A 144,179-nucleotide genomic window follows, 5' to 3' on the forward strand; every position below is an offset into this window, starting at 1 on the left:
ACGAAAACGAGATGCAGTGTCGTGACTGTCATAAAACTCTCATATTGCACGAATTACAGAAAAAATATCTAGTTATTGAAAAAGATGTTTAGTCTTTGACTTTTGATCTTTATGATATTTCTGCAAATGCTTTTATAGGTTTACTTGTATGTGCTACACGATTTGATTGAAAGTAATGGAAGCAATGCTTATGCAAACTTCAATATTTTTAAACCACACTGTTTGTTGCTTAATATACAAGTTGTATGGTGCATAGCTACTTCATTAGAACGATGCATAGATGTGCGCTCTTGCCCGTGCTCCTCTGCACGCACAGCGAGGCTGCTCATATTGGTGCATCATGCAGGTGGGTCATCTTGGGAAACAGGGGCGGGGGAGGGGGGGGTTGGGGAGTAGGTTGCACTTCAGGAGCTATGTTACTCAAAAAGTAAGGCTCATGAGTACATCTGATGTTGTTGCACACACAGTAGTTTACTTACCATCACCAATCGTAACAAAACTCCTGTATTTGAGCCCAGCCTCAGGTAATAGTTAGTACCTAATATGTATCATCATTCCATAAACGCAGTACCAGATTACATTTGTCCAGCATCGTGGCTGTACGTCTGAACACATTAAATCTTCCTCCATTTCTCTCTCCACTCTACGATCATGGAATAAATTACTCTATGACCTGTCTGTTATCCAAAATCACTCTGAATGCAAATCTGTATTTTTCATCATTGGCGTAGCTTCTTTCTCTGTGCTATCCTCTTCATTTTATCTTTCTGTTTTTTTTTATCTTATATGCTAAAAAACACCTTATTATTTCTCACTCTTCCTCTGATCAATAACTCCTTCACATTGATTCCTCCTGTACTGGTGTTATGCGTTTCTGCCATGTATGACTTCTTACATGCGTCAGGCACATAAATAGGAAATTTCTTACTGTTAATATGAATGATGTCTCTCAAAATCACATTTTCCTGACTATACAGAATATGATTATTACTGATACTATTATATGTTACTCACGTACGAAACACACTGTAATTTTTACTCACTGTGGAAGTGCGATTATATGTGAGATAACAGTATAAACAAATGAAACTTAGGAGTGGCATGCAGGAAATTATTTTGGGAAAATAAAATGTACTTACAATGTACCGAATGCAACAATTTGCACACTTCATCTTTTTATTCACACAATTAGCACATTTAAACACCTGTATCTATATAAGTATTATGCATTTGCCCTTTTTGTCTGAATATCTCATGTCCATTCACTGAACTGACCACTACATAACTTGCTCTCCAACATGACGTGTAAGTAAATCGAATATTAGTACCTGAACTAAGAGCAACAATAAGGTTTACAAATTCTCTGGCCTTTTAATTTGTAGCGATAGGCGCTTTTACTACTTAGGTATCTCAAGTATACGTCTTCATAGCAAATTACGACTTTTTTTAAAGATACTTCTTTCAATTCCGCGTACAATTCCGCGCCAAGAGCACATCCTCTCATTCAGTAATGTCGCAGGAAATGTTCTTGACGTAGCCGCCTGACAGCTGTGGAACGTGACCGCAGGTGGTGGGCGGCTTACTCGAGGATCACCTTTCTGTATGGCACCCCGTCAAACAGCGTGTCCACGAGGTTCTGTGCTATGGCTCGGTACGATTCGTACATAGCCGGACCTACCTCTTCAACGAGTGCTTTCCAGTTCTCATTCAGAACTTTGTTGGTGTTTTCACCTAAAATGAAATCAAATACATTTCAAACTGAAAAACACTTATTTGTCAACAGCAAACAATACATTTTAGTAAGAGAGGAAAGATTAATGCAGCCTCTACGAGTATGTCATGTTTTAATCCATGCGCTGAGAATCCCACTGCTGCGAAACTAAATTTAATTTGTGCCGAGTACACCGTTACGAAACGTAAAAAAAAATCCGACGTCGAAAGTGAGTGAGATTATAGAGAATATTTTACTAAGTGTAGTGAAATACACTACTGGCCATTAAAATTGCTACACCAAGAAGAAATGCAGATGATAAACGGGTATTCATTGTACAAATATATTATACTAGAACTGACATGTGATTACATTTTCACGCAATTTGGGTGCATAGATCCTGAGAAATCAGTACCCAGAACAACCACCTCTGGCCGTAAGAACGGCCTTGATACGCCTGAGCATTGAGTGAAACAGAGCTTGGATGGCGTGTACAGGTACAGCTGCCCATGCAGCTTCAACAAGATACCACAGTCCATCAAGACTAGTGGCTGGCGTATTGTGACGAGCGAGTTGCTCGGCCACCATTGACCAGACGTTTTCAGTGGGTGAGAGATCTGGAGAAAGTGTTGGCCAGGACAGCAGTCGAACATTTTCTGTATCCAGAAAGGCCCGTACAGGACCTGCAACATGCAGTCGTGCATTATCCTGCTGAAATGTAGGGTTCCGCAGGGATCGAATGAAGGGTGGAGCCACGGGTCGTAACACATCTGAAATGTCACGTCCACTGTTCAAACTGCCGTCAATGCGAACAAGAGGTGACCGAGACGTGTAACCAATGGCACACTATACCATCACGCCGGGTGATATGCCAGTATGGCGATGACGAATACACGCTTCCAATGTGCGTTCATCGCGATGTCGCCAATCACGGATGCGACCATGATGATGCTGTAAACAGAACCTGGATTCATCCGAAAAAATGACGTTTTGCCATTCGTGCATCCAGGTTCGTCGTTGAGTACAACATCGCAGGCGCGCCTGTCTGTGATGCAGCGTCAAGGGTAACCGCAGCCATGGTTTCCGAGCTGATAGTCCGTGCTGCTGAAAACGTCGTCAAACTGTTGGTGCAGATGTTGTTGTCTTGCAAACGTTCCCATCTGTTGACTCAGGGATCGAGACGTGGCTGCACGATCCGTTACAGCCATGCGGATAAGACGCCTGTCATCTCGTCTGCTAGAGATACGAGGCCTTTGGGATCCAGCACGGCGTTCCGTATTACCCTCCTGAACCCACTGATTCCATGTTCTGCTAACAGTCATTGGATCTCAACCAACGAGAGCAGCAATGTTGCGATACGATAAACCACAATCGCGATAGCCTACAATCCGATCTTTATCAAAGTCGGAAATGTGATGGTACGCATTTCTCCTCCTTACACGAGGCATCACAATAACGTTTCACCAGGGAACGCCGTTCAACTGCTGTTTGTGTATGAGAAATCGGTTGGAAACTTTCCCCATGTCAGCACGTTGTAGGTGTCGCCACTGGCGCCGACCTTGTGTGAATGCTCTGAAAAGCTACTCATTTGTATATCACAGCATATTCTTCCTGTCAGTTAAATTTCGCGTCTGTAGCACGTCATCTTCGTGGTGTAGCAATTTTAATAGCCAGTAGTGTATGCTGGGTCCATTATGATACAGTTTTTGTTGCGATCAATATTTCTCAAACTGCAGAAGTTGTAGGATAGAACTTAATTGTGTTTTCAAACGGGGTTCACATTCAGTGATACAGCCGATTACTGGTATCTGTGAAGGAAGGAAGCAAGGAAGGTTAGAGTTTAGCGACACGTAAAAACGAAGTCGTGGGAGACTGAGAATAAGCTCGAATTAGGAAGGAAAGGGGAAGGAAATCGGCCGTGCTCTTTAAAAAGAACCATCCCGGCATTTGCCTTAAACGATTTAGGGAAATCTGGAAAATTCCAAATCTGCATGGCCAGACGGTAGTTCGAACCGTCATCCTCCCGAATGCGAGTCCAGTGTGGTAGCTACTATTCCTGCGCACTCGGATCTTGAGTGTATTAGTGGGGCTAGAGTGTAGTCATATATACACAGGGCGCTTCACCTGCCCCTACCAATCACTTTTTACGTAATCCACAATGTCATATCTGGCCTTTTCCCTCGCTACGAGGAGACCATTACCCTACAGAGAAAACTTAACAGGAACTTTTAGTAGGAAATTAACTGTAGTTAAATTTTTTACTGGAATACGTTTTATTTAGAGATGGTAGTTTTCGAGTTATTCCAGAAAGACGTACAAAACCGATCTTCAAACACACCCACAATCAGCAAACTTCGGTCAACATTTCTAGTAAGTTGTTCATCGCACTTCCTCCTACCACTGTACAAATATTTGCTACTCCATGAATTATTTCTCACATTCCACCGTTTTTGGTCTTCATTGGCTGCCCTTATCACACCACCGGCTTAATCGAGCGCTTCCAAAGTGTAGAACTGACATTTTGTAAACTGTGCATAACTTTGTGAATATTAACAGAATAAAATAAACCATGAAATCGTTGTACTCATCAGGCCTTCTGACAACCAAACTACTGTGCTTGTAGAGGTTAAGTTTGAATCGAACTGACAGGCAAAGGTCATTTTTCTTTCATTCCCTTCGCGTATATGATTAAATTAGTAATGCTGATGAAATAGCCGAATATGCTGGTGGTCTAATAGTCCAGTCAGTAGAGACCAGAGAAAGGTCGAATATCGGGAATGGTTCGTATAGCCGGAAATTCTTTTTCAATGGTAGGAGAGCGTTCCACGAACAACATATTTGATACTGATGAGGGAAGGGTGTGGGGATGGAGGTGCGTTTGAAGGTCACTTTTGTACGTTCTTCCTGAATAGCTCGGAAACCGTGGCTACCAACGGAAACGCATCCCCGTACAAAACTTACCTACATAACATTTCTTACGAGAACGTCCTGTTAATGTTTTCGTAGTAGCTACAAATAGTCTGCCCGTAACTTGCGAGAGAATATGAGAATCTCTCGCGTAGTTTCCAAAGGTCAGATATAAAACTGCAGGTTGCATAAAACGACGTCGGTAGAGGCATCTGAATCCCCCTGTGTGACACGCATTTACGGGCTTTACTCATCTGCAGAAATGAGCAAGTAACAGGAGAGCACAAAGCCGTACCTTTCCTTCAACGCGTTTGAGCGTATAGGTCAACGATCATTCGCTGTTTATTCGTTCGGGATCTTCTCCACTAGAAGCAAGTTTAGCTTTTCCCGTTTAGTTGATAGACCTTTTTTGATAAGACTGCTTGGTGTTGAAAGTCACAGACATGCAAATAATATGGTTATATTGATACTACAGAGGCTGAGTATCTTTATCAGATTCACAACATTGTTCACATTTATGGCCAAAGCCTCTAGAAAATCGACGTGGCAAAATGAACAGTCACCTTTCAGTGTCTGGAATTCAATGTGTTCTGTAGAATGCATTTCCAGAAATATCTGTGTTTCGACCATTACGTAGTTGCATAGGGTGTTGCAGCATTCATAGTAGGGTATTAAAAACACACCACCAGGCAGTAACTGTAATTTATTTGTTACCTCTTACCTCAATTATCAGTTAAAGGTATGCCATTTACTAATGTGTATGTCATTGTCCAATGCGTGGATTACTTTTTGACTATGACTCCTGTCAAACGATACCCCCTCTGCACAACAAATTCATGTAGGCGGCGTTGGAAGCTTTCCATAACTCGGCGTAACGTATTCCCTGGAACATTGCCGACGGCAGTTCTGATACAATCCCTAAACTCAGGAATGGTGGCGCAACGTGTTCGGAACACTTCTCGCTTCAGGTAACCCCAAAGAAAAAGTCTGCACATGAAAGGTCATGTGGGCGAGGAGGCCGGGAAATGTCACCAAAACGAGAAATTAATCTACCGGGAAATGTCTGTCGCAAGAAATCCATCCAAATTCTGGCCACCATTCCTGAGTTGGAGGATCGCATCAGAACTGCCGTCGGCAATGTCCCAGGGAATACGTTACGCCGAGTTATGGAAAGCTTCCAACGCCGCCTACATGAATGTGTTGTGCAGAGGGGGCATCGTTTGACAGGAGTCATATTCAAAACGTAATCCACGCATTGGACAATGACTTACACATTAGTAAATGGCATACCTTTAACTGATAATTGACGTAAGAGGTAATAAATAAATTACAGTTACTGCCTGGTGGTGTGTTTTTAATACCCTACTATGAACGCTGCCGCCCCGTGTATTATATCCTAATAGCGCAGTTTAATTATTATTAATTAATCTTACGTAAATATGATGACTTAATAATGATTGAATTTTAATTCAAAGGGCGAGACGGGATAAGTACCCTGCACAATACTTTCAGCGGGCTGTTTCAGTAGACTTAGTGTTAACATTGACGACACAGGGTATGAGGTGCAACTTGTTTGGCAGATTCAGAAACCAAACATGTGTCATTTCTGTCCCACATAACTATCTGCTTTCAAAGCGTATGACGTCTAGTGAAATGCTACTTAACTGCGACTAATTGACGGAAACACACTTTTTAGAGTTTTAATGGAACAAGTACACTGAAAATCATGGATTTGTCGGTTGAATAAATGTTTGTGTAAGAGAATGAAATTACATTACACATCTGCATAACGGAGCAGTGTTGTGTTTCACAATTTAATCTTCGTTGAATAGACACTATGGGATTATTTGCATGTACCCAACTTAACCTCATGTATCAGAATTAATGTTTTAATTTATCAGATGAGCTAAATTTCCAAAGATTTTGATGTGATGGAGTAATTCCACATGCAGTTTATTACCACAATCTCTTTTTTACAACGATATCATTAGATAAATTATTATTTATACTTTTTTGAGAACTCACCAAGAAATTTGTCGCCGTTGAATAAATTCTGCAGGTTTATTGTCAAATGCCCAACGTCACCTCTGGAATCCACCACTGTTGCCTTCATATAGTCAGTGCCACCCTTATTAAAAGGTTCATAGTTTATTATGTAAATGACGGTCAGATTTTCTGGAAAAATTGCAGAACTGCAGATTATATTCTGACAATAGTTTAACTGTAGAAGGCAAAGATAACATGTACGGGAAGACAATGTTGTGCTCATTATGTAGAATGTACATATGTAGGCACTGAAGTGAATGAGGATGGTCAGTTACATGAAATGATGTAAAATAGTAAATATTACAGTACAGCAATACGTATAACTGTGAAAATTACACTACGACTTTCAGAGAGGCAGTACAATACATAAAGCGACGTGCAGCAACATTAATCACGGTTTCTGTGAGATCCGTAATAGTGATCACCACGCATCTCCCCGTACATCAAGGTGCTGGACAGAGAAGTGTGAGAGGGACATGTCTGTAGAAACCATTTTCGCCCAGTGGGAGTAATTGAAACTTACCAGTTTCAGAAGTTGTCATGGACTTGTCCTGTATTGCCACTAACACTGATTTTTATTGGATATTTGGGAATTCTGGCTTTTCTCACTATCAAATTATGTCTGCTGCTTCTTCCAAAGCTGAAAGGGTGCCTCCGGTTAAATGAACGACCTTCCAGTAGTTGGCAATTATATATATATATATATATATATATATATATATATATATATATATATATATATATATATATATCGAGGCGGTTGGTAGACCCGCAACCGAGCGCCTCCCCATGTGGCGGATAGGGGAATGCCTCCTAGATATAGGTGGTACCGAGGAAATGAAATACTCGGGTCTGACCAAAACTGATAGTAGAGTCTGTTCCCACAGTGGGCGGCTACAACAGGCATCTGCTCCACATGTCAGTGGCGGCTCAACCAACCTCCTGATCTGGAAAGTCAAGTTGTACTCGACAGCATGCCATATACCCAACTACTAAACATCATGATGGTTCAACGAGAAAAATCTCATTACCCCGGGCCCCAGTCAATAGATTGGGATCGTCGTGAGCATCGGATTCTAGGGGCTCACGGACATCATCAGAAGAATCAGAGCTTCTCAAACTCCCTCAAGAGCAAACGCAAACACTACATCGGCACGCTCAACGTGAACACACTGATGAAGATAGGAAAGATGAAACAACTGACAGACACTCTCGAAAAATTTCAAATCAAAATATGTGTACTGCAAGAAACACGATTCACAGACGAAGACCATTTCAACATGGAGAATTTCAGAATATACAAAGGAAAACCATCGAGATAACTGAAAAACCTAAGGCTTTTTGGCACACGATTTGCATTACACAGGTCCATCACGAACAGCATAATCGACTTTTCGTCACCAAACGAAAGAATCAGCACCGTCACAGTGATATCAGCCAACAAATCTTACACAATAATCAATGCACATGCACCGAGTACTGACTACAACAGGAAAAACCCGGACGAAATTGATGACTTCTGGACGGCAATGGAAGAAACTATCAGAAAAATTCCTGCACATAGAGTCAAAATAATACTGGGAGACTTCAACGCTAAACTCGGAAAAGAAAAGGTATATAGACATACCACAGGAAAACATACTCCACACAAGGACACAAACAAAAACGGAAAACACCTGATAGCTTTTGCAAAAGCCACGACCTCGCCATTATGTCAACAAAATCCCAGAAACCAACACGGAAACTTACCACATGTAAACTCCCCAGCGGAAAGCAAGAACTACAAATCGACCACGTAATAGTCCAGAAAGACTCACAAAAAGTAATTTTGAACATAGACACACGTAAAGGCTACTTCGACCTAGACAACCACCTACGACAGATCAGGATTCGTCTTTTGCCCAAGAAAAAGCTCCAGAAGAACAAAATTGTTAGACCAGATCCAGAATACCTTACTTTAAACCAGACACAAATATTAGACAAAATTAAAATGGAGAAAACGACAGACTGGATACAACTTTCAGGAAGAATCCGAGAGGCCATGAAACTAGCACAAGCACCACGCACAAGGAAACACCGTTGGTGGAACCACACATGTGACCAAGCTATTGACCAACGAATCAGTGCATGGAAATAATTTAGTAGCCATAAATCCAAAGAGAATTGGATGAACGTCCTGAAAACACAGAAGCAATCAAGCAAAATCATCCGCAGTGAAAAACGACAGTATGATAAACGGCGACTGATGGAGATCGAATCGGACTTCATGAAGAACAGTACAAGAAACTTCTACAGAACGTTCAGAGAAAATATGACTGGATATCAACCACCCAGCTTGTGCTTCAGAAGACCGGATTGAACCCTAGAAACCAATACCAAAAACAATTGTGACATTCTGGCAAAGTACTTTGAAAAACTGCTCAACACGGACCCCCCTATGGAAGAAATGATGACAGAAACGAGCACATACAATCCAGGTAGTGAACCTCCAACTCTAGAAGAAGTTAAAGAAATAATCAAGTCACTCAAGAATCGTAGAGCACCAGGAGAAGATGGCATCATCGCGGAAATCTGGAAGTTACAAGACCCAGAACTCACCAAAGACATCCCCAGGATCTTGAAGACATCTGGAAGACCATGAAAATTCCTGACGACTGGAAAACTGCCCTGATACACCCACAACACAGAAAAGGTGACAAGACTAACAACTACAGAGGAATGTCCCTACTACCGGTCACATACAAGATCCTTTCCAAAGCTTTATTGAACAGACTAGAATGCCAGACTGACCACTTGATTGGGGAATACCAAGCAGGCTTCCGTAAAGGTCGGTCTTGTGCGGAACAAATTTGGAACCTGAAAATGATTTTACAACACAAACAGAACCTGATCATTACCTTTGTCGACTTCAAAAAGGCGTACGACTCTATCGACCGGAAAACTCTCTTCAAAATTCCAGCAGAATACAAAGTAGACAACAAAACACGGGCTATCATAGAGCAAACTTTAACCAACACGACCTCCAAAGTAAAGTTCTGTGGGGAACTATTAGAGCCCTTTGAAATTCGCACAGGTGTCCGACAAGGCGATGGCCTCTCACCTCTCCTTTTCAATCTGGTGTTAGATAAGGTAATAAAAGAATGGGAAACATCACAACAGGGGATAACCTTAGGAAACCTACAGATTAAATGCCTGGCTTTTGCAGACGATTTGGCGATTGTCACGAAAGGTATAAAAGAAATAAAAGGCGCTATTGAAAAACTGCACGAAATCGCTTCTAAAACTGGATTACAGATCTCTTACAAAAAGACACAGTTTATGAGCACAAAGAAACTCATCTCTGAACACAAAGTATGGCACGATTTACAAAACGGCAAACTTCAAATACCTCGGTGAAACACTACAGATGAGTGGACATAACAGAGACTCAAACGAAGAAAGAAAAACTAAACTGGACGAGACATACAAAGTAGTGTGGAGTCATTACAACAAAAAGTCTATCTCACAAAAAGCCAAATTACGCCACTACGACACGGTGGTGCTCCCCGAGGCACTATATGCAGCAGAGACCACACTAATCCTAGCGCATACACGTATCAGAAAACTAGAAAAAGTAGAACGGAAAATACTTAGGAATATATTTGGCGCAACTAACAACAATGGAATATGGATCAAGAAACCTACAGAGGAACTATACAAACATACGGAGACAACCACAGAAAAGATTAGAAAATGCAGACTACAATTCTATGGACACCTATACACAATGCCATCACACAGACTAACCAAACAGATCTTTGATTGGGTAACCACTAGAAACAACAAATGGGTGGCAGAGGTAGAAAACGACCTGAGCCAACTCAACACAACAGCAGACACAATAATCGACAGAATAAAATTCAGAAACATCATTAAGAAAAGTAAACTACATGAGATACAAATGTGACAAACGAACAGGCGTAAAATGGACCGAAGAACGCAAGCAAGATCACAGCCGGAAGATGAAAGACATATGGGCAACCAAAAAGGCAATCAAGATGAAGCCGAAGAAGGGCAAAACACTTGTAACGTTTCAAAAGTTTTCCTTACATAATATTACATGACATCAATGACGGTAAGGAATGGACATGTTCGATTATTTCAAGTAATTCACTTGTAATTGGTTGGATCAGCTTCAGTGGAACCAAGAACATCTTGACTCAAGATGGTATACTCAGTGATGAAACAAAGCAGTAGGCTTTACCAGAAATAGCGACCCTTAGACAACGTTTCTAATAGTGTATTTTAAATACGAGAGTATGCCATCTTATTCACTATATAACATTTAAAACACTTGATAATGGCACTTTGAAGCCGAAATCATGATCGTGTAAGTGTAAATGTAAAAGTGCAAATAACCAACAGTCTAATGGCGGTATTGACTTTAAGGAGACAACGCACATTGCCACCGAAGTTCTGACATCAGCAAGCATGAAATTGTTTATTACTGCGGTTTGATTTCCTGCGTGAAATAACTTCTATAAAACGAAAGAACACAGTTGCACTGACACAACACGCATGGGTTGCTGCGAGCGTATTTATTGGCTATCTTCTTTACCTTGAGTGCTATTGTTTATCTTACACTTACGTATTGGACTTTGCACACTGTAATCCAAACAACGTTTTTTTGAGCGTTGTAATACAAGCGTATGAAGGTCTAATCTTAACTATATACATTTTGCTTTAGGTTTAATAGAGCGATAAAAGTAGTGGAAGCAGCTCGAAACATTAAAAATTTAAATAATGTTTGGACCAAATGCAATCGGACAATCACGTCAAAGAAAGAGTTTTCGTTTTCCAAGAAAAATAGTTATGGCATGACTCATTTTCCAAATTCAGGAAGAGTTGATAAGTCATGCGATAAGCTGTGACCTTTTAATCTTCGTGAGGCAGATGCATTCAATATGCAAGATTCAAAACTCTAGCGTGTTCTGATGCAAGGCATCAAAAATCAAACGGTATAAGTAATGTTACACTCAAACATAATCAATTCTGTTATTGAGAATTCCCATGTAATATTGTTACATTAGTGTCAGCGTTGTCTCCGTCTACCATGTTCTGATGGCAACTGGTTCCCCCTTTACATTAGCAGAAGCTCAAATCGAACTTGCACTGCACACATTCGCTGGTTTATTATTTTCACGCCTTTTTCAGTCATTGCGTACGGTTTTCTTGCACAGTACACTTTGCTACTGTTACTTTGTTACTGGTAGCTGATGAAGTCTCTGTGAATGTTCATTATTTTGCATCGATGTGTTGTCTTTTCATATGTGTTCCTGTGTTTTGGGAATAATACAAATGACATTCTCCAGAAATCCGTCTTTTAAGTTTGTAGTGATTAAAAGATGTGTTGCCTACTCACAATTTTTACAGTGCAGCCACTGTACGTTATCCTAATATTTAATGAGATTTCCAGTTTTCAGTATGCTTAAGATTGAAAAACCAAAATACCAGAGCGATATAACACAGGGCAATAATTGTGGACTGAGTATGTTACCAAATTATGCCTTCGTCTTTCACAAATTAAGTATGTAACAAAATATCATTGTTCATTCACCTGACTAGAAATGGAATAGACTTTGGCTTTTGTGAGTACACAATTATGAAATTGTGGTACTAAATAACCTATTAAAAGGGTTTCTTTATGTCTACTCCAACTGCGACATTTTCATACTATGTGAGTATGACAGAGAAAAGCACGTAAGCAAGAGTTTTTCAAAGTCCAAACTGTATAATATCATGCCAATCCGTGTGTATTTAGGCTCCCTTATCTAATATTTTATGTATTATTAAAACAGACTTTCGTGTTAATGTTATCGTGGTAAGCCGTAATTCATTTATCTTTGTATAGTACATATATCAACTGCGTTTTCCATTAGTTTATTGGGCACAGCAATAATATATACGAGAGAAATTATTCGACAATATGTTCTGTCCAATTACTTAAAACAGGCTGACGACAATGTTGAGGTAGTTTACTGATCCCATGCCTGCGGAATCCTAATGGTTCGGAGTTAAATGTGTCATCAAGCCTGGTCTGAAGTACATTTTGGTCCAGAAAGGAATTTTCTATGTGGTTATTCGGTAAGTATTGGGGAGGTAACCATCTGAGGGCACAGGATCGGAAGAATAAGTGCGAGAGGGATGACATTCGAAACAAACTCGTGGATAGCTTTTTTCGTGATATCAGCAGAGTGCATGCAAACGTCATCTTGCAGAAGCAACACTTGATGCAGTTTTGTTGGTCGTTCTTTAGACACTGTATATTGTTCCATAGCTGCAGCAAATGCCAACTGCAGTACGCAAGGTTTGGTTCGAGAACGTTTTTCCACACAGGCAACTTAGCACTTGGGTGCACCAGACGCGCCTGTCAGCTTGGCACCTCAGGCGATGCAAAATATCCGTTCTCATTGCCCTTTGCCCAATATGTTCCTTTGTTAAGGTTCAGCCGTTAATTATTCTTTTTTAAGAAGATAACAAGAAGCATCATAATTCGTGACCAGTAATAATAACACTTAGGGATTCTTGACGAACGAATCGATAACATTGAAACAAAAACTCAGTAACAATCACCCCTCCAACTTTTGTTTTCTAGAATTAGAGCATGCAGTGCTCTTACACTCAAACCACTAAACTTTACCTATTGATTGAAACTGTCTCACTAAGGTTAAATGTCGCAGTTCATCACATCAGCTATCAAGGCTTACTGATGTAGGAAATCATTCATGCCATAACAATCTTTCTGTGAAAACGGAAATACTTTTCTGAAGTGATTTGCTTCATAGCACTTGCCCCACACACGATATAAGTGTTTAGAGCTCCCTCAGCTACCTTCACCACTCTATTAAACCCAAAGCAAACAATATGTCGCTTATGTTAGACTTTTCCAACTTACAGCTATTTGCCAACAATTGAACGCCATTCGCAAGATCAAGTAAGCAAAATCCAAAACAAATCTGCAAGATGAATACTAGAACTTCAAATTAAAAAATGGCAATTGATAAATACACTCATAGCAGCCTACACGTGTTGTGTTACTGCACTATGTTCACTCGTTTCATCGAGGTTATTTCTCATGGAAAATCGAACTACAACAATAAACCATTTCATGCTTACCTATGTAAGAACAGAAACGTGCCACAAATTTTCCAAAAAGTTTTCTACTGCTGGGTGGTTTGAAAGTGATGCAAATTATTCTTGACGTCCCATCAAACTGATAGTCGCAACAAATACGCGAAATGTAGTTTGAAAAATAAAGGAACGGGTGGACTCGAACTCGTGTTTGCTTGTACATCGCGCGACAATTACCACCGGGCCACAAGTAGATAAAACAGTACCACAGCCCTAGAGGAAACAACACTTCCTTCAGAAACTTACGTACCCTACAGCGTTGCCAGATTGTGCAGATAACCGGATTAGGGGTGGTCTGTGTTATTGGCATCTAAAGTGAATGAGTCAGACCTAGTCTCAGTGGCAGTCGCCGAGCCGCCAAGTTTCCTGTCAAAGATTCCACATTAGACTGAAGTATCCATACGTGCCTATTCTTCCAGATTCTTTCTCAGTTTCGTGATGATTGTTTTATGATTCGTCGATGTGGTGGCAGAGCAGTCATCATTATTCCACAGACCAGAGCTGCCTTGGCCCATAGGGTTCATATCCTTAACAGCTACGATCAAACGTTTAATGATACCTCCTTATATATAATGACACTTCCAAGGGTTGCTGTAAGCTGCTTGGCGAATAAATGGCACAAAATATAAGATATACTTGCAAAGAAGTTCATCATGAAGGCGACCAAAACCTCAAATCTGTACGGGAAGGGCAGTTACAATGAAGGGGACCTTGCTAATGTGATGTGCCAGACCAGAGTCGGTACGGTACTTATTGTCACAGGCTCCGGTGGAGAAAGTGTAGCCGCAATTTGATATAGCTTTGACTGTACAGAGCAGGTAAGAAACTTAAGGATGAAAGTAACTTTTGCACACTGTATCATTGCCAAGTAACACAGGTAGAAGAAACATGCACCATACACAGGGAGAACGGCTACAGTATGGTCCTGAAACTAATGAAAATAAATAGCCAATGAAGAAAACAGAACTGACACTTTCATTCAAAAGCAATAATTACACTGAAGTCGTCGCAATTTCAAATGGTCCTCTGGACATTACAAAGAGTGGGACTTTACTCATTAGCGTTTATGATGACCACAGATGGCAACTCATACTCTGCAATGTGCTCCCATGGTGACCACAAAGTTGGTAAGGAGTCCTTGCAGTAGGGCGTTTCATTGCTCCACCAGGGCGGTTGACAATTGAGGGATAGTCGTTGGTGCATTGTGGACGTGCTGCTACACGTCTCCCCATCTTATCCTACACGTCCTCGATACGATGTAATGCGGGGGAAAGCACGGGCCAGTTCAGTTGCCAAATATCCTCTCGTTCCAAGAGCTCCTCTACCTGCACAGTTCCATATTCGACACTGTTCTTGAGTGTATTATGTGCTCCCAGCAGTCGCCATATAAGGGTAGGTCAAGCGTTGTCGAATTTGATCGTTCTAGTAGTTAAGGTGCTGTGGTGTTGAGAGGAATGATGTATGTGGCATTACTGATCTCCAAATCTTTGAACACAGTACACTCACCAGTCAACGTTATTGTGACACTGCAGTCCTTCCTCAAGTGCGTCTCTACATAGATGCTTCACTTTTATGGATGACAGTTTGCGACCGCATTGAACAGCGCAGTGGAGGAGTTCGTGGAACGAGGGGATTTTGGGTAAATGGACCGGCCTGCTAGTTCCCCCGGCTTAATTCCGATCGAGCAAGTATGGGATGCGTAGGGGAGACATATCGCAGCACGTCCAAATAAACCAGCGACCAGTCAGCAGTTGTCAAGCGTTGGCGAGAATGGAGATCCCTACCACAAGAATTCCTTACCTATCTTGTGTCCAAGATGGAAGCATTTTGCGGAGCATGCACTACCGTCCGTGATGACAATACACCCGATTCAGAATTATGTCCTTCCTTTTGTACTATCCAGGACACGATAAAAATAAAATTTAAATGTCGTGTGACTAGGGCCTCCCGTCAGGTAGACCATTCGTCGCGTGCAAGTCTTTCGATTTGACGCTACTTCGGCGACTGGCGCGTCGATGGGGATGAAATGATGATGAGTAGGACAACACAACACCCAGTCCCTGAGCGGAGAAAATCTCCGACCCAGCCGGGAACCGAACCTGGGCCCTTAGGATTGACAGTCTGTCGCGCTGACCGCTTTTTTAAATCTCTTTTTTTTCGTGTTCGTTCGTTGTATTTGCTCGTGGCGGACGTCGCAAGGCACCCGTCTCAGTTCGTCGTTCACCCATTGACTCAGTTTTTTTTATTACAGAGGGCAGCTAACCCTGTGACCGAACACGCTAAGTTACCGTGCCGGCACCACTCAGCTACCGGGGGCGTACAGGACAGGACCATGAACCGCAGTGACTGAATGCAGTTAACGTCTCTGAATAAAAGTGCCATTTCTGTTCGGCTCATTGAGTATTCCTTTCAATTACCATCTGTACTGTCCTTATTGTATCCATCTTTTCTATGTATGGTACCGGTTTAGTCTTGCTAAGTGACACGTCACACGAAAATTACATTCTTTCTTAAATTTTGCACACATGCGTATAAAATGGTGCTTGCAGCTTGTCGATTGATATCGTCTTCTGCTCTCTAAGAGTACCCAAACTAAGTTCGCTTTGTTCCTCCAGTTAGCCTGAATCAGTGTTAGTATCCAGAATGAGATTTTCCCTCTGCAGCGGAGTGTGCGCTGATATGAAACTTCCTGGCAGATTGAAACTGTGTGCCGGGCGGAGACTCGAACTCTGGACCTTTGCCTTTCGTGAGCAAGTGCTCTACTACCCAAGTACAAGCAGTAGAGCGACGCCAGTGGGTAGCTCAGATGGTAGAGCACTTACCTGCGGAAGGCAAAGGTCCCGAGTCCGAGTCTCGGTTCGGCACACAGTTTTAATCTGCCAGGAAGTTTCAGTGTTAGAGTGTTTGCTATAGTCCTCATTCCTAATTGCTTTCTTTCATCCAGCCACCATAGCTATTGCTGATTTATACGGCCGTGTGCTCATACTGTTCCGGCGTAACTGCCGCCGGCACGACCATGAAGAGTGGAAAAGCATAGAGGACTGTGGAACGACGTCAGCCAACAGGACGCTCTCTAGGACGACACCAAAACAGGAGCGGCCTCTAAACGAAGAGAATATAAATGTCGCGCCGCCTAACCGCGGCCGGAGTGAAAGACCGGCCGTAATACAAAAGCTACAGCAGTGAATTATGAACTACATTGTTTTGCAAGCAATGAAATTGGATATACCGAAGGACACTGATTATTTGCAAGTCGCCCCTTGCTAGCGACACACTTTTATGAATACGCAAAACTAAGCAATGGGAGTTTAACTTATTGTAATGAACTCCATTAATACGATTTGTTTGAATTGTTGTCTAGCCATCCGAGAAGAGCGCTTCCTAGGCATCCTAAATTAGACGAGTGGGCGGAATACAAAACATACTAATTTTGATATAGTAAATTTCTAATCCTTGAGTTTAACCTGACTATGCTGCAAATATTCGGTGATTATTTCTTACGACGCTGTCATTTCCTTTTGGTTCTTAATCAGAATGTTTACGTTAGCTGTGTAGACTTGTACCACTGTAAGTGAACTACGAAAACTAAGATGCGGTAATTTGTATTTCAAGAGGAAAGGGCTTCCGACGCAATGGCACACAAAGTGGCAGACAAAGAGCACCCCTGTTTGAACCGTCTGTGCAGGTGGACTGAGCTTTCACGGGTGAGGTTAATTGTAATTCTGCTTTTGGTGTCCTGGAAGCAGTTCTCGATGTTGCTCATTAGAGCTCTCAACAGCTTTCTAGGAGACACGTTTAGGCCTCTTCTTTGTCGCGATTTTTCGCGATTTGTCAGCCCGGTCCCCGAGTTCCTGAGTAGTAGTATTGGTTTCTGACCTGCCTGTTGTAGAAACTGCCTCATATTTTTGCCATGCCCGTCATCTTCAACAAAACTTAGTCTTGGTGTCAATATTAATTCTAACTGCTACAGCTTCGATTCTGTGAGATAATTACGTCTGGTATTACAGGAATGTAAGCACCTCTCCCCGTATTTGACGAATTTGGCCCCTGACTTGATAATTTGTGCTCCCTTGTCCGATTATTTATCTGATGGATTACCTTTCCTTAATGGTGGTCTGCAGGTGCAACTGAAGGTGCTGATTCTGAGTCAATTTCATAGTTGCCCAACGCTACTGTTGCATGTTGTCTGAGTCTGTAACCCGCAGCCAGTTTCTTATCTTCCTTGCCTTCAATATGCTTCAAGTCTCCACATAGTCAGAACACAATGTATCGTCCTTCTTACAACAAAACCATGAGTGCGTGAAAATGCTGATTTTGACTAATATCTGTCGGCGAGTTTCATTTTTCCAGTTCTTTGTTACGGCAAAACCTCTAATGAGTTGTCTTGGTAGTGCAGGTAAAATTATTATTTAGCGTATGGCCAATACAGACATATCATGAAATTAAATTACATATACAAATGTACATATTGACACACAAGAAACTAAAGGTTCGTCTTTACAACTGAATATCCAGTCCTTCAATCCAGTGCACTGCATCTGGAGTTGCTAGCAGGAAGTCCTCTTTAGTGCCGTGATAGGCTCGAATCCTGCATTCACTGACAATGTGGTGAACAGTCTGGTATGGAGTCCCGCAGTCAGAGGCTAGATCAGGCAGCTTCTTCCACTTAGAGAGAGCATACCTGCATCGGCCATGGCCGGTACGGATTCGGTTGAGAGTAGTCCAGGTCTTGCGTGGTAGGTCGAATCCACTTGGAAGTTTAGCACCTGAGAAGATGTTATGCAGGTGTACATCTGTCACTGCTTCCCACCGACCTTTCCATTCTTCAAGAGGTTTGAAATCCTTAGCAACCATGTCAGCAGCATCGCAAAGAGTTGGATGGCGTGATTTCAGTCTCTTGCGATATAAAAGTGGCAGATCGCTATGCACGGGTAGGTTAGAATTCCTGGATATCTTGTGGAATTCTCTCATAAAGGCAGTAGATCTGCGTAGATCAGGAGGCATTATACCGGTTACGAGTGGAAGCCAATAAACTGGAGTAGATCTGATTGCGCGAGATACTATGCGCATTGTCGTATTCAGCTGGGTATCAACAAGCCTTGTATGATGACTGTTCGTCAAAACAGGTGCACAATACTCAGCACTTGAGTACACCAAGCCCAGAGCTGAAGATCGCAGGGTGGTTGCTGAAGATCCCCAGGTAGTTCCGCATAGCTTATGGAGGATGTTGTTTCGAGTCCTCAGCTTTTGACCTAAGTTAAGAAGATAAAAATTCAACGTCTATTACTGCGAAAGTGTAAAATGAGCGTGCTTTTTAAAGCCACAATATTGGATAAGCCACGCTCTGAGCTCTCACTGCTTCCTGCGAACATGAGAACGTGCTGTATAAAATTTTTAGGTACCCTTCAAATTATCAATGTGCGATTATAATCAGATATTTCGTCATAATTTACATCACTTTGCCCGTAAAAATGTGCCTGATAAATTGCAGCTTTTCATAAAGAACTCAGTTCCTTACACCAGAACCTTTGCTTGTCAAAAATGTACGTATTTCAGCAGAACAGCTAGGAATAATACTACACATCATCTACTGCTCTTTCCCATAGAGCAGTAGGTAGCTCTTAATGGTATCAGTGGAAGATGGACGCTTCGGTTAATAGAAGAACTCTACGTTTATGTTAGTGTGTAGCTCTGTACAAGAAACTTCCAAACTTAGAATCGATCGATTTATCATGCATTTTTTTAAAAAAGATCATGTGGAAAGGGAGTGTGTGACTACCAGTTTCACAACTGAGAAGACAAGTACGTTTTTACCACCGTAAAGGATGGGCACAAATGATTCGGAGTAGCAGGTGGAATCCGCAAACTTCCGTCGACCGCACTCTGTTGTACAACGATTTTCTAAACTTACAAATAATGAGACAGAATCCCCGAAACTGTAACGCACAATGTTTGTTACACTATCAAAGAAATACATCTCCTTAAGTGTTTTACTAGGCCCAATTTGAAGGTGCTTTTAGTAAAGTAACCTTAAAGAGGAAGAGACGACCTGAAGAAAATAAGTATTCTCCCAAGGCACGCACGAGAAATCATCTGACGGAAGCAGGAAAATTAAGGGCCAAATCATTTGTTCCGTTTTATTGTTCACTCTTTGAATCGCAGTCCTTTTTTCTCCTGAAGCAATAACGTTGGTATTGGCATCTGATAAGTGTGACGTTCTAAACATTGAAGCCGCTCGTTGTGGCCGAGCGGTCTAGGCGCTTCAGTCTGGAACCGCGCGACCGCTACGGTCGCAGGTTCGAATCCTGCTTCGGGCATGGATGTGTGTGATGTCCTTAGGTTAGTTAGGTTTAAGTAGGTCTAAGTTCTAGGGGACTGATGACCTCAGATGTTAAGTCCCATAGTGCTCAGAGCCATTTGAACCATTTTTGAAACATTAAACCACATGTATCGCAAATCTAGAGTAATACACATTCATTTTCGTAGTATAGAGGTGCAGTGTGCTCTGTCACGGAGAACTATATTTCCGTATTAAAACACACACGTCTCGCATTATGAACGACAAACATTAATACTGAGGTGACAAAAGTCATGGGTACCTCCTAATATCTAGTCTGACCTCCTTTCGCCCCGCGTAGAATGAACTCAACAAGTCCTTGGAAATACCCTGCAGAAATATTGAGCCATGCTGTTTCTATAGCCGTCCGTAATTGCGAAAGTGTTGCCGGTGCAGGATCTTGTGCGTTAAATGACATCTCCTTTATGTCACAATGTTCGATGGGATTGATGTCGGATGATCTGGGTGGCCAAATCATTCGCTCTAACTGTCCAAAATGTTCTTCAAACCAATCGCGAACAATTGTGGCCCACTGACATACCGCATTATTACCCACAAAAATTCCATCGATACATGGGAACATGACGGCAATGAATGATTGCAAATGGTGTTCATTTAGCTGAAAATAAACGAAGACCCAGTCTATTCCATGTATACACAGCCCCTAACATCATGGAGCCACCACCAGCTTGCACAGTGCCTTGTAGACAACTTGGGTCGCTGGCTTCGTGGCATCTGTGCCACACTCATACCCTACCACCGGCTCTTACCAACAGAAACCGTGACTCATGGACCAGCACAGGTTTTCCAGCTATCTAGGGTTCAGCCGATGTGGTCACGGGCCCCTGGGCGATGTCATGTTGTTAGCAAAGAAAGTCGCGTCGGTCGTCTGCTGTCATACCTCATTAATGCCAAATTTCGTCGCAAAAATAGCTCTAAGCACTATGGGACTTAACACCTCAGGTCATCATTCTCCTAGACTTAGATCAAAGTAAACCAAACTAACCTAAGCGCATCACACACATCCATGCCCGGCGTAGGATTCGAACCTGCGACCGTAGCAGCCGCGTGGTTCCGGACTGAGGTGCCTAGAACCGCACGGGCACCGCGGCCGGCAAATTTCGTCGCATTGTCGTATCGGATCCGTTTGTTGTACGTCTCACATTGATTTTTGCTGTTATTTCCCGCAGTGTTGCTTGTCTGTTAGCACTGACAACTCGAAGCAAATGCCGCTGCTCTCGGTCGTTATTTGAAGGCCGTGGGCCATTGCGTTATCCATGCTGAAAGGTGACGCCTGAAATTCCATATTCTTGGCATACTCTGGACACTGTGCATCACATAACAACGAATTCCCTAAGGATTTCCGAAATGGAATGTTCGATGCATCTAGCTGTAACTACTTTTCCGCATAATAAGTCTATTAATTCCCGTCGTGCGGCAATATTTCCGTCCGAAACCCTTTCATATGAATCACCTGAATGCAAATGATAGCTACGCGGCCGGCAGGGGTGGCCGAGCGGTTCTAGGAGCTACAGTCTGGAACCGCGTGACCGCTACGGTCGCAGGTTCGAATCCTGCCTCGGGCATGGATGTGTGTGATGTGCTTAGGTTAGTTAGGTTTAAGTAGTTCTAAGTTATAGGGTACTGATGACCTTAGAAGTTAAGTCCCACAGTGCTCAGAGACATTTGAACCATTTGATAGCTACGCCAATGCACGGCCGTTTACACCTGGTATACACGATACTACGCCATCTGAATACGTGCATATCGCTGTCCCATGACATCTCAGTGTGTATCCTCTAATGCACAAGCTTGCAGTATTTCCCTGCGCAGTATCTGTGTACCTTATATGTACGCTTACTCGACCGGAACTGCCAGCGCCACTCACCGAGTTTCATTGTGCCTGTGCCCGAACCATCCAGTGGCAGCACCAGCACCTTACCAGACACGTTGTAATTGAAGCGCATGTCCAGCACAGGGAAAAACAGGTCCACCTCCAAGCGTCTCTCGTTGAAAAGCACTCTGTAACACAAGATGTAGTGGTAATCCGAGCATATGATAATATCCTATTTCAAAACTTGTTAAATACGTAGGTCTGTGCTTCTCATAACTTCTCACATCATTAATACACAACTACATTGCTCAGTATATGCTATAAACTACTGCAAACGTTGATCTATAAAAAATATACAGGGTGTTCATTTTAACTGAAGGCATTGAAATATCTCGAAAACTACACATCGGATCAAATACTTTATAATTCCAATTTGTTTGCCTCAGAGGGGGTCATGCAGCTCGGCCAGCCACCCCACCTCGTTCGTCGGTGACGGGAGATAACTTTGAAATTTTCAGTGGGAACCCCCTTTTTTACTGCATATTACGTTTCTACGACAAAATTGACATATGTTTTGTTTGAATCGTTTTCTTCTTTTCGCCACATATCGTAATCGTAGCAATAAAAATGGGTACATAATCGTGATTCACGACTTTCAACACAATGGCCCTTGAAGATCCAATGACACGTGGGACCCCACCTCCATGCAGCGAGGGTAGGACTGGCCACTGTTTCGAAATTTGTAATTGGAAACCCCATTAGCGATGTTGTATTCCTCCGGTATTTCGAACAGGGGACTGCTCGACGTGCCACCGTGGTCGTGTAGCGAGCAACGATGCATCATAACAGGCAGTACACTGCGATCGGACCTCACGTATCGTACAGTCATAGAACAGATGGCGATTCTAAATATTACAGCACTTGCACAGTGTTTTCTGGCTGTACGCCTACCTGTCATTTGGAGAACAGACGTGCAATTGGATGATGAATGTTGCAACCACAGAAGAAAGAAGTGAAATAATCCTGATTTACGGATAATGTAGGAGAAATGTTGAGATTGCTGTTGCCTTCTATGCCGAGCGTTATTCAGAGAAAGATTGCTCTCGTTTGTTGTTTTAAACGGTTGTGAACGCCTTTATGTCTGATGGCAACGTACAGACCGGCAAAAGGAAGCGAAGGAATCGTGTTGCAGGAGAAACTAACGAAATAGTTTACTAGTGGCAGTGCACCACAACTCATAGATAAGCGGCAACAGTTACCCCGCGATTCCGGTTTGGCCATGGGTACATTGTCACAATACTGAATCGTCGTATGTATTATTCATACCACGTGTCATTGCATCAAGAACTTCATGGAGCCGGTTTCCATAACCGGGTAATGTTAACAAATGCAAACAACCTTCATGTTCTTTGCCGAGATACTATTTTCCGATGAGTCTGCGTTCACAAACCGTGGTAGCGTTAACCCTCATAATATGCAGTACTGGAATGTAGACAATCCCAACTAGTTACGGCAAGTTGACCATCAACGACCTTGGTCAGTTAACTTATGGTGTGGCATCATGGGAAACAAACCCATTGGACTGTGTTTTATCGACGACACGTTGAATGGAGGCAGATATTGAACGTTTTTGGAGCAGGAGCTGCTGATACTACTGCAGCATTTTCTCTGGACGCTCTACGATGTATGTGATTTCAGCATGACGGTTGCCCATCGCATTACGCAACTGAAGCACTGGAGCCCTCTATGTCGCCGGATTTGACGTCGCCGGATGTCTTTCTGGGGGTATTCAAAAGACAAAGTGTAGCAGCAAGTGCAAACAGACCGTGAGGACATGGTCGACCGCATCAGAAGCGCCTGTGCTGACATTCCCGCAGATATGCTTCCGTCCTGTGTACGGTCATCTATTGAAATACTACATCTGAACGCTTAGCCTCATTGGAAAAGTAGAGTAGCCTTCGCCTCGAACCGCTGCCTCAGTGACGGGTTGAGTAGTTCCCTGTTCCATACGTTGGAGGAATACAACGTTACAAATGGGGTTTCGAATTAGAATGGTTCAAATGGCTCTGAGCACTATGGGACTTAACTTCCGAGGTCATCAGTCCCCTAGAACTTAGAACTACTTACACCTAACTAACCTAAGGACATCACATACATCCATGCCCGAGGCAGGATTCGAACCTACAACCGTATCGGTCGCGCGGTTCCAGACTGTAGCGTCTAGAACCGCTCAGCCACTCTGGCCGGCTCGAATTAGAAGTTATGAGACATTGGCCTGTCCTACGCTCTCAGCATGGAGGTGGGGGCCCATTTTCCATTGGATATTCGAGGGCCATTGAGCAGCACGGCGTAAACTACGATTGTGTACTCATTTCTAGTCCTCCAATTACAGCACCATGTATGGCGAAACGAAGAAAACGTTTCACACAAAGCGAATGTAGATTTTGCCGTAGAATCCTAATCTGCAATAAAAAACGGATGTTCCCATCGAAAATTTCAAAGTTGCACCCCGACAACCTTGCACGGGGTGGGGATCGAGTGCAGTATCATTTGATGTTCCTTCTCCGATACCAACAAATTGGAATTATACTTTCTTTGTATTTTCCGAGATACTTCAATGTCTGCCGTTAAAATGTATACGCCGTATAAGATCATTGACAGTTCAGCATCAGTGCAGCTGGCTGCATTCATATCAGACCGATGTCGTTGTTGCCAGATCTTAGCTCTAACTCTTGCAATGGGCTTCCAACGGCGTCAGTAAATTGCTGCGTTACTAAATGGTCAGATGGATACTGCTTAAGCTGCAATGTTCCATAGGCTGTGCTAAGTTCACAAATATTCACTAAAAGCTTAAAATTCGCTCGCTCAGAGTTAGTGCAGGGGAATTTTAAAATAATTCGTATAAGATAAATAATGGGCAACTCAAAAGGTCAGTATTGGCTCCTGTTTTGTTCATCATACAGACACGCGACATGTTGGCAACCACATCTGGAATGTGTTGCTATACATATGGTATTACTTTAGCAACATAAAGTAAATTTTTCGAAGAAGGAGAAAACTCATCTCAGTATGTAGACAGGCTAAAAATATATTATAAACACTGAAGACTATATCCCAACCCAAGTAAAACATATGCTTGTGTATTCCACTTACATAACAACCTCTTCGGCATAAAATTTAAATCGATTTTTGCGGAACAGCGTTAAATCACGGCCTACGTCATAATTATCGAGGTGTAAATTTTGATTTAAGAAAAATTTCGAAACAACTGCAAAAAAATTACAAGATCAACATTATCAGAGAGCTGAATGGTACAATATGGGGAATGGAAGCACACATTTAGCAAGGTGTGACATTTCTCTATATTTATAAAATAATCATTAGTTATTTTTTAATTTTTTGACGCAATCATGGGCTTCTCAGATTACTGGTTTTGATTCTCAAGCCAAAAGATCTGAAAGTCGAAAGAAAATATTATACACAGATATACGAGCAACAAAATAAAATGATAGAAAAGCTAAATAAAAAGTGTAAGATTATTACAGTGGTGCTTTATAACCAACCCAGCGATTTCAGTACCTAAATTCTTGGAACGAGATGTACATTATCTATGATGAGTTACATGTGGCATTAGATAGTACTCTCGTGTAGAAACTTTGAGGAATAAAGTAATTTCCTGACAATGTGTCACTGCCAAGGAAGATAGCTAGATGAAACTTCGAGCTTCTACCATACGTTGAAAGGGCAGCTACAGTATTGTGCAGATAGTAACTCTCATCATTTCATCATCATCATCATTTTTGACAGTGAGAAGACTGGACTGCGTAAAAATTGGACTATGTAAAAAATTGGGCACTTGTATGACGCTGGTGACCGTGCAGTTGAGCGCCCCACAAACCAAATATCATCATCATCATCATCATCATCATCATCACCACTAAGCTGGTAAGGAGTTCTTGTGGTAGGGCGTTCCAATTCCTCCACCAGCGCGGTTGACACCTGCTGGATTATCGTTGGTCCAAGCGCTTTTATATGCCACCTCAACGCATCCCACAAGTGCTTAATGGTATTTAAGTCGGAAGAACGGGTAGCCCAGTCCATTCACCGAATATCCTCTCGTTCCAAGGCTTCCACCACCTTTGCTCTTCGAAGTGTCCATGCATTGTCATGCATAAAAAAGAAACTTCCTGGCAAATTAAAATTGTGTGCCCGACCGAGACTCGAACTCGGGAACTTTGCCTTTCGCGGGCAAGTGCTCTACCATCTGAGCTACCGAAGAACGACTCACGCCCGGTACTCACAGCTTTACTTCTGCCAGTATCTCGTCTCCTACCTTCCAAACTTTACAGAAGCTCTCCTGCGAACCTTGCAGAACTAGCACTCCTGAAAGAAAGGATATTGCGGAGACATGGCTTAGGCTGTGGCTAAGCCATGTCTAACTTTACAGAAGCTCTCCTGCGAAACTTGCAGAACTAGCACTCCTGAAAGAAAGGATATTGCGGAGACATGGCTTAGGCTGTGGCTAAGCCATGTCTAACTTTACAGAAGCTCTCCTGCGAAACTTGCAGAACTAGCACTCCTGAAAGAAAGGATATTTGCGGAGACATGGCTTAGGCTGTGGCTAAGCCATGTCTCCGCAATATCCTTTCTTTCAGGAGTGCTAGTTCTGGAAGTTTCGCAGGAGAGCTTCTGTAAAGTTTGGAAGGTAGGAGACGAGACACTGGCAGAGGTAAAGCTGTGAGTACCGGGCGTGAGTCGTGCTTCGGTGGCTCAGATGGTAGAGCACTTGCCCGCGAAAGGCAAAGGTCTCGAGTTCGAGTCTCGGTCGGGCACACAGTTTTAACCTGCCAGGAAGTTTCATATCAGCGCACACTCCGCTGCAGAGTGAAAATCTCATTCTGGAAACATCCCCCACGCTGTGGCTAAGCCATGTCTCCGCAATATCCTTTCTTTCAGGAGTGCTAGTTCTGCAAGGTTCGCAGGAGAGCTTCTGTAAAGTTTGGAAGGTAGGAGACGAGATACTGGCAGAAGTAAAGCTGTGAGTACCGGGCGTGAGTCGTGCTTCGGTAGCTCAGATGGTAGAGCACTTGCCCGCGAAAGGCAAAGGTCTCGAGTTTGAGTCTCGGTCGGGCACACAGTTTTAACCTGCCAAGAAGTTTCATATCAGCGCACACTCCGCTGCAGAGTGAAAATCTCATTCTGGCATAAAAAAGAAGTCAGGGTTGAATTCAGCCCTGAAAAGCCGCACATGTGGAAGGAATACAGTGTTCAATTCTTGAGGAATCAGTACGCTCTTCTGACATATTGCCTGCCCACACCATAACACTGGGTCCACCATGACGATCATGTTGGACAATGTTCCTGGGTGCATTACGCGTTCCCACATCTTGTCATACGAGGGTGCGTCCAGAATCACTACTCGGGCTGAACCTCCTCTCATCCGATCCCATTCCTCGTTAGCCCTCAGCTCTTGGCGTCGTAGCAAACGGCGCCACCGTTGCGCGAGTGTCAACGGAACACACAGTACTCGTCGTCGGGCAAAGCAGTCGCTGTACCACAGTGGAGAGCGAGACTGCGTACTTTCCAGTCCTGTTATATGTGGTTGCAATTTCTCCCACTGTTTAATTTGGTCTTTTCTCGCCTCAGTGTAGCGGTCATCTGCTGATGTATTCGCCCGCGATTGACCACCTCCTCTCCTTCGGGCAGCAGTACGTGTGGTTTTGAGCACTCCCCCTCCACGCGAAATGACGCTGTGAACAATACCAGACTCGTAAGTTAAACTCGTCTCACTTCGTCCTTCTTCCAATTTCCAAATAATTCTTCTACATCTACATTTACATAGATATTTCCCAATCCACGGAACGGTGCGTGGCGGAGGGTACCCTGTACCACTGCTAGTCATGTCCTTTCCTGTTATACTCTCAAATAGAGCGAGGGAAAACGACTGTCTGTGTGCCTCCTATGAACCCTAATTTCTCGTGTTTTACCTTCGTGGCCCTTATGCACAGTGTATGTTGGTGGCAAGAAAATTGTTCGGAGGTCAACTTTCTTTCTTTTTTTTTCGAATCCCGGTTCTCTAGATTTTCTCAATAGCTTTTCTCGAAAAGAACGTCGCCTTGCTTCCAGGGACTCCCATTGGACTTTCCGATGCATGTGAGTAACACTTAAGCATTGTTCGAACCTACCGGTAACACACCTAGCAGCCGGCGTCTAAATTGCTTCAATGTCCTCCTTCAGTCCGACCGGGCACGGATACCAAACATTCGAGCAGCACTCAAGAATACGTCTTCCCCTTTTGATGTCATCCATATGTTGCCTCTGGGTCATGTTCTAATGAAGAAAACTACAAAAGTGCACCCTAATTGATCGCTGATCAATTAGGGTGTTGTCTTTCTCCAGTTCCTTCACCATACAGCCGCATTTGACGCTATAGCCACGCTGACTCATGTCATGTGACGTCCAAGTTTCTGTGCTCGACTGGGAGACCACTGGCTACATTCTTCCGCACTTTCATTCATTTTCACCGAGTGGTTAATATGTCATGTTACTTTATCTATCGGGCCAGCCGCTGTGACCGAGCGGTTCTAGGAGATTCAGTCCGGAACCGCGCTGCTGCTACGGTCGCAGGTTCGAATCCTGCCGCGGGCATGGATGTGTGTGATGTCCTTAGGTTAGTTAGGTTTAAGTAGTTCTAAGTCTAGGGTACTGACGACCTCACATGTTAAGTTTTTTTTACTTTATCTATCGTATCCTTAAGTTTGGAAGAGTAGGATATTTCAAGCCGCTTATCATATCGTGTAGGGCACGCAGCGTTTGTCTGCTTTCTGAAACTGATTAAAACCCCAATCTAAAATTACTTTTAGAAGTTCTTTAGTGCATTATTTTTAAATCTTACTGGAATTCTTTAGGCTACAGACTCACTTAATACGATGTAGCTTTGTACGTTGTGTGACTTACAGATACCTACTGACTGCGTTCCAAACTTTTCTTAATATTGTTAGGATTGTGAGAGATCGCTCGCGAACGATTACGGCTAAAGTTCACGTGATTTTCGTGGTGTTTCTTTCATGTGACCACACACGTGAGACAGATGAAGGCTGCTGGCCAACCAGTTGCCACTTGTGCGCTTTTAATTTCTCCAGTACTTCACCCCTTGTCAGAATAGACAACAAACCAACACCGACATCAATTGTTCAGGTATACATGCCTACGTACAAGCAGAAGAGCAAGAGATGAAGGAAGTATATGAGGATATTGAACTGGTAATTCAGTACGTAAAGGAGGAAGACAAACTAACAGTCATGGGTGATTGGAATTTGGTTGTAGGGGAAGGAGTAGAAGACAGAGTTACGGTTGTAGGAATCAGAGTGGAGAAAGAAGAATTGAGTCCAGCAATAAATTTCAGCTGGAAATAGCGAATACTCTCTTCAATAATCACAAGATGAGGAGGTATATTTGAAAAAGGTCGGGAGGTACGGGAAGATTCCAGTCAGATTATATCATGGTCAGGCGGAGAATTCGAAATCAGATCTTGGATTGTTAGGCGAATCCAGGAGAGTTAGATTACAATTTAGTGACGAGAAAGAGTGGGCTGATGTTTAAAAGACAAGTCAGGAAGAATCACTGCCCAAAGAAGTGGGATATGGCAGTACCAAGGGACAAAGAAACTTTCTTGAGGGTCTCTGAGGCACTAGACACTGCGATAATGAATAACTCAATAGGCAGTTCAGTTGAAGAGGAATGGTCTTCTTTAAAAAAGGGAAATCACAGAAGTTGAAAAGAAAAACTTTGGTATAACAGAGGAAACTGCGAAGAAACCATGAGTAGCAGAAAAAATGCTTCAGTTGATCAACGAAAGAGTGATGTACAAAACAAATGTTCACAGAAGTTCAGAAATACAGAACTAGAAAAATACAAGACACTTAGGAATGAAATAAATAGGATCTGCAGGGAAGATAAGGGGAAATAAGTGCATAAGAAATGCGAAGAAATCGAAATGGGAAGGATTGTTGGAAAGACAAACTCCGCATACAGAAAAGTCAAAACGGCATTCGGTGAAATTAAAAGCAAGAATGGTAACATTAAGAGAGCTATTGGAATTTCACTGTTAAATGCAGAGGAGGGTCTTCTGCAAAAGGCTTCCAAGGATTTGTTGAGTCCATGCCACATTGAGTTGCGGCATTAAGCTGGGCGAAATGAGGTCTGACACGATATTAGGAGGTATCGCATGACTCTCGTCATCCCAGTGTATAGCGACGCTGACATTACATTAACTACCTACTACCACATCAGATTAGGTGAAGTTTTTTTGACATACATGAGTAATTGCGAACAGGTGTCGTAGTTTTGTTAGTTAAATGGTGATAATGATCAGTTACAAGAAACACTGTGTAGGAATTGCTATTTAGCAGACAACATTGTAACATTTACCATTTTGGAATTCTTGTTGTAATGGGAAAAGATACTGACCTCCTTGTACTCAAGACTGGTTTAGGGCAAGGCATCAAAAACTTACTGTTTTCTAAAACCGAGAAGAGGAAGTGCATAAAGCAAGTGGTTTTGCACTGCTTCCTACAAATTCTTCAGTTCACGTATTCTGTTCACTCACTCCGTCTGAGGATGTGATACAACATCCGCTATTTTCGGCAAAATGAAGTTCTGCAACGTTATTAACAATAACATCTGTGACATACAAGAAATCGGACGCTACCCTTGAAGAAATAAAAACAGTTGCAGAACGGTTTATTATCGCACTGTATAATGGAAGTGATAGCAGTTCCCATACGCTGGACGATTTGCATTACCAGTTATTTACCAAATTTGCCATAAAAAAACAAACTGAATCTTGCAAGGCGCCCCCCCCCCCCCCACAAAGATGCTGCGCGACATAATTCGAAACGGGGTTACCAGCAAGTCCAGAGTTGAATGAGAAACTTTGAACCTCCTAAGAAATTGGGCTGGACTCATTGTAATCAGGGTCTGAGGCCAGTTTTGATGAGTCAAAGTCCAGTACCTAGATCAGTTCTTAACGTTGCTTCATGTTCATGTAAGCTGAGCTGTGGTGGAGCGTGCACCTACAAAAAAGCAGGTTTGAATTGTTATCCAATCTGCAAAACCAGTAATGGAGTCAAATGTGAAAACTTGCCACAATTTTTATATGAAGAAAGTGAAGAAGAAATAAATTTATATAAATTATTGAGAAAACAGACGTCCAAACCAACGATCTGGAATCGGCTGACTCACTGCTGGAAGAACACGTCGAATCCACTCGATGTACTTATCCTGATTCTACTACTCAAGGCATTTCTGGGGACACAGAGGAACTGGGTGCATCGAAACGTAGGAAGTGACTGATACATCCACCTCAATTACAGCAGAAGTTGAAACACACTATCAGAAGCATTGCGCATCCAAGTGTTTTTTAACTGTAATAAAGCTACTTATCTTTCATTTGTATAGCTTGGCTTCTTTATACAAGCATAATTAGCTACCTACTTCATTTCACCTACTTCATCTAATACTAATAGTCCAATTTTCCGTCACTACCTATTTGATATATATAACACAATTAGTAAATGATGTAATTTCATAGACGCACTTAAATCATAGCTGAAATGTTCTGGAGCTGAACTTCAGCTACTGATGCACGAATCACAATACCGCACCTCGACAAGAAGCGAAAAAAAAAGAAATGTTTAGTTTTTGTCACTGAAAAATGCGTCTGAAATGCCCCACTGTGCAAGAAAAACGTCAAATCTTTATCCGGAGTTTGTCCACTTCAGGAGAGTTGTGTCAGTTTTGTTGTAGGCTACTTCATGATCCGTCACGGAAAGAACTGTGTCACTTCCTCATTGTCACTGGAAGGTGTGCATGGGTCATTCAAGAAGAGCGGCACATCCTCAGTTGTGAAACTCTTCAGTTCATATATATAAGGTAAGCTGAATGTCATTTTTAATATAACTCATTATTATTCTGTCTGTGTTCATGCAGGCTCTGTATCCTACATTACAATGTTTTTCAGACATGCAGGCACGTCTGAAGGAACAGACATTGTTCTGACGGTTACAGCTCTTGGAAATACTACGAAATTTCGTGTGTTTCGGTGTATGGTAACTCCTGCTATAATACTGATTATTGATCTAATTAATACTGAATCTCTTTTGTCGGCGAAAAGTATTCCTACATCATGTAAGCCCATTTACCATTTATGCTTCTGTTTTTCGTAAATTGTGTTCCTTAAATCGTACCTAATTAATGTAGCTTATTAAATTGTTTTAATTTTCATAAATTCAATTTTGCGTTTTGTATTTTTCTAATACAACAGTTTCAACTTAATTTTCATTTTCAATTTTAACTTAAGTTATAATTTTGCTTGATGCAGGTTCGAATGTCGCATTACAGCGAAGCGCGAAAGAAACTGGTATAGGCATGCGTATTCATGTAGAAAGATATGTAGACAGCAGAATATGGCGCTTCGGTCGGCAACGCCTATATAAGACAACATGTCTCTGGTGCAGTTGTTGGATCGGTTACTGCTACTATAATTGCAGGTTATCAAGATATACGTGAGTTTGAATATGGTGTTATTGTCGGCGGAAGAGCGATGGGACACAGCGTCTCCGAGGTACCGATGAAGTGGGGATATTCCCGTACGACCATTTCACGAGTGTACCGTCAATATCAGGAATCCAATAAAACATTCAATCTCCGACATCGATGCTGCCGGAAAAAGATCCTGTAAGAACGAGACCAAAGACGACTGAAAAGAATCTTTCAATTTGACAGAGGTGCAACAATTCCGCAAATTTCTGTAGATTTAAGTGCTGGACCATCATCAAGTGTCAGTGTGCGAACCATTCAACGAAACATCGTCGATATGGGCTTTCGGAGCCCCACTCGTGTACCCTTGATGACACGAACATTACGCCTCGTCTGGGCCTGACAACACCGAAAATGGACTGCTCATGACTGGAAACATGTTGCCTAGTTGGACGAGTCTCGTTTCAAATTGTATCCAGCAGATGGACGTGTACGGGTATGGAGACAACCTCATGAATCCATGGACCCTGCATGTCAGCAGGGGACTGTTGAAGATGGTGGGGGCCCTGTAATGGTTTGGGACGTGTGCAGTTTGAGTGATATGGGACCCCTAAAACGTCTAGATCCGACTCTCACATGTGACACGTACGTAGGCATCCTGTCTGATCACCTGTAACCATTTATGTCCCTTGCGCATTCCGATGGACTTGGGCAGTTCCAGGAGGACAAAGACCACCAAACGCCCCAGACATGAAGTTTATTGAGCATATCTGGGATGCTGTGCAACGTTATGTTCAGAAGAGATCTCCACCTCCTTGTGCTCTTACGGATTTGTGGACAGCTCTGTGGGATTCATGGTGTCAGTTCCGTTCAGCACTACTTCAGATAGTAGTCGAGTCCACGCCATGTCGTGTTGCGGGAATTCAGCGTCCTCTCGCGGGGACCCGTCACAATGTTAGGCAGTTTCCTTTGTGTGTGTGTGTGTGTGTATCTGTGTGTACGCGCGAGCGCGCGTTTGTGACGTACCACCCCTTTAATTTTGTGAACGGTTACACATATCGAAACACGGTTTTCGACAAATGTTAGAGCACGCCTAGGGGCACGTATGTTTTTGTTTGGTTAACGTTTAACGTAAAAAAAATTGAGAAATGAGAGAGCATCGTGCCCGGGAACGGCATTTGCGGTGCAAATACATACAAGCAGGCGTCTCGGACCAGGCTGCGTAGATGTACACCGTAAGGAAGGTCTGCTTTGCGACAGTAAAGCTTTATTTCCCCTTGAACCAACTTACCATCTAACTGCAGGTTCCCCTATGAATGTTTCGTAATGAAATAGTACATAACCTAGGATCTAGCGTATCACAAAGGGGCTTTGGAAAACTGTTTCACAATTATGTATACTTCTATGTGAACTGAAACAGAGAAATCAACTGTCCATTCTTCAAAAATAAGACGTCTTATGTGCTGCAATAAGCAACTTCTGTATTAGATATCTAAATGTAAGAAGAAAGATTTGACCATACTTTTCCTGTACGTGCTTCTTAGTGGTAAAACACATGCGATCGGCTTTTTAGAGGTAAAATACATGCGATCGGACAACTGTCTCTGCCAACACTGCTCTAAATTACATCCTATGGAATACATTAGTTGAACTAAACATTTTACTAAACGTACTTTGGTGACCACCTGTACCCCGCAAAATAAATTTTTCTTAGCGAAACCTCGTTTCATGATGAACGTAAGCGCGTAATGACAGTGTTACCATCTACGTGCAACACACACTGCCTACTTATTTGACATTGCAACGCCATTTCTACATCTACATCTACATCCATACTCCGCAAGCCAACTGACGGTGTATGGCGGAGGGTACTTTGTGTACCTCTACCGGTTACGCCTTCTATTCCAGTCTCGTATTGTTCGTGGAAAGAAAGATTGTCGGTATGCCTCTGTGTGGGCTCTAATCTCTCTGATTTTATCTTCATGGTCTCTTCGCGAGATATACGTAGGAGGGAGCAATATACTGCTTGACTCCTCGGTGAAGGTATGTTCTCGAAACTTCAACAAAAGCCCGTAACGAGCTACTGAGCGTCTTTCCTGCCAAATCTTCCACTGGAGTTTACCTATCATCTCCGTAACGCTTTCGCGATTACTAAATGATCCTGTAACGAAGCGCGCTGCTCTCCGTTGGATCTTCTCTATCTCTTCTATCAACTCTATCTGGTACGGATCCCACACTGGTGATCAATATTCAAGCAGTGGGCGAATAAGTGTACTATAACCTACTTCCTTTGTTTTCGGATTGCATTTCCTTAGGATTCTTCCAATGAATCTCAGTCTGGCATCTTCTTTACCAACAATCAACTTTATATGATTATTCCATTTTAAATCACTCGTAATGCCTACTCTCAGATAATTTATGGAATTAACTGCTTCCAGTTGCTGACCTGCTATACTGTAGCTAAATGATGAAGGATCTTTCTCTCTATGTATTCGCAGCACATTAGACTTGTCTACATTGAGATTCAATAGCCATTCCCTGAACCATGCGTCAATTCGTTGCAGATCCTCCTGCATTTCAGTACAGTTTTCCATTGTTACAACCTCTCAATATACCACAGCATCATCCGCAAGAAGCCTCAGTGAACTTCCGATGTTATCCACAAGGTCATTTACGTATATTGTGAATAGCAATGGTCCTACGACACTCCCCTGCAGCACACCTGAAATCACTCTTACTCCGGAAGACTTCTCTCCATTGAGAATGACATGCTGCGTTCTGTTATCTAGGAACTCTTCAATCCAATCACACAATTGGTCTGATAATCCATATGCACTTACTTTGTTCATTAAATGACTGTGGGGAACTGTATCGAACGCCTTGCGGAAGTCAAGAAACACGCCATCTACCTGGGAACCTGTGTCTATGGCCCTCTGCGTCTCGTGGACGAATTGCGCGAGATGGTTTCACACGATCGTCTTTTTCGAAACCCGTGCTACAGAGTAGATTTCTAGTCTCCATAAAAGTCATTATCCTCGAACATAATACGTGTCCCAAAATTCTACAACTGATCTACGATAGAGATATAGGTCTATAGTTCTGCACATCTTTTCGACCACCCTTCTTGAAAACGGGGTGACCTTTGGCCTTTTCCAATCCTTTGGAAAGTTACGCTCTTCTAGAGACCTGCGGTACACCGCTGCAAGAAAGGGGGCAAGTTCCTTCGCGTACTCTGTGTAAAATCGAACTGGTATCCCATCAGGTCCAGCGGCCTTTCCTCTTTTGAGCGATTTTAGTTGTTTCTCTATCCCTCTGTCTTCTATGTCGATATCTACCATTTTGTCATCTGTGCGACAGTCTAGAGAGGAAACTACAGTGCAGTCTTCCCCTGTGAAACAGCTTTGGAAAAAGCCATTTAGTATTTCGGCCTTTAGTCTGTCATCATCTGTTTCAGTACCATTTTGGTCACAGAGTGTCTGGAAATTTTGTTTTGATCCACCTACCGCTTTGACATAAGACCAGAATTCCTTAAGATTTTCTGCCAAGTCACTACACAGAACTTTACTTTCGAATTCATTGAACGCCTCTCGCATAGTCCTCCTCACACTACATTTCGCTTGGCGTAATTTTTGTTTGTCTGCAAGGCTTTGGCTATGTTTATGTTTGCTGTGAAGTTCCCTTTGCTTCCGCAGCAGTTTTCTAACTCGGTTGTTGTACCACGGTGGCTCTTTTCCATCTCTTACGATCTTGCTTGGCACATACTAATCTAATGCATATTGCACGATGGTTTTGAACTTTGTCCACTGATCCTCAACACTATCTGTACTTGAGACAAAACTTTTGTGTTGAGCCGTCAAGTACTCTGAAATCTGCATTTTGTCACTTTCGCTAAACAGAAAAATCTTCCTACCTTTTTTAATATTTCTATTTACAGCTGAAATCATCGATGCAGTAACCGCATTATGATCGCTGATTCCCTGTTCTGCATTAACTGTTTCAAATAGTTCGGGTCTGTTTGTCACCAGAAGGTCTAATATGTTATCGCCACTAGTCGGTTCTCTGTTTAATTGCTCAAGGTAGTTTTCAGATAATGCATTTAAAAAAAATTCACTGGAATCTTTGTCCATGCCACTCATTATAAACGTTTGAGTCTCCCAGTCTATATCCGGCAAATTAAAATCTCCACCCAGAACTATAACATGGTGGGAAATGTACTCGAAGTATTTTCCAAATTTTCCTTCAGGTGCTCTGCCACAACAGCTGCTGAGCCAGGGGCCTATAGAGATATCCAATTACCATGTTTGAGCCTGCTTTAACCGTGACCTTCACCCAAATTATTTCACACTTCGGATCTCCGTCAATTTCCTTCGATACTATTGTACTTTTTATCGCTATAAACACGCCTCACCCTTCAATGTCGAGCCTGTCTCTGCGGTATACATTCCAATATGAGTTTAGCATTTCATTGCTGTTTACATCTGGTTTCAGCCAACTTTCTGTCCCTAGTACTATGTGGGCGTTGTGACCGTTTATTAATGAGAGCAGTTCTGAGGTCTTTCTATAGACGCCCCTACAGTTTACTATTAGCACATTAATATTGTTATTTCCTGTTGCGTTTTGCCTACTCCCACCTTGCCGCGTCTCAGGAGGCGTCTTGTCGGGCCTAGGGAGGGAATTCTCTAACTTAAAAAACCCACATGTGCACTCCACACGTACTCCGCTACCCTTGTAGCCGCTTCCTGCGTGTAGTGCACGCCTGACCTATTCAGGGGGACCCTACATTTCTCCACCCGATAGCGGAGGTCGAGTCATTTGCAACCCAGATCTCCACAGAATCGTCTGAGCCTCTGGTTTAAGCTTTCCACTCGGCTCCAAACCAGAGGACCGCGATCGGTTAGCTCAGATTCCACCCCGCAAGCGAGGCTTTCCGCCTTCACCAACTCCACCAGCCGCCTGTATGAACTGAGGATGACCTCTGAACCCAGAAGGCAGGAGTCATTGGTGCCGACATGAGCAACAATTTGCAGTCGGGTGCACCTAGTGCTCTCTATCGCCGCCGGCAGGGCCTCCTCCACATCTCGGATGAGACCCCCCGGCAAGCAGACAGAATGAACACTGGCCTTCTTCCCCGACCTTTCCGCTATCTCCCTAAGGGGCTCCATCACCGGCCTAACGTTGGAGCTCCCAATCACTAATAAACCCCTCCCTCCGTGTGCCTGTTCGGACCTTGCTGAAGGAGCAGCCACATGTCCATTCACAGGCAGAACGGCCAGCCTCCACATTAACCCTCCGCCTCGTGCGCCGCGAACGCCGCTGAACCCGCCACTCCCCTTGGGGAGAGGGTGGCCCAACAGCGCGCGGTAAGCGAGAAGATGTCTCGGAACTTTCCTGACGTTGAACAGGACGAAATTCTATTGTTATGTCCTGCGAGGTCCAGCAATTTGACTCAGTTTCTTTCTTTGGGTAACACTCAACGATTCTGTCCATGACGTAGCCTCACGAAGCCTGATGATATGTGTCGTCGAATCGCCAGTGCGTGTTCTGACATATCATCTGTTGTAATTCCATCTCTTCGTCGTTCTGTCGAAAGGCGATTGCAAATGTTCCTTTCAGTCCATGGTCAACAGTTTGAATACAAGTTTAAATAAAGGATAAGTTATTTTTTTAAGACAAAATTTATGTTACGTGATTTTGGGTGATTACCAAATAATTGTTAGTGAATTGTTTATTTCATTTACCTGTGTATGAACAGCTGAACGTGTTGATGGCCCCGGTCAGCCGTCTTCAGGCTGCGTATCATCAGACTTCGTTGAGTGTTACCCAAAGAAAGAAACTGAGTCAAATTGCTGGACCTCGCAGGACATAACAATAGAATTTCGTCCTGTTCAACGTCCAGGAAAGTTCTCATTCAGTATTTTTGTTGCAACAAGATACGAGTAAGCTGAACAACCGTAGCGTTGCAGCCACATATACCGTTGAATATTCAGTGGTACTTTTTCTAGAAGAGTTGGCGAATGTTCGTCAGAAAGAGTGCCTACGAATGTCCATATAGAACGCCTGATATGAAGCAAGGACCTAGAATGTAATTTTCTGTGATGCCCCACCGTACGTTTACGCTCCACTGCCGTTGATGTTGCACCTAACGAAGCCAGTGTGGATTTTCTGTTGCCCAGTGCTGTATGCTATGTAAATCTACATTAGTGTGTTAGAAAACGTTGCTCCATCGGTAAAGAATACACGTTGGGAAAATATAAGGAGGTCCCTCAGTTGCCGAAGGGCAAACCGACAAAATTCTTTGCGACGTTCGAAATCACAGTCGTCGAATACCTGATGTAGAAACAGATGGTAGGGACGGCAATATTGTCCATGAAGAATGCAAATGACACTCTTCTTGCTGCTTCCATATTACTTGGTAATATGTCTTGTACCACTGTGCAGATTCATTAGCGACGTAGCCAGAACAACTTCTTCTCTACTCTGTCAGTTGCAGTTTTCTTTCGTGTCCCCTTTTTGACGTTCAGGCAGCCTGCCAGCACTAGCGTCGTAATAATTCGTGCAATTGCATGGCGCGTCGACATTGGGGAACCGGATAGTTAGCCACATACCTCTGTACTGATTTACGGCACTTCTTTTATAGTGACCACATAAAAGAGATATATCCAACTTCTCCTCGTTGCTGTACCTGCCTGTAAGAAACGAATTTTGAAGCAGAAATGTGCGGCCTGCAGTGCAGGCAAGTAAACAGGCAAATGAGTTGACGTTCTGACACAGAGAAGCACGAGAGCTTTGCTTGGTGGTATTTGCATCGCTAGTGGCGATTCCGGTCACTCCACTCTCAAATTCTAGAACATTTTTCAAATATTTTACGACAAGTTTCAACTAAAATATTAACAAACGCTATATCACTGTAAATGTCTTCTCACAATCTATGGAATGCAGTTTTAAAGAGCATACGGTTCCATCAAAAAATCTCTGTTGATACCAGCGCCAGAAACATTGACGAAACCAAAAATACGTGCAGCTCGACGCTCTAACATTTGCCGAAAACCATGTTTCGATGTGTGTAACCGTTCACAAAATAAGAGGGGTTTTACGTCTTACCTGACTCAACGAAGAAGTGGCGAAAGTATTATATCAGCTTTTAGGAAATCAAGCAAAATGCCACAGCTCAAAGAACTATTTAATAATTAGCTAATAACACCACATAGTCCCCGGGAGTAGACAACATTCCATTACAACTACTGACAGCCTTGGGAGAGCCAGTCCTGACAAAACTCTACCATCTGGTGAGCAACATGTATGAAACAGGCGAAATAGCCTCAGACTTCAAGAAGAATATAATAATTCCAATCCCAAAGTAAGCAGGTGTTGACAGATGTGAAAATTAACGAACTATCAGTTTAATAAGTCACAGCTGCAAAATACTAACGCGAATTATTTACAGACGAATGGAAAAGCTGGTAGAAGCCGACATCGGGGAAGATCAGTTTGGATTCCGCAGAAATGTTGGAACACCTGAGGCAATACTGACCCTACGACTTATCTTAGAAGAAAGATTAAGGAAAGGCAAACCTACGTTTCTAGCATTTGTAGATTTAGAGAAAGCTTTTGACAATGTTTCAAATTTTGCAGGTGGCAGGGGTAAAATACAGGGAGCGAAAGGCTATTTACAATTTGTACAGAAACCAGTTGGCAGATATAAGAGTCGAGGGACATGAAAGGGAAGCAGTGGTTGGGAAGGGAGTGAGACAGGGTTGTACCCTCTCCCCGATGCCAATCAATCTGTATATTGAGCAAGCAGTAAAGGAAACGAAAGAAAAGTCCGGAGTAGGTATTAAAATCCATGGAGAAGAAATAAAAAAATTAAGATTCGCTGAAGACATTGTAATTCTGTCAGAGACAGCAAAGGACTTGGAAGAGCAGTTGAACGGAATGGACTGTGTCTTGAAAGGAGGACATAAGATGAACATCAACAAAAGCAAAACGAGGATAATGGAATGTAGTCGAATTAAGTCGGATGATGCTGAGGGAACTAGATTAGGAAATGAGACACTTAAAGTAGTAAAGGAGTTTTGCTATTTGGGGAGCAAAATAACTGATGATGGCCGAAGTAGAGAGGATATAAAATGTCGAATGACAATGGCAAGGAAAGCGTTTCTGAAGAAGAGAAATCTGTTATCATCGAGTATTGATTTAAGTGTCAGGAAATCGTTTCTGAAAATATTTGTATGGAGTGTAGCCATGTATGGAAGTGAAACATGGACGATAAATAGTTTGGACAAGAAGAGAATAGAAGCTTTCGAAATGTGGTGCTACAGAAGAATGCTGAAGATTAGATGGATAGATCACATAATTAATGAGGAGGTACTGAACAGAATTGGGGAGAAGAGGGGTTTGTGGCACAACTTGACTAAAAGAAGGGATCGGTTGGTAGGACATGTTCTGAGGTATCAAGGAGGGCACCGTGGAGGGTAAAAATCGTAGAGGGAGACCAAGAGATGACTACACTAAGCAGATTCAGAAGGATGTAGGCTGCAGTAGGTACTGGGAGAAGAAGAAGCTTGCACAGGATAGAGTAGCATGGAGAGCTGCATCAAACCAGTCTCAGGACTGAAGACCACAACAATAACAACAACACCTCATATTCGATGAGTAGAAAACTAAATGTCCATATTACTGTTATACAGACTATAAAGTAATTTACTGCCAAATTACTACTTAATAGCCGCCCGCCAGTGGCCGAGCGGTTCTAGGCGCTTCAGTCTGGAACCGCGCGACCGCTACGGTCGCAGGTGCGAATCCTGCCTTGGGCGTGGATGTGTGTGATGTCCTTAGGTTAGTTAGGTTTAGGTAGTTCTAAGTTCTAGGGGTCTGATGACCTGAGATGTTAAGTCCCATAGTGCTCAGAGCCATTCGAACCATTTGAACTACTTATATTTAAAGGACGCTCATATCATTTCAAACCAAGTTTAAAGAATTCCTAACGTAAATTTTTCTCAAATGTTTTACTTGGAAATATATAGATGCGGATTTCTGCGATGTATAGATGCCCAAGTTTAAAGAATTCTTTAAGTCAATTTTTCTCAAATATTTTATTTGGAAATATATAGATACATAGATGCGGATTTCTGCGATGTATAGATGCCCAGGAATTACATAATTCCAGACAGAGTAATTGAATACCGCATGGTGAGATGTTCAGATCTAATGTATAATGTAAAATCTGATATACTTCTTATATATAAACAGAAAATGAAATAAATATTCCCAAAAACTAGAAATTTGGCTGATTTTTGACGAACTGTAGAGCCCTTGGTATTCCATAAGTTGTAGCAATCCAATTTTTAAAGGAAACAGACATCAAAGCTCCAGGAGCACAAGAGACTGCCTTTTTTGGGAAAAACAGGAACTGAGTTCGAAATTTTCAAAGTTTTTAGACTACATAAATATTCAAAATATCCACGGGTGTACTGCCGGTCTACAGTGTCCAACGGGCACAATATTTCGGCGATCATACATGTCGCCATCATCAGGTGAACTGACGGACTGAGCTCCTGTGAACGTGCCGGCACGGAGATCCGTACACTATGGCTGCTCAGGTGGAACTGGGTTCGGTCGCGGCGGCGGCGGATTTAAATACCCTCCGCCCGCGGCGCGCTCACTCCGCCGTCCGCGCCCCGCGCCACGGTCGCGCGGTGGAACAGATTGCGACGGCGTCTGAGATGACGTCGGTGTGATGGCTCCGTCCGCCGTGGTCGTCACAACTATACATTTGCTCGATTTACTCTTGATTAACCCAATCGCTGGTTCCCAAGCCTTGCTAAGATTATAGCCACAGTCACGATTTATGAGGTCGTCATTGGTGCGAATTTCGATGGCCTCTCTAACAACGCTGTCCCAGTATCTCGACGTCTGTACCAGAATCCTCGTGCGTTCATACTCCATAGCGTGATTTTCCGACAAACAATGTTCAGCGACCGCCGACTTGCTCGGATACATCAGTCGAGTGTGCCTCTGGTGTTCACGGCATCGATCCTCGACGGTACGCATCGTCTGACCAATATACGACTTGCCACATTGACACGGAATCTGGTACACGCCGGCCTTCCTCAAACCGAGGTCATCTTTGGCGCTCCCCACCAGTGCACGAGTTTTATTTGGAGGACAAAACACCGTTCCGACCCGGAATTTGGGTTTTCAATTACTCCAACCATATGCATGAGTTAAAAGAATAAAATCTTCCGCTCCAGGTTTTGCGAAATATACCTGCTATTCGACTGGACTACAGATTCGAACCACAGCTCAGCAGGGTAGGCAGCCGACAGCAGAAGAGTCAGCCGGTCGGAAGGCACTGGGACTCGGCATAGGTGGTGGCTTGCAGATAAAGAAGACCCTGTCAGATCGCTGACTCGTTTTAACACACTGACTGGCGTGGAGCTCATTTCGTGACTAATGTCTGGTTATTCTGAATAACTGGATGTCTAAATTTGGTGCTATGTACAGTATGGACATCAATAAGCTCGGTAAACTGCATAGAGGAAAACTGTGCAGCAAGTAATTCACTAACTCTCATCGTACGAAGTCGGGTTCATATCCTGATTCAGCCACTCAGATGCAGACTTTCTGTTGTTTTGCTAAACAGCTTGCGGCAGTTGGTGAGGTGGCTATATAAGAAAAGGCTCCGGCCGTATGCTTGTCACACATATCGATACTGGTAATTTCAATGTGGTATCACTTTATGTATAAGATGTATATACAGATCTTTCGAACACGGTCGCAGTAATTTCTAGGTGTCTCCTAGATTTATTGCCGTTTAATTTTCAAAATTATTTAGCTGTGTTGTCAGTTCGAATAATACGTACAGTTTAATTAGAACTCAATTTTGATTTTAAATACGAGGGCTGTCCAAAAAGTAAGTTACGATCGGTCGCGAAATGGAAACGACTATGAAAATCCGATAAAGCTTTGCAAAGATGTGTTGGGCAGTGTCTCTAGTATGACTCTAGGTAGAATTATGTCGCTCTTTTCATTCCTGAGCTCTTAGTGAACGCGTAAAGATGTTATAGAAAATAGTGTCTCCCGCCAAGTACGAGGGCCTGGTGAGAATTTTCCCCTGAAGCTATGCAACCAACATTACATAACTGTCGTGCGGTTTCTTCTTCAAGACAATTCTCAGCCTCATTCTGCAGGGGCAATGAAGATGTTCCTGCATCGTTTCAATTGGAAATGTTTGATTACCCACAATACAGCCCGTAATTGTCTCCCACTGAGTTTCATCTCTGCTCAAACGAACCACTGGCTATGAAGACAACATTTTGGCACAGACAACGAGCTTTAGGCCAGCGTAGAGAATTGGCGGAAAGCACTGGCTGCTGCCTTCTATGATGAGGGTATTGGAAAGTTGGTACAACGCTACGACGATTGTCTGAGTCAGAACGACTACTACGTAGAGAAGTAGCTGAAATGTGTAGCTAACTGTAGCAAATGAAACATTTCTGATTTTCACTGTGATTTTCATTTCGCGATCAATCGTAACTTACTTTCTGGACAGCGCTCGTACTTAGTAAGAGTGTTTCCGATTAAAGGTAATGTTCCAGGTTAAGATCAGGAAATTTCAAAATAACACGCGCTCCGCTGAAGACTAAAAGATTAGTTCTGAGAACTTGCTTACTAAATGTATTAAATGCAATGTACTAACATAAAGGCTCAGTTTGTTGAGAACAGGGAGCTTTTTCTTTTTTATTATTTTTCAGCAGCGATTCAAGAATTGTCAGCAAATCTTAAATGTCAAACGTGTGTAAATCTACCTACCTTTAGTCTTATTAACATGGATATCGCCAGAGAGATGAGCTTTGGTACTAAAAGTGTTCAGATTGTTGCTGATGACCTAAATTGTAAAAAAAAAAAAATTATTGACATCGTCCTCATGATTCCATAGCTTTTTCTCTTCTTGAGCCTCTTTTTCACCACTCTTTCAGCTCAGGAAATCGCTATGTAATGAAAGTAAATGGACACCAATATTCTCAGGGAATTCCAGTAAAGCGCTGTGTAGTCAATCGCATTCGCGGCAATGCTGATTCATCGTTCTGTGTAGTCCGCCGACATGCCCCGAACGGTCATTTTATTCTTAGAATGTATACGCACTGTCATTTATGATAAGAGTTGTCATCAAAGATTATTGTCAGTCGACCCAGTGACATAGTTTGAACATTCAACCGTTATCGTGAGACACATAACACTAGAGACATACAGTATGTCGCACCGTTCGCCTGCCGTCGACAATACCAGCTGCTGATTGCTACCAGCAGGTCGTGCCTCGTGGTACGCCTACAGGAACGAAGCAGAACCGTGCGCTTTCATTTTGGGAACTGTGTCCACACAGACAGTGCGAACAGTCTCCACAAAAATAATATGTTCTCTTGGGGTCCATTACGCAGAACAGCAAACAAAAGAAAAACGATTGGTCAAGTGCGAGATGCAGTCGCGAGCTGAGTATTTCGTATGAACTTAACTACGTGTACATATAATTCATCCTTCTTGGGAATCCAGAATCTCAATGATGTTTGCCTGTTATCGAATCGATACTGACAAGATATTGGTCCTAGAAATTCCTAGATCGTATGAAAATGTCTACTGTAGTTGTTTAGACTAGCCCAGACATACAAAAGAAGCGAGCAGGGGATTTCAGTTGAGAGAGAGAGAGAGAGAGAGAGAGAGAGAGAGAGAGAAAGAAGATTTAATAAAACGTATTTATTAACTAACTAAAAAGTGACTACAACTTACATTTTACGTTTGCATGCAGTAATGTTTGTCTATCACGCTTTTGACAGATGATGAATGCAATGTATATTCAAAAAGCAAAAGATATTTTTATGTGATATAATCACACATTAACAAGTTTCATACTTTTCGCTATACTTGTACCGTGCATTCTTGCTTCCTGCCGAAGTTCATGATTCTAGGTCAACGAGAAGCAAGGCTACTTCCGTAGGTTTTGTAGAATGAGTTTGCAAGTATCAAAATATGTGACATAATGACCGAATATTTTGACTGCATTGACAAAAGCTTAAATTTTTTCACCACCAATGGACCATAGACCTTAATTTGTGACATAAATTTGAAATTGCTACGTCTACCTTTTCTTAACAGATGAACAGACAGATAGATTAACATTTAAAAAACATTTTTTGTGTTATATAATTACAAATTAATCATTTTAGAGTTTTTTTCCTTCACCTTTATTGTGAAACCGTGCTTTTCGCCAAATTTTATGATCCAACGGGGAACACCATATAGGTTTTGATGAGAGAGTTTTCGAGTATCAAAATATGTGATATAAATTGATTACGTTGACTTAAAAGTTTAAACGTCTTACACCGCCAAGGGACAATAAACTTTAATATTTGACATAAATGTGAGCTTGATAAGTCTATGAGTTGCTGAGTAAAAGGGTTCTTGACTGTCGCACTGACATACAGACAGACCGATGGACTACATCTTATAAGGGTTGCGTTTTTACAGATTGGGGCACGGGATCCTATAAACAGGACTCTAGTATGGGAAGTAGCTGGGAAAGACAATACCAAGAATAAAAGTTGCTGTAATGGAATCGGCGAAAGCTGATCCCCCACAGTTGCAGTGGGAAGCACAAGGCAGATTCGCGAGTCTACCTTAATAATGTAACGCGTTTTTGTAAACGACTTATGGAAACCCCACAGTGTTGCCTCAGCTCTGTAGACGACTATTGTTTTCGCCTGCGGCTGTTTGCGCTTCGCAGCTGAAAGTTGGTAAAGCTGGTCTCGTATGAATGGCGATGTTCCACACACCTGTCATGCACTGTGCGAATCGAACGGCCAATGTAAGCTTTCCCACATTGACACGGAATTTTGTACACACCGGGTTTCCTAAGCCCCAAATCATCTTTCGCACAGTGCATGACAGATGTGTGGAACATCGCCGTCATAAGACACTATAACAGCCGGAAAAATCGGCAGTAGCAGGACACTGCTTAAGTGATGGACACAGTATGAAATTTGATGAAACTCTGGTAGTTGCCAACATGTCTTGTTTTTGGAAAAGTGTCTATAAAGAGGCGATTGAAATTAGGTTGGCTGATAACTTAATTAACAGATACAATGGGTCTCCTCTTAGCAAGACGTGGAATCCTGTGTTGCCTTGCATCAAAATTGAACGTTCTTCGGTGCGGCCCTGAGTACGACATATCGTTGCCTGCAGTGTTTCACTAAAGACGGCGCTACCTCCCTGTCTTGGAGGGCAGCAACCGTGATGGGCGGCGCATGCGCCATGTACTAAACGGTGGCCTATATAGGAAGTCGATTTGTAGTCTGGCGTCAGTTCTCAGCTGGACTCATCAGCAGAAGTAGCATCTTCCTGAAGATGGCGAGCAGTTGGATCGCCGAAATATCGAGTCAAGTTGATTTTAGGATCCAGCAGCAAACCCGAAGATACTTTCAAGATTCAGAAGGATGCAGGTTGCAGTAGTTACTTAGAGATGGAGAAGCTTGCACGGGATGGAGTAGCATGGAGAGCAGCATCAAACCAGTCTCTGGACTGAAGACCACAACAACACAGTGACTGATACTGGTGTAGACATCTGAACTAGCCAATATACATGATGTGTATTTAACGCAACCGTGAAACTTAGTGTGTTACTGCTATCCTGTATTCCATGAATAATGATCTCGTCTAGACTCAATATTAAATCCGAATCTTGTTTCCTTTGAGACTGTCTGAAACGTGCTGTCTGAAACATGAAATATTTTTAGTGTTCTATTGTCCCAGTTATACAGTTATATAAAACGTCATTCGAAGCATCTCCATAAAATACTTTTGAGGAAACTATTTGGTTTCTACTGTCTTAAAATTTTAATAGCTTTTCTTTGTAATTCTATGATGTGGGTTATTTATAGTGTTCCAGAAGTTTTGTCCGCCATGAAATAGATTGAATCATTTTCCTTTGAAACATTAGAGATTATAACTCTATGGTCCTGAGAAGCATAATTTCTGACATTGAAAATTTGTCATGATCTACATAATATATCAATTTCCGTTTTCTGCTTTTAAATAGACGACGTCGTACCTGACATCTCGGAGCTGTACCTTTGCTTGTCCCAGTACGACCATGTCTCTCATTATGAACTTGAACCCTTTGTCGTCCACCACCATTTCCGTAATCTGCTGCGGATCCATGGGTAAAAGTCTGATGCTCGGATCACCTGCCACAGCAAGGAAACACAGATTTAGCAAGACATTTCACTACGTTTATTGTAACCATGAATGCACAGATATCTACTGTGACCCAATATCAAATTTGGTAAATTTGTTACTTTCTAGATTGCGTCCAGTCCCTGTGTTCCTTATTAAGCTCTCTCTCTCTCTCTCTCTCTCTCTCTCTCTCTCTCTGTCACTCACTCACTCACACACACACACACAAATATATATATATATATATATATATATATATATATATATGATTACTTTGCTGTTCACAATAAAGTGCCTGTTAGAGTGTTTAATGAACCACCTTCAAGCTGTTTCTCTACCGTTCCACTCTCGAACGGTGCGGGGAAAACGAGCACTTAAATTTTTCTGTGCGAAGCCTCATTTCTCTTATTTTATCGTGATCATCATTTCTTCTTATGTAGGTATGTGCCAACAGAATGTTTTCGCAATCAGAGGAGAAAACTGGTGATTGAAATTTCATGAGAAGATCCCGTCGCAACGAAAAACGCATTTGTTTCAATGACTGCCACTCGAATTCATGTATCATGTCTGTGACACTATCTCCCCTACTTGGCAATAATACAAAACGAGCTGCCCTTCTTTATAGTTTTTCGATATCATCCGTCAGTCCCATCTGATGCGGATCCCACAAAGCACAGCAATACTCCAGTCTCTTTAGTAGACCTGTTTCACTTTTTAAGAATTCTGCCAATGAATCGCAGTCTTTGGTTGGCTGAACCGACAACATTATCTATGCGATCGTTCCAGTTTAGGGTATTTGTAATTGTAATCCCCAATTATTTAGTTCAATTTACAGCCTTCAGATTTGTGTGACTTATCGCGTAATCGAATCTTAGCGGATTTCTTTTAGTACTCAAGTGAATAACTCACACTCTTCTTTATTCAGGGTCAATTGCCAATTTTCGCACCATTTTGCAATTCGTTTTGGTCGTCTGATGACTTTACAAGACGGTAAATGACAGCAAAATCTGCAAACAATCTAATAGGGCTACTCAGATTGTCTCCTGTGTCGTTAATACAGGTCAGGAACAATAGAGGGCCTATAACACTTCCTTGGGGAACGCCGGATGTTACTTCTGTTTTACTCGATGACTTCCCGTCTATTTCTACAAACTGCGACCTTTCTGACAGGAAGTCATGAATCCAGTCGCACAACTGCGGCGATACTCCATAGACACGCAGTTTGGTTAGAAGACGCTTGCGAGGAACAGTGTCACAGAAAGCCTTCTAGAAATCTAAAAATATGGAATCAATTTGACATCCCCTGTCGATAGCACTTATTACTTAATGAGTATAAAGAGCTAGTTGTGTTTCACAAGAACGATATTTTCTGAATCCGTGCTGACTACGTGTTAATAAATCGTTTTCTTCGAGGTACTTCATAATGTTCGAATACAGTATATGTTCCAAAACCCTACTGCAAATCGAGATTAGTGATATGGGCCTGTAATTCAACGGATTACTCCTACTTCCCTTTTTGGGTATTGGTGTGACTTGAGCAATTTTCCAGTCTTTAAGTACGGATCATTCTGTGAGCGAGCGGTTGTATATAATTGCTAAATATGGAGCTATTTTATCAGCGTACTCTGAGAGGAACCTGACTGGTATACAATGTGGACCGGAAGCCTTGCTTTTATTAAATGAATTGAGCTCCTTTGCGACCCCGAGGATATCTATTTTTATGTTTCTCGTCTAGGCAGTTGTCCTTGATTGGAATTCTGGATCACCTTACGTACAATAAAATTACTGTCAGATGCTCAAGTTCTGAAACAATGCTTCATGTGCGACTTCACAACTGAAAGATGAACGAAATGTGTTATCATAAACCAGCACGTCCACTGAGGCGGGATAAGTCACTGGATACCTCCTAACACCATGCCGTACCTCCTTTTGCCCCCCGATTATGTCCCATAAATGTTCGATAAGTGGCCATATCATTCGCTAGATCTGTCCAGAATGTTCTTCAGATCAATCGCGAACATTCCTGGCGCAGCGATAAGTCGCACTGTCATCTGTAAAAATTCCATCTTTGCTTGGGAACACAAAGTACATGGATGGTTGCAAATGGTTTACAATTAGTCGAACATAATCATTTCCAGTCAATGATCGCTTCAATTAGACCATGTAAATACAGCCCCCACCATTGTAGGGCACCCACCAGCTTGCACAGTGCCTTGTTAACAACTTGGGTCCTTGGCTTCGTAGGTTCTGCTCCACACTGGATCTCTACCATCAGCTCTTATCAACTGAAATCGGGACTCGTCTGATCAGGTCACGGTTTTACAGTGGTCTAGGGTCCAACCGGTATGATCACGAGCCCAGGAGAGGGGCAGCAGGCGATGTCGTGCTGTTAGCCAAGGCACTCGCGTCGGTCGTCAGCTGTCACTGCCCGTTAACGCCAAATCTCGCCGCACTATCCTAACGGATATGTTCGTCGTACGTCCCACATCGATTTCTGCACTTATTTCACGCGGTCTTGTTTGTCTATTAGCGCTCACAACTCTGCGCAAATGCCGATGCTTTCGGTCGTTAAGTGAAGGCCATCGGCCACTACGTTGTCTGTGATAAGAAGTAATGCCTGAAAATTTATATTCCCGGTACTCCTCACACTGTGATCTCGAGTGAGCCTTGAGCAGCCGCTGGTGAAGTATCAGTGCAGCAGCAGTGCAGTAGCGAGTCGCATATTTAGCTTTCATATTTGTTTTGTAGTTTGATTCTTAATTTCTTTCCGAGTGTTTGTACGCTTGCATATTTAATTACGTAAAATCCTTTCGTATTCTCGTATTTGAGAGGAGTGATATTGCTTATTGATAGCCGTATTGTATAAATTCGCGGAGTCGTTATATATTACCAGTAGGATGGATAGGGTGTGTGCGTGCTGTGTGCGGGCGCAGGAGGAACTGGCCGCGGTTCGCGAGCAGCTGAGCGTGCTGTTGGCCACGGTCAGCCGCCTTCAGGCTGCTGCCTCGAGGTGCAGCGACGGCGGAGGGTCTGGCGACACCCTAGGTGTCACTTGCTGCGTCCGCTGACTCAGCCGCCGAGGCACCTTCTAGAGTACCCGGCGTGTTGGGGCCGCCCTCACCTCAGGAAACGAGGCGGAGGGCCAATGTGGAGGTTGACCGGCTGGCCTCGCCCGTTCATCCTGTCAGTGGGCAGGTGGCCGCTCCTTCAGCAGGGCCCGAGCGGGCACACGGGGGCAAAGGCTTGCTGGTTATTGGGAGCTCCAAAGTTAGGCGGGTGATGGAGCCCCTTAGAGAAATAGCGTACGGGGCTGGAAAGAAATCCAACGTGCACTCGGTTTGTCTGCCGGGGGGCCTCATCCAAGGTGTGGAGGCGGCTATCGAGCGTACGGGGTGCAGTCGTCTGCAAATAGTTGCTCACGTCGGCACCAATGATGCCTGGCGCTTGGGTTCTGAGGCGATCCTCAGATCGTACAGGCGGCTGGCGGATTTGGTGAAGACCGCTGGCCTCGCACGCGGGGTGCAAGCAGAGCTCTCTATTTGCAGCATCGTTCCCAGAGTGGATTGGGGTCCTTTCGTTTGGAGCCGAGTGGAGGGTCTCAACCAGAGGCTTCGTCCACTCTGTGACGGTCTTGGCTACAGATTTCTAGACTTGCGCTGTTGGGTGGGGAATTGTAGGACGCCCCTAGATAGGTCAGGGGTGCACTACACAAAGGAAGCGGCTACTCGGGTAGCAGAGTACTTGTGGCGTGCACATGGGGGTTTTTTAGGCTAGGCAGTAGTGCGAGGTGTCCTGCTGAACACTCACCAGTCGACGTGCAGGCAGGGAAATCAGGACGCGCTCAGTGTAAAGACACTTCAGCTATCAAGATATCAGCAGTAAATTTTCAGAGTGTTCGAAATAAAGATCCTGAATTTACTGACCTCCAGGAAGCGTGTGTCGCGCAAATTATTTTCGGGACTGAGACCTGCTGAACCCTTAGGAAGTTCTGAAATATTTAGTGAGGGTTGGAACGCGTATTGGAAAGACAGATTAGACACCGTAGGAGGTGGTATCTTCATTGCAGTGGACAAGAATATTATGTCTACTGAGGTCGAAGTAGAGAGTGATTGTGAAGTTATCTGGACACGTTTAACAGGGCTAGGGAAAATAACGTTAATTGTGAGGTGTTATTACCGGCCACAAGGTTCCACCGTGACAGTTCTAGAATCATTCAAATGGAGTCTACATTCTGTATCGCAGATGTACCCGGATCATGCTATATTAGTCGGAGGCGACTTCAACCTACCTTACAGGTGGTACAGGTGGTACAGACAAGCCGTCTTGTGAATTAATTTTGAACACATTATCCGAAAACTGTCTTGAGCAGCTAAATCGACAGCCAGCGCGTAATGGAAGTATTTTAGATCTGGTAACCACGAGCACAGCAGACCTCATCGACGGTGTCAGTGTTGAGACAGGGATTAGTGACCATGATGTTGTCATTACGACCATGGTTACGAAAGTTAAAATGTCGGTCAAGAAGGTTAGGAGAGTATTCTTACTAGAAAGAGCAGATAAGGAGTTGTTAGCATCCCACTTAGTAAATGAATCGACTTCATTTACATTAGGTACGATGGACGTGGAAGAATTATGCTGTCCATGCATCAGGACGGCTTTAGAAAGCATCGCTCCTGCGGAATGCAACTCGCGCTTTTTTCACATGATATCTTGCGAACCATAGATGAAGGGTATCAGACGGATGTCATATTCCTTGGCTTCCGGAAAGCGTTTGACTCGGTGCCCCACTGCAGACTCCTAACTAAGGTACGAGCATATGGAATTGGTTGCCAAGTATGTGAGTGGCTCGAAGACTTCCTAAGTGATAGAACCCAGTACGTTGTTCTCTATGGTGAGTGTTCATCGGAGGTGAGGGTATCATCTGGAGTGCCCCAGGGAAGTGTGGTAGGTCCGCTGTTTTTTTCTATCTACATAAATGATCTTTTGGATTGGGTGGACAGCAATGTGCGGCTGTTTGCTGATGATGCTGTGGTGTACGGGAAGGTGTCGTCGTTGAGTGACTGTAGGAGGATACAAGATGACTTGGTCAGGATTTGTGATTGGTGTAAATAATGGCAGCTAACTCTAAATATAGATAAATGTAAATTAATGCAGATGAATAGGAAAAAGAATCCTGTAATGTTTGAATACTCCATTAGTAGCGTAGCGCTTGATACAGTCACGTCGATTAAATATTTGGGCGTAACATTGCAGAGCGATATGATGTGGGACAAGCATGTAATGGCAGTTGTGGGGAAGGCGGATGGTCGTCTTCGGTTCATTGGTAGAATTTTGGGAAGATGTGATTCATCTGTAAAGGAGACCGCTTATAAAACACTAATACGACCTATTCTTGAGTACTGCTCGAGCGTTTGGGATCCCTATCAGGTTGGATTGAGGGAGGACATAGAAGCAATTCAGAAGCGGGCTGCTAGATTTGTTACTGGTAGGTTTGATTATCACGCGAGTGTTACGGAAATGCTTCAGGAACTCGGGTGGGAGTCTCTGGAGGAAAGGAGGTGTTTTTTTCGTGAATCGCTACTGAGGAAATTTAGAGAACCAGCATTTGAGGCTGACTGCAGTACAAATTTACAGCCGCCATCTTATATTTCGTGGAAAGACCACAAAGATAAGAGAGATTAGGGCTCGTACAGAGGCATATAGGCAGTCATTTTTCCCTCGTTCTGTTTGGGAGTGGAACAGGAAGAGAAGACGCTAGTTGTGGTACGAGGTACCCTCCGCCACGCACCGTATCGTGGATTGCGGAGTATGTATGTAGATGTAGATATATTGAATGCCCTAACGATTTCTGAAATGGAACCATGCATTTAGCTTCAACTACCATTTCGAATTCAAAATCTGTTAATATCCGTCGTGTGGCCAAAATCACGTCGGAAACCTTTTCACATAAATCACCAGAGTACAAATGACAACTCCGCCAATTCACTGACGTTTTGTACCTTGTCTACGAGACACTACCGCAATCTGTATATATGCAGACATGTCGCTATCTCACGGCTTTTGTCATCGCAGTGTAGTAACACGAATCATATCATAAAATGGCAACTACCAAAATACTAATGTATGTATTGATTATAGGTCTGTAAAACAGAAAATTCATAATTTTACGATATTGTTATAACAACTGTGATTTAGAAACAATGCGAAAACAATATTTGTTAATCAAAATATCCACGGGTGTACTGCCGGTCTACATGTCCAACGGGCACAATATTTCGGCGATCATACACGTCGCCATCATCAGGTGAACTGACGGACTGAGCTCCTGTGAACGAGCCGGGACGGGGATCCGTACGCTATGACTGCTCAGAGGGAACTGGGTTCGGTCGCGGCGGCGGCCGATTTAAATACCCTCCGCCCGCGACGACCCCCCCCCCCAACCCCGCTGTCCGAACCCCGCTGTCTGCTGTCGCGCGGTGGAATAGATTGCGACGGCGTCTGAAATGACGTCGGTGTGATGGCTCTGTCCGCCGTGGTCGTCACAACTATACGTTTGCTCGATTTACTCTTGATTAACCCAATCGCTGGTTCCCAAGCCTTGCTAAGATTATAGCCACAGTCACGGTTTATGAGGTCGTCATTGGTGCGAATTTCGATGGCCTCTCTAACAACGCTGTCCCAGTATCTCGACGTCTGTACCAGAATCCTCGTGCGTTCATACTCCATAGCGTGATTTTCCGACAAACAATGTTCAGCGACCGCCGACTTGCTCGGATACATCAGTCGAGTGTGCCTCTGGTGTTCACGGCATCGATCCTCGACGGTACGCATCGTCTGACCAATATACGACTTGCCACATTGACACGGAGTCTGGTACACGCCGGCCTTCCTCAAACCGGTGTCATCTTTGGCGCTACCCACCAGTGCACGAGTTTTATTCGGAGGACAAAACACAGTTCCGACCTGGTGTTTCTTCAAAATGCGGGCGATTTTCCCCGAGAGTGCACCTGTATATGAAATAAACGCAGTGCCTACCTCCTCCCTCGTGATTTCATCCATCTCCACAGGTTGTTCTGTAGTGGTTGGGCGGAGAGCACGTTGAATCTGCCACACTGAGTACCCATTTTTTCGAAATACATTTCTCAGATGTTCCAATTCCTGGGGTAGACTCTCTGCGTCAGTGATAGTGCGCGCCACTATGTACTAGAGTTTTAAGTACCCCATGCCACTGTGAAGGGTGGTGGCAGCTGTCTGCGGCCAAATACAGATAAGTGCGCGTTGTCTCCCGATACACCCCATGACTTAGGGTGCCGTCAGCCCTTCTCTTGACCAAGACGTCAAAGAAAGGTAATTTTACCCTCCTTTTCAGTCTCCATAGTGAATTTGATGTTGGGGTGTATGGAGTTTAGATGTGTAAGGAAGTCAAGGAGTTTATCCATACCATGTGGCCAGACGACGAACGTGTCGTCCACGTAACGGAAAAAGCAAGTAGATTTCCATTCGGATGACGACAGGGCTTCCTCCTCGAAGTTCTCCATGTACAAATTCGCTACCACCGGTGAGAGTGGGCTACCCATGGCGACTCCCTCCGTTTGTTCGTAGTATTCTCCATTAAAAAGAAAATACGTGGAAGTCAAGACATGCCTAAAAAGTTCAGTGGTCTTCTCGTCAAACTTCTGACTAATCAATTCTAGTGACTCTCGCAGGGGTACCCTCGTGAACAAGGAAACGACGTCAAAACTCACCGTGATATCTGACTCACCCAACTTGAAGCTATCAAGGATTTTAACAAAATCCACGGAATTACGAATGTGATGAGGGCATTTACCCACATAAGGACTTAATATTCCCGTCAGGTATTTGGCCAACAAATATGTAGCTGTCCTGATGTTGCTGACAATGGGACGTAATGGTACCCCCTCTTTGTGAACCTTCGGGAGTCCATATAGTCTAGGAGGTACCGGACCTTGGGGTAACAATATGTTGTTGCCAATAAACTCGAATAGTTCTTCACCGATTTACTTCAGATTTTTACACAATACTCTAAAAACATTCATACAGACATAGGCTTTATATTCTTTAAAACAGCAGTGTACAGGCTTTCAGTGAAACCCGAATACAATAAAAAGAATGCTGTGCCGTGAAAATGGGCAGTTTAAGTTTCTTTCTCATAGTCAGCTTTAACTACGATGAGAAGCATTTAAACCAGTAGACAAACTGTTTCTCCTATATACACTCCTGGAAATGGAAAAAAGAACACATTGACACCGGTGTGTCAGACCCACCATACTTGCTCCGGACACTGCGAGAGGGCTGTACAAGCAATGATCACACGCACGGCACAGCGGACACACCAGGACCCGCGGTGTTGGCCGTCGAATGGCGCTACCTGCGCAGCATTTGTGCACCGCCGCCGTCAGTGTCAGCCAGTTTGCCGTGGCATACGTAGCTCCATCGCAGTCTTTAACACTGGTAGCATGCCGCGACAGCGTGGACGTGAACCGTATGTGCAGTTGACGGACTTTGAGCGAGGGCGTATAGTGGGCATGCGGGAGGCCGGGTGGACGTACCGCCGAATTGCTCAACACGTGGGGCGTGAGGTCTCCACAGTACATCGATGTTGTCGCCAGTGGTCGGCGGAAGGTGCACGTGCCCGTCGACCTGGGACCGGACCGCAGCGACGCACGGATGCACGCCAAGACCGTAGGATCCTACGCAGTGCCGTAGGGGACCGCACCGCCACTTCCCAGCAAATTAGGGACACTGTTGCTCCTGGGGTATCGGCGAGGACCATTCGCAACCGTCTCCATGAAGCCGGGCTACGTTCGCGCACACCGTTAGGCCGTCTTCCGCTCACGCCCCAACATCGTGCAGCCCGCCTCCAGTGGTGTCGCGACAGGCGTGAATGGAGGGACGAATGGAGACGTGTCGTCTTCATCGATGAGAGTCGCTTCTGCCTTGGTGCCAATGATGGTCGTATGCGTGTTTGGCGCCGTGCAGGTGAGCGCCACAATCAGGACTGCATACGACCGAGGCACACAGGGCCAACACCCGGCATCATGGTGTGGGGAGCGATCTCCTACACTGGCCGTACACCACTGGTGATCGTCGAGGGGACACTGAATAGTGCACGGTACATCCAAACCGTCATCGAACCCATCGTTCTACCATTCCTAGACCGGCAAGGGAACTTGCTGTTCCAACAGGACAATGCACGTCCGCATGTATCCCGTGCCACCCAACGTGCTCTAGAAGGTGTAAGTCAACTACCCTGGCCAGCAAGGTCTCCGGATGTGTCCCCCATTGAGCATGTTTGGGACTGGATGAAGCGTCGTCTCACGCGGTCTGCACGTCCAGCACGAACGCTGGTCCAACTGAGGCGCCAGGTGGAAATGGCATGGCAAGCCGTTCCACAGGACTACATCCAGCATCTCTACGATCGTCTCCATGGGAGAATAGCAGCCTGCATTGCTGCGAAAGGTGGATATACCCTGTACTAGTGCCGACATTGTGCATGCTCTGTTGCCTGTGCCTATGTGCCTGTGGTTCTGTCAGTGTGATCATGTGATGTATCTGACCCCAGGAATGTGTCAATAAAGTTTCCCCTTCCTGGGACAATGAATTCACGGTGTTCTTATTTCAATTTCCAGGAGTGTATATTCTCAGACCATATACATAATATTTTTAAAAAATTGTATAGACAATAATGTGATGTTTTGGTTTCTGCCTTGCGATTGCTTTTAATAGCAAGCAGGAAAGTCGTACTTATAGCTTAACGGACTGCGTTTAGAGTACTACCACGGATTCCGAGTCGTCCGAAACTTTGAAATTCTTCCCATTCGCAAACTGAAACTATATGGAAAACAATCACTGAACCTGCTATCGTCACGACCCAGCAGCTCTCATACCCCCATATGCCAACGATCCCAGCCGATTTACGTACTCATTTCTATCGACTTCAGTTTCCATTCAAGGTTTTGTATACAATGACAAAAGGTTCAAGGTCAGAGAGTGGAGGGGGGGGGGGCGAGAAGACGCACAAAGAGGGGTGGAAGAAATCGACATAGTCATGGAGAAGGACAGGGAGAGAGAGAGGAGGGAGGAGGAGATTGCATATGCAAACCAGTGCAGTGAGGGTTCAAAATGGTTCAAATGGCTCTGAGCACTATGTGACTTAACTTCTGAGGTCATCAGTCCCCCAGAACTTAGAACTACTTAAACCTAACTAACCTAAGGACATCACACACATCCATGCCCGAGGCAGGATTCGAACTTGCGACCGTAGCGGTCACGCGGTTCCAGACTGTAGCGCCTAGAACCGCTCGGCCATCCCGGCCGGCTGTAGTGAGGGGATCAAGTGCATTGAGATGAAGTAGAACGAACCTGAAAACGAATATTGAGCTTGTTATGTTTGCGTAAAACACAAAACCATCATTCTGGAACGGGTTATGTCAGAGTTCTCCTTAGAGACGAGTAAGTAGAATTGTCAATATTGTCCTAAAATCTTGTAAAGTCAGTGTGTGGTAAAGCATCTATAAAATACAGATATAATGATTTTGGAACGTTGTTCTGGAGTTGTTGCCAACCTTATTAGTTAATGTGGAAGTGCAACGAAGATTTATAGATATCAGTATTAACCGCGGAAAGTACTAAGATGTTAGACCTGTAGAAATTGTTGGAAAGAATCAAAGAGCAAGTATTTTTCACATAAAACGGTATTGCATCACGTACACCATATTACAGGTGAGGCTGCATGCCAAGCAGTTTGTATTTCTCATTGCATTTCAGTGAAATAGAGAATAGACCAACTACAAACATTTGTCCTGTTTTGTGTAGTGACTTTTTGAGAAACTATAAACAGATATTATTAAGCACAAGTTAATTTTCTGCCGATCAGCGTGGTAAAATGTACATTGTAACACGAATGTCATACTGTAGGACACAAACATAGTGAGCAGTTTTTGCAAAATAGGGAAACCTCTTAGAACAATGGAAGAAAGGGGCACAATATCCTTAGATAAACTAAGGAAGACTGTTCTTTCATCATTATATTCAAAAATTTTATCAATTATACTCACCTTTCACAAGATAGGGAATTGCAGTGCGACCATTCTTCAGAGCACATTCATTTGGGTTTGGGCCCTTCTCGCTGCAGGCTTTGAGGTATTGTGCTGAAACAGAAAGGTCCTATGTGGTACAAGAGCATTTTTACTTTGATGCTACAAGATATAAACAAAAAATGCATCAAGCAACTGTTGTTATGGTCTTCAGTCCGGAGACTGTTTTGATGCAGCTCTATACGCCAGTCTGTCCTGTGCAAGCCACCCCATCACTTTATAACTACTGTAACGTGCATCCATTTGCACCTGCTTACTACATTCGACTCCCTATGCAGCCCCCCCCCCTCCACCCTCCCCCTCTTCCCACACACACACATCAAACTCGCCTACTACTTTTATTCTTATATTCTAGTTTATTCTGATATTCTAGTACAAGTGATTGATACTTACAAAACGATTACGCCCCCCTCCCCCGACCTACCATCGCCACCTAAGAACCATGGACTGTGCCAAAGTGGGTGGCTTTCTTTGCTCTACGACACAGATACAGATGTAGAGATGTATCTATGAAGAGTCCTGAGTAGCCTGTGATGCTGAAGAGGGACATTAGCCTCTACACTGAGGCAACAGTCTAGCTGACTGACTGATCTGGCCTTGTAACTTTGGCAACATAGCCTTTCTATATTGGTACTATCAATGGCTGAAAGAAAAGGGAAGCTACTGCTATTATATTTACTTCAAAACAGATAGCTCTCATGTGTGGGTTAAGGGATGACTCCTCGTGGGTAAAGTATTCCGGAGGTAAAATAGCCCAGAGGTCTGGTACCGTGCGCTGCGGAATTTGAATCAGCACCAGACATCATGGACTTCGAAGAGCCCTAGAGGTCTCTGCACCATCACGCCGTAAGCCATGGCGGCGAGCGCCTCCTGGGCCGCATTTATAGTGTGAGGACGCCACAGTGGAACATGTGGTTCCAGCAGCCAATAGCGACACCCCCGATTGTGTATTTAAGCGCCTGCCTCTCGCTCAGCCGAACCTTCTACCCCTCTGCAGGTGTTCCCAAGGGCTCTGTCCTCTCCGCTCTCCTCTACCTCCTGTACACGGCAGATATGCACTAACCCCCTCCTCCAGTACACCTCTTGCAATATGCTGATGACACCGCATTCCTCGCCCTCGCTCCTACCCTCCAACGGTCCCAATGCCTTCTCCAGAATCACCTTGACCTTTTTGCTGCATGGTGTAACCAGTGGCTCCTGAAAATGAATCCTTCCAAGACCCAGGCAATCATCGTAGGTCGTACAACTTGTTCCTTCCGGCTCCTGAATTTCTCCCTTACTGTCTGCGCCCATCCTGTCTGCCTCACCCCCACCCTCACCTACCTTGGCCTCTCCATTGACCGTCACCTGGATCAATCATCTCCGCTCCATCCAATCCAAAGCCCACAACTACCTCCGACTCCTCAAACTCCTCTCTGGCCGGACATGGGGGTTGCACCCCTCTACCATGCTCCACACCTACAAATCCTTAATCCGTCCCATTGTCTGTTATGCCAGTCCTGCCTGGATATCTGCCCACCCCCCCCCCCAAATTCTATAAGTCCCTCCAGATCCTTGAGCGTCATGCACTCTGCCTCGCCTTCCGTATACACCTCCCGTCCCCCTCACGGATCCTCTATGATCTCATTCCTTTCCCCCATCTGCTCCTCTTCCTCAAACATATCTGCATCCTCTACACCTCCCGCCGCCTTGATCCCCCTCACCCCCTGGTTGCTCCTCTCCTCTCCCATCCCCGCCCCCTGCCACGTCTTCACTGGTGTGTCCCCCCTACCCTCCATCTCTACACCCTTCATCTCCTTTCCCAAGGTGTCTTCCATCAACTCCCCCTCCCAGATGATGCCCTCTCTCGCTCCATTTATCCCTCCTATCAACTCTGATCCTCACTCCCCCTCCTTTCCTCTGTCCTTTTCCCGGGCTCCCTCTCCCCTCCTTCCATCCTCTTTTCTCCCCACCTCCCCTCACTCTGCCCCCTTCTCTTCCCTCGAGTCCTTTTGCATTTCCCTCCTCTGCCTCCTCTCATTCCCTCTCGCATCTGCCCTGCCCCTCTCCCCCTTTATTAGCCCTCTCCCTCCTTGGTTCCCACCCCTTTTCGTTTTTTTTCCTTCTTCCCTCCTTGTTCTTCCCCTTCCTCCAGGTAACCCCCCTCCATCTGCCTTTGGCTCGGGAGTGTCATCCTTGTGCCGCCATTTTCGTGCAGTGTTTTACAGTGAGTGTTAACAGTGAGTGTTCCATGTTGTGTTTTTTGGGAAGTGTTGCGAACGGCCATCATACTGTCGCTGGGTGTGTTTTTATCTCTTGCGAACGGAAACCAGACTATCGCCATGTTTTTTAATTGTGTGTGTACTATGTTACTTGTCTGATTCCTGTGTCTTTTATTAACATTGCCAACCCCTTTTGCTTTCTGTTTTAACTTTCCGCATTTTTCCGCCATTTTACACTTCACGTCACCGTTTTATTGCTTGTTTTTCTTGTTTCTTTCCTTCTTCCATTTTTAAAAAAAAAAGTCTTTAGGCTGTAGAGCAGCGTACTAAGCTGCTGCCAGCCCGCCCCCTTCGGGGGGAATTGAAAATCAATAAAGGAAAAAAAAGAAAAAGGCTCAGCCAACCGCTGCCACGCCTGTATTCCCACGTCCCACCCAGTCTCCATCTCTCCACCCTCCTTACCCTCTCCCAAGGTGGCTTCCGCCAACTTCCCCTCACTGATGATGTCCTCCTCCCCTCCATCTACCCCTCCTATCAACTTTGATCCTCCCCCCCACTTCCTGTGTCTTTTCCTTTAGGCACCCTCCCTCCCTTCTCTCTTCTTTTCCCCCCATCCCCCTTCCTCCGCCCCTCTTCCCCGGGCTTCCCCTCCCCCTTCCTCCCTTCCCCCTATCTCCCCTGCCCGTTGCATCTTTGCTCTCCCCTCTCCCTCTCCCCTCCCCCTCCTCCTCTCTTGGCAGGTCCCCGGACTCGTACACGCTCAGTGGACATTCGCACGCCGGAGATCATCGCCATCAGTGTCTCGTGTGTGTGCCTTCGTTTTGTGTTTAGTGTTCTTTCTCCGTCACGCCACCACTGTTCACGTGTGCCGTCGCAGTCCGTGTTATGTGCGCCGTGTCAACAAGTGTTTGTGTTTTTTCTCGTCCAGCGTGAACGGCTTCATGTTTCTTGTTCTTCGTATCTACCGCGCCTCGACAACAGACTGCTTGTTTACCGTTCTTTGTTTCCATTACTAGTGGACGTGTTGGATTCGTTTGGTTCTCTCTGCCACTCCGTTGCTTCTTGCGTGTTGTCGTCGTAAGGTCTCTCTCGAACGTCCTTTGTTGTTGTTTCGTGTGTTTCCTTTCCGTTCGTTTGTTTGTTCGCGGGCCGCTCTCCGTTTGGTCCCGACGCGATTTCTAGACCACCCCACGACCGTTCCGCTAAAATAGTCCATTCATATACTGAGTTGGATATTGGCCATCAGGTACACTAGCGTCCTACGAGTCGGAGCGTTCTACGCTTGATGCTTTAAGAGGGTAGGTTTGTTAAAGGAATTAAAAACAGAGTTTGGATAGGCTGAAAAGAAAGGTAGTGGTAATTAGAGATACGCACCGGCAGGAAGAACGGATTTTTGGACAGGTCAGTACACGCTTTTCAACACAGAATCAAATATATGTAATGCAGAACGAGGTCTCACAATATAATAGAAATGCAGCAGACTACCATAAACAAAATAGTGAATCCATAATTACGCTATATACAAGTCGACACTAACTATGATTGTAAAAGTTTGTGTGCTGACTAGCTCTGCACATGAAAAGATGGTAAGAATGTTTGATGCCATAAAAGAAATTATTTAGATCGTTAAACCAGATGAAAATTTAATGCTAATGAGGACAGAAATTCGATAGTGAGAAAGGTAAGAGAAGGAAACGTTGTAGCAGAACACGAAATGGGGGAAAGGAGTGTAACCTTCCGGCGAAGGTTCGAGTCCCCTCTCGGGCATGGGTGTGTGTGTTTGTCCTTAGGATAATTTAGGTTAATTAGTGTGTAAGCTTAGGGACTGATGATCTTAGCAGTTAAGTCCCATAAGATTTCATACACATTTGACCATTTTTTTATTTTGGAGTGTAACCGGAAATAGCCTGGTAGAATTTTGCACAGAGAGCTTTTTAATCGTCGCTAATACTTGGTTTAAGACTCGTGAAAGAAGATAGTAAACATGCAAGAGACGTAGAGACAAGGGAAGGTTTCAGAGAGATTACTTAATGGAGACTTCGAAACCAGACTGTACACTGTAAAACATTATAAACTACAGATTAAAACTGAATAAATTACAGAACGGTAGGAGTTTTAGGACATGGGACCAGGTTAATTTGAAAGAATCACTGTTTGGGGAGTGTTTCAAGGAAGTATTAGGGAAAGAGTGACTGAAACAGGTGAAAGCAATACAGTAGAAGACTGATGTATAGGTTTCACAGATTATGCTGAGGGAATTGAATTAGGTAATGAATACAGGTCAAGGTAAAGTCTTTGGTGCGTACCCCATCATGGGCTACTGGCCTCACTGCAGATAGAGCACAGCTTTTGTTCGCCGCAGCACTACGAAGTTGGGGTGCTACGTGCCCACAGCGCCGGCGGCCTATCTTGGGGAAAGATTCCCGGTACTCATTGGGAGGACTTGGGCCCGTACTGGAGAGACTGGAACGAGCTAAACCCCTGACCCTGTCTGGGATTGGATCCGGGATCTGCAGTTTCGGAGTCCAGTGCACTACCCGCTAGCTACTCATGATGGCCACCAAGTAAATGTAATCTTAGTTAAAAACAATACGTATATCTAGGAATGTACTACGAAAAATCAACGAAATACTTAAATTTGCTTAAAGATATACAGTGACTTGAATACATGGACGGCAGACTCTGGCCAAATTGATTAATAATTTTGTAGTCTACATCTCTATACACGGCGGTCAGAAACAATATGAAAAACTTGTGACAACGCTGCAGGGTAGGTTGCACTGGAAAATAATTGATAAAAAAAGAATTCGATACGTTGATTGTTGAAGTTAGCCAATCAAACAGTTGTGTGAGCAAATTCAAGTGATGGGCCAGAGACTGTGCCGCCTAATGTGTTGTTCGTTCGAAATACAAATTAAAAAGCCTGCAAACGTAACTTTTGAATTTAATTTATTTAATACAAAAGGTACAATCTCGTGTATACCAGAGATCTATTGACATCAGTTACTGAATATTGAGTCCTGTAATACTAAACACTAATATTAGACTCCTCCCAATTTACGTTGCTCGAAAGGTTAGAAGATGATGTAATGGAACACCGAAACTGCTTGCGTAAATAAATTAAATGCAAAAGTGACGGCTGCAGATGTTTTAATTTTCATTTAATATTGAACAACCAATATGCTTGTAACCATCCATTACAAGGAAGGACATACAAAGATTTGTTCTTCGCTTGGTTTCCTAGGATCAGACAATAGAGTGACGCAAAAATTGAATACAAGACGTTAGTAAGAACCGAACTCGAACCGAACGATGAGCAGTCACGTGCGCTAGCAAACTGTATCTGGTGGGCCGTCTGAATTTGCGCGTGCAATGCCCTGATTGGCTAACTTCAATGCTGAGAAACTCGAAAACGGCGCAATGTCTCTATTTTTTCTTAACAGCTGTTTCTCGTTACAACCCATCCTGCAGCACCATTACAAGCTTCTCAGACTGTTTCTGACCACCCTGTATAGAGCCTGTACGCCGAAAGCTATGCTGCGGCACCTGGTGGTGCGTACTTTGCACCAATAAAGCAATTCTCTATCACATTTCTTTTATGTGTTGGGCGAGAGAAAACTATGTGGTTCTATGATATGTAGCCTAGTCTCATTATTCCAAAGATCCCTACAGGAAATTCCTCTAATGATCTCTTTGTCAACAGGGGGTTAATCCGAGGTTAATCCCTAATCTTCCTTCTTTCCTTTTGACGCAAAATAAATAAATGTGACTGCAGAATGATAAAATTGGTTCAAACGGCTCTGAGCAAAAAAAAAAAAAAAAAAAAAAAAAAAAAAAATGGTTCAAATGGCTCTGAGCACTATGGGACTCAACTGCTGTGGTCATTAGTCCCCTAGAACTTAGAAATACTTAAACCTAACTAACCTAAGGACATCACACACATCCATGCGCGAGGCAGGATTCGAACCTGCGACCGTAGCAGTCGCACGGTTCCGGACTGCGCGCCTAGAACCGCGAGACCACCGCGGCCGGCTGGCTCTGAGAACCATGGGACTTAACATCTCAGGTGATCAGTCCCCTAGAACTTAGAACTAGGTAAACCTAAGTAAAGACATCACACCCATCCATGCCCGAAGCAGGATTCGAACGTGCGACCGTAGCGGTCGCACGGTTCCCGACTAAAACGCCTAGAGTCGCTGGGCCACACTGGCCGGCGCAGAATGATCACATAATATTCTTCCATTACAGGTTTTTCTACATATACCACCACCGTTTTGCGAGTAGAACGTCACCTTTCTCCCACTCATTGCCATTTGAGTTCCTTTAGGATGAATGTTCCACTTTCGTGTTTTTTATACCGATCCAAACGGTGAAACACAGTTTGTTCCACTAGCGTCTTATATGGAAGTCATTTACAGATCCATTTAATGCTACTTATATTAAATATTCCTCCCATTTCATATAACTTATTAATTATTTCTAAATATTGATACGTATGACTTACGTGTTTGGAATGTCGACTAGTAATATTGTATTTATCCTCAATTTTTTTCGGCAGCGAGAAAACTTCTTTTGCACGAAGTGACTTAACCAAGTACCGATTCCAGACTCCGTAATTCCATGAAAGTGAGGTTTATGGGAATCAATTTGGACGTGTCCCAGTGTTCCGACCTGATGCTCACGTCATGAGCCTGTTAGCACACACAAGTCTAAAATCTTGATGGGCACTGGAAAGGAAACAAATTAGGATAGGCTGCCCACAAGCGCACACTACAGACTGGCTCTGGACTAAATAAAGTATGAGTCGTACAAATACTCAATGAATGACTGACTGCTAAATGACAGTCTAAACATTTGTCTCCGCTGGTAGATGATCAGAAAGTTAACTATTATGATGATTCACTATTTAGACGTTTACAAGAATTTTGACCTGAGTTGAGACAGGTTTGGGCATAGAGCTGTTAGTTTTCATACTGTTCATGTATCTTGCCTGCTTTTTGGACCACTCTCGGAAATGTATCTTAAGCAAGGATTTTTGGAATCCCGGTTTCCGTTACTGAGTTTCTGAGACAATCTTTCACGTGAACGATTAGTTCTGTGACTTACGTAACAGATTCAGGTCATAGTGCCTGACTAAAAAGATTTGTGCACACGCTAGCACAATATACAGCCAAATGATCAGTAGAGAGGGCATTAGATATCCGTTTCTGCAACATTTTATTTAATAAGAGTAATTCCCAAATCTTTACCGTCTGATGATACGTTGTGTGGAATTACAGCAGTATTTAATAATATCAAGTGAGATTCAAGAAAACGCGAAGAACAGAAGATTAAGCACAACTCAAATTAAGTAGTATGTTTCACTGCGAGGAAATGAAGCTCTAACGAAAACTTCGTAATACGGTTTGATGTACACAAGAAAATTACAAAAAAATGTTAGAGCTATCTAATGAATTTCAGACTGATTAAAAAAATTCTTTTAAAAATAAGGAAAATATACTGAATGGAAATCATTCCAAGCAATGACGAGGAATCAGAAAACATACTGAAGAGTGACAGAAACCGATAAATAATAGAAAATCCAGCAAGAATATGGTGTGGATTTTTTATACTAAAGAACAGTTCTTTGTTGGATATGTTACCACAAATAACAGAGGTCATACGTCTCAGAATTGCTGAAAACAATAACAATCATACACGAAAAAAACAAATAGCAAATTCTTATTTTTAGTACGAAAATAAAATAAAACGTACTATATTTTATGAAACAATAAAGAGGCAGGCTTCATGTAAAGGATGAATACAACTTCTAAATTTCAAGTTGTCGTGGAATACGAAGATGCAGACTAAAAGTAGGAATGAAGACAATAGACAAGTAGTCTCTTAGGAAGGTCATGTGACAGTATTCAAGAACAAGGACATTGTTGTTGTTGTTGTGGTCTTCAGTCCTGAGACTGGTTTGATGCAGCTCTGCATGCTACTCTATCCTGTGCAAGCTTCTTCATCTCCTAGTACCTACTGCAACCTACATCCTTCTGAATCTAAAAAATGGTTCAAATGGCTCTGAGCACTATGGGACTCAACTGCTGAGGTCATTAGTCCCCTAGAACTTAGAACTAGTTAAACCTAACTAACCTAAGGACATCACAAACATCCATGCCCGAGGCAGGATTCGAACCTGCGACCGTAGCGGTCTTGCGGTTCCAGACTGCAGCGCCTTTAACCGCACGGCCTTCTGAATCTGCTTAGTGTATTCATCTCATGGTCTCCCTCTACGATTTTTACCCTCCACGCTACCCTCCAATGCTAAATTTGTGATCCCTTGATGCCTCAAAACATGTCCTACTAACCGATCCCTTCTTCTAGTAAAGTTGTGCCACAAACTTCTCTTCTCCCCAATCCTATTCAATACCTCCTCATTAGTTATGTGATCTACCCACCTTATCTTCAGCATTCTTCTGTAGCACCACATTTCGAAAGCTTCTATTCTCTTCTTGTCCAAACTAGTTATCGTCCATGTTTCACTTCCATACATAGCTACACTCCATACAAATACTTTCAGAAACGACTTCCTGACACTTAAATCTATACTCGATGTTAACAAATTTCTCTTCTTCAGAAACGATTTTCTTCCGATTGCCAGTCTACATTTTATATCCTCTCTACTTCGACCATCATCAGTTATTTTACTCCCTAAATAGCAAAACTCCTAACAGTTAAATTATCGAATAAATGAAGCATCTGAGGGAATGTAGATATGGCAATGGGAACTCACAATGGAAAACTGACATCAACAAGAGCACGAACAGAACAAAATAGAAACATGTATTGTGTAGTTACTATACTGGCACACATCAAACAATGAGATAAATTTGAACAAACATTCAAACGTTTCTTCAAATAATCGTATGTCACTAGATGTGAATCAGAAACACACAATAACGACAGAAGCCATTCTGGAAGTTCAGAGTGACAATTATTGAACTCCATGAAACAAAATCGTCATAACTTGTGAACGGTTTACGTTAGAATGTGCAAACTGCACGGTTGGCCGCAAGATATGATTGGGATCAGTATGTGCTGTATGGTTTGGTTTAGCGATCAAGCCCACTTTCATTTGGATGGGTTCGTCAATCAGCAAAACTGGCGCATTTGGGGGAAAGAGAATCCGCATTTGCGATCGAGAATTCTCTTCACCCTCAACGGATGACTGTGTGGTGTGCAATGTCCTGTGACGGAGTAATCAGTGTGTTATTCCTTGATGGAATGGTGACTACCAAACGGTACGTGAAGGTTTTGGAAGATGATTTAATCCCCATTATCCAAGGTAACCCTAAGTTCCACAGGAGACGGAGCTAAACCCCGTCGAAGCAGGAGAGCGTATAATGTTCTGGAGGAGCACTTTGGGGACCGCATTCTGGTTCTGGGGTACCCAGAGGCCACTGGCTTGGCCCTCGATTGGCCTCCATTTTCTGCGGATCTGAATACACTACTGGCCGTTAAATTGCTACGCCAAGAAGATATGCAGATGGTAAACGAGTATTCATTGGAGAAATATATTATACTAGAACTGACATGTGATTACATTTTCACGCAATTTGGGTGCATAGATACGGAGAAATCAGTACCCAGATCAAACACCTCTGGCCTTGATACACCTGGGAATTGAGTCAAACAGAGCTTGGATGGCATGTACAGGTACAGCTGCGCATGCAGCTTAAACACGATACCGCAGTTCATCAAGAGTAGTGACTGCCGTATTGTGACGAGCCAGTTGCTCGGCCACCATTGACCAGACGTTTTCAATTGGTGAGAGATCTGGAGAATGTGCTGGCCAGGGTAGCAGTCGAACGTTTTCTGTATCCAGAAAGGCCCGTACAGGACCTGCAACATTTGGTCGTGCATTATCCTGCTGAAATATAGGGTTTCGCAGGGCTCGAATGAAGGGTAGAGCTACATCTCAAATGTAGCGTCCACTGTTCAAAGTGCCGTCAATGCGAACAAGATGGGACCGAGACGGGTAACCAATGGCACCCCATACCATCACGCCGGGTGATACTCCAGTATTGCGATGACGAATACACGCTTCCAATGTGCGTTCACCACGATGTCGCCAAACACGGATGCGACCATCATGATGCTGTAAGCAAAAATGACGTTTTGCCATTCGTGCACCCAGGTTCGTCGTTGAGAACACCATCGCAGGCGCTCCTGTCTGTGATGCAGCGTCAAGGGTACCCGCAGCCATTGTCTCCGAGCTGATAGTCCATGCTGCTGCAAACGTCGTCGAATTGTTCGTGCAGATGGTTGTTGTCTTGCAAACGACCCCATCTGCTGACTCAGGGATCGAGACGTGGCTGCACGATCCGTTACAGCCATGCGGATAAGATGCCTGTCATCTCGACCGCTAGTGATACGAGGCCGTTGGGATCCAGCACGGCGTTCCGTATTACCCTCCTGAACCCACCGATTCCATATTCTGCTAACAGTCGTTGGATCTCGACCAACGCGAGCAGCAATGTCGCGATACAATAAACCGCAATCGCGGTAGGCTACAATCCGACCTTTATCAAAGTCGGAAATGTGATGATATGCATTTCTCCTCCTTACACGAGGCATCACAACAACGTTTCACCAGGCAACACCGGTCACTTGCTGTTTGTGTATGCGAAATCGGTTGGAAACTTTCCTCATGTGAGCACGTTGTAGGTGTCGCCACCGGCCCCAACCCTGTGAGAATGCTCTGAAAAGCTAATCATTTGCATATCACAGAATCTTCTTCCTGTCGGTTAAATTTCGCGTCTGTAGCACGTCATCGTCGTGGTGTAGCAATTTTAATGGCCAGTAGTGCACATGCGACTCGTTTTTGTGGGGTTATATTAGAGCTAAGTGTACAGCAATAACGCCAAATCTATTTCTGAGCTGGAAACAGGGATTCAGGAGTTTGTCGACAGCATCGATATTCCGACTCCTCAGCGGGGCATATAGAATTTCGCTATTCCTCTGCTCCACATCACCGCCAATGATGGCAGTCATATCGAACATGTCACAACTTAAATCGGAATATCTGTAGTGACGTTTACATGTTGAATAAAGTGTGTGGACGCCGTAGTTTCTAACTAATTTTAGTTTTTTCTCCATATACCTCAATAATTGTCTCCTTGTAATACCAAATGATGTGCATAAAGCAATTTGAGACATGAATAAAGTAAGAGTATCTGGCTATGTCTGTGTTTCTCTAGAAATGGATAAAACTGGAAGATAAATAATGCACAAAGTGCTTGCAAAATATTGTAGGGGATACCAGGGTTAGTTGGCATAAGTGGCTCGTTGGCACCCAGCTTCTATTAGGTTGGTGCATGCGTTTACAGAGATTTTGTTATGCATGTTGGTATTGCGGGTGATGTGGGTATATTTATTTTTTGTCGTTTTTGTTTGTAGTTTACTGTTGCTATTTGAGTTTACAGATTTTCATTTTGTCATTTGGAGATAGTGGAGCTGTGGACGCTAGAAAATGAATCGCCAGGTGGAGAAATCGTAACATTTGTTTGAACTTAATAGAAGGGTGTCAGTAGCAGTGACAGCCTGAAGCATTTGCGCCGTGTATGGGACAATGCTATTAAACAGACCACGAAAAGGAAATTGTTTTCTCGTCTTAAGTAGGGTAGTTTCGACATTACTGACTGTCCACATTCTGAAAGACATTTGGGGTCTGATGGAGATCGTTTAAGTTTAAACGCATTAATCTACAATGATCCAGGTCAGTGTCCTCGAGAACTGGACAATGTAGTGAACTGTGATCGTTCTACCATCATACAACATTTGCATGCATGGAGAAGATTCAGAAATTGCGTGTATTTGTACTGCATACTCTAAGCGAAAATCAAGGAAATCAGCAGGTGGGCATATATGCATCTCTTCTTGCTCGTCATCAATTCGATAGTGAACAACACTGAAATTCATATCCTGAATTGTTATTGATGAAAAGAAAATATACATGTATCTTAATATAACAAATAGAAGGAGTGGTTGAGCACAAACAAAGCAGCAACACTCCGTACAAAAACCTTTGTGGATCCACGAAAGATACTGTTATGCATTTGATGAAACAGTGGTGGTGTGGTGTACTACGAAATGCTTCCCTGAGATGTAACCGTCTCTGCTGACATTTATTTTCAACAACTGAGAGGCAAACTAAGAACAACGATCAGGAAGACGCTACTCCACCACCATAACGCCCACCCTCCTTCTGCCCGACTGACAAAAAAGAAAGAAAAAAAAGCACTATAAAGGATCTGGGTTGCGAAGTCACTCCACATAACATTACTTACCTGATACTGCGTCCTCAGATTATCACATCTTCTGCCCTCTCCTGAACAATCTTCAAGGAAATTCCTCTCTGGGTGAAAATGCGTTCCAACAGACACATCGAACAAGATCAACAACGAATAATCCATTATCTCAAGGGCTTCTCAGCCACACTGAATGCAACGTAAATGATTTTGCTTTGAAGTACCATGCCTGCCGGCCGGTCTCTAGGGAAGATTGACGAAAACGATGACAAGGAAATTCGCATATCCAACATGGTCAAAAATGGGAAAAACTGGAGATGGCCAGATGAAGATTATTCAGTCACATATAATCGTAGTAAAATTGTGCAGAATTCGAATCCACCTATGAAAATAAATGAGCTTCCTACTCCTACATTCGTGTTCGATTCAAAACTTTGAATGTATTCTATCTGAATAGGCAGACTTTATTTTTCTTGAGGAATTCATTATTTGTTCATACATTTAAGTTCACACTGATGTTATACACTCAGGTAGAATTTATTTTTGTTCAAATGTTGTTTCTTCACTCTGATTTTTCTTTGGAAAATTTATTATTTGAAAAGGAAGAAACCCCAAGTTTTGACAAAATAAAATGTTTTTCATCGAAAATTGCTGTATTCTGCATAAGTAACCCTATTCAGTCAGGTTATGCCAACTCACCCCCAGGGTATACCAATTGCAAGTTTTTAAGAAATGTTGTTTTGGGGTGACCTAAACACTTATTTAATAGGTTCTACATTATTTTGTAATCAAAAACATAAGCTGTCTGCTGCAGTCACCAGTATCGCTTCACTTAACAAAAAATCAAAAGCCAAGATCTATGGTAAGTAGCCCAATTATCCTCTAAAAATGTTTGTAAAATGATATCACTTCTTTAAACTGCAAGAACTTGCTGCAATTATTGTTCTTTTCAACAGTAGATGCAGGCAAGGTATCAACTTCCTCTGTATAATGTACGATGTATTCGCTAACTTTTCACATAACATTGCAGAAATGAGTACAAATGCTGGTTGGCTTAGAATTTATAGCTTTATGTTATACACCAACAGCTGTTAACAACAACAGGCGTTTATTCAACCTACATGTGGATCGTAGATTGTTTATGTCAATGATACAGTTTGTTTTAGAAGCCGACATCCTACATAGTACAGCTACATAAAAGATGTCATTTCAGCACAATTGTTTTCAGTTGCCCTCTGGAACCTATCCAAGTTATTGAACTATGAAACTGAAGAAAGAATACTGATTAATCGAACAATAGCCGGCCGTGTGGCCGAGCGGTTCTAGGCGCTTCAGTCTGGAACCGCGCGACCACTATAGTCGCAGGTTCGAATCCTGCCTCGGGCAAGGATGTTTGTGATGTCCTTAGGTCAGTTAGGTTTAAGTAGTTCTAAGTTCTAGGGGACTGATGACCTCAGATGTTAAGTCCCATAGTGCTCAGAGCCATTTGAACCATTTTTTTAATCGAACTTTTCTCCAACACTTCTGATTTGCAAGTGAGATTATACTCTTTGGTTATTGTGCAGATGATCTTCATATATTAGTAGAAACACTATACAGGGCAATTTCGGAATTAGGCCTATTTGCATAATGAACAAATTAGAATAATGGTACCAATTAACAATAGTCATGGAACAGTTTATGGATATATGTGTACAGGGTAATTAAAAACATTGACTGAATGGATAGCAAAGTAAATAATGGAGTAATAGGATGTAGTAAACTAAATACAATCTTTGAAACAATGCTCGTGATTTGTTTCATACTGCAATTTAAAAGACAGTATGTAATTCCATTTTTCAATGACAGTGGTGAGGTTTGAACTTTCCATCTAGAGATAACTGAAGAAATGACATTTTTTTTCAGTGAGTAATAGATACATCCACATTTAGAAATTCTCGAAGAAAGAAGAAAGGATAGAAATGTAACAGGGACAGTTCAGAATGGAAGACATAATTATGACCTCAGTGAAAATGAAATAGAAGTGTGCAGGTCATACAGACAGACAAATATATCTAATATTAACAAAATAATTTTTTTCTGTATTCCAACAGTTAGTAGGGTTCCACATTTAGGTGAATATAACTAGAAAACATGGTGAATCAACATGGACCTATGCAGTCAAAAAGTGTAATGGTTTGGAAGTCTAGAGGACGCTTTTCCTACCAGTGGATATCGAATGCATTATGATGATGAGCATGTTGGACTTATCATATGCACATACCTATAAATTTTGTTCCTGTACTGTGAAACTGAAGTACTGGAGATGGCATGGATTAAGTATTCAGTAGGGATTACATAGCTTCCTCACAGGCATGTATTTGACTTACATTCTAATTATATTCACATACATGATCGTTATTTAAACGTAATTTTCATTTAAAGTTCTATGCTGTAGTTAGAAAAGACATTATCATTTAGCAAAACATCAGTTTCTTGTTCGACCTATAAGCAGCCAAAGTCGACAAATTAACATTTTTTTCTAATTGATGGCTACTTTTGGATTACTTGGACCCAATTTCAAATCATACAGGCAATTGAATCAGGGTTTTCTGAAATAGTATTTAATACAGCATTTAATACAGCATGCTGGAAACCCATCATTATCTAGTCATCTGTAAGAGAGGATGTAAGAAGCATAATGTGTGCATTTACCTCTGAGTTCAAGTTAACATTGCTGTAATTAATATTGTAGTACAAATAATACGTTTTCTGACACAAATCAACTATTTTGATGTGAGCAAAAGGGGAAAAAGCAATAAATGAAATGTCAGATACCTGTGTCAAACTTCTTTAATTAAATACTGCCCTTTGGTTACCAATAAAAACTATGGTTCACATTGAAAGTGTAACATTAGTGCCAGAATCTCTGTAGGACTATTAGAACTGATAATATTATACTTCAGAACTGACACATCATAAAACATATGAGTTTCGCTATTTATCTTGCATGAATTTTACAAAATTCTACACAGAATAGGTATCGACAGAAAACCAAACTTAGATTGTTTCTCTTAATGAAGGCCATTTTTCTGAAACAGATTACACTGAAACAAGAGAAAAGAAGTACAGCTACAATTTATACGATTAATATTAAAAAAGGACAGGGAAAACAGTAAAAAATATTATATAATTTTGAAAAGAAAAATTTAGTTTAAATGGTTTGTCTCATAATACCTTAGATTATGAACATTTCATTTATTGAATTTTATTAGCGAGAGTGCTAACACCTTTCATATTTTAAACAGCTAAATACTTCTAAATGAAGAAAAATTTGCAACAACACAAGTAATATGTTTTTGTAAAACAACTTTGGATGATGACATTATAAATACGAAACCAATGATGAATATTTTTATTTTTGAAAAAATGTACAATGATGAAATATTTTTATATTATGTTGTTGTTGTGGTCTTCAGTTCTGAAACTGGTTTCATGCAGCTCTCCATGCTACTCTATCCTGTGCAAGATTATTCATCTCCCAGTACCTACTGCAACCTACACCCTTCTGAATCTGCTTAGTGTATTCATCTCTTGGTCTCCCTCTACGATTTTTACCCTCCACACTGCCCTCCTATACTAAATTGATGATCCCTTGATGCCTCAGAACATGTCCTACCAACCGATCCAAATTGTGCCACGAGCTCCTCTTCTCCCCAATTCTATTCAATACCTCCTCATTAGTTATGTGATCTAGCCATCTAATCTTCAGTATTCTTCTGTAGCACCACATTTCGAAAGCTTCTATTCTCTTCTTATCCAAACTATTTATCCTCCACGTTTCACTTCCATACATGGCTACACTCCATACGAATACTTTCAGAAACGACTTCCTGACACTTAAATCTATTCTCGATGTTAACAAATTTCTCTTCGTCATAAACGCTTTCCTTGCCATTGCCAGTCTACATTTTATATCCTCTCTACTTCGACCATAGTCAGTTATATAGTAAGTTACAAAAGATGTATTATTTACCAAAATTAACTTCAATTTTTAGTTATTGTCTAAAATTCTATTTTCAAATTTCCCTCACCGAATTCTAATAGACAGATGGCAACTTCACAAAAGTTACCTTTATTAGAACAAACTGATTACCAAAAATGTAAAAAGTTATTAAAAAGGCAATACCAAACACTTTTTGGGAAATAGGTAATTGATTTAGCCTGTAGATAGTATTTAGTATTACTTTTAAAGTTACTTAGCCTGAAGTGTTGGTATAAACTGCTTATTGTATTCCATTTGTACCTCTAATCTTTGCTTTATGTAGAGGAACAATACTCTCTCGAACTTCAAAAGGAAAAGTAATGTAAGAAGGAAGTTAACATTTGAACAACTAGTAAAAGAAAGCTAAGCGAAGTTGGAAAAATGTGGTTGTATTATCTAAAGAGAGTTATAATTGATAGTATTTTATTTATTTTTCAAAATCTGAAGGAATTACCAAAAACCTGTGTGTTATCTACTTATAACACTTTCTGAGGACATATCATTCAAAGTATACTATAAGTATATTAAAGCAATATTAAAAAACTCCCTTAAATCACATTGAATAGAAAGGCATAAAAATATTTTCCATCTCGAATTTTCAAACATATCAAATATTATTGTGATGTTTGTATCCAAACAAAATCTGGCAGGAAACCAGCAAAAACCAGAAAAATTAAATAGCACTTTAGTAACATTCAGGTAATAGTGGGTTTAAAACTAAGAATAAGAGCTATGTCTCCAAGTACACAATATGTACAAGAAGTCATGATAATTTTATTGAACACACCACAAATAATGTGAACCAAAATTAATGTATTTATCATAAAGAAATTCAATGAATGATAAATTTAAACAATGAATTTTTAAGCAAGTTTTTTTAAGGACGTTTCTACAGCAGCTGGTCTAAAACTACTTTTAGTCATTTTCCATTGCGTTTGTTACCATTTCCTCAATTATTACTTATAGTTTTTTTAATGTGACAATCTCAGATGTAAAATGTAGGAAAAGGCTCCCATAACATAGTAAGAATGGCTGTAAGGGGAGTGCTAATCTTACAGAATGACACATATATGGGTGAAAGCTGGTAAAGTGGCCACCCTAAGGAAAATGTGGCTTCTGATCCCAGTTCTTTGATTGGCACATGAAATACTTCTATATTAACTGTAACTATTCTTTAATGGTAAAAAACTCCACTATTATTCAGCTCTTCCTGTTGCATATGAAATTGAATTTAAGTGAAACTCTGCAAAACGACCACTTTGTGCAGTTGGTGGGGAAAAGTTGTCAAAGACAGACAGCAACAAAAATAAGACTCAGTTGACGATTTTGGGACACTGACTACCAAGAAATTGTCACATGAAAAAGATTCAATTGTATACAATAAAGTATATTTAAATTTTTAAAAAAATATTGCCATATACTAATCATCTACAACATTATGCAAAATTTTCATTGATTCTTCAGTTTCCAACTTGCTTCATAACGCTTATCAAAAGGAAAGGTTAAATTATGTTTAAAAGTCAGGTATTAATACAATATTTACACATAAACATGTTCTCATCCTCGTCACAACCAGCACGTTGATCATTATTCCACAGTTTGTAGTTGGATCATTTAATACAGCATTCATTGTCCTTATTGTTACGGAAAGTTTCACTACAATACAAATGCACATTGTCCATGTGTGCTTCACTTCATTCTCCAAAAAGTTGCTTGTTGTTATTTACTGGATCCTTTCCTTGTTGTGTCATTGTTTTATTATTATTCATTTCAGCAGGTTTGGACGTGTTAAACATTTTTTCAGTTTCTACTGGTTTTATTATTCTGTTATTTACCTGCTTATCTTTCTTCAACTTACCTACTAACAGGTTAGTGGTATATAGCTCAATGTTATTACTGTTGCCTTCCCATTTCTACAGCTTTAGCTTTGGCTTTCTTGCTTTCTTCTTGTTGTTGGCCTAATTTAAGTTTAAATTAAGGTATGATATATATTCGACTTGCTGCTAGTAATGTCAGCTGTTTTTCCATCGTATTTACAAAAGTGATTACTAGGTTATACACAGCTCCTTTCTCTGGTATCTTTTTTTCTTACTGTATCCAACGCCTGTTGCATACTTTGGGTATTGCATTATTGTTGTAGTGATTTTCTTATGTAATATTGTGGAATCTTAACAGACTGCTGTAAAAACAGGGCATAGTTTTTTGGCAACCTGTAATATACTAATGACATAATATACTCATTTTGTGAAAAGCTACTGTTCCTATCATCAACTTGGTTGTCTTGAAACAAGGTAAACACATTACAAAACATGTGTTTGATTACTTTGCCTTATTAGGTAAAAGGCCACTAGGACTGACTGGACGTCATTATGCTAAATGTAGTCTATATAGATAATTACATAACCACAGCAATTTATAAATGGATTGTTTTGAAAGCTAAAATATAACGTTTTACCAGCACTGTAGTAGTTAACTATCATTATATATACAAATATATATTTCATACAAGCAAATGAATTTTTAGATTCGTTACAAAAGACATCTAGAAAACACACGAGTGCCTGCAACTTTGAACAGTAAACACGCTCTCTTTGAACAGTTTTAATTGTTCACCACTAGGCTGCTGCAAGAGAATGAAAGGGAGCTGCCACCATACTTATCCTGGACAATACAACCATTTGTACTCTTCATCTATATTCTGTTTATTCCTCTAGCAGCTTTCTAAACATTACTCGTGGGTTTTGAAAATACAGATATAATCATTCAGTGAAAGCGTGCCATCGAAATTATACATCGATTTAAATGAGTCTTTTTCTTAATTTCAGTGCATAGTTTTTTTTAACTGTTTATTGATTAATTTATTAACACATTTCATTAAATAGCTTCCATTTTGTTTTTTTAATACTTGGCTTATATGTAGTCCCATGGTGATTACTACAAGGAGCTGATCACAAATGAGTAGTTCTGCAAATTGATGGACGGAAACATTGGCTTACCACAACGTAAAATGCTTCTATCACAGTACAAGAAAGGCGAGTGTGTGCTAGGCACATTTAGGAACGGAAAAGAAAGGAACGAGCTTTTCGACCTATTTGGCAGCTTCAAAGACTTTGGAATCAAAACACCTGGACATATTCTTACTTTTTTACTTGTTAGTATTAGTACTAATATCATGTAATATAATGCATTGTGTAAAGTACATCTACATCTACATCTACATGATTACCCTCCAATTCACATTTAAGTGCTTGGCAGAGGGTTCATCGAACCACAATCTCCCTACCATTCCACTCCCGAACAGCGCGCGGGAAAAACGAACACCTAAACCTTTCTATTCGAGCTCTGATTTCTCTTATTTTATTTTGATGATCATTCCTACATATGTAGGTTGGGCTCAACAAAATATTTTCGCATTTGGAAGAGAAAGTTGGTGACTGAAATTTCGTAAATAGATCTCGCCGCGACGAAAAACGTCTTTGCTTTAATGACTTCCATCCCAACTCGCGTATCATATCTGCCACACTCTCTCCCCTATTACGTGATAATACAAAACGAGCTGCCCTTTTATGCACCCTTTCGATGTCCTCCGCCAATCCCACCTGGTAAGGATACAACACCGCGCAGCAATATTCTAACAGAGGACGAACGAGTGTAGTGTAAGCTGTCTCTTTAGTGGACTTGTTGCATTTTCTAAGTGTCCTGCCAATGAAACGCTACCTTTGTCTCGCCTTCCCCACATTATTATCTACGTGGTCTTTCCAACTGAAGTTGTTCGTAATTTTTACACCCAGGTACTTAGTTGAATTGACAGCCTTGAGTATTGTACTATTTATCGAGCAATCGAATTCCAACGGATTTCTTTTGGAACTCATGTGGATCACCTCACACTTTTCGTTATTTAGCGTCAACTGCCACCTGCCACACCATACAGCAATCTTTTCTAAATCGCTTTGCAACTGATACTGGTCTTCGGATGACCTTACTAGACGGTAAATTACAGCATCATCTGCGAACAACCTGCGAACAACAACATTGTTACCCATGTCATTTATATAGATCAGGAACATTAGAGGTTCCAGGACGCTTCCCTGGGGAACACCTGATATCACTTTAGTTTTACTCGATGATTTACCGTCTATTACTATGAACTGCGACCTTCCTGACAGGAAATCACGAATCCAGTCGCACAACTGAGACGATACCCCATAGGCCTGCAGCTTGATTAGAAGTCGCTTGTGAGGAACGATGTCAAAAGCTTTCCGGAAATCTAGAAATATGGCATCAACTTGAGATCCCCTGTCGATAGCAGCCATTACTTCGTGCAAATAAAGAGCTAGCTGCGTTGCACAAGAACGGTGTTTTCTGAAACCATGCTGATTATGTATCAATAGATCGTTCCCTTCGAGGTGATTCATAATGTTTGAATACAGTATTTGCTCCAAAACCCTACTGCAAACCGACGTCAATGATATAGGTCTGTAGTTCGATGGATTACTCCTACTACCCTTCTCAAACACTGGTGCGACCTGCGCAATTTTCCAATCTGTAGGTACAGATCTATCGGTGAGCGAGCGGTTGTATATGATTGCTAAGTAGGGAGCTATTGTATCAGCGTAATCTGAAAGGAACCTAATCGGTATACAATCTGGACCAGAAGACTTGCCCGTATCAAGCGATTTGAGTTGCTTCGCACCCCCTAAGGTATCTACTTCTAAGAAACTCATGCTAGCAGCTGTTCGTGTTTCAAATTCTGGAATATTCAATTCGTCTTCCCTGGTGAAGGAATTTCGGAAAACTGGGTTCAATAACTCCGCTTTAACGGCACAGTCGTCGGTAACAGTACCATCGGCACTGCGCAGCGAAGGTATTGGCTGCGTCTTGCCGCTTGTGTACTTTACATACGACCAGAATTTCTTCGGATTTTCTACCAAATTTCGAGACAATGTTTCGTTGTGGAACCTATTAAAGGCATCTCGCATTGAAGTCCGTGCCAAATGTCGCGCGTCTGTAAATTTCAGCCAATCTTCGGGATTTCGCGTTCTTCTGAACTTCGCATGCTTTTTCCGTTGCCTCTGCAACAGCGTTCGGACCTGTTTTGTGTACCATGGGGGATCAGTTCCATCTCTTACCAATTTATGAGGTATGAATCTCTCAATTGCTGTTGCTACTATATCTCTGAATTTGAGCTACATCTCGTCTACATTTGCATAGTCAGTTTGGAAGGAATGGATATTGTCTCTTAGGAAGGCATCTAGTGACACTTTATCCGCTTTTTTAAATAAAATAATTTTGCGTTTGTTTCTGGTGGATTTGGAAGAAACGATATTGAGCCTAGCTACAACGACCTTGTGATCACTAATCCCTGTATCAGTCATGATGCTCTCTATTAGCTCTGTATTGTTTGTGACTAAGAGGTCAAGTATGTTTTCGCAACCATTAACAATTCACGTGGGTTCGTGGACTAACTGCACGAAATAATTTTCGGAGAAAGCATTTAGGACAATTTCGGAAGATGTTTTCTGCCTGCCACCGGTTTTGAACAAGTATTTCTGCCAACATATTGAGGGAAGGTTGAAGTCCCCACCAACTATAACCGTATGAGTGGGGTATTTATCTGTTACGAGACTCAAACTTTCTCTTAACTGTTCAGAAACTATATCATCGGAGTCTGGGGGTCGGTAGAAGGAGCCAATTGTTAACTTAGTTCGGCTATTAAGTATAACCTCCATCCATACCAATTCGCACGGAGTATCCGACTTCACTACAAGATAAACCACTACCGACAGACACAAACACTCCACCACCAATTCTGCCTAATCTATGTTTCCTGAACACCGTCTGAGACTTCGTAAAAAATTATGCAGAACTTATTTCAGGCTTTAGCTATTTTTCTGTACCTATAACGATTTCAGCTTCTGTGCTTTCTATTAGCGCTTGAAGCTCAGGGACTTTCCAGCACAACTACAACAATTTACAACTACAATTCCGACTGTTCCTTGATCCAAGCACGTCCTGCATTTGTCATGCACCCTTTGAGATTGCAGTCCACCCCGTACGTTCCCGAGGCCTTCTAACCTAAAAAAACGCCCAGTCCACGCCACACAGCCTCCGCTACCCGTGTAGCCGCCAGCTGAGTGTAGTGAACTCCTAACCTATTCAGCGGAACCCGAAACCCCACCACCCTATGGCGCAAGTCAAGGAATCAAAGAAAGTAACATAATATGTGATATGTCTTAGAACATGACACATTCCATCAAGTCATCCACCGTGAAATTAGTCATCTTGTGCAATATAACACAACACGTCACTAAAGTTAGGGTGCATGCATACCCACTCTGGAATACTTAGTATTATACAGGGTATATCAAAAAGAATTATGTGATTTAAAAAAATCACTACTATAATGTTACTTCAGGTATGTGCGTGAACAGCATACTGTTGGAAAGAGCAAACACTCGAGTTTTCCTTGGTTCGCGCTAGATAGCTCCAATTGGCACCCACTTCAGTTCTACTAAAAATGGTGTCTGGACAACAGAAAGCGTTTTGTCTTTTACGTTCTGCGCAGTGTGGGTCAGTAACGACTGTTCAGCGTGACTTTCGTACTACGTATTGTGTGGATCCTCCTACTGCATGGAGCATTAGACGAAGACATGAAAAACTCCGAGAAACAGGTTGGCTGTGTAAAGGCAAATCGCAGGGCCGTCCCGGAGTGTCTGAAACAGACGTCTACATCTACATCTACATCCACACTCCGCAAGCCACCTGACGGTGTGTGGCGGAGGGTACCTTGAGTACCTCTATCGGTTCTCCCTTCGGTTCCAGTCTCGTATTGTTCATGGAAAGAAGGATTGTCGGTATGCCTCTGTGTGGGCTCTAATCTCTCTGATTTTATCATGGTCTCTTCACGAGATATACGTAGGAGGGAGCAATATACTGCTTGACTCCTCGGTGAAGGTATGTTCTCTAAACTTCAACAAAAGCCCGTACCGAGCTACTGAGCGTCTCTCCTGCAAATTCTTCCACTGGAGTTTATCTATCATCTCCGTAACGCTTTTGCGATTACTAAATGATCCTGTAACGAAGCGCGCTGCTCTCCGTTGGATCTTCTCTCTCTCTTCTATCAATCCTATCTGGTACGGATCCCACACTGCTGAGCAGTATTCAAGCAGTGGGCGAACAAGTGTACTGTAACCTACTTCCTTTGTTTTCGGATTGCATTTCCTTAGCATTCTTCCAATGAATCTCAGTCTAGCATTTGCTTTACCGACAATCAACTTTATGTGATCATTCCATTTTAAATCACTCCTAATGCGTACTCCCAGATAATTTATGGAATTAACTGCTTCCAGTTGCTGACCTGCTATATTGTAGCTAAATGATAAGGGATATTTCTTTCTATGATTCGCAGCACATTACACTTGTCTACATTGAAATTCAATTGCCATTCCCTGCGCCATGCGTCAATTCGCTGCAGATCCTCCTGCGTTTTAGTACAATTTTCCATTGTTACAACCTCTCGATACACCACAGCATCATCCGCAAAAAGCCTCAGTGAACTTCCGATGTCATCCATAAGGTCATTTATGTATAATGTGAATAGCAACGGTCCTACGACCCTCCCCTGCGGCACACCTGAAATCACTCTTACTTCGGAAGACTTCTCTCCATTGAGAATGACATGCTGCGTTCTGTTATCTAGGAACTCTTCAATCCAATCACACAATTGGTCTGATAGTCCATATGCTTTTACTTTGTTCATTAAACGACTGTGGGAACTGTATCGAACGCCTTGCGTAAGTCAAGAAACACGGCATCTACCTGGGAACCCGTGTCTATGGCCCTCTGTCTCTCGTGGACGAATAGCGCGAGCTGGGTTTCACACGATCGTCTTTTTCGAAACCCATGCTGATTCCTACAGAGTAGATTTCTAGTCTGCATAAAGGTCATTATACTCGAACATAATATGTGTTCCAAAATTCTACAACTGATCAACGTTAGAGATATAGGTCTATAGTTCTGCACATCTGTTCGACGTCCCTTCTTGAAAACGGGGTGACCTGTGCCCTTTTCCAATCCTTTGGAACGCTACGCTCTTCTAGAGACCTGCGGTACACCGCTGCAAGAAAGGGGGCAAGTTCCTTCGCGTACTCTGTGTAAAATCGAACTGGTATCCCATCACGTCCAGCGGCCTTTCCTCTTTTGAGCGATTTTAATTGTTTCTCTGTCCCTCTATTTCGATATCTACCATTTTGACATCTGTGCTACAATCTAGAGAAGTAACTACAGTGAAGTCTTCCTCTGTGAAACAGCTTTGGAAAAAGACATTTAGTATTTCGACTTTCAGTCTGTCATCCTCTGTTTCAGTACCATTTTGGTCACAGAGTGTCTGAACATCCACCTACCGCTTTGACATAAGACCTAAATTTCTTAGGATTTTCTGCCAAGTCAGTACATAGAACTTCACTTTCGAATTCATTGAACGCCTCTCGCATAGCCCTCCTCACACTAAATTTCGCTTGGCGTAATTTTTGTTTGTCTGCAAGGCTTTGGCTATGTTTATGTTTGCTGTGAAGTTCCCTTTGCTTCCGCAGCAGTTTTCTAACTCGGTTGTTGTACCATGGTGGCTCTTTTCCATCTCTTACGAACCTACTTGGCACATACTCATCTAACACATATTGTACGATGGCTTTGAACTTTGTCCACTGATCCTCAACACTATCTGTACTTGAGACAAAACTTTTGTGTTGAGCCATGGGGTACTCTGAAATCTGCTTTTTGTCACTTTTGCTAAACAGAAAAATCTTCCTACTTTTTTAAATATTTCTATTTACAGCTGAAACCATCGTTGCAGTAACCGCTTTATGATCGCTGATTCCCTGTTCTGCATTAACTGTTTCAAATAGTTCGGGTCTGTTTGTCACCAGAAGGTCTAATATGTTATCGCCACGAGTCGGTTCTCTGTTTAACTGCTCAAGGTAGTTTTCAGATAAAGCAATTTAAAAAATTTCACTGGATTGTTTGTCCCCGTTATGAACGTTTGAGTCTCCCAGTCTATATCCGGCAAATTAAAATCTCCACCCAGAACTATAACATGGTGGGAAAATCTACTCGAAATATTTTCCAAATTATCCTTCAGGTGCTCAGCCACAACAGCTGCTGAGCCAGGGGGCCTATAGAGACATCCAATTACCATGTGTGAGCCTGCTTTAACCTTGACCTTCACCCAAATTATTTCACATTTCGGATCTCCGTCAATTTCCTTTGATACTATTGCTCTTCTTATTGCTATAAACACGCCCCCACCTTCACTCTCTAGCCTGTCTCTGCGGTATACACTCCAATATGAGTTTAGAATTTCATTACTGTTTACATCTGCTTTCAGCCAACTTTCTGTCCCAAGTACTTTGTGGGCATTGTGACCGTTTATTAATGAGAGCAGTTCTGGGACCTATCTATAGACGCTCCTGCAGTTTACTATTAGCACATTAATATTGTTATTCCCTGTTGCATTTTGCCTACTCCTACCTTGCCGCGTCTCAGGAGGCGTCTTGTCGGGCCTAGGGAGGGAATTCTCTACCTAAAAAACCCACATGTGCACTCCACACGTACTCCGCTACCCTTGTAGCCGCTTCCTGCGTGTAGTGCACGACTGACCTATTCAGGGGGACCCTACATTTCTCCACCCGATATCGGAGGTCGAGAAATTTGCACCCCAGATCTCTGCAGAATCGTCTGAGCCTCTGGTTTAAGCCTTCCACTCGGCTCCAAACCAGAGGACCGCGATCGGTTCTGGGAACGATACTACAAATAGTTAGCTCAGATTCCACCCCGCGAGCGAGGCTTTCCGCCTTCATCAACTCTTCCAACCGCCTGTATGAACTGAGGATGACCTCTGAACCTAGACGGCAGCAGTCATTGGTGCCGACATGAGCAACAATTTGCAGCCGGGTGCACCCAGTGCTCTCTATCGCCGCCGGCAGGGCCTCCTCCACATCTCCGATGAGACCCCTCGGCAAGCAGACAGAGTGAACACCGGCCTTCTTGCGACCTTTCCGCTATTTCCCTAAGGAGCTCCATCACCAGCCTAACGTTGTAACTCCCAATAACTAATAAACCCCTCCCCCCGTGTGCCTGCTCGGACCTTGCTGAAGGAGCGGCCACATGTCCACTCACAGGCAGAGCGGGCGATGCCACACGGCCAGCCTCCATATTGACCCTCCGCCTCGTGCGCCGCGAACGCCACTGAACCCGCCACTCCCCTTGTGGAGAGGGTGGCCCAACCGCGCCCGGTACCCGTGAAGATGTCTCGACAGCAGGGACAGTGGGTGAAGCATGTAACACCTGGGTGTACCATGCGACGCACCAGACTCCCTACTGCCGCTTCTCTCCGAGGCAGCAGCCTGAAGACGGCTGACCGCGGCCATCAACACGTTCAGCTGTTCACGAACAGTGGCCAGTTCCTCCTGCGTCCGTACACAGCAGTCACACATCCTACCCATCCTAAGAAATGAATTTACTGTAGAGAGTTAATCAACTTTTAACTAGACTGCTAATTCACTAAAGACGGCTTATAGTTGAATAAACTGTGTTTACTAGACACTTCTTGTAGAAAACAATGAAAATAGCACTACCTGTCTCTGGACTGTATTCAAAACAAACACTAGCACTACTGGCACTATGGCTGACTAAAGGGACTCTCTCTGACTGTATTCAAAACAAACACGAAATCTATGGAATACTGTTACTAGCACTCGACAATTAAAGCTTCCTAAAATCAAAAACACACAGAAGAAGAAGTGACAAGTAAGAAAAATACACTTAATACTTAAATTAACGTAGCTCGCTGCACAGCAGACGTGACACAGACAGCAGTTACGACGACACTGCATCCATTTAAATGGAAAGGTCAACCGCAATAATGTGAGAATATCGAGTCAGAACAATCACATGAAGTTTTACAACGTGAGAGGGACTCTGCAAAATTTTATGTGTTTATTGAGGTTTCACGGGAGAACGAGTATGGTCCATTTTTCTTTGCCGAGAACACTATTGCAGAAAGCACATATCTCGATATTCTTGAGAATTTTCTTTTCCCAAAGTTGTAAACTGATTCGAACGACTTAAATTACCAACAGGTTGGGGCACTGCCACAATGTCATCTGTAAGTGCGGGAATTTTTAAATCAAGTGATTCCTGAACGATGGATAGGTCTCAGTTCATCGGACCTGACTATATGCGATTATTTCTTGTGGGTGTTTATAAAATTTATAAAAGACTCTGTTTATGTGCCTCTGTTAACAACAACAACGAATAAACTGTGACATCACATAACAGCAGCCGTGGAAGAACTCGAGACAAGCTCGCTGCAGTGTGGGAACAGTTTCAATATCGCATTGATATATGCCATGCGTCCCAAGGGGGGCGTATCGAACACCTATGAAAAGATATGAAAGAAACTTTTTGAGTTTGCAGTTCATCAGAAAACCAAATCCGTTGTATATGTTCATTAGTTTCAGAAATATAGACGTGCCAAATAGGTTGACTATTTTTGATACAGCCTGTAGATGTACCTCCATTCTCAGATGCTTCCTATTGTAGATGCATCCCACTCTCTAGAAGCACATAAATTTGTGTCTATTTGTTCTTACATCCCTCACTACACATGTAACGGGGAGTGTGTTTGAAACTGTCCCCTCGTAGAAAAAAATCAACCATTTCCCCCAACCGGAAATCAAAAAATTACTGTAGCGTTTCTCCAGGAACAAGTCCACCCGTAGAAATTTTACCTCCCATTCCCCCCCATCCACGCCCCCCACGCTGCCAAGAAAAACTTTTTTTACCCTATAACACGTACGCTCTTCAGTCATATCTGATATTATATATTGTTTACTATGGGTGGAAAATCTTCTGGATTTTGGGTACAGGACCAGGGAATTTAGCCGATAAATTGCAATAAAAAGGTGTGTCAATACCTTACAGTTTAGGCAGCTCACTGCGCTGTGGAAGTAGTGTTAACTCGTAAAAAGTCGCGACTATGCCAGTATGTTTTTGCAACAGTCAAGATAGCAAATAATTACTTATTTAAAAATGATGACGGGTTTTGACATTTATGCTGACAGATCTACGGCACCATTCTTCTGAAGTCAGCGATGCACAGAACAGTCCCGTGACGCCAAGTTCGTTTACTGGACGGTCGTTTAAGCCGTAAACGTCCTTGGCATCACACAAGTGGCCATTTTCAGAGCTAATGCACCATCTGGCTGTGGTCGGCGATGCACAGAACAATTGCGTGATGCCATGTTAACTTATTGCACGGTCGTTTGAGCACTAAACGACCATGGAATCACGTAACTGTTCCGTGCACCACCGACTTCAGACATGTGGATTTCAAGGTGGCGAGCATAAAAGCTGAAACCGGTCATAATTTTGAAATGAATGATTATTTGTGATCTTCACTGTTTCATTAAGTGATCATTTGGAATAGGTCGCTGTTTCATCTCCAACCATATTATCTAAAATTATATATTGATTTAAATGTCTTTCCTGCCGCCAGATAAAAAATCGTTCAAATGGCTCTGAGTACCATGGGACTTAACATCTATGGTCATCAGTCCCCTAGAACTTAGAACCACTTAAACCTAACTAACCTAAGGACATCACACAACACCCAGTCATCACGAGGCAGAGAAAATCCCTGACCCCGCCGGGAATCGAACCCAGGAACCCGGGCGCGGGAAGCGAGAACGCTACCGCACGACCACGAGCTGCGGACTGCCGCCAGATAAGTCGAAAAGCTATTGCCCTTCTTTTACATCCCCAACTCTGACCAGGAAGTATCCCACATTTTTGCTATGATAGGAGCGTTTTTCATTCTGGTTCCCAACACTTACTCTACCATGATATTGTAAGTAGATCACCATAGTTTGGCAACCGATGTAGATTTTTGTTGAATCAGCCGACGATTGATTCGGTATAGGTTCTTCTGTTGTCTTTCGAATCATACTGCTTAAATCGTGCAACACATAAAAAACACTGGGGTTCGGAAACAAGTTGTGTGCCGCCACATTTGGGAAGTGCAGCGGGGTGACAAGCAGTTATATCAGTATGTTGATAGAGTCCACACAGGCTCCTTGACCTTTCTGATTGAATTACCTGAACGCTAATTAGTTTCTGTGCGGCGGATAAGTCGCATTTTGTTTTCCGTAAGCAGCCTGAGACCGGGGGAGAACTCCGCGATGTGGTTGTTGCAACATTCGCATTACCCCCTGAGAATCATGAGCGTCGGGAGGTCGCAGGGCGCGACATAGGGGCCGATTCCGGATTATCCACATCCGTTGAAGTTAGCAAAATGGAACCCAGTCATTGTTTCAGATGCGGCAGTACAGCTCATTTGGTATGCTCTTGTGATCAGCCTCGTGCTCCAATAGATGACGCCGGGTTGGCACGCGAACCCGGGTTCGAACCTTTAGGCCTTGGTGTACTCACGTGGTCACCCCCACATCATCCCCTTTCCCTTACGTTTGTTCTCGGCTAGGTGGCGAGCTCGTTTGCGCTCTCTTGTATTCCGGTAGTTCCTTGTCATTATTTAGTTTTGAGTGGTTTTTGGAATTTGGGCATCTTACTAGACTTCGTTCGGTCCTGTCTCCGGTGCAGAGATGTGACGTGGCCAATGGCCAGGTGTTACCTTTGCAGGGTTTGGTCCGGGGGAGTATATAAGTTGCCGAGTTTTCCTGGCCTGTACCTTTAGCCTTGGTTAAGGGACTGTCTGTTAATCTAATATTGGGGTGTGATTTTATTTATAAGACCGGGCTCATCTTGGAGTACTTCAGGCACACCTTGTCCTTGAAGTTCTGTCCTGGTGAGAAGTTTGACCTTTGTGAGTGCGCTAAACCTGGTGTATGGCGAACTGCCGGGACCTTTGCCGTACAGGTTGCAGCTAATGAATTTGATCTGGCCGATCTCTTGCCCAATCAGGTGTCTCAGCTACGCGATTTGTTGCACAGTTTTTTTCCACTGGGTGTCACCAGCGTTCTTGAATATCATATCCATTTTCCGATGACACCCTCGCTATGCAACTTCCATACCGCCTCTCACCCCCGAAGGTTAAGGTACTCAGCACTAAGCTATCTCAGATGCTGGAACAAGGAGTCATCAGACCTTCTACTTCTGCTTATGCTTCTCCAGTTTTTCTAGTACCTAAGGATCAGGGGCGGGATTTCAGACCTATCGTTAACTACCGGCGTTTGAACGCTAAGGTTGTACTCGAATCAGTATCTTTGCCGGATTTGCATAATCCTCTTACTTGTTTTGCTGGCGATAATTGGGTTACTGTTCTTGATTTGAATCAGGCCTATTATCAAATTCCGCTGGCTGGAGAATGTAAACATGTCACTGCCTTTTGCACTGATTAGAACTTGTTCGAGCTTAACAGAGTCCCCTTTGGGTTAGCTACCAGAGAGGCGGTGCTTGCCCGTTTATTGGATAATATTCTTGGAGACTTGAAGTTAGTCTATGTCTATAATTATTTGGACGACTTGGTTATCTATAGTCGTTCGTTTGAGGATCACTTGGAGCATATGTGGAAAGTCCTTTTGAGGTTACAGTGAGCTGGTCTAACTGTTAAACCTAGTAAAATTACGCTAGCTGGGTGGGAGGTATCTTTCTTAGGCCATATAGTCTCGGGTCAGACTATTCGCATTGACCAAGAGCGGACGAAGGCCCTGCGGGCATTGCCTTCTCCTGTTGATAAGCGGGGAATCGCTTGATTTATGGCATGGCAAATTACTTTAGGAGTTTTGTGCCAATTTTGCTCAGTTGCCAGCAACCTTAAATCACTTACTCGAATGGGGACCTGCCCAGGAGGCTGCCTTTGAGCAAATTAAGACAGCGATAGCCAACCCGCCGGTTCTTGGGGTACCCGATTTTAGCAAAAGGTTTATCGTGCAGACTGATGCTACTAATGCCGGTGGTTCTCCTCCAGGAATTTGAGGGGCAGAGACAACCATTAGCTTACGCGTCTCGGCGGTTAACAGATGCCGAGCTTATGTACTCTGTCTATGAGTGCGAGGCCTTGGCTGTTTTGTTTGCATTAGAGAAGTATCGGTTCTACCTCGAGCATCTGGTTTTTCAATTGGAAACCGACAATCAAGCGTTGAGCTGGGTACTGGAGAGGCCGCGTAAGATTGGCCTTAGTACCAGGTTGGCAGTACGTATTTCGGCGTTTCAGTTCGAAGTTAAACATGTTAAAGGTTCTGAAAATGTCTTGGCGGATGTTCTCAGCCGGATGTTTACCGAAGACGTGCCTAGTCAGGGAAGGAAGCAGGTAGACGGCGACAATCTTAATTGTGTGCTGTTAGGTGAAATTCCCCTTTTGTTTGAAGACATTGCGCACTATCAGGATCAGTACCCTGTGTGGGCTGGTATTAAGCAACGTGTGTTGGCAGGAGAGCTCTCGGAAGAATATGAGATTAAGAGGGATATTCTTTGCAGGAAGGTGGGCAACGCTAAGCAGTCTAAGATCTGTTTGCCTGCTACCTTGGTGCATCCAGTCTTCCGTTATTTTCATGATTCATTGGTGGGTAGCCATTTAGGGACTTATAAGACGCTCCAAAAGATCAAGGAGCATTTAACTTGGCCCCCTATGGACCAGGATGTTAGACAAATGATAGCTCAATGTCGCTTGTGTAACGCAGCCAAACCCAACAATGCCCTTCAACAAGGCTGGTTGAGTTCTGAACGAGAGTCCTCTTCGATGCAAAAGCTCTATATTGATTGTTTGGGGCTTTTATCTCGGACTAAAAGGGGTCATCGATAAGTACTCTTTATGATTGATGCATTTTCTAGGCTTACTTGGCTCTTTGCCAGTCATAACGTTACCGCTACCACCGCGATTAATCACTTGGCTAGTGTCTTTAGTGTTTTCGGGCCACCTAAGCAGCTGGTTAGTGATAACGTTCCTGCCTTTCTTTCGGGCCCCTTTAAGACCTTCTGTTTTTAGAATGGTGTTACGCATGTCACCACCACCCTGTGTTATCCCCAGGGGCCCTTTGTGGAAAGCGGTTAATCGGAATCTTAAGTCCACTTTGATTATTTTTATCAGGAAACACCAAGCAAATGGGACTCCAGCCTTCCCTGGCTAAATTTTGCCTTTAATATCGACATTCATGAAGCCTCGCGAGTTACGCCTGCACCCTTGATCTTTCCCTACCCGTTTAATTCCCCTCTTTCCAACTTGTGAGAAATTCAGGATCTTATTCCACCTGACGTTAATGCGCAGGTCATCAAGGAAAATTGGAACTGGGCCAGGCATAATATACTCAGAGCTCATAATAAGCAAGCCGAGCGTCATAATCGTAATCGGGAAACCTTTAAGGGTAGGCTGGGGAACCAAGTATATGTCCGCAATTTCCAAGTGAGGCAGGTGCGCGGCGGTAAACTTAGTAAATTTACTCCTCGTTTTCTGGGGCCTCGCACTATTAGGCGTATATTAGGCCCGGTAAATCTCTTGGTTAAAGAGAACAGCTCACGCAAGCAATATCAGGTTCACCTTAGTCAAGTTACGTTCAAGTAGCTCGGGGTTTGAATTAACTCGTTCCTGGGTTAAATTTGAGTGGGGGAGGTTGAGCAGTGCTCACTCCGAATTATGCGTTTCCTTCAACTTGGTTGTCTATCTGTGTTTGGTTTCCCGCCATTGTTGCGGTTATGCCGTGGTTCTTCCTCCTGTAAGGTGTCAGGCAAATCCAACACCTTCCATGAAAACCCTGACATCATAAGCAAATCCAGTAGTATGTCAAATAGCTCCGAATAAATCGTGACATTAAATTAACCAAAGTAATACGAGTAACGAGTGAGCAAATGGAATACCACAGACTAACATAAGAGTGCCTAAATGCATGTCATACCTTCCCACCGTGAGACAGACGCAGTTCCGAGGGGAGAAACGAGAAAAGAAGCCGAGAGCAGAACCATGTTAAGCTGGAAGGCCCTACGATAAGGGACGGACACCAACGTCGTCAGCTAACCGCTTGGACTCTTTCCGCTTGGAATGTTAGACTCTTTCTACACGTGGCACCAGCGATGTGTATCGATATTTGCACCGTGAACCATCTTTGGTACTGTGCATATAGTTTCCGGCTAGGGGGTGTGCGGGAGTCGGACGGTTGGTGCGGACTAGAGATGGGGGATCCGCTCTTGAACTAATTCATAGAGTTCAATCTTTCAAAGGAGTGAACAATCAGTGATTCAGAAAAAAAGAACGGTAGCTCCAAACGTTTCCCAGGCAGAGAGAGAGAGAGAGAGAGAGAGAGAGAGAGAGAGAGAGAGAGACGGAGCATATCAGCAGCGCCTCTGCTGGTCAGAGCACAGTGCACGCCACACAACACAGCCAGCGCCGGCCTCTGCCCTGCTTCTACCTTGGCTGCCTGCATTGTGCAGTGCCCCATTGGATTTTGTGTTTCACATATGCCGGGCCGTCTCTGTGCGTCGTCTGCCGTGTGCACTGTGCAGTGTCTGGCGCAGCTTAACTTCGCATCGCACTCTGTCGGCGATCGTTTCAGTCGCACGTCCTGCCCTCTGGGCAGTTGATGCCAGCAACAGGACAGAGAGCCACCTAGCGGATAACATAGGAACTACTTGCAAAAACCTGCTCGCAAGGGAGCGGACGATTAATTTTTGTCTCGGAGCGGGTGAGCTCCCCCCACCTTCGGAACTCGCCCGCTCAACGCTCACCCCACCGTCTCGACTCTAGCCAGAGCGTCGAGCAAAGCGACTCTGGTGTCACTCTGGTCTCTGCGGTCTCAGCCCACGCAGTAATACAGCTCGCGGCTCGACCTGCTCGACTCAGCGCCTCTGCATCGGAGTTTGTCCCCACTGGATATTGTTCTTCATAGTAATACCGCTATGTATATTACATTATTATGTTATGTATACATCAATTGTTTTTATTTTATTTTTATTTGTTTAAACTGATTAGATTAGGTTCCTGATGACTACTCTTACTATAGGATTTTTATTATGGACACTCGAATTTACGCTTTAATTACGAGCGAACCGATAAACGTATCGCAAAATGTGATACACCAATATTTTCCTTGTTTTATTCTGCGTAAGGCTATATGCAGCACTTTCGTTTTACAGTCAAATTTATATTTTTTTTTCTTATTCTGGTACAGATTTTGCGATTTTAGGCGTCTTCGAAAGGAAAAATATATGGCTTGCGATGTATTTGTATGAGGTTAATGAAATTTTAATACATTATAGCCAAATATATTGTTAATGTAAATCTCAAGTTACAACATTTTCCGATCACCCAAAAAACCACGCTAGTGCAAAATAAATCAATAATCAAAAACTTTGTCATATCGTGGAAATTTCAATAAACAATACAAAATTCTTACTCATTATCTATGTTACTTCAAAATAGGATCAAATAAGATCAAAATACAGGTATAGTACTGGAATAAACCAAGTTTAAAGGGCAATGTGCCTTTCATTTATTTTCTTTTGTAAATGAGTGGTGAGTCATGAAAAACAGCTAATTCATTTCAGGGAGTGAACAGTTCTGATCCAATCTCTGAAAAGAACAGTTTTGCCCATCTCTAGTGCGGACCAGGGTGGATATCTCCGTGCGGCACAGTCAGCTGGGTCCGCTGGCAGTCCCTGCGAAGTGTGGAGCATGTGTGGAGCTGTCTGATCGCTACGAGCTTCGTGGCTCACCGACCCAGGACGTCAAAGTTGAGTGGTGTCTTAACTACCCAAGCCACATCTGTTCATGTTGTGTCGTTCGTTCCTGCGGTTCGCTGTTAGGGAGCTTTTCCTGTGAGCAACACCGAATGTTTGCAGTGGTGAAATCGAGCTGCCGTGAGGTGGAATTAACTATATTGCTTCATTACAATTCAAGAGCACCAGCGGAATTTTCTGCCTTGTGGCCGTTAGTGTTCCGGTTACCTGCCCTGGCCACTAACGTAATTTCAGGCAGTGTCCTTTCCTCGCCTGTTGCCACTGTCCAACACGGTGTGTAGTTTTGACAGCTTAATACATATTTCATTGTGGATAATCACGTCCGTAACAGTTTGGTCTTTGAGTTATCATGGTTGGTTGGTTGGTTTCGGGGAAGGAGACCAGACAGCGTGGTCATCGGTCTCATCGGATTAGGGAAGGATGGGGAAGGAAGTCGGCCGTGCCCTTTCAGAGGAACCATCCCGGCATTTGCCTGGAGTGATTTAGGGAAATCACGGAAAACCTAAATCAGGATGGCCGGACGCGGGATTGAACCGTCGTCCTCCCGAATGCGAGTCCAGTGTCTTACCACTGCGCCACCTCGCTCGGTGAGTTATCATGTACCGATTGGTGGCTAGCAACTTGTTTGGTCGGTCGGTCCGTGACTATCTCTTGGTTGGGTTACCTATGGATTAAGTGTAGTTGGGTCCACCACCTATCTCACCTAAGTGAACGTTAATGTTTCGAGGGCACCCCCCCTCCGCCCCAACCCACCGGAGGCGTGTGAGTGCTGTTGTCTATACTGTCCTTTTCATGGGTGTTTAATGGTCTGTTGGTAATCTATTGTAGCCAATGCTTAAAAGAAAAACATATTTTTATTGTATTTTATGTAAATCAAGGGCCTTCAGCCCGTATAAATAAGTTTGAATTCTGGCAAGGGGATATTTTGCTGAATATTACTGTTGTTGTGCTATCTTTTCATTTAGTGTGCTGTCAGCCACTTAAAGGTTTAACGTATTTTGTATTTTTGGAAAATCAATTGTGGGCCTTTAGTAGCTTAAAACCTTATTCTTAAATTTAGTTATTGCCGTTGCGTTGCCTTTTCATTTTGTATGCTTCCAGCCATTTAAAACTTAAAGGTTTAAGCTATCTTTGAATTTTTGTAAAATCAGCTATGGGCCTTCAGCCGCTTAAAGCCTTATTCTTAAAATTTCCCCTTAAGGGAAAACATTGCTGCAATCTGCCTTAAAAGATTATGGTAATATATTTTAAAATTTTGAAATTTAATTGTGGCCTTCAGCCATTGGTATTGCATCTTGTTTATGTTTGTTCTATACACTTTTGATTTGAGACTTTCAGCTTAGCTTTGCAATTTTAACTGCTTGTCTTCAGCCACTTGAAATTTATATTGTTGATTTTTAAGATTTCTTGTTTGGAGGCCTTCAGCCATGAAAGAATTGGATTTTGAAACTCGTAGTTGTAAAGGTGCCACTTTGGTTTAAAGGTATTATTAAATTACATAAGTTACAATTACGAAATGAAACTGACCGCCACCTTATTTGACCCTTTTCATAATACTTATCATCTTTTCTACCCTGCGGGTTTAGCGGGCGTTTCAATTAGTGTTATGAAGATCCCAACACCAGTATGTAGTGTCTGGAATTTTGATGCTATTTCGGAACCATTCTAACGCCATAGTTTAAACGAAACCTTTCAAAATACTCTAACATCGATCAGCAGTTACACAACTTAATCAAAATGAAAACCAGCCTTCTCCTAACAACATAACATCGTTTAGGAAATTAATCATGAGCAATGAAGCGCTGACCATCAACACACTTTTCACATCCAGAGAAATGGCGTAGTTAATATCGAGACCTGGATACAATCTCAGCTAATTCAATGTGAAAATGTGGTCCTATGGAGGCAGAGCTGTTGTTGTCAGTAAGTTACGCAAAGTACTCACGCAAATCGCGGCCTCTGGCTTGATGCGCCGCACACAGCAGCAGCAGCAGCGGCAGCGGCAGTGCGTAGCAGACGCGTCGGCCCATCGCGTGTGTCTCAGCGGCAGCGACTCCCAAGAGCCCAGAGCCGGTCTCCAGCCGTTCCCGCAGTTACGCCTCACGACGTCGATTTCGCAACGCTGTACTTATCCTTCAACAATCCTTTGCAGCTACTAATGGATCGCGATGGCCTTCAATTTTGTTTTTTATTTTCCAACAAACTTGAATCTCAAGGCCTCCTCGATCTAAATTCGTGCAATCAGCATGCTATTATTTAGGGCCTACACACTTCGTTACACGCGTCGTTTATTGCCGGCCGAACAATGATAAGATATGGGTAGTAGTCTCCGCTGTCAGTTTTATTCCTCACCAGCGTGTCTGATACCATCCGCTGAGTGGATTCACTGGCTACCTTTGATTCGCTCGTGATGCGTGTCAGAGCAAAGATTTAGCTTTCAGGTGGTTCTGAAGTCTATTCTCCTGCAATACCTCAACCGACCTTTTATCTGCCTTAGGGTGTAATTAATACATAAATATATAGTACACTCCAGGAAGAAAACACTCTGAGACAAAAAGTAACGATACATCACGAAGGAATTAATCGAATGGTAAGGAGATCCGAAGGTATGACGTACATCTACAGTTTCAGAAAAATTGGATGATTTATTCAAGAGAAAGATCTTCACAAATGGTGCAAGTCAGTAACTCATTGGTCTGTCTCTGGCCCTCATGCAAGAATGTTGGATGCCCTCCGAGGCATGTCATGTTTAATTCTAACTGGTGCGTTTGATCGTCAAAATCCCGAACTGGTTGGAGGGCCCTGCCGACAATACTCAGAACATTCTCGACTTGGAAGAGATCCGGTGACCGTGCTGGCTAAGGTATAGGTCAGTAAGCATAAAGACAAGTAGTAGAAACACACGCTGCGTTCAAGCAGGAATTATCTTGCTGAAATGTAAGACCAGGATAGCTTGCCATTAAGGGACACAAAGCGAGGCGTAGAAAGTCGTCGACGTACCGCTGTTCTGTAAAGGTATCGCGGATGACAACCAAAGAGGTCCTCTGTCCAGCGCGTCTCCAGGCATGTCTTCGGCCTGGAATCTCATTGACTGAAGATGAATTGTCTTCAGTGATGAGTCCCACTTCGAAACGAGCCCCGCGAAGACGTGGCTGGAAACGCCCTGGACACCAATTGCGTATCAACCTTAGACACTAGCGTCAGAGGGTGTCAGTGTAGATTAATTCGAATAAAACATTTCATATAATATACGACTAATTTTTATTGGTTAAACAAATGAAGCTGTTAAATGTAAACCATACAAATACTCGAAGAATGTATTAAGCAAAGTTCAAAGTCAATTTTGATGAAAAAAAAACAAGGTTCAGATGGGTCTCAGCACTATGGGACTTAACATCTGAGATCATCAGTCCCCTAGACTTAGAACTACTTAAACCTAACTAACCTAAGGGCATCACACACATCCATCCCCTAGGCAGGATTCGAACCAGCGACCGTAGCAGCAGCGCGGTTATGGACAGAAGCGCCTAGAGCCACTCGGTCACAGCGGCCGGCCGATTTTTATGAATTCTGTGCACTTTTGAGCACTCTTCACAACTTACGTTCACTTTTGTGAGGTCGAATTAACATTCTTTTATGAGGACAGCACCTTTTATAATACGAATTATCACGTCACTACTGCCGAAGCATCTTCTGGGGATGTTAGGTTTAGATTTATCACTTGGTCATTAGAATATAAAGACCTGAAAGACCATGAGGTAACAAAACAGGCCCAATCAGCTGATTATCATACCAAACCACATATTTACTCGTACATAGTGTGTTTTGAAAGTGTGTGTCGACAAAAGCACATGTGTTTTCATCGGTCGGCATAAGTGAGTTATGAATGTTAGTGATACTGTCACGAGTGAAAGTGGCCACCTCAGTAAACGGTATTCAAAATGGTTCAAATGGCTCTGAGCACTATGGGACTCAACTGCTGTGGTCATAAGTCCCCTAGAACTTAGAACTACTTAAACCTAACTAACCTAAGGACAGCACACAACACCCAGCCATCACGAGGCAGAGAAAATCCCTGACCCCGCCGGGAATCGAACCCGGGAACCCGGGCGTGGGAAGCGAGAACGCTACCGCACGACCACGAGATGCGGGCTAAACGGTATTATTATGATTACTCGGCGATTTGCAATTGGCCAACGAGAAAATTGGAAACGATTACCTTCATCTGCTTCTGGAAGGTGTCGAATCCACTGTAAATCATTACGGCAGAGGCCGTATATTCGTAATGTCCACCATATTTATAAATGTGGAACACTAGTGCGTGTAGAAGTCCTGCAATTGCTGAAGCACCAGCAAGAAGAATTGAAACTGATCTCTGTAACCATCTGTATCTCAGTAACAAAAATGAGACACGTTATGTGGCTTGTTTTAAACGAATTAGTCTGCAATACTACCTGCTGTAGGATAAACTGGCTCCCAGTCTCTTCACTTCTGAAGAAAGCAAGGTGGGAACACAGCAGGGTGGGAAGCCACATAGAGCAAAGACATATTCGAATGCCAATAGTGGTAGATGAAATTTCATTTTTTAACATAACCTATTCATGTTTATCATTAGACATATCGCTGACTCTGCGACAGAAACCAACGTGTCTTTGTTGGAACTCTCCATCATATCAGCCAAGACTGATGCGTCATTAGTAAATATGTGTCTCCACAGAAGTAAATATTTTTGCCACTAACTGTTAATTAAATGTCATGAATGAAGACTATCTGGTAGTAAGTTACTGTTCTATGTATTAACCTGTAACACTACAAAACATTTCAGAAATGTGTCTGGTGGCTGAAATCTGTTTTCCATGTGGTATAATTTGCTAGTCTGTCACCAGCGTTTTGGGTTGTTGTTATACATTTTTCCTAAACATAGTGTACTGATGCGCTCTGCTGGCCCCTGACTGGATAACAGTTACCCTCTTGTTCTATCTAGCTGAGCGTTCTAAGGCGCTGAAGTCATGGACTGTGCGGCTGATCCCGGCGGAGGTTCGAATCCTCCCTCGGGCATAGGTGTGTGTGTTTGTCCTTAGGATAATTTAGGTTAAGTAGTGTGTAAGCTTAGGGACTGATGACCTTAGCAGTTAAGTCCCATAAGATTTCACACACATTTGAACATTTTTTTTCTTATTCTATCAACCACGTAATATAACGATTTCTGAGAGTCAGATGAAGGAAAACCAACCATGACAGGATTGGGAATAGATTTTATGGAAGAAAAGTATCGAACTCGTATTCATCTTAAAAACAAAATAATGTCCTATACATGTTTACTTTCAATGACACAATGTAATTAACCAATATCCTAATGAAGCTCTGGACGTACACAATACGGTCAAAAGTATCCGATCACTCGAGTGTAATGCGAAATTGACCACCAGATGTTATGAGAGGCGGATCCGTCAGTATAGAAAGAGGTGGGCATGCAGGTGGGAACGGCTATTTTGTTGTCAGCCGCCGAAGTGGCGTCAACCCAAAAAGAGTTGCATCTGATGACCGGTCTACCCGACTGGAGGCCCTAGCATTTCATTTCAGTAGATAATCAATAACAGCAGGATGGCACGGTCAGAGCTCAGTTGATAGGTGTCATGTATGATGTTTGGTACATAAAATGTTTGGTATCTGAATCGACTGTGCGCGAGCAGCGATGTTGTAAACTTTATCGCAGAAGTTAATTATCTTTGAGTTGCGCGAGTGCGCAGTGGAGCAGACAATGTTTAGCTCTGGTAGAGACAGAGTCGAAGTTCAATTGTGTTAGAGTTAGGCTGATAATGTTAAGCAGTGTTACTTAGGAAGCTATGGCAATATTATGATTCAAATTTAATTCCTAGTTTATGATATTGTTCAATCGACGTGATTATTAAACTGATTTGTGAAGGTATAAATCTAATGGAATGTCAGGTAAATACAATAATGATGTTAATTTTTTTTCACTATTGCTGCGCCAACGAACGAACTTGGTTACTGTACTGAAAGTTGTTAGATTTGAGAGATAGGAAAGTGTATTGTTTGGATGTTGAGAAGTTCATTAAATTTAAAATCTGCCTTGAGCACTTGCTCTCATCCTTACACTTACAATTCTTCTTAATGGATGATCCAACCAAATATGTTCGATTTGCAACTAACAGAGAACTGATGGCACAGTTCGAGTGTCTCTGTGTAGATACAGTAATTTGCAGCTTTAGCATAGCGGCGCGCAAGACAGAGCAGCACTGCAACGCGTTATCCAGATTTGCGCAGAATAGAGGTACGGAGAAAATATTTTGATTGTTTTATTTATTCAATCAGGGCCAACGTATGTTAGTCAGAGACAGTTTTTGTAATCAAATTTTGCAAAGCCTGGTACTCTAGGTCTCATGTTCATATTATTCAAGCAGTTTATACCGTTCAAAATTCTTACAATCAAATTGTTAACTTCCACAATATGAAACACTTCCCTTTTGATTATGAGAATTAACTACTTTTACAGTGCAGCTCGTCTTTCATATTACGACAGTACAAGTCACAATACGATAGTTGATACATTATCTCCGCTCAGGCTTACGATCAGAAAGAGTACTTCAGGTCATATTTTTATTAATTTAGAGAACTTTCAGGTCATATTTTTATTTATTTAGATAACTTTCTCAGTGACTTTGGACCTGAACTATTCATTGGGACCTGAACAACTGATCCATCAGGAACATTTCAATGATTTCAAAACTGACCTGGTCGAATGTTGGTGTTGCGACTGTGAAGTGGAAATGCGAAGAAATAACAACACTTAAACCGAGAACAGACAGACCTCATTTGCTGACGGACAGGGTCCGTCGGACATTTTGGAGGGTGCTTGAATCCCATGAAATCAGCGGACGGAATCACTCGGCAGTGGTACCAGCAGTCCAGCTGACACAATGACTGTGCGTAGTGAGTTAAAAAGAACGGGGTACGACGGTGAAGCAGCTCCTCGTAAGCCACACATTTCTGTAGCCAGTTCCAAGCGACAGTTGAGATGGTGAAAAGAGCAACACCATTGGACAGGGGAAGACTGGAAACGAGTGATTTGGACTGATAGATCAGGCCATACCCTGTGGCAATCCGGTGGAAGCGTCTGGGTTTGCAGAATGCCTGGAGAACATTACCTGCCATCATGTGCCACCAGTGCAGCACAGAGGAGGTGGCGTTGTGGTGGTGGTGGTGGTGGGGGGGGGGGGGAGGGTTCTCATGGTTCCGGCGAGGTCCCCTTACTGCGCTTAAGAAAACGCTGAAGTTGGAATGATGAGAACACGTTTTACAGCACTGTGTGCAGCAGCGGTTTGCGGACAGTAACAATCCTAAAATGGACTCGCCTGTTCAGGGGCCCAATCTGAATCCAACCGATGTTCATCGAGCATCTGAGTTCAAAGACGTGTTGTGTCCAGGGGAAACCTGGAATTCCTTATCAGCCACTCTGGTGACAACTTGCCAGACTAGAAACAGAAGGAATTAATTTGGCGTAGTGCAGCAGGTAGGAATGTCTTCTAGAAGGCCCTCAGAAAGCTGTCAAGCAGGGGAGTTTTCGTACATTTTTGTTCTACTGTTCAGATGTAATATATGTTGTTCTTCCAATGATGGAAACTGAATCTCTCCGTTAGATTACTTACTTCCTTCAATTGCATCGTCGATGTCTAGTTATATTTTTGAGTCTAAAAAATTCCACCCTATACAATTTCCTTCGGTTGTCAAGCGTCATATGTCTTGTAGTACAGTGAACTTGTCTTCAATCAAGCTTTTTTTTTTTCAGGTAACACATTACTATAAGGGACATGGTGCAGTGCAAACAGGGCAGTGTGTCTGCCGTACTGATACCTGTCCACACTACAACAAATGCCTAATTTACTGAAAGACGTTATCACGTCGTCTAAGAATTTCATCGTAAACGTCATATCACCACTACAAGAGTTTCCTATAACAGAGCCATTGCTATAACAACATTTGCTACAAGATTGATAGGCTTCAACCAGTATACAGTCTAGCATTCGATGTAGCATAGTCACTTGGTGGTGTACATTTCGTGAATGATATTGTATTTTATGCTCATCGAAAATTCAACTGTGTTGTAAAAATGTAATCAACCGCCAGTTCAGCAAGTTCAGCGATTGGATAGGGCGCAGTGCCTCCATTCCACATTCTGTGAGGCCTCTGTAAATAAGTCACACTTACATATCAGTTAGCTCGTTGGTATTCTAGCGCGAGTGCCGTCGTGAGGTATGCAAAGGCGTTAAGTCTTCACTGCTTTTACCAGTCAACGTGCTGGCTGTTTAAATCATGTACTCTGTAACGTCCCTTAGAAAAAGACATATTTTGTAGTAAAGAGAAAATATTGCGCATCGTATTCTGTTATTGTATGGAATTATGTATTTTTTATTTATTATTATTTATTTTAGATAATATCTGTGTCGGCGAGTACTAGAACCGCACAGACGATAAATATCATACAAAGATGAAAAATGTCAATAGTATAAATAATACAGAATGAGCATTAATTTCTCTGTCTTCTTCTTGAAGTTACGGGAGTAAGATAGCCTGTGTCGCAGTTGTACACGCTAACGTAGTCTTCTTTTGTCATGGTGAATCGATGTACGCCATTACGTACTCATTTTTAAAAAAGGTGTGTATTGTAGATAAGTTAACATATTCGAATGTTTAAATAGAGTTATTTAAATGAAACTTGCATTATTAATTGTTATAGCTTGCTTGCCTATTATCCCATCCTGTTGAGACATTTTTCAGTTATTTAAATATTATCCGTGGTGCAGAGCTGCGCTACGAACGAACAAGCCGCTGCCGCGGCGCATTCAAACTGCATTAAAAGAAATTGATCATACCGCAAAGAAGCGGGAAGGTAATAGTGAAATAAAATTATCTCTTTCAGCTTCCGGACTTGCAGAGCAGAGCAGCAGATTTTATGATGTGTTTTGCAGCTTGACGCGGGCTGCTGATAATATATTGCTAACAGTACAAAAGAGATAATTTACCTCCGTAACATAATAGGAATTTTGCTGTGCTTAGTTCTGGTCTGGCAAACCTTATAGTGAAAACGTATTTTTCTCCGACAATAGTCTCATGTTCTTGTGCTAGTCGTGGTAATTATTGGTGTTTTACGCTTAACAAAAATCCACTGCAAAATGTTGAACAATCTTTGCGAACTGTAACATCAGTATTTCATAACAAAGTAATTTTCATTTTCAATAACTATAAAGTAGGGAAGATATGTTGATTTTTATAGTGAGTTACAGTAACCAAAAATGTTCCTTTAATAGAAAGCCAGATACAGAACAATAAGAACCCAATATATTCTGATTTGTTGAAAATTAATGATTATAAAGAAATTTTTGGCACAGCATTACTAAAAGGTATTTCGCGGCTCTTTTCGTATATGCGTTATTACGCGAGCGGTAACAAAAACCAAAATAAATAGAGAAAAGAGTATATTTACAAATTTACGAGGTACGCGAAATTGGCGCCCAACGTGGGGCCCGAATTTGCAGTGGCCACGAAAATAAAAATATTTTATGTACTTTCTTTCAGTGTTTATTGTTATATATATATATATATATATATATATATATATATATATATATATATACATAGTGATAAATGTATGTATGTGTATCATGATTAATGCTATGTATTAATGAATGTAAAAAAAATTTTCATGAAAAACCGCACCACTGCAAGCAAGTTAGAGGAAACGATCCTGATAGTACTGAGAAACTGTAACGACTACATAATCCGGGGGCAGCCGAACCCGGAGATCAGATAAATAAAAGGTAAGACTACAGTGTAGTTGTCCTGTTTGTAGAAGCTTAACTCCAGTGAAGTGATCTCATATCGCTAGTGGTGTGTAGTTTGATGTTAGTGTTTATGACAGGACAAAGTTGATTGTAGATAGCAATTTTTAGTGTGCAGTGCATTGTAGATGAATTAACATATTTTGTGTGCAAGTGAAAAAACTGTCAGGTCTTGTGTTCGAGTAGGTAATTTATGAATATGGTTATATTGCGTAGTCAACGTCCGAGCAATATGGATACTGAGGAACAGCCATTAGTTAGTGCAGGAAATGTAGAAACGGGTGCATTAAGCAGTGCAAGTACTATCTTTGAGGATATACCATGCGAAAATGTGGGGGCAGGGGCTCAGGAAGTGATGCCACCGTCCACCAGTGCTCAAGGAGAGATAGATAAAGAAATTACACCACCTCCAGAAAAGCAAGAACCAGAGAGTGGTAATCTGCCTGGTGGGTATTCACTTCAGGCGATATTAGAGCGCGTGCTGGATTACCAGGCAAAATTTGCGCAACAACAAGCTGAAAAAGACGAAAAAATTGAAATCTTTCTCGCACAGCAAGCCGAGCGAGATCGCCAGCAAGCTGAGCGGGACCAGCAACTTGTGCAGTCGTTAGAAAATATGAAAAAAGACATTGCCTGTATGAAACAGAATTATGAGTCGATACCTAAGGCCGTGCAGGAGTTGACTGAACAGGTCAACAACCTGCAAGTAGCAAACACTAACATGGTAGACGAGATAGGTATCTTAGCCAACCGGTTAGAAAAGCTAGAGGTAGATTCCACACAGCTTGTAGAGCAGAAGTGGAACGAACAAGCAACTAAAATTGAAACTGAATTCAACTCATGGCTAGAAGCGAAGGAGAGTGAGATTGACAAAAATATTAATTCTAAGGTACAAGCAGCCATAGCAGATAGAGATTCCGAATCGTTCAGTACCGCAGTAAATAGTCAGGTACAGAACGATGTGCAAACCATCAAACAAATACTCAGTGAGGATATTCCGCAGTGGCAAGTGAATATTAACAAACGGATATCCGACTTGGAAAAGGGTTTAGCACAAAGTAGCAAACATCTTGAACACGAAACTATGTCGCCAACAGCCAATGTTTTTGGCAACGCACAAACTTATACGCGACGCAACAATGGTGAATCTTTAGGCGATAATGCGAAGAGCTGTAGCTTCTGTTCGGAGCACACAGCCTGTGTCCCAGGAACAAACCAGTATAGCCCAAAAATATTAGTTGAAGAAAGTTTAATCAAAAATAGGCAGTTTCAAACGTTTACTACTGAACGGAAGTCAGTACACCCAGTAGTATTCATAAAAAGCTTCAAAAATATCTTGCCTAGTGTGTGGAACGAAGCACAGAAGATTCAATACGTAATGTCATACATTCAGGGTGATGCAGCGTTGTGGGCTACGGAAGTAGCAGACAGCTGCATGACATACGAACAGTTCGAAAGGGCGTTTTTGTCGAAATACTGGTCGCCTTGTATACAAGAGCGGCTAAGAAAAGAAGTATACAATCCCGAACCGTACTCATCCCGTCTTGGGAATCTGAGACGGTATTTTGAGAAGTACATAAACAAAACGCGTTACTGGGACGAGCCTATCTCACCAAGAGACATAATAAGACTCCTAAAATCACATTTACCCATTCATATCAAAGAGAAATTAATACACGTACCAGAAAGCGACATGGAACATTTCCTGTCTGTTTTAGATTCAATAGACTTAATACAGGAAGACGCAAAAGCAGCGTGTGATCACTCGCGGAATAATGGATCAGGATGTAAACATGACAGAAATAATAGTGCACAAAACCACAACCATGGAAAGAGCATTCGCAAAATTGTAATAATGGTAGAAGTCTGAACGGGTATGGGCAGCCGTCCCATAATAAAAAGCGTCGATTTGACGACCGGTACGATTCCGGATTGCCAGGGACCAACCGCTGGAAAAATGCGCGAGGTCAGTGGCATAGCAATTACAATGACGGTAATTGTAATTGGAATCAGAATCAGCGACCAAGCCCAGAGCGGCAGGGTAATGACCGGTACGATAACAACAGACCACCACCGCAGAACGCGCTCATTGCGCAGTCGTGGCGGCACACAAACCAAAGCGTAAACATAGTAGAGGTCGCGGACAATAGCCGTCCAAGTACCTCGCAAGCAAGCCATCCAACAAACTAGAATCGGCCTCGATATGCTCTCCATCGCTGGCCGAGAGGTGGAGTGAGAGCAACACGAATGACAAGAATATCCCTGGAGTACATATGCTGCGATACAACGACGGTATCAGTATGGATAAAGATCTACTGACCGAACCGCATGAATGTAAGAAAGATAGCAATGAAAATGTGCAAGCCATAATAGAAGCGAAAATCAATGACGTTGCAGTGAATATAATCATTGACACAGGTGCCTCAGTGAGTGTAATGAGTACAGAGTTGTTTAAAGCGCTAGGGAAGGGACGTAGTATACCGACTTTCTCGGTTAATAATTGCAAGGTGTCTGGAGTTATAAGTGCACAGAGCCAGTTAGTTAAGTACCAGGTGCAGGTGGAGATTTGTAAGGAGGGCGAAGCCATAGTGAGCTCGTTCCTCATTGTTAAAGGGTTAAAGGTGGCCTGCATTCTGGGAGTAGATTTTCTCCGTGAGAGGGACGCAGTGATCGACCTCTCCTCGGGAAAACTAAGTATAGTTAATAAAGGTAGGAGGATTGAGTTATCTATGATGAAATCGAAGGAGGTACTTGTGCCATGTTGCAATCGAATTAATATCAAAGGTAGGAACCCTGGGTACTACACCTTAATGATTATTCACCTGTGACGGATCTCTATTATCCGAATGTAGGAGATAGAAATTTTGAACCAAATGTTGATGAATTTCGAACCGAAGTACAGGAATCTGAAAGTTTAAGTAACATACAAAAGCAACAGTTGACGCAGCTGCTATCGGAATATACCATGGTATTTACCGACCGACCAGGAATAGTCAAAGGGTACCACTATCACATAGAGGTGATGCCTCACAAAACATACTGTCGCGCATCTTACTCCATCCCTTGGTCGAGGAGGGAAGTAGTGGCTAAAGAGATTAGGAAGATGTTAGAATGAGATATCATTGAACCCTCTCTCTCTCCATATAGTAGTCCTCTTGTAGCGGTGGCGAAAGCCAACGGAAAAATCCGGCTAGTGTTAGATGCACGGGATATCAATAAAATCATTATACCCGTCAGAACTCGCCCAGAAAATTTAGATGAGCAGATACAAAAATTCCACGGAGTGCAGTACTTAACCTCAGTTGATCTTAAAAGTTCGTACTGGCACATCCCACTTACACCAGAATCAAGGAAGTACACAGCCTTTATATTCGGAGGGCGAAGTTACCAATTCAAGGTACTTCCCTTCGGATTGAATGTAAGTGCTGGAGTATTTATTACTGCTCTAGACACGGTACTGGGTCCAGACTTGTTAGAAAAGATCACAGTATATGTTGATGACCTTGTAATCGCTACTGCTACTTGGGACGAACATATGGAATTGCTGCATAGAGTACTAGAGAGATTTAAGCAAGCAGGTGTGACAGCAAATTTAGAAAAGTCAAAATTCGGACGAAATAAAATTAAACTTTTAGGCCATCTTATCACACCACTTGGCATCATCCCAGACAACAAAAAACTAGAGGCGATCCGAGAATTTACAAGCCCCCGCACTAAGAGACAATTGAAAGCGTTCATTGGACTTACGTCTTTTTTCAGAAGGTTCGTACCTAATCAGTTGTTAAATGACGCGTCATTACTAAATCTACTACGAAAAAATGTGCAGTGGGTTTGGACTGACAAATGTCAACAAGCTTTCGAAGCGATTAAAACCGCCCTACTGAATGCAAATATTTTGCAGCACCCAGATCTGTCAAAAGATTTTTGTCTTGCGACGGATTCGTGTTCCTATGGCTTGGGAGCGTGCCTGTTCCAGTGGGAGGAAGGCAACGACCCGGCAACAATAAAGATTATCGGCTTTGCCAGTAGGACTTTAACTAGCTGCGAGAGAGCCTACTCGGCAACGGAACTGGAAGCGCTCGCCGTAGTCTGGGCTGTAAAAAAGTTTAATTACTACCTATATGGGAAGGAGATTAAAGTGTATAGTGACCACCAGGCGTTAAGTTTTTTGATGTCATGCAAACTATTCCATACCCGACTAAGGAGATGGATGCTTACATTACAAGAATACCGAATAAAGATTATGTATATAAAAGGACAAGATAACATAGTAGCGGATGCTTTGTCGCGACTGCCGGTAGGATTACCGGAGTTAGCCGAGATGCTAGAACAATCCGCCGAATATAAAGTGCTTTTAGTACGAGACAATGCTTACAGGAAGGATTTTCTATATACACTCCTGGAAATTGAAATAAGAACACCGTGAATTCATTGTCCCAGGAAGGGGAAACTTTATTGACACATTCCTGGGATCAGATACATCACATGATCACACTGACAGAACCACAGGCACATAGACACAGGCAACAGAGCATGCACAATGTCGGCACTAGTACAGTGTATATCCACCTTTCGCAGCAATGCAGGCTGCTATTCTCCCATGGAGACGATCGTAGAGATGCTGGATGTAGTCCTGTGGAACGGCTTGCCATGCCATTTCCACCTGGCGCCCCAGTTGGACCAGCGTTCGTGCTGGACGTGCAGACCGCGTGAGACGACGCTTCATCCAGTCCCAAACATGCTCAATGGGGGACAGATCCGGAGATCGTGCTGGCCAGGGTAGTTGACTTACACCTTCTAGAGCACGTTGGGTGGCACGAGATACATGCGGACGTGCATTGTCCTGTTGGAACAGCAAGTTCCCTTGCCGGTCTAGTAATGGTAGAACGATGGGTTCGATGACGGTTTGGATGTACCGTGCACTATTCAGTGTCCCCTCGACGATCACCAGTGGTGTACGGCCAGTGTAGGAGATCGCTCCCCACACCATGATGCCGGGTGTTGGCCCTGTGTGCCTCGGTCGTATGCAGTCCTGATTGTGGCGCTCACCTGCACGGCGCCGAACACGCATACGGCCATCCTTGGCACCAAGGCAGAAGCGACTCTCATCGCTGAAGACGACACGTCTCCATTCGTCCCTCCATTCACACCTGTCGCGACACCACTGGAGGCGGGCTGCACGATGTTGGGGCGTGAGCGGAAGACGGCCTAACGGTGTGCGGGACCGTAGCCCAGCTTCATGGAGACGGTTGCGAATGGTCCTCGCCGATACCCCAGGAGCAACAGTGTCCCTAAATTGCTGGGAAGTGGCGGTGCGGTCCCGTACAGCACTGCGTAGGATCCTACGGTCTTGGCGTGCATCCGTGCGTCGCTGCGGTCCGGTCCCAGGTCGACGGGCACGTGCATCTTCCGCCGACCACTGGCGACAACATCGATGTACTGTGGAGACCTCACGCCCCACGTGTTGAGCAATTCGGCGGTACGTCCACCCGGCCTCCCGCATGCCCACTATACGCCCTCGCTCAAAGTCCGTCAACTGCACATACGGTTCACGTCCACGCTGTCGCGGCATGCTACCAGTGTTAAAGACTGCGATGGAGCTCCGTATGCCACGGAAAACTGGCTGACACTGACGGCGGCGGTGCACAAATGCTGCGCAGCTAGCGCCATTCGACGGCCAACACCGCGGTTCCTGGTGTGTCCGCTGTGCCGTGCGTGTGATCATTGCTTGTACAGCCCTCTCGCAGTGTCCGGAGCAAGTATGGTGGGTCTGACACACCGGTGTCAATGTGTTCTTTTTTCCATTTCCAGGAGTGTATATGTCAAAATATTTCTGAACTACAGAGGTCAGATCCGATGTGGGCAAAAATCATTAACAGTATTGAAAATGGTGTCAACAATAGAGATGAGCAAGGTTTTAAAATTGTGGACAATATTTTGTATTATAAACTTAACACGAAAGAAGACGGCTGGGCAGTATGCATACCTAACCAGTCTGTCAAAGTCATAATATGGCACACGCACTTGGCATGGGGCCATGCAGGAATCGGGAAGTGTGCAGAAATCATGGCGAGATACTGCCACTTTCCCCGAATGAAACACCAAATTCAGGTAACAGTTAGGACTTGCACTATATGCCAGAAAGCAAAACACTATAATAGGTCCACCAAATTTGAACTTCATCCCATAGTTCCACTCCGGCCACTTCAATTAGTATCTGTGGATGTAGCAGGTCCCTACCCCATGGCCAGAGGAGGTATGAAATACATACTGGCCATGTACGATATTTTTTCCAAATACTTGGCAATTTATTGTATAAAATCAGCTACTGCCAAAACCATAGTCAGACGGATCAATCAAGAATACTTGCCTCATGTGGGGAAACCTGAAGCCATAACGACTGAAAATGCCACTTATTTCACGGGTCACACTTGGAAAAATTACCTAATGGAACAAGGTATACAGCATATTCTCGTATCCCGGTTCCATCCAGAAGCAAGTTTAGTCGAAAGAACGTTCAGAGAATTGAATAAGTTCCTTAGAATTTACATAGGGAACCGACACACAAAATGGCCTGAGTTGGTACCTAAATTTGTAGAAATCCACAATTTAACACCCCACTCAAGTACAGGATACCCACCAGTAGAGATATTGAAAGGGGTTAATGAGACACAGAATGAATGGCTCACGCCTTTACCGAGACTACCAGCCAGGGTAGAAACCAGAGAGGAAAAGATAAAAAAGATATGGGACAACCTAACCAGCTGTGCTGCAAAAAGAAAAAAGAAGTACGATCGAGGTGTAACTAACAAACAGAAATACAATGTAGGGGACATGGTGCTTATTCGTAACCACCCCAAATCCTCAGCCACCCTAAAGCGAAATAGTAAGTGGCAAATGGTATATTCAGGGCCCTTTGAAGTAATAAAGGTGCCACACGAATGTAGCTATTTGTTAGCACATCCCCAGACGGGGAAAATAAAAGGACTTTATCCACGTAAAGATGTAAAGTTATTTATTCAGTGACATGTCTGATGTAAATAGTAGTAGTAAGAAGATTTTAATTGTGTTTTAGAGTATAAGTATGTTAGTTTTAAGAAATAATTTGTGTATAGTTACAATTTTGAGGAAGTAGAATCAGTAAACTGAGCAATAATATGCAAATGGAAGACTTTGTTTACGGACAGTTAGTGTCATTAAAGTACTATATGCTCTTCAAGCAGTGAATAATCTTTTGTTGATAAAATAATGATGAATTTCTTGAATCATTTTGTAGTAAGTAAGTACAACTAATGATGAAATCTCATATAAATATGTAGCCGATGTAATTGTGTTAGAGTTAAGGAACCCTGAGAGAGAGTCTATACTAGCCAAAAAATTGACTTTGTAGTACGAAATAATTATGTGATGTAATGTTTACTGCCAATAGTGATCTGGGAACGACACTGGAGCAGAATCCAATAAAAAACAAAACCGTTCCGTGTAACCTATGCTTTGTATGTATTAATGCTTCAATTGAAGCCTGTGTACTTGTTACACGTTCTTGAATATTAATTACGCGGTACGCGAATCAAGTTACGCGGAAACTACACTGTAGTCCTGTAGGACAGAACGTCAAAAATAATACTAGTACTAAATGAAGTATTTATTGAACAATATGCCCAAGTCAAGCTGTCATGCACATGGTAAAATCTGTTTACTAGATGGGTAATAACCTGGCAAGCTACACTAAAAGAGGAAAGAGAGCTATGTAAAAAAAATCACACACCTTTAAATAATTACAAAAAAGCAATATATGCCTAGTAATAGTATTAAAAGTGTGTAATGAGAAGGTAACAAATGGTTCAAATGGCTCTGAGCACTATGGGACTCAACTGCTGTGGTCATCAGTCCCCTAGAACTTAGAACTACTTAAACCTAACTAACCTAAGGACATCACACACAGCCATGCCCGAGGCAGGATTCGAACCTGCGACCGTAGCAGTCGCACGGCTCCGGACTGCGCGCCTAGAACCGCGAGACCACCGCTGAGAAGGTAACACAATGGACTCAATGTAGATGAGAGTGATTATGCTAAGAACAGTTGTTATGCATTAAAAATAAACTGTGTGCATAAACAATCTAGGAAGGGACGGAATATTGTGTGTAGTAGGGACAGAAAATGACTGTTGTGTCTGCACCAATATATACGTCGGTATAAGTTAAGGGTTGAGTGACTAACTGTCATAGTGCAGTGCTAAACGAACAGTACACTGTGAGTAAAAACGGTAGTTAGTGATCCGTCCGGAGTCGATTCAAACAAACATCGCTCTACGGAGACATTTAGTATGTGTGTACCGAAACTTTTTCGCGTGTTGAAAGACGCTCTGGCAGTGTATCAACCGTGAGAACAAGTGAAAGTGTATAGTACAATGTGCGTGTGACGAACCCTGAATACCAGTGTCACAATACCACAAGAAACCTGTTATCACGCCAAAACATCCTGTGCATACCAGCGAAGCGACGGCGTAATGAACAATAAACGCTTTTAACCAAAGTGCATTTTCTTCCACAACCAGTGTCACAATACCACAAGAAACCTGTTATCACGCCAAAACATCCTGTGCATACCAGCGAAGCGACGGCGTAATGAACAATAAACGCTTTTAACCAAAGTGCATTTTCTTCCACAGCTAATAAGTTGTATCCTTAAAGACAGTACACCGTTGTGGAATATTTGTTTCATGCGTTACGACGGGGAGCCATGCGGAGAAGCAGAGACGGGTGCCGTGCCGCCAGCCAGCCGGTCGCGGGAAACCACAGCAACACGCCGACATTGGTGAATGGTTCGGCGCGGTTCGCGACTGCTCGGGCGCCACCGCAGCACGCCGTCGCTGTTGCTGCTAGCAGGTCGTCGACCTCAGCGGTCGTTGGCACGTCGCGCTCCAGACGACGCTACGCAACAATTGCCTCGCGCCGCCCGCTCCGTACGACATTGTTGACGTTCAACCGAACATTAACAACTACGTTGTTCATGTACTAATATGAAAATGATTTATTGGACACGAAATTACGTGACAAACATTTTTTCTTCCTTTAGTTTCCTGTATATAAACTCAAAACATTTACCTGTTCGATGATATATGTCATATGTTTTTGTCATATTAGTGAAACAAACTGACACGAACGCCATACAATGGTAGAACATTTGTCGTGAGTAAGTGTAGAGACAATCCATTACATTGCTATCAAACTGTTTAATGATTGACCTTAATTGTGACACAGAACACAAATGTGAAAAAGTGTAGAAGGTATATTTTTAATAGAGAGACTAAAAGGTTTAACATTTTGACATAAATAATCAGTGTTATCTGTGAACATTGGATAAAGTCCACCCTTCTTTAATGAACAAAACCGTGTGTTAAGACAAACCAGGCGAGATGACCATGGCTCCGGCGCAGTTTTCCCAGGTTTTCTGATCGCACGTAGCCCAAATGGGGGAGCCAGAAAACTGTAATGACCCTGGGACTAGGTTTACGGTCACCTCGCAAAGTGTGAAAAACTATAAAAAGTGTAATTAAAACTATAATGTAAAAGATGAAAGAAATGAACAGTGAATATTCCAAACAAGGTGATAGACAATGACAAAACGGACGTTAGTGGCAGCATATTGCCGAACATTCTTAACGTTAGTCAATTGCTGCCAGGGGGCATTGTAACGTCCCTTAGAAAAAGACATATTTTGTAGTAAAGAGAAAATATTGCGCATCGTATTCTGTTATTGTATGGAATTATGTATTTTTTATTTATTATTATTTATTTTAGATAATATCTGTGTCGGCGAGTACTAGAACCGCACAGACGATAAATATCATACAAAGATGAAAAATGTCAATAGTATAAATAATACAGAATGAGCATTAATTTCTCTGTCTTCTTCTTGAAGTTACGGGAGTAAGATAGCCTGTGTCGCAGTTGTACACGCTAACGTAGTCTTCTTTTGTCATGGTGAATCGATGTACGCCATTACGTACTCATTTTTAAAAAAGGTGTGTATTGTAGATAAGTTAACATATTCGAATGTTTAAATAGAGTTATTTAAATGAAATTTGCATTATTAATTGTTATAGCTTGCTTGCCTATTATCCCATCCTGTTGAGACATTTTTCAGTTATTTAAATATTATCCGTGGTGCAGAGCTGCGCTACGAACGAACAAGCCGCTGCCACGGCGCATTCAAACTGCATTAAAAGAAATTGATCATACCGCAAAGAAGCGGGAAGGTAATAGTGAAATAAAATTATCTCTTTCAGCTTCAGGAATTGCAGAGCAGAGCAGCAGATTTTATGATGTGTTTTGCAGCTTGACGCGGGCTGCTGATAATATATTGCTAACAGTACAAAAGAGATAATTTACCTCCGTAACATAATAGGAATTTTGCTGTGCTTAGTTCTGGTCTGGCAAACCTTATAGTGAAAACGTATTTTTCTCCGACAATAGTCTCATGTTCTTGTGCTAGTCGTGGTAATTATTGGTGTTTTACGCTTAACAAAAATCCACTGCAAAATGTTGAACAATCTTTGCGAACTGTAACATCAGTATTTCATAACAAAGTAATTTTCATTTTCAATAACTATAAAGTAGGGAAGATATGTTGATTTTTATAGTGAGTTACAGTAACCAAAAATGTTCCTTTAATAGAAAGCCAGATACAGAACAATAAGAACCCAATATATTCTGATCTGTTGAAAATTAATGATTATAAAGAAATTTTTGGCACAGCATTACTAAAAGGTATTTCGCGGCTCTTTTCGTATATGCGTTATTACGCGAGTAGTAACAAAAACCAAAATAAATAGAGAAAAGAGTATATTTACAAATTTACGAGGTACGCGAAAACTCCTTCTTTCAGATCTCATTGTACAACGTTTTCTCGCTCACTCGTGCTGTGTTGTTGTCGTTCGTATGCGCTGGGATAAAACTGGAATTTACTTAGAGGGGTGTTGATAAGTCCGCCGCTCCGCGTTCTCGCTTCCCGAGCAGGGGGTCCCGCGTTCGATTCCCGGCGGCGTTAGGGGTTTATACCTGCCCCGAGATGACTGGATGTTGTTGTGTAGTCTTCATCATCATCGTACCCCATTACGGTCGGAGGAACGCAACGGAAAACCACCTAAATTAGGACCTTGCCTAGTACGGCGGTGTTGGTCTCCCGCATCGTTCCGCTACGCTCTGTCAAGAAGCACACGACTTCATTTCCAATTCCTGTTGATAAACACAGATGCGGAAAACCGTTAGAAATCAGTGAAAAATGATTCGTCCTTGCTTAATGTCTTCGAGAAGGGCTTTTTATGTATTTCCGGAGTTTCCGGGTCACACGTATTAGATCTATGGAAAGGAAAGCAGAACACAGGTAATCTACACCAGAAATGGCGACAAGACGATAGTTAAATGTGTTAGGAAAAGAAGACGATTTTGAGAAAATGTGCTGGGAGACATTAAACTGTAGTAAACAGAGTATATCTACACTACAAGTAGTAAAATCGATACACCCTGAAGGCAGCATGCAACAGAAATCAAACTGGCAAGAAGTACACCGTGTGCTAGAATTTTTAAATTATTAGCAGGTCCGTACATGGCTGCTACATGCTATATAGGGAAGATTATGCAGAGGAATTATTATTTAGAAATCGCATCTGATTCTTGGTTGTAAATGAAAAAAAATGTATTGTATATCGTGAAAGAGGAGTCAGGTCTACCTGCACGTAGTGGAATTTCACAGCATCAGGATCGTGGCCTTTCGACACTGCAGTTTATCGTCCCACGCTATTGCTTCTTGCATAGGACAGGAGCTCACAGTTGCCACGCAAATACGAAATCGATGAGTTTAGGGGAGCATTTCTCAACGCCATGCAGGATCGCTATGGCCTCATGAAACTAGCGCTCTGGAGGTCTGACATATAATTCACTCAGGCACGCTGATCGTACAGAAATTTTATGGACCTTGAATCGGGAAATTAGCTTGTTTGTAGGAAGAAGAGTATCCACGCGGAAAATGTGATGACGCCTGGGACACCAAGTAGAAAAAAGAAAAGTCCGCACAGGATACTCTGGCCGGCGTCAAGTGGCGAAGTGGCGAATTTTCGGCCTTTGGGAAAACTTTCGAATTTATTTTGTTGCTCTGGGTTGCTCCGGGTTGCTCTGAGGCTGCTCAAGTTTACTCAAGAAGGACACATCTGTAAATTTAAAAACAAGCAAAGAAATAAACAAAAACAAAATTTTCCACCAGCCCCCACGTTTTGAAAAATCGGATTTTCTATACTTGCTCTGAGTTCCTCTAGTTCTCTGAACATTGCTTCAGAACAACAATGTCCTCAGAAACAGTTTTCAAATGGAAAGATAAAACAAATTTTCCACAATCTTCCACTTTTTGAAAAATCGGATTTTTTATGCTTGTTCTGTGTTGCTCCGAACCTTGCTCCAGAACAACACCGTCCTGAGATAAACAGTTTTCAGATGGGAAGGTAAAACAAATTTTCCAATATCCTCCACTTTTTTAAAAATATGATTTTTTGTGCTTGCTCTGATTTGCTCTAGTTGTTCTGAACGTTGTTCCAGGACAAAAATGCCCTGAAACAACGAGTTTTTAAATGGGAAGCAAAAACAGATTATCCGAAAAATCCAACTTCCTGAAGAATCGGATTTTTTATGCTTGATCTGAGTTGCTCTATTCTGAATGTTACTTCACAACAACAATGTCAACCTATTAGTAGTCTAGAATTGGTAACCAAAACAATTTTTTCCCACTAGAGCTCTCTTATTGAAAAAGTCTGTTTTGAGTTTCTCAACGTATTCCGAACATTGCTCCGAAACGGCTATGCCGACATACAAATAGTACTGAAATAGAAATGAAAATCATTTTTTTCATCAGATATTCTTTTCACACTTTTGTCTTTTTTTACCTTACTATGTGTCTCTGTAGTTGTTCTGGACATAATATCTTCACATCAACAGTGCTGACGTAAATAGTATTCAAGTGGGAACTATAACCATTTCCTTATCAGCCTCCCTTTTCTGGAGAAAAATAGTTTTTAAGCTTGTTGTGACTTTCTACAGAACGACATTTTCCACAATAATAATAATAATAATAATAATAACAATATGGAAACGAGATAAAAATTTGCTTCGGAATTTAGAACCCCTCACACCGAAGTAAAAATTAAGGTTTTTGATTTCCTTAGAAGGTTTCAGTCTTCCACTGTTTTACTCCAAAATAGTATTTTACAGAATTGCAAGCATTGGAAACCAGCGACAACATTTCCTTCAACTTAACACTTTAGAAAAGGAAACTCTCGGAAGAAAGCGCTGAGCAGATTTACTTGAACTTGCAGGCACGAGTCTCTTGTTCCATTTGGATTTCCTGTGTATTAGTACTGACAGCATCTCGTCGCAAGATTTCGGAAAGTGCCTTGCGGTTTACAACAGCACCCAAGCTATGCAGTGAACAGCTCACGAGGCACAGTAGCCATGACGCTGTTCAAAAAAATATGTGTGAAATCTTATGGGACTTAACTGCTAAGGTCATCAGTCCCCAAGCTTACACACTACTTAACTTAAATTATCCTAAGGACAAACACACACACCCATGCCCGAGGGAGGACTCGAACCTCCGCCGGGACCAGCCACACAGCATGACGCTGTGCAGGATGTGAAGACAAAGAAACATATGCGTCTCTTCGGGATTGTATTACGCTTTAATAGAACTTCGATATTTATATGACTTATTTCAGCCACAGCAAGAGTTCGGTACAAAGCACACGAATTTCCATGTTACTAATTCTTTCTCGCTGTTGGGGTTTTACGGCTTAGTGGTACTTAGTGCGCAAGTGATACCAAACGTCGGAATATGGAATGTACGTTAAGAAGATACGGACTCGCCTATCCCCACAATGTTACATTATGTCTACTATAGGGAACATTTTCTCTCAAACTACTAGAGCTAGGGAGATAAAAAATTTACTCTATGTGTGTTTTAACAGTACTGAAACGACAGTTTTTATTAAATTAATTACTAATAAGGATATTTTGTATTTACCCTAAATAAACTTTTTCCGTCAGTTTTCACTATATTATCACCTCTGAATCTTTTGTAAATCACGTAACTCAGAAATCATTGTTTAAGTATGTATACAAGACACCCATGTGACTATGTCATAAAAATTTAAGACTTCTAGGTTCAAAAGTAGCTGAAATAATGTTCCTAGAAGAGGTAAAAAGTAACCTTACGGGAAGCGGAGAAAGAAGATTAAAACATTCCTGATCCAAAAGTCCTTAACGGTCTTCATAATCATCTTAAAGCATTATTTTGGCACCCCTTTGCACCTGCCTTCATTTTACGCTAATATCTTGATTATACTGTCTGCGTACCTTAGTCTATGCCGATCTAAAGCCAGTATAGCACGTACTGTGCGGAAACCAGCACTCAAACCCAGCGTCTCGACGACCTGACAGTATTATTTCCAACATTGAAGGTTCCCTCAGGCATCATACACTCCAAAATGCCGTGTGCTAAATTCCAACAAACACTGTTACCGGGAAGCAATGCAATATGACGCTATTCAAGAATTCGTAGGAGTTCTGTGTTCTTCCATAAAGGAATGTCATCAGAAGACTTCTGTCAACCAGATTTCTAGGGATGGACTTTATTTCTTCCATGAACGCTGCTGGTAGGCTGTGGTGATTGTATTTCTACCCAGTTATTAGTCCCCTGTTGTATTTACACCAGCTCTTTTCACCTCTGGGGCACAAACCTTGTTCTACATGTTCATCTGTGGATGTGGTATGGAAATACAAAGCCCATATAGCTTTCTCCTTTTTTCAAGACTGCCTGTATTTTGCCTGACAGATAGGCCTTAGCAATTCTGAATGTTATCTGTCATGGAATCAATCTATCTTCCTTTCCCATCCAAGGTTTTCCCTTCATCTAGTTTTTTCCTTCCTTTCATAATTGATTTCAGCCTTCTTAGCCTGCAACCCATTCTCTTCTGCACATATCCTATACATCTACATCTACATCTACATCCATACTTCGCAAGCCACCTGATGGTGTGTGGAGGAGGGTACCTTCAGTACCTCTATCGGTGCTCCCTTCTATTCCAGTCTCGTATTGTTCGTGGAAAGAAGGATTGTCGATACGCCTCTGTGTGGGCTCTAATCTCTCTGATTTTATCCTCATGGTCTCTTCGCGAGATATACGTAGGAGGGAGCAATATACTGCTTGACTCCTCTGTGAAGGTATGTTCTCGAAACTTCAACAAAAGCCCGTACCGAGCTACTGAGCGTCTCTTCTGCAGAGTCTTCCACTGGAGTTCATCTATCATCTCCCTAACGCTTTCGCGATTACCAAATGATCCTGTAACGAAGCGCGCTGCTCTCCGTTAGATCTTCTCTCTCTCTTCTATCAATCCTATCTGGTACGGATCCCACACTGCTGAGCAGTATTCAAGCAGTGGGCGAACAAGCGTACTGTAACCTACTTCCTTTGTTTTCGGATTGCATTTCCTTAGGATTCTTCCAATGAATCTCAGTCTGGCATCTGCTTTACCGACGATCAACTTTATGTCATCATTCCATTTTAAATCACTCCAAATGCGTACTACCTGATAATTTATGGAATTAACTGTTTCCAGTTGCTGACATGCTATATTGTAGCTAAATGATAAGGGATCTTTCTTTCTATGTATTCGCAGCACATTACACTTGTCTACATTGAGATTCAGTTGTCATTCCCTGCACCATGCGTCAATTCGTTGCAGATCCTCCTGCATTTTAGTACAATTTTCCATTGCTGCAAACTCTCGATATACCACAGCATCATCCGCAAAAAGCCTCAGTGAACTTCCGATGTTATCCACAAGGTAATTTATGTATATTGTGAATAGCAACGGTCCTACGACACTCACCTGTGGCAGACCTGAAATCACTCTTACTTCGGAATACTTCTCTCCATTAAGAATGACATGCTGCGTTCTGTTATCTAGGAACTCTTCAATCCAATCACACAATTGGTCTGATAGTCCATATGCTCTTATTTTGTTGATTAAACGACTGTGAGGAGCTGTATCAAACGCCTTGCGGAAGGCAAGAAACACAGCATCTACCTGGGAACCTGTGTCTATGGCCCTCTGAGTCTCGTGGACGAATAGCGCGAGCTGAGTTTCACACGTTCGCCTTTTTCGAAACCCATGCTGATTCCTACAGAGTAGATTTCTAGTCTCCAGAAAAGTCATTATACTCGAACATAATACGTGTTCCAAAATGCTACAACTGATAGACGTTTGAGATATAGGTCTATAGTTCTGCACATCTGTTCGACGTCCCTGAAAACGGGGATACCCTGTGCCCTTTTCCAATCCTTTGGAACGCTACGCTCTTCTAGAGACCTACGGTACACCGCTGCAAGAAGGGCGGCAACTTCCTTCGCGTACTCTGTGTAAAATCGAACTGTTATCCCATCAGGTCCACCAGTTCGATTTTACACAGAGTACGCGAAGGAAGTTGCCGCCCTTCTTGCAGCGGTGTACCGTAGGTCTCTAGAAGAACGTAGCGTTCCAAAGGATTGGAAAAGTGCACAGATCATCCCGGTTTTCACGAAGGGACGTCGAACAGATGTGCAAAACTGTAGACCTATATCTCTAACGTCGATCAGTTGTAGAATTTTGGAACACGTATTATGTTCGAGTATAACGACTTTTCTGGAGACTAGAAATCTACTCTGTAGGAATCAGCATGGGTTTCGAAAAAGACGATCGTATGAAACCCAGCTCGCGCTATTCGTCCACGAGACTCAGAGGGCCATAGACACGGGTTCCCAGGTAGATGCCGTGTTTCTTGACTTCCGCAAGGCGTTCGATACAGTTCCCCACAATCGTTTAATGAACAAATTGACATTCAAGTTAGCTTATATTTACCCTGTTCCCACATGGTTTGCTTTCCAAAACTTCTTTAACAGAACATTCTACACGTAGTAGAATATTTCCTTTTAACCACATGTGGGTAATAATTTCTTCTGAAGAAGGCGCCTCTAGTTGGCGTTGAAAACTAGTTAAAGAATTTTAAATTCTATTTGCAACCGGTTGGCTGGTAATTTGTGACATTGACATTAAAATCTTAACCAACAACTCTCAGAACGCTAACATTGCTGTCCAAGCTCTGCATGAGATAGCGGTGAAGTCAAGTTTACAAATATCGTATGACGAGACTAAATACTTTGAGAACCGGCACTCCAGTAACACCCCTTTGACGATTGTACATCGAACGATTGGGACGGTAAATCGCTTTCGTTATTTTGATGAGCGGTCTACCCCAATGGTAGAGACGGCACCTCCATCTTAGAAAGCCGTAACAAACTCAACGCAGCAAACATCTGTCCCACAATCTGAATAAGAAGAGCATTTCGAAGAATGCTAAGGTCTGTCATTACAGAACCTACAACGAATGAACAACAATGGGCTTACAAAAAAGTTATCCTCATCGGTTAAAAACTGCAAGACTGGAAGCCTGTGGCTTAATGAAGTACTAAAGGACTCGGATTCGGCTGGGATCTCTGATCTTGCGATAGATGTTCCAAATTTTGTGCTATGTTAGAGTCGTGGGCTCCGTCACCTAGAGTTCCTAAACGTCGGAAGCCCCTTTCACAGAAGAGGAAGGAGAAATTATCAGCAGGGCTCAAGAGATATTGGGAACGGAAGAGAGCATGGAATAAGAACTAGTCATAAGCGCACTTGGTGGGCTTAAATCAATAACAATAATTTTACATTTGTTCTTCCTTTGGCTTTAATTTTGTATTAATGGAACAAGGGTGAAACTATTAATACACTCCTGGAAATGGAAAAAAGAACACATTGACACCGGTGTGTCAGACCCACCATACTTGCTCCGGACACTGCGAGAGGGCTGTACAAGCAATGATCACACGCACGGCACAGCGGACACACCAGGAACCGCGGTGTTGGCCGTCGAATGGCGCTAGCTGCGCAGCATTTGTGCACCGCCGCCGTCAGTGTCAGCCAGTTTTCCGTGGCATACGGAGCTCCATCGCAGTCTTTAACACTGGTAGCATGCCGCGACAGCGTGGACGTGAACCGTATGTGCAGTTGACGGACTTTGAGCGAGGGCGTATAGTGGGCATGCGGGAGGCCGGGTGGACGTACCGCCGAATTGCTCAACACGTGGGGCGTGAGGTCTCCACAGTACATCGATGTTGTCGCCAGTGGTCGGCGGAAGGTGCACGTGCCCGTCGACCTGGGACCGGACCGCAGCGACGCACGGATGCACACCAAGACCGTAGGATCCTACGCAGTGCCGTAGGGGACCGCACCGCCACTTCCCAGCAAATTAGGGACACTGTTGCTCCTGGGGTATCGGCGAGGACCATTCGCAACCGTCTCCATGAAGCTGGGCTACGGTCCCGCACACCGTTAGGCCGTCTTCCGCTCACGCCCCAACATCGTGCAGCCCGCCTCCAGTGGTGTCGCGACAGGCGTGAATGGAGGGACGAATGGAGACGTGTCGTCTTCAGCGATGAGAGTCGCTTCTGCCTTGGTGCCAATGATGGTCGTATGCGTGTTTGGCGCCGTGCAGGTGAGCGCCACAATCAGGACTGCATACGACCGAGGCACACAGGGCCAACACCCGGCATCATGGTGTGGGGAGCGATCTCCTACACTGGCCGTACACCACTGGTGATCGTCGAGGGGACACTGAATAGTGCACGGTACATCCAAACCGCCATCGAACCCATCGTTCTACCATTCCTAGACCGGCAAGGGAACTTGCTGTTCCAACAGGACAATGCACGTCCGCATGTATCGCGTGCCACCCAACGTGCTCTAGAAGGTGTAAGTCAACTACCCTGGCCAGCACGATCTCCGGATCTGTCCCCCATTGAGCATGTTTGGGACTGGATGAAGCGTCGTCTCACGCGGTCTGCACGTCCAGCACGAACGCTGGTCCAACTGAGGCGCCAGGTGGAAATGGCATGGCAAGCCGTTCCACAGGACTACATCCAGCATCTCTACGATCGTCTCCATGGGAGAATAGCAGCCTGCATTGCTGCGAAAGGTGGATATACACTGTACTAGTGCCGACATTGTGCATGCTCTGTTGCCTGTGTCTATGTGCCTGTGGTTCTGTCAGTGTGATCATGTGATGTATCTGACCCCAGGAATGTGTCAATAAAGTTTCCCCTTCCTGGGACAATGAATTCACGGTGTTCTTATTTCAATTTCCAGGAGTGTAGTGTGATGTTGAGAATCATAACATAAATTGCTACACAGCACAGTAAGAGTTCGTGGTTTGAATACGGATTGTAACGGCTTTTTTATGTTCACATGTATTAGAATTACGTTTTCATTCACGCGATATAGCGATAATTGAAAATATCGTTGACAGAAGAACTGGAGCAGTTTCTTCGGTGTCTGTAGACCATCTTCGTGATAAGAAGGTTTAGTTTCCAAGTTCATGAATGAATTTAGTGAAATCGTTTATTGCCATTTTTGAAACCTGCCCCACCTTAATGCAGTCAATAATTAGAAATTGTAGACTGTGAAGTATATTGCTTGTAATTAGTAGTAGCACAAAAGATTCATAATCCTCGTGATTATCCAAACGTATTTCCCATTTCGATTACTGGCTACTCAACGTACGCATCCACATATAGGAGTGATAATCACGAAGATTCAAGACAACTCTTGAGGGACCCACAGCTTAAAAGAGCCATAACTGATAAAATAAGTTGCAAAATGAGCAAAGGACCACTTACATTGACGTCATTATGCGAGTTGAAAAGGATGACAAATAAATGTGAAATACACTTGAGTGAACAATGAAAATACCGTTCTCCCCTTGTTTATGCCGTCCCGTACCCCAAAGTTTTGCCGGCCGGTGTGGCCGTGCGGTTCTAGGCGCTTCAGTCTGGAACCGCGTGACCGCTACGGTCGCAGGTTCGAATCCTGCCTCGGGCATGGATGTGTGTGATGTCCTTAGGTTAGTTAGGTTTAACTAGTTCTAAGTCAAGGGGACTGATGACCTCAGATGTTAAGTCCCATAGCTCTTAGAGCCATTTGAACCATTTGAACCCAAAATTTTCTGCCGTATGGTTATTGACAAAATCTTGCTAGAGTGTGGTACTGGATCGCTGTCCTTCGCCCCCCTCCCCCTCACTCCACACTGATACCTTGGTTGTGATGACAGACTGATCTGAATCGTAGCCCAAGGTCGAGGTTATGTTGGAAGGTTATGTGTTTTAGGGTTAGGAAATCGGAAATTTGTGGTAGGGTTCTATGGGACCAAACTGCTGAGGTCATAGGTCCGTATGCTTACACACTAATTAAACTAACTTAAACTAACTTACGCTAAGGACAACACATACACACATGCCCGAGGGAGGACTCGAATCTCCGACGAGGGGAGCAGCACGAACTGTGACAAGGCGCCGTAGACCGGACGGCTACCCCATGCGGCTGTTTTAGGGTTGATGATGTGTAAGTGGAAACGTTGGGAAGTACTGATCTTCCAGTTAAAAGATGACATCGAGAATATTTGAAAATACGCACAAAATTAAAATAATGGCTTACCTGTGAACTGCAGTGTTCAAAAATTACCTGTCTTGTGAATATACTGTTGTTAATTTCGTAAAAGTTTTTAAGTTGACAAACCAGAATAACTCTAAAAATAAGCTTCACACGAAAAATGTGTAGAATCGAAAGTTGATTAATTTCGAGGGGGACATCTGCTGGTGCTAAAATTAGCCCGCCACCCCAGCCCCCTGGGGATTGGAGCGGGAGGCAACTTTAAAATTTAAAATGGGAAACCCCATTATTTATACCAGAATCAGATTCTACAGAAAAAAACTACGTACATTTTGTCTTAAACATTTGTTTTGAGTGTTGGTAGTTGGCGGTGTGATTCAAGAAAATCCATGTTCCCATTTTTGCGTGGAAAATGGTTACGGATAAATAAAAAATATTTATTTACTTCATAAATTTTGATTCGCTAAAACTAAAACTCTCGCTCTTCCTCATAGGGTGGGATTTGTGAGAGAGGAATTAGAGTTTTACAAATGTTGACCCAAATATTAATTTTTTTTCCGCAGATTCGGATAAGTTTTGTTTGTTTCGTGGTAAAACCCTAATTCCTGTCTCTCAAACCCCACCATATGGGGAGACAGGAAGAGTTTTAGTTTTAGCGAATCAACATTTACCAAGTAAATTATTTATCCGTAATCATTTTCCACGCAAAAATGAGAACATGGATTTTCTTGAATTACAGCGCCAAAGACCAAGAATCAAAACAATGTGTAAGACAAAATGTACGTAGATTTTTATGTAGGATCTGATTCTGCAATAAAAAATGGGGGTGACGGGCTAATTTTAGCACCAGAAGATGTCTCCCTCGAAAAAAAATCAACTTTCGATTCTACACATTCTTTCGTGTGAAGGTTAATTTACGAGTTATTCTGGTTTGTCAACTTAAAATTTACACCCTGTATAGTGCAGTTCTGATCGATTTTTACTAGTTTATGTATGATATATGTCTACAATGTGCATCAAAACAATCATCAGAGGATTGTGTATTACCTAATACAATGAGGTGACAAAAGTCATGGGCTCCCTCCTTATATCGGTCGTACGTTCTTCTACCAAACGTAGTGCAGCAACTCGACTTGGCATGGTCTCAACATGTCGCTGGAAATCCCCTTAGAAACACTGAGCCATGCTGCCTGTATTGCCGTCCATAACTGCGAAAGTGTTGCCGGCGAAGTATCTTGTGCACGAACTGATTCGAGTATGTCCCATAAATTTTCGATGAGATTCGTGTCGGGTGATTCGAGTGGTCAAATTATTCGGTCGAAATGTCCAGAATGTTCCTCAAGCCAATCTCGAACAATTGTCGCCCAGTGACACGGCGCATTGTACTCCATAAAATTTCCATCATAATTCGGGAACATGAAATTCATGGAAGGCTGCAGATGGTATCCTAGTAGCTGAAACAACAATTTCCAACCAATGTTCGGTTCAGTTGGACCAGAGGATACGGTCCATTCCATATAAACGTAGCCCCCACCATAATAGAGCACCCACCAGCCTGCTCAGTGCCTTGTTGACAACTTGGGCCCATTGCTTCATGGGGTCTGCACAACACTCGAACCCTTACATCAGCTCTTACCACCTGAAATTGGGGCTGATCTCACCAGACTGTGGTTTTCCAGTCATCTAAACTGGTGAGGTCACGGGCCCAGGAGAGGCGATATCGTGCTCATAGCAAAGGCACTCGCGTCGGTCGCAAGTTCGTCGTACGTCCCACATTGATTTCCGTAGCTGTTTCACGCAGTGTTTTTTCTCTGTTAATACTGACAACTCTGTGCAGACGCCGCTGCTCTCGGTCGTTAAGCGGAGCGCTCTGTCCACTGCGTTGTCCATAGTGAGAGGTAATGCCTGGAATTTGGTATTCTCGGCACACTCTTGACACTGTTGATCTCGGAATATTGAATTCCGTAACGATTTCCAGAAAGGATTGTACCATGTGTGTAGCTCCAACTGCCGTTCCTCATCGAAAGTCCTTTAATTTCCGTCATGCAGCCATAATCACTTCGGAAACCTTTCCACATGAAGCACCTGAGTACAAATGACAGCTCCACCAGTTCACTGCCCTTTTATACAATGAGCTTGCGATCGTAGGCTGTCTGTATAAGTGCATATCGCTGTCACGTGACTTTTATCACCTCAGTGGATGTTTTCTGAAATTATCTTGCAGTTAAAGTTTGTATGATTAAATGTGCATTAAGTAATTTTAAATGTGACACAGATGTAAACATCAGACTGCGCTATAGGTCCATCTACAAGTACAACCTTTATTTGGCAATCACATTCGTTGGCATCACCAACTCTCAACCGAATTATCACCTTCCAACCGAACCCTGACCTCGGCCTTTGATGATAAGGGAGAGGGATATGGTGTCCAGTAGCACACTCTAGCCAAACATATTCGTGCTGCTGGCAGGTAGAACACAAAGAATAAAACTTTTCTCAGAGGAAATTAGTTTCTTGCTTCATTTCTTCGACCACGAGTAGGTTATTCAATCATAGTGTAAGACAAAAGTTTCTTAGAGAGAAGTACGAATTATGAACTTCGGCTAACAGATGGAACATGGCGTTAAGTTTTAAATGCTACTTGCGACTTCTAATTGCGACTAAAATCGTCGCCAGATTCTGTGAAGTTGTTATTGTGGTATCTGCAACTTCTCAGTCACTATGATTTACATGAGACACGCCATTTCTTGCCCATCCCTACTTCAGATGCCAATGCGGCGTGCAGATGAGTGATCACGCTGCTGCCAGCATCCTCGCACAAACCATTTAGGATCTCTTTTCGGCCTGTCGCGTCACACAGCACATTCAAAGGATTTACTAAATGACAATTAAATGTGTAGATTACAATCTCTTAAAAGTTAAAATATAATCTCCTTGCAGGAATGCAATATGGATTTTTCAATCTTGTACTATTTGTCACTAGCATTTGTTTGAATTCTTTATTTACTTCCGATGTTTTGACCTAGGGTACTCGCTAAAGATGGCATTTACATTTCTTAACAATATCATGTCATTTGATGAGAAGTTACACTGGGCATATTTCTATACTTGGTTGTACATAGCTTTGAAGTGATATAAATCGTTGACTTCCTCTTCTAAACACACAGTTCCACTCATTGTGCCATACGTATTTCTTCTGGTGCAATATCTATTTCTGCAATCATCACAGAACCTTCCGTGTGTGGCGTTGGATCTTAAGAGATCAACCTCAACACCATCTCTAACATACATTGCCAACTTTCCGGCCTGCAGGTCCATATGCGCGGCTTTCTCTCTGCAAAAAAATCAGTTCCCAAACGAAGTCCACTAAGAAGTCTTGAGCCACCAAAAGCGCTATGTTCCACTCTGTTATCATTCAACATTAATTATGTTTGGTCTTGGAACTTAACTGGCTTCGCCCTCTATCCAACGGCTCCTATTAATATGATGCTACTTACTGGCAGTGGTAAAAGTTTTTCCTCTTGTCATATTGTGCGAAATAACACGGTTGAAATAATACTTAAATCAGCGTCTGTATTCATAACAGCTACGACCAGTAACCGGCTCGCGTAGGCATTAATACATGACTGTTTCCTGGGCTATGCACTTGGTTCTGCCTGTTCTCAATTCGATCTCGATTTCCTTCTCGTTTTCACACCGTAAAAGTTTTATTGCTCTTGTTTTGTCCCTTAGTGTACGTTCGGTCCGCAATTCAGAGCAATAACTGACCGTCCTTGGTTTTCCCATTCATTAAACACGGGTACATTTTCATTCCTGTTTCTTTCATCCGTATTTCGTCCTTAGACCAACGTTTTTTTCCATTTTCCGATCATGTCCTTCGTTCATATCTCCAGTGCCTGTAATCTGTAATTTAGATAGTCAGGTTGGTCCTGGCGATTACGTAACGATTTCCAAATGTATTCTGCTTTTATTTTTCGCCTTGAGTACGTCCAACCGTTTCTCCCTTCCACTCATCGAATATTGCATTCGTTAAAGCGTGTTGGCAGCACTAAGCGTCTCAGCTGCATCTAAATACTGGAAGAAATTAGATTAGAAAGTCCATGATGCTTTTGTAAGTTTTTTCGTTCTCTAATGTGAGAATTGTGGAGATATTGATGCGTCATTGGTGTTTCAATTCGTTTAACCTTTTCGACAAAGTTACTTGCATATCATTCCAACACTGGCACGAAAACAATGTGTGACTTAATCAACTGATGAAGGGTCGCACAGAACGTGGGGGATTCTGTCAAGCCTATCCTTCCTAGGCGACAGCAGAAGTTTCAGTCACGGAACCACATTCTTGTTGTTGACGTCAGATATTGTTGTGTCAGCCAAATACTCTTGGTGTCCAATATAAACGTATGAGGAGAAGAAAGCAGTTGCTGCTACTGACGAAGCTGGCTTGCACGTGGCAACCACACTGCTTCGTCACAGGACCAAACAAGTGCAGGCAAACTACTGCAAAAATTGTGGTAACTTAGATTAGCAACAATCTACAATAATCTATTGAAGTAAATCACACATTACATAACTTGAGTCTGCAAATGATAAATGAAATGTAATACAATGTTCAATTCTGTTGATCTATTTCTGAACACTTGTCTAGTCCTGGATCCGCTCAACAGGGAAAGCACACTGAATAGGAGGGTGTCGAGGTCCATATACATGACACTTATTAGACCTCTGATGACGTACGCAGCTCCCGTCTGGGGATATGCAGCTCCTACACGACTGCGCCGCCTGCATATCATACAAAACAAAGTGCTACGAATCATCAGCAACGCTCCACGCTTCACACGCACCGCGGATCTTCACCAAGAATTTCGCCTTGATACACTCAAGGAAGTAATCAAAAAACACGCCACATGACTATACAGGAACTCGAGACACTCGAACAATCTTTTCATCCTCACTCTGGGAAACTACGATCACAACCATAGGTAGAAGCACAAGTGGCCAAAGTCACTACTAGCTAGGGCATAGCCACCTATGGTAAACTAACATACACTAACAAGCGACAAACGTCAGCAAGCCCCTACATATCAGCAACACTGACTGGTAATTACCAGCTGCTACTACAGCCGATCAACAGGCCACAGCAGGGACACCGACGAGCTGCCCCAGTGACGCACAAACAATCCGCCCACATCACCCTACACTGTGCATCCGATATATGGCCTATCGGACACAAAAACGATAATAGACCTAACTGTTGCAGGTTGCTGACGCTGCACGAGAGCTCAACACCGGCACCCAGCGGCAGCCTCCGATCAACACCACCGCACAACATCGAAGGTATTGACATGCATGATACCCAATACCAACAAAACCTACCCTTGCACGACCTATCGCAGGTAGCAAGACATCCGCTACTGCTCTTACCACCCTACCTAACTATCGCAGAGGTTTTTTTCCCTTGGCTCTTGCCTTGGCACTTTTTTTCCTCTGCCCTTCAAACCGCTACCCTTCGTTCGACTTCGACCCAATCTATCTCCAGATGAGCGCGTATTAATGGTTAACCTTAACCAGACGTACGCAAACATCGCAGTACCCACATCCTGCGACACCTCACTTTAGTGAAAATTAACCCTTATGCAGAGATGCCAGTGGACCTATTGAGTTGGCCATCATGCCGGCGTGGGCGTAGGAGGGCTCCACCTCTATAAAAAAAATCCTGGATCCAGTGAGCAAGGACTACCATAACTAGTAGAATGTCCAGGTGGGACCATTTGGGAGCTACTATAGGTTAGTACAGAAGGGGTCCTGAGGTATGTTACTGATGCTATCGATACACTCTGGCTGCCAGTGGTCCATACGAAATTCCCCTCATTGATTTGATTCACACCGACAGGATGTGCTAAAAATTACTTATGTGTTTTTTCGTTGTCGCTTCCAACCAAAGAGCCCACAGCAAAGCGAATAAGCACCTAATTCCATAAGCGTCAGGTCTCTGGATCGAATCTTGGTGCTGGTACTTTTCCTCGTTACCACATAATTCTAACAAAAGATTTATTATGACTGTGCAGATTAAAAGTAACAAATCATTTATTATTTGCATAATCTTTATCCCGAAAAAAGAACAATTTTAGTAAGGAGATTGGAAATAAAGAAAGGATACTAGAGATCATTTGATCAAATCAGTACTGTCATTTTATTTATGTTACTGTATCTACCTTCCCCCATGACACATAGACCTTGCCGTTGGTGGGGAGGCTTGCGTGCCTCAGCGATACAGATGGCCGTACCGTAGGTGCAACCACAACGGAGGAGTATCTGTTGAGAGGCCAGACAAACATGTGGTTCCTGAAGAGGGGCAGCAGCCTTTCCAGTAGTTGCAGGGGCAACAGTCTGGATGATTGACTGATCTGGCCTTATAACATTAACCAAAACGGCCTTGCTGTGCTGGTACTGCGAACGGCTGAAAGCAAGGGGAAACTACAGCCGTAATTTTTCCCGAGGACATGCAGCTTTACTGTATGATTAAATGATGATGGCGTCCTCTTGGGTAAAATATTCCGGAGCTAAAATAGTACCCCATTCGGATCTCCGGGCGGGGACTACTCAAGAGGACGTCGTTATCAGGAGAAAGAAAACTGGCGTTCTACGGATCGGAGCGTGGTATGTCAGATCCCTTAATCGGGGAGGTAGGTTAGAAAATTTAAAAAGGGAAATGGATAGGCTAAAGTTAGATATAGTGGGAATTAGTGAAGTTCGGTGGCAGGAGGAACAAGACTTTTGGTCAGGTGATAACAGGGTTATAAATACAAAATCAAATAGGGGTAATGCAGGAGTAGGTTTAATAATGAATAAAAAAAAAAGAGTGCGGGTTAGCTACTACAAACAGCATAGTGAACGCATTATTGTGGCCAAGATAGACACAAAGCCCATGCCTACTACAGTAGTACAAGTTTATATGCCAACTAGCTCTGCAGGTGATGAAGAAACTGATGAAATGTATGACGAGATAAAAGAAATTATTCAGGTAGTGAAGGGAGACGAAAATTTAATAGTCATGGGTGACTGGAATTCGTCAGTAGGAAAAGGGAGAGAAGGAAACATAGTAGGTGAATATGGATTGGGGGGAAGAAATGAAAGAGGAAGCCGCCTTGTAGAATTTTGCACAGAGCATAACTTAATCATAGCTAACACTTTGTTCAAGAATCATTAAAAAAAGGTTGTATACCTCGAAGAATCCTGGAGATACTAATAGGTATCAGATAGATTATATAATGGTAAGACAGAGATTTAGGAACCAGGTTTTAAATTGTAAGACATTTCCAGGGGCAGATGTGGATTCTGACCACAATCTATTGGTTATGAACTGCAGATTGAAACTGAAGAAACTGCAAATGGTGGGAATTTAAGGGGATGGGGTCTGGATAAACTGAAAGAACCAGAGGTATTACAGAGTTTCAGGGAGAGCATAAGGGAACAATTGACAGGAATGGGGGAAAGAAATACAGTAGAAGAAGAATGGGTAGCTCTGAGGGATGAAGTAGTGAAGGCAGCAGAGGATCAAGTAGGTAAATAGACGAGGGCTAATAGAAATCCTTGGGTAACAGAAGAAATATTGAATTTAATTGATGAAAGGAGAAAATATAAAAATGCAGTAAATGAAGCAGGCAAAAGGGGATACAAAGGTCTCAAAAATGAGATCGACAGAAAGTGCAAAATGGCTAAGCAGGGATGGCTAGAGGACAAATGTAAGGATGTAGAGGCTTGTCTCACTAGGGGTAAGATAGATACTGCCTACAGGAAAATTAAAGAGACCTTTGGAGAGAAGAGAACCACTTGTATGAATGTCAAGAGCTCAGATGGCAACCCAGTTCTAAGCAAAGAAGAGAAGGCAGAAAGGTGGAAGGAGTGTATAGAGGGTTTATACAAGGGCGATGTACTTGAGGACAGTATTATGGAAATGGAAGAGGATGTAGATGAAGATGAAATGGGAGATAAGTTACTGCGTGAAGAGTTTGACAGAGCACTGAAAGACCTGAGTCGAAACAAGGCCCCGGGAGTAGACAACATTCCATTAGAACTACTGATGGCCTTGGGAGAGCCAGTCATCACAAAAGTCTACCATCTGGTGAGTAAGATGTATGACACAGGCGAAATACCCACAGACTTCAAGAATAATATAATAATTCCAATCCCAAAGAAAGCAGGTGTTGACAGATGTGAAAATTACCGAACTATCAGTTTAATAAGTAACAGCTGCAAAATACTAACGCGAATTCTTTACAGACGAATGGAAAAACTCGTAGAAGCGGACCTCGGGGAAGATCAGTTTGGATTCCGTAGAAATGTTGGAACACGTGAGGCAATACTAACCTTACGACTTATCTTAGAAGAAAGATTAAGAAAAGGCAAACCTACGTTTCTAGCATTTGTAGACTTAGAGAAAGCTTTTGACAACGTTAACTGGAATACTCTCTTTCAAATTCTGAAGGTGGCAGGGGTAAAATACAGGAAGCGAAAGGCTATTTACAATTTGTACAGAAACCAGATGGCAGTTATAAGAGTAGAGGGGCATGAAAGGGAAGCAGTGGTTGGGAAAGGAATGAGACAGGGTTGTAGCCTCTCCCCGATGTTATTCAATCTGTATATTGAGCAAGCAGTAAAGGAAACAAAAGAAATATTCGGAGTAGGTACTAAAATTCATGGAGAAGAAGTAAAAACTTTGAGGTTCGCTGATGACATTGTAATTCTGTCAGAGACAGGAAAGGACTTGGAAGAGCAGTTGAACGGAATGGACAGTGTCTTGAAAGGAGGATACAAGATGAACATCAACAAAAGCAAAACGAGGATAATGGAATGTAGTCAAATTAAATCGTGTGATGCTGAGGGGATTAGACCAGGAAATGAGACACTTAAAGTAGTAAAGGAGTTTTGCTATTTAGGGAGTAAAATAACTGATGATGGTCGAAGTAGAGAGGATATAAAATGTAGACTGGCAATGGCAAGGAAATCGTTTCTGAAGAAGAGAAATTTGTTAACATCGAGTATAGATTTAAGTGCAGGAAGTCGTTTCTGAAAGTATTTGTATGGAGTGTAGCCATGTATGGAATTGAAACATGGACGATAACCAGTTTGGACAAGAAGAGAATAGAAGCTTTCGAAATGTGGTGCTACAGAAGAATGCTGAAGATAAGGTGGGTAGATCACGTAACTAATGAGGAGGTATTGAATAGGATTGGGGAGAAGAGAAGTTTGTGGCACAACTTGACTAGGAGAAGGGATCGGTTGGTAGGACATGTTTTGAGGCATCAAGGGATGACAAATTTAGCATTGGAGGGCAGCGTGGAGGGTAAAAATCGTAGAGGGAGACCAAGAGATGAATACACTAAGCAGATTCAGAAGGATGTAGGTTGCAGTAGGTACTGGGAGATGAAGAAGCTTGCACAGGATAGAGTAGCATGGAGAGCTGCATCAAACCAGTCTCAGGACTGAAGACCACAACAACAACAACAACAACAACAACAACAACAACTGTATCTACATTTGTGACAAATATAATTTGTACCCTGTGGGACACTGCACGAATCAGCATTATACTGATCGCAGAAACATGGGAAACAATAATTATTGCGACATACAGCCCATGTAATGAACGCCGAATTTTTGCGAGCGCATAGGTTTTTCTGTTGCAAAGTAAACTTGGCGTGCTCTTGTAAACGGTCCTTGGTCATCACATAATTTCAGGGCGTACCAAGCTCATCGAAGAATTTCACCAAAGAATAGTGCAGATAACTGATGGAGTACGGTTGATTGAATTCGTAAGCAGTCTTCTCTAGAGGATGTTTCTCTCTTCTTTTCGATGGCGTGCGAGCAATTTGTCGGTTTTTACGGGCTCCTTGAATGACAGCGACCATACAACGTACGTAGACATGCCTAAATTTTTAAAGAATGTTTTCTCGAAAACGGTTGAGAATTGGTCTTCCTGCTGACAAATGTTGAAGTCCTAATCGTTTCATGCATACCCTGTCGATATCAATCAAATCGGCGAGGGGAAGTTCGTGCGCACCCCATGAGAGTGGAGCCGTGTGGCTGCTCAAATCTGCGTTTGGTGGATGGATATTCCCCTGGGACTTATTTTGGTAACTTCAGACCGAAGCATAACGCATATGTGTTGTGTGCACCCTCTACGGCTTCGGACTACAACAATATTAACGCTTCTCTGGAATATGAGGGCTGCGTCTCGCAACTGCTGGAGGGCACAGCAGATATCGTCTGCTGCATATCCGGTGCGTAAACCACGATTTTCTGGCTGGATCTGGTTTCACATTGCAGTACTGGCGGCGTGTCTGCCATTTGATCTTATTTTCACTCTTAATTCCATACATGATGTGCCCTCAATTAAGTTTACAGGCTGTGGTCGACATTGTCTCCTTTCTGAGAAACTTCATTTAGCTGTTTTCGTGGAGGCCTAGATGACACGGAATCCAAAGAAAGTTTACCAAAGCTCCATTCCGCTGCAGCTCAAACACCGCCTGCGCTACGTTCGTGAGACAAACGTTGTGGTGTCTCCTCATGGCTTGGCGTTGCTGAGAGCTGGCAGTTGAATAAAGCGTCAGGTATGAGAAAGGTCACGTTCAGCGCAAGTAGAGAACTTACATGATTTCTACTGCCTCTGCAGTAAAGACTGACCTGCTCTGAGCGACGGAGTACGGCATTCTTATTAAACGTCGGGGCAAAAGAAGATAGCACCCACATGCGTTTGATCAGTTAATTTAGTCCCGTCAGTGAATTTGAGTCATCAGTCTTCTGATTGATTGGATGCTGCGCACTACCAATTTCTCTCCTGTGCCAACCTTTTCCCTCCCTTGAAAATTGGACTTTGCCGTCGGTGGGGTGGCTTGCGTAACATAGGGGCTACAGTCTGGATGACTGACTGATTTAGCCTTGTAACATCAACGCCTTGTTGTACTGGTACTATGAACGACTGAAAGGAAGGGGAAACTACAACCGTAATTTTACGCGATGGCATGCAGCACTGCCGTATGGCATCCACTTGGGTAAAATATTCTGGAGGTAAGACATTCCCCCATTCGGATCTCCGGGCGGGGACTACTCAAAAGCACGTAGTCATCAGGAGAAACAAAACTGGCTCTCTACGGACCTAAGCGAGGAATGTTAGATTCATTAATCGGGCAGCTACGCGTGAAAATTTAAAAAGGGAAATGGATAGGTTAAAGTTCGGTGACAGGACGAATAGGATTCCTGGTCAGTTGAATACAGGGCCACCAATACAGAATGGAATAGCGGTAAAGCAGGAGTAGGTTTAATAATGAATAAGAAAATAGAATTGTGGTTAAAAAAAAGATTCAAATGGCTCTGAGCACTATGGGTCCTAACATCTATGGTCGTCAGTCCACTAGAACTTAGAACTACGTAAACCTAACTAACCTAAGGACAGCACACAACACCCAGTCATCACGAGGCAGAGAAAATCCCTGACCCCGCCGGGAATCGAACCCGGGGACACGGGTGTGGGAAGCGAGAACGCTACCGCACGAACACGAGCTGCGGACTAGAATTGTGGGGAACCTGCTATGAACACCTTACTGAATGCATTATCATAGCCAAGATAGGCACGTAGTACAAGTTTTATTGCCAATTAGCTTCACAGATCAAGATATGTATGATGAGAGAAAAGAAATTATTCGCATAGGTAAAGGGGGACTGTAATTCCATAGTAGGAAAAGGAAGAGGAGGAAAAATAGTATGTGAGTGTGGACTCGGGGGCAGGTATGAAACTCGGCTGTTGTGGCCGAGCGTTTCTAGGCGCTGCTTCTACGGTAGCAGGTTCGAATCCTGCCTCGGGCATGGAGGTGTGTCATGTCCTTAGGTTAGTTAGGTTTAAGTAGTTATAAGTTCTAGGGGACTAATGACCTCAGATGTTAAGTCCCATAGTGCTCAGAGCCATTTGAACCATTTTGAAGGAATGAAACCGGAAGCCGCGTGGTAGAATTTTTCACAGAGCATAGTGTACTCATCCCTAACATTTGGTTTAAGAATTAAAAAAGGAGGTTCTATAGGTGAAAGAGACCTGTAGTCAATAGAAGACATCAAATTGATTGTATAATAAAGAGATTTAGGAACCAGATTTTAAGCTGTAAGACATTTCTAGGAGTAGATAAGGACTCTGCCCACAATGTATTGGTAATGAAGTGTAGATTAAAACTGAAAAAATTTCAAGAAGATAGAAAATTAAAGACAAGTTGAAAGACCTAGAGGTCGCTGAGAGTATTAGGCAACGGTTGACTAGAACAGGGAAAAGGAATACGCTAGAAGAAGAATGAGTAGCCTAAAGTGACGAAATAGTGAAGCCAGCAGAGAATGAAATAGGTAAAAAGACAAGGGCTAGTAGAAATCCCTGGATAACACAAGAAATGTCGACTTCAACTGATGAAAGAAGAAAGTATAAAAATGCAGAAAATGAAGCAGGTGAAAGGAATACAAACGTTTAAAAAATAGGAGTACAAAATATTTATGCGGGAATGACTAGGGGACAAATGTAAGGATTTGGAGTCATATTTCACTAGTGGGAAGGTAGATAGTACCTACAGGAAAATAATAGAGGCCTTTGGAAAAAGGGAAGCAGCTCTATGAATATCAAGCGTTGAGATGGAAAACCAGTCCTAAGCAAAGAAGAGAAAGTAGAAATGTGGAAGGAGTATGTAGAGTTTCTGTATAAGGGATATGAACTTGAAAGGAATATTATAGAAAGGGAAGTGCACGTAGACGAAGATATGGGAGATATGATACTGCGAGAAGAATTTAACAGAGCTCGGAAAGATCTCAGTCAAAGCAATGTCCCGGGAGTAGATGATAGTCAGTCAGAACTAGTGATAGCTTTGGGAGAGCCAGTCATGACAAAACTCTTCCATCTGGTGTGCAAGATACATGCAACGGGCGAAACACCCTCAGACTTAAAGAACAATGTAATAATTCCAAATTCAAAGAAAACAGTTGCTGATAGGTATCAAAATTACCAAACTATCAGTTTAATAAGTCGTGATTGCAAAATACTAACACGAATGTTTTATGCAAGAATGCAGAAACTGTTGGAATGTGGCCTCAAGAAAGATTCATGTAGATTCCGGAGAAATATAGGAACACGCTGGGCAAAACAGACCCTACGAGTCCTCTTAAAAGATAGGTTAAGTAAGACAAATTTACGTTTGTAACATTTGTAGACCTAGAGAAGGCTTTTGACAATCTTGACTGCAATACTCTCTTTGAAATTCCGAAGGTAGCAGAGGTAAAGTACAGGCTGCTTACAACTTAAAAAAAGAAGACGATGGTAGTTAAGAGTCGAGGGCATCAAAGGGAAGCAGTGGTTGGGAAGCGAGTGAGACAGGGTTGTAGCTTATCCCCGATGTTATTCAACCTGTATATTGAGCAAGCACTAAAGGAAACAAAGGAAAAATTTGGAGTAGGAATTAAAGGCCACGGAAATGAAATAAAAACTTTGAGGTTTGTGGATGACATTGTAATTCTGTCAGAGACAGCAAAGAACCTGCAAGAGCAGTTGAACGGAATGGACAGTGCCTTGAATATAGGATATAAGATGAACATCAACAAAAGCAAAACGAGGATAATGGAATGTAGTCGAATTAAATCAGGTGATGCTGCGGGAATTAGATTAGGAAATAGATGAATTTTGCTATTTGTGCAGCAATGTAACTGATTATGGCCAAAGTAGAAAGGATATAAAATGTAGAACGGCAATGGCAAGAAAAGCAATGATAAAGAAAAGAAATGTATTAACATCGGATATTGAGTTCAGTGTTAGTCTTTTCTGAGGGTATATGTCTGGAAGTAAAAATGGACGATAAACGGTTTAGACAAAAAGAGAAAAGAAGCTTGTAACACAGCTGTCAATATTACCTGTAATGGTCTGATCTAGCTCCTTTGTTTATACGTAATGTGACTTCTGTATAACTATGCTCTTCGAAACGTTTTATTCGCTATATATAACAATCTGTGTAATTAATCTATGGACATAATTTCAAAAATAATGTGCTGCAAAGGAATGTAAGAAGCTAAAAATTTAACTATAATAGTGGTCCATGCATAGGGAAAGTAGGTTTGTAATCAAGTAAAACGTGGCGAGAAGTCCCCCCTCTGCCCCCACCCCTTTCAATGGAACTGTCTAGGCAGGAACAGAGAAGGTGGATCTGGCGGTCGAACTGCAATGCTCCTGTGTGGCATGAGTCAGTCAGTGGCTATCAGGCGATGGGTGCGCAACTTCTAAACTGAAAGAGGTGGGAAGAATTGCAATATTATATTATATAGCCTCTGATGCGGAAGTAATGCAGGTTATTATTCATGGCATGTTCTTTTTAGCTCTGTAGTATGAGAATCTGACTCTAATACGACATTTCTCAGAGCTCGTGCACAGGAAGAACAATGGATACCTTCACCGCCATTTTTGAATATCACAGGAGATTGCCGCTGCCACCACCTTCATTTCAAATTATCAGTGGAGTACTGTATAATTGCATGGACCAGTTATGTGGTTTAGGTTTCAGTAATATGTTTGTGTTCTGTAAACAACTGTGTTTTTCCCTTAGTCATTTACCTAGACAGGGTACTATCCCAAGTGCTAAGATCCCAATTTTTCTGTTTTACTGAACTGAAAAGCAATTATCTTCTTCAAAAAAAGTTAGTAAATTTGTGGAGTTGTAAAGTACATAATTACTTAGTGAGCATGAGTTTTGAAATACTCCACGTAGTTTGCGTAAATGACAGCTAAAGTCATCAAAGTACAGTTACTAAGAGAAGATTAAAGTCTTTAGTTCAAAGATGTTTTTAAATAATAGTGTTTACAATTTCGAGTGTTATATTAATAGTTTTTCCCATTTTGTGTGGTGACTAAAGAGTTTATCCCCGATCTGAGACTGCCGATGGATTAGTTTCTGAGTCCTCATGCTAATATTTAAATGCTATATTACAATAACAGAAATCAAGAATAAGCAACTGCCTACAATAATATTATTCAAACTATACCATATCCGAGTGTCACATGTTCCATTTGAGCTAAATGCTATAAGGCAGTGATATTCCTTGAGAATACAAATAGTAATCAATACAAAAGATACAGTTACCTTATAATTACGTCCATAGTAGTCATTTTCTATAATTAGACTGACCAAAAAACCTTTTGTCCATGTCAATAGTGATCCACTATTAGTAATTATTTAGCTATAATTATCATTATGTTCCTACTGTAATGAACAGATAGTAAGTATTACTGAGAGCCAGTTTTTGCCTAAATGCATTAATACTCCTCCTGTGTGGTTCAAGTCAAATCACTAGTGCATTACTTGCTAAATTTTGCTACTATCATGTATCATATCAACAAAGCAGGATTTTAGCATCAAGTGAAGCCAACTTCATAAGCTAACCTTCTTTATGTACCATGCTAGTTCTGGGTACAACTTTGCCTAATTAGGCTGGCAGCATTTTACTTTTACAGAATTACAGTTTACTCAGTTACTAATAAAACCTTGGTTCGATTCCAATTTGTCTTACTACTGCTTCCTTCCAATACAAATCTTTAGGAACCAAAATAAGTCCGATACCTTAACTATTACACGCCACCACATTCACAAAATATAATTCCTTCCACAGGAGTAACATTATCAGTATGTTACTAATTTAATAGTAGCTAGTAGTGTTATAAGCCTTCCAAATATGGTGCTACAGAAGGATGTTGAAGCTTATATGGGTAGGTCACGTAGTTAACGAGGAAGTACAAAATAGAATTGGGGAGACAAGAAATTTGTGGCACAACTTTACCAAAAGAAGGGATCGGTTGACAGGGCACATTCTGAGACTTCAACTGATCACCAATTTAGTACTGGAGGGAAGTGTGGTGTGTGAAAATCGCAGGAGACCAAGAGATGAATACAGAAAACAGATTCAGAAGGATGTAATTTACAGTAGCTATTCGGAGATGAAGACGCTCGTACAAGATAAAAGAGCATGGAGAGTTGTATGAAATTAGTCTTCAGGCTGAAGGCAACAACAAAACACGCAATCTTTTTCATCCTAGAGTAGCACTTGCCAACTGCCTCTACAGTTTTTGCTCTTTGCAGCTTCCTGTAGTAGTGTGGAAGGTATTCCCTCATGTCTTAACAGATGTCCTGTCATCCTGTCCCTTCTTCTTGTCAGTGTTTTCCATATATTTCTTTCCTCCCCAATTCTGCAGATAACCTCCTCATCTCATATCTTATCAGCCCACATAATTTTCAACATTCTTCTGTAGCACCACATCTCAAACGCTTCTGTTCTCGTCTGTTCCAGTTTTCCCAAAATCCATGTCTCATTTCCATGCTCCAAATATACATTGTTAGAACTCACTTTCTCAAATTGAAACCTATGTTTGATCTAATAGCATTTTCTTGGCCAAGGATGCCCTTTTTGCCTGTACTAGTTTGCTTTTTATGTCCTACTTGCTGTTTCTGTCATGGTTTATGTTGTTGTCTATGTAGCAGAACTCCCTAACTTCATTTACTACGTGACACCCAATATGATAAGTTTATCACTCTTCTGATTTCTTTTACTTCTCATTACTTTTGTCTTTTTTCGATTTACTCTCCGTCGATATACTGTATTCATTAACTGTTCATTTCATTAAACAGGTCCTGTAATTGGTCTTCATTTTCACTGACAGTAGCACCGTCATCAGTGAATTTTATCTTTGATGTCCTTTCACCTTGAAGTTTCATCCTTTTTTTGAAACTGTCTTTTATATCCGTCATTAATTCTTCAACGTATAGACTGAACAGCAAGATCTAAAGATTAAATTCCTGTTCTGAACCCATTTCAATCCGCGCACTTCATACTTGGTGTTCCATTCTTACTGTTTCCTCGTAGTTCTTGTGCTTATTGTATGTTACCCGTCTTTCGCCAGCTTGCCCCTATTTTTCTCAGGATTTCGAACATCTTGCACCATTTTACACCGTTCAAAGATTTTTCCACGTCGACAAATCGTGTGAACATGTCTTTATTTTTCTTCACTCTTGCCTCGATTATCAGTCTCAACGTCAGAACTGCCTCTCTGCTGCCTTTTCCTAAAACCAAACTGTTAATCATCTTACAGATCCTCAACTTTCATTCCCAGTCTTCTGTATGCTATTCTTGACAGCAAATTGGATGCATGAGCTGTTACGTTGATTGTGTCAGCTCTTGCAGTCTTTCGTATTGTTTGGATGACATTTTTCCGAAAGTCTGATGATATATACCCAATCTCATGCACTCTAAAAATCAACGTAAATGATCGTTTTGTGTATGAGTAAAGAATTTCTGATGGAATGTTATCTAGCTTTTCTCCTTTATTCGATCTCAAATCTTCGAAAAGTCCCTTAAATTCTTATTCTAATACTGGATCCCCTATCTCTTCTATATCGACTCATGCTTTTTCTTCTACAACGTCATCAGTTAAGTCTTACCCTCACAGAGGCCTTCATGTACTTTTTCTATATATTCGCTCTCTCCTCTGCATTTAACATTGGAATTTCAACAGCATTCTTAACGTTACTATCCTTATTTTTAATTTAACCGAAGGTTGTTTTGACTTTTCTGAATTCTGTGTCAGTCCTTCCGACAATCTTTTTAGATTTCTTCATTTTTTCATGCAGCCATTTCGCCTCTGGTTCCTTGAACTTCATGTTTAATTCATTCCTAACTGCTATGTATTTATGTACTCAGGAATTTGCCTGGACGTTTTAGAACTTCTTTCGTCGATCAGCTCAAATATTTCTTTTCTTAGCCGTGGTTTCTTCGCAATTATCTTTCTTGTACCCAAGCTTTTCTCTCTAACTTAAGCGGGTGCCCTGTAAAGAGATGTCCACTCATCTTCAACTGAACTGCCTAGTAAGCTATTCATTATCTAGTATCCATAGCCTCCGAGAACTTCAAGCCTATCTCTACGTTCCTTAGTACTTCCGTAGCCAATTCTTTCTGCATTGGTTCTTCCACTCTAGGCTCCTAAGCTTAGCCTACTCTTCATCATAACCAAATTGTGATCTGAGTCTGTATCTGGGCTTGCCTTGCAATTCAGTATCTAATAACTGAAATATTTCCGTATCTTCAAGTCTTCTCCAAGTATACCTTCTCCTCTTATGATCCTTGAGCAGAGTATTCCCTACCACTAGCAGAAATTTACTTCGGAACTCGATTAATCTCTTTCCTCTCTAATTTCTAGTATCAGTAGCTTACTCTCCTGTGACCCAGTCTTCTAATCCTTTCTACAATCGCACTGCAATCCCTCATAACTATTAGATTTTCACAGCTCTGTACGCACTGAATTACCCATTCAATATCCTGATATATTCTCTCTACCTCTTCATCTTTGGCTCGCGGAATTGGCCTGTATACCTGAAACATCGTTGTCAGTGTTGGTTTGCCGTCGATTCTGATGAGAACAACCCTGTCACAGTAACTCACTTTGGGCTCTACCATGCTATTCACTTCGAATTCTACTGTTTTCTTCTGCTGTTGGAACTCATCTGACCAGAATTTCTTTCCACTTCACTTCCCAGAACACCACTATATCTAGGTTGAGCCTTAGCATTTCCCTTTTCAAATTATCTTGCTTCCTTACCACATTCGTACTTCTGACGTTCCACACACCCGAACACATGGAACGTTATCATTTCATTGGTTATTCAATCATTTTCTCATGGTCATCTCCCCCCTTGGCAAACCCCTCCCAAAGATACCAATGAAGGATACATCCATGCATGGTGGCATCGACTCGTACAAGGTGCGAATGGCGCTCTGTGGTATAGCCATCCATGCTGCATTCACCTGGTTCCAAAGTTCAACTTTGGTGGTTGGCACTGGGACACAGCACTGCACCCGTTGTTTCACCGTAGCCCACACATTTTCGATTGGTGATTGGTGATCTGGCGGGCCAGGGCAAAAGGCTGACATCCTGTGACACTGAGAAGGCATACGTTCATGCAGCAACATACGGTAGTGTATTGTACTGCTGAAAAATATAGTCGGGGTGTTGTGCAGAAAGAACGGGTTGCAGGATATCATTCACTTAGATCACAATGGTCACAATGCCCTGGACATGCACCAGCGGTGATATGTGACTATACCTAATAGCACCCCACGCCATAAGGCCTTGCATTGAAGCTGTATGTCTTGTGTGAATGCAGTCACAGTGATGCCGCTGCCCGTGTCTGCTGCAAACCAAAATGTGGCCATCATTTTCTAACAAACGGAACCTGGATTTGTCCGAAAACACTATCTGATGCCATTCCTGTCCCCAATGATGTCGCTCCATACACCATTGGCATCTATCATTCGTCAAAGGTAGGCAGAGAAGTGTATGACACTCACGTAGCTCATTCCATAATAATCAGAGACAGACGGTTACCTCTGGAAGTGTACAGTGTGTTACACTGTTCCACTTCGGCGCCAGAATCGAGGAGAATGTAGATCTGTCCAGCAATGCCATTCGGATGAGGTGTCGATCTTCTCGGGGGGTGGTCTGGTTGCACCGACTAGACGCATCTCGTTGCATTCTACGGCACCCTGTGAACGATTCTG

General features: G+C 42.7%; 1 protein-coding gene across 1 annotated transcript; it reads right to left on the reverse strand.

Moving 5' to 3' along the window:
• Positions 1-1,158: 1,158 nt before the first annotated feature.
• LOC126234614 (protein takeout-like) lies at positions 1,159-96,212 on the reverse strand. Its single transcript, XM_049943341.1, has 6 exons — positions 96,087-96,212; positions 58,848-58,940; positions 47,645-47,780; positions 22,060-22,193; positions 6,644-6,793; positions 1,159-1,731 (listed from the first exon to the last, which is right to left on the reverse strand). The coding sequence occupies exons 1-6, from the start codon at positions 96,169-96,171 to the stop codon at positions 1,580-1,582; spliced, it is 750 nt and encodes a 249-aa protein (XP_049799298.1). The 5' UTR covers positions 96,172-96,212; the 3' UTR covers positions 1,159-1,579.
• Between the last annotated feature and the right edge of the window lie 47,967 nt (positions 96,213-144,179).

The sequence above is a fragment of the Schistocerca nitens genome, chromosome 2, assembly GCF_023898315.1.
Source record: "Schistocerca nitens isolate TAMUIC-IGC-003100 chromosome 2, iqSchNite1.1, whole genome shotgun sequence".
Classification (NCBI taxonomy): Eukaryota; Metazoa; Arthropoda; class Insecta; order Orthoptera; family Acrididae; genus Schistocerca; species Schistocerca nitens.

What these genes read in the sequence shown, in the direction of transcription:
- LOC126234614 (XM_049943341.1), bottom strand. Translation starts at nt 96,171, where the DNA reads ATGGGCCGACGCGTCTGCTACGCACTGCCGCTGCCGCTGCTGCTGCTG. An exon ending in GTACAGCTCCGAGATGTCAG is followed by an intron (nt 22,194 to 47,644) that starts GTACGACGTCGT and finishes CTTGTGTTACAG; the next exon opens with AGTGCTTTTCAACGAGAGAC. An exon ending in CACAGGCACAATGAAACTCG is followed by an intron (nt 6,794 to 22,059) that starts GTGAGTGGCGCT and finishes CAATTTTTCCAG; the next exon opens with AAAATCTGACCGTCATTTAC.